Source organism: Calonectris borealis, chromosome 28, assembly GCF_964195595.1.
Source record: "Calonectris borealis chromosome 28, bCalBor7.hap1.2, whole genome shotgun sequence".
In the NCBI taxonomy this organism is placed as follows: Eukaryota; Metazoa; Chordata; class Aves; order Procellariiformes; family Procellariidae; genus Calonectris; species Calonectris borealis.
Window position 1 is genome coordinate 1,385,656 of NC_134339.1, and position 112,931 is coordinate 1,498,586.

A 112,931-nucleotide genomic window follows, 5' to 3' on the forward strand; every position below is an offset into this window, starting at 1 on the left:
GCACGTTTATAAGCATTTTCAGCCCTTGCAACGTTTCATCTTTAAGCTTTTTATCCGGCATCTGAAATCTTCCTGCAGTATTTGCTGGGGATTAAGGGTCCCTTTCTACCACGAGGATGGAGGCAAACATGGAAATGGGGCGCTTCTGCCAAGGGGAAGGGGCTGCATCGCCCAGACCCGCCGGCAAAAATTCGGCTAATGCCCAACTGGGTGTGGGGAGGGACAGGGAACCTCAGTTAACTCTGGGAGGGAACAAGCGGGGGTCCCCAGAGGGCAGCACGCAGGGGGTGGGTGTTGCTCAGGCTGTGGGGTGTCCGTGCGCGGTGAGGGCCTGCGCGCGCAGTGGGCAGCGTGGGTGCGAGCAGCGCGTCTGCGGGTATGGGGATGTGCGCAGCGTGCGTGCACTGGGTGCTGCGGGTGCAGGGCTGCGCGTGGCAGGGAGCGGGAGGGCGCACGTCCAGTGGACCGAGGGCGGGTGGAATGTGGTGAAGTGCGTGCGCAGTGTGCGGGCGCGCGTGCGGGGCTGGATGTGCGCGTGCAGGGCAGTTTGTGCCGCGCGCCCATCGCGTGCAGTGTGTGCGGTGCGAGCGCAGTGCGCAGTGCCCAGGGCGCAGTGACCGTGTGCCGTGCATGCAGCGTGCACAGCGCAATGTCTGCGCCTGCAGCATGCAGGGCACAGCGGATGTGTGCAGCGCGTGCAGTGTGTGTGCAGTGCGCACAGCTCAGTGAGTGTGCAAGGAGTGCAGTGCATGCAATGGATGCAGGGCGTGCCCAATGTGTAGGCACACCGTACCTGCGGGGACGCAGTGCGTGCAGGGTGTGTGCAGGGTCTGGACAGCGCGTACAGTGGAGGCGCCTGCAGAGCGTGCAGCACACGCCATGCAGTGCAGTGCGCACCGTGCGTGCAGGTGTGCTGCATGCGCAGCATCTATGTGTACACGTGTGCAACACATCCAACATGTGCCGCGTGTGCCCAGTGTCTGTCGGTGCTGTGCCCGGCGCCTCTGCGGCGTGCTCGGAGCACGCGCTCTGGGTGTGCGGCGTGCGCAGTGCGGTGGGCACAGCATTTGTAACGCATGCAGTGCATGCACAGGGGCCACGCGTGCAGTGCACAGTGTTTGCAGTGTGTGCAGGGCACGCACAGGGGCTGTGTGCACCACTTGCCATGCGTGTGCAGCGTGCGCGACTTTGGGAGCTTCCGGCCCCCCAAGACACCCCACAGCCCCTCGCGGGGTGTCCTGTAGCCCCTGGCCAGCTCTAGGTCCCGCCCTGCTGCCGCAGGGGGGGGCTGCAGTCTCGGGGTGCCCTGGGGGGAGCCGCGAGCTGGAGCAGGGGTGCTGGGTGCTGCACCCCAGGGTGCCCCAAGGCGGGGGTGAGTGGGTGCTGGGGGGAGCAGGGGCCCTGTTGTCACCGTGTGAGCATCACGGTGTGTCCGGGGGTGGGGGACACGGAGAGGGGATGGGGTCCCCGGCTGCCGTCCTGCTCTCGCTCACCTGCTTCTCATTTGCGCAGCTCCACACCTGCAAGGAGAGGGGAGAGGGGGTGAGCACCCAGAGCACCCAGAGCCCCCACCTGGGGCACGGACCCCCTGGGGGACCCAGCACCCCATCACGGCCCCCTGGCTGCCCTGCCCAGCCATGTCCCGTGGCCCCACAGGGCAACGGGGGAGAGCTGGGGCTCGGGGGTGAATTAAGGGGAGCTGGGGCAATGGGGACGGGTGAGACGGGCACTGGGCGGGGGCTGGGGACAAGATGGGGCAAGCAGGAGGAGAGAAGAGGTGGGGCAGTGGCAGGGGACAGGGACAAGGTGCGGTGATGGAGGTCAAGGCCAGGGCTGGGGGCAGCCCCCATCGTCCCCCGACCCTGACCCCATCTGAAAGCAACGGCAGCCAAAATCCCCTGGGAAGCTGCGTAAACCCTGGCGTGGGAGCAGGAATGAAGCGAAGAACAGCAAAATAACCAGGCAGGAGCGAGCCGGCAGCAGGGCGGCAGCACCGGACCCTGCGGGATGGGAGGTGCGAGGGCCGGCCCCCCACCCCCCCACCCCTCTCCACCTCGGCCATGGACGTCCCTGAGCGTGGAAGGGGGGACCGCGGCGGGGTTGAGCTGGGGGACGTCGGCACCGGCCACCCCGTGGTCCTCGTCCTCCAGGGACTGGCCCCAGGAGCCCCGAGCCTTTGCTGCCGGCATTTCAGGAATCCTGCCTAAAAACGGGCAGCGCTGAGCGGGTGCGGAGGGGCAGAGCCGCCGCCCAGCTCCCGTCAGACATTTTCCTGTGGCTGCCGTCATCCTGGCGGCAATTTTTGGGTTTAAGCCCTTAAGCTTTAAAACTGTGCTGGGAACGGCAAGAACCCGAAGCCTCGGGAGGGGTTTTTTCCCCCCGTCTACTCGACGCCCCGACCCGTGGTTTTCCTGCGGGGGCTGCCAGGCGGTGGGGAGGGGACGCCTGTTATTAAAGACACCCAAAAAGGCAACAGAAACGGCATCGAGCCCTGGTTGAAGTGGGTAAAAAAATCGCTTCCCTGGTGCCGGAAAGCAACAGAGCATCAGCGAGGACAAGTGGCCTCCCCCAGCAGCGGGGGACGCAGGGGCGACAGCCCGGGGACAGCCCCGGCTTTTGCTGGGTCCCATTTTTTTCCCTTCGAAAGCCCGTTTGGGTGCCATGATGCGGCCCCCCAGGCTTGGGCCGCCTGGCACGGGTTGTTTGCAGCGGCCGGCGCGGGCGGTGGGGAGCATGGGTGGCTCCTGCCCTCCAGCCCCGGGTGTAAATCGGTGCGAGTGATGCTGAGGGCACCCGGCACCGGCTCCCGACCCCCCACGGAAGGGTGCCCGCCCCAGCCCCGGCCCCAGGCGCACCCCGGGGACACCCGCTCCCTTTTTCAGCACCTTCCCCCGACGCTTCCTCCCGAATCGGAATAAAACGGCGTTACCTGCTGGGCCCAACTCGGCTTTTCCAGGAGTATTTAACTTTGCCGGTCCCTCCTGGGAACCAAACAAGCGGCTCAACCTCACCAATCTCGCAGCTTTGGCGGCCAAAGTTGCCTCTAGTCTTCTTATTTGTCACAGAACCGCCGCGCTAAGGCTCGGGAGAATCTTTATTTAGTGTTGCAGATGTCACCAAGGCCCCGCAGATTGGAAATGAGTCCAAAGGATTAAGACGAGGTTATTAATTGGAGGCCTTCCCCTTTAAGAATGATTGACAGTTACTTTCTGGACAAGTAATTGCTCTAAATGTCCCCCCAGCGCGGGACCGGGGGGGCGGCGGCAGACAAAGCCCCGAACTGCCTTCCCCACTCAGATTGTCTCCCCACAAAGGCGTCCTGCTGGAGTTTGCCTTGTAATCCCCTCATTACGGGCGAGGAAAAAGAATTAGAAACAGGGGGAGCGGAGAAGAAAGGCCGGGGCGATGGGGGGGAGGGGGGAGGATTTCCTTCGGCCGCGGAGGCTCTGCCCCAGGGATGGGGTCCGGGGCGGGCGCCCCAAGCCTCGGCGGGATGGGGATGCTGTGGTGGTGGATGTCGTCCCCCCCAGATGGGGATGGCGAGCCCTGGGGGTGGCCCCGGTGACGGCGCGTGTGGCCCCACAGGCTCCCGGTGGTGCTGCCTGCAGAGCCCTGGGCGTGGGGACCGGGTGTGGGGACAGGTGTGACAGGCAGCGATGGCACTGGGTGTGGGGACAGGGACAGGGAGCAGGCACGGGGTCCAGCTGGGAGGACTAAGTGTGGGGACCGGGTATGGGGTCTGGGGGACCTGCTACGGGGTCCGGGTGTGGGGACCAGGTGTGAGGATCGGGTGTAGGGACCAGCCATAACCAGGTGTAGGTACCCTGAACAGCCTTGGGGATCTGGTGTGGAGACCAGGCAGGGGCACCAGCCATGGGCACCAGCCATGGGGCCCAGCGGTAGGGACCAGCCATGGGCACCAGCCAGGGGGCACCAGCCATGGGGCCCAGCAGTAGGGACCAGCCATGGGCACCAGCCATGGGCACCAGCCATGGGGCCCAGCGGTAGGGACCAGCCATGGGCACCAGCCAGGGGGCACCAGCCATGGGGCCCAGCGGTAGGGACCAGCCATGGGGACCAGCCATGGGCACCAGCCATGGGGCCCAGCAGTAGGGACCAGCCATGGGGACCAGCCATGGGCACCAGCCATGGGCACCAGCCATGGGGCCCAGCGGTAGGGACCAGCCATGGGCACCAGCCATGGGCACCAGCCATGGGGCCCAGCGGTAGGGACCAGCCATGGGCACCAGCCATGGGCACCAGCCATGGGGCCCAGCAGTAGGGACCAGCCATGGGCACCAGCCATGGGCACCAGCCATGGGGCCCAGCGGTAGGGACCAGCCATGGGGACCAGCCATGGGCACCAGCCAGGGGGCCCAGCGGTAGGGACCAGCCATGGGGACCAGCCATGGGCACCAGCCAGGGGGCCCAGCGGTAGGGACCAGGCATGGGGACCAGCCAGGGGGCACCAGCCATGGGGCCCAGCGGTAGGGACCAGCCATGGGGACCAGCCATGGGGACCAGCCATGGGACCAGGTGTGCGTACAAGCCATGGACGTGGGACTGAGCATGGGGACCGGGCATGGGGACACCCTGTGGGGACCAGCTGCAGGGTCCAGCCGTGGGGACCATCCCTGGGGGCTGCCCATGGCCGTGGGGGTGTGGGGCAGAGGCTGGGGGGCAGAAACACCATCCCTCTCCTCCCCCCTCCTGCTGCTGCCCCGAGGACCCCGGCCCCGGGGGACAACGGGAACATCACAGTGGGGTCCTGGGGTGCTCTGGGTGGGGGTGCTCGGTGCTGCCTGGACCCCCCCGTCCCGCCGGGCGGGTTTTGCCCTTTTCTTTCTCTGCTCACTTTTACTTTCTCCCCAAAACCTCTTCCTGCCACCTGCAAACGCTGCTGCCCCGGCCGCCGTCTCGGCTTCCTCCCACTGCCTTCCTCTCCTCGGTTCCCCTTTCAGATGGCAAATGTCACCGCGGGGTTTTTGGACCCACCCCCCACCCCGTGCCAGGTGGCTGCTGTCCCCATGAAGGTCCCCATGAAGGCTGCTGTCCCCACCAGAGCTGCTGCTGGCAGGACCCTGCAGCCACGTCTGCGCCGCGGCTGGGGCCCCGAGGCTCTCGGCGTCCCTCCCGGCAGGGCCGTGCGGCTTCGTCTGCGCTGCCTGACACCGCTCTGGGGACAGCGTGATGCTCTCTTGGGGACAGCGTGCCACCGCTCTGGGGACAGCGTGCCACCACCCCGGGGACTGGCTGTCCCCACACCAGGGATGCGTGATGTGCCCCTGGGGGCCACACAGCCCCTGGGGACGGGGTGACACCCCGCGCCATACGTTGCTGCCAGGGCCCCACCTGCAGCAGGGGTCTGCAGGGGGGTGCCGCCTTTGGGGAGGTTTAGGGACATCCCTGGGCGCAGGGACGACGCGTGGGGCCGGGGATGCATCGGGCACCTGGACCTGCTGCTCCCACTCGCCTGGGGCCCGCGTTCGTGCCCATGCCGGCCACTGCGGCAGGCGCAGGAGCCGGGTCCCCTGCTCCGATGGCCCTTGGCGGCTTCCCCCAGGGTGCCCCCACAGTCCCGGCGGGCGCAGGGAGGTGCTGCCGTGCCGGGACCCACGGTCCCCGGGGTGCCAGGGCGGATTTTAGGAGCGGGGGGCTGTCCAGCTGCCCGGCTTTGGCGTTGCCCGCTGGGCGGTGTGCGTGGTGCTGGCCCCGCTGACCGTCTTAAGGTGTTGGCTCACACGGGGGGGGAGGCCAGCAGGCTTATTTGCCAAATGATTATAATTGCCTTTTAGGAGCAGATAGCAAATTGATTTGCTTCCTCGTCCAAGGCCCGTAATCGCTTCATCACTTTAAAATATTAATGCTATACTTCTTTGCTAGTTTCCCAATTACCCTAATTGAAGGCAAATTGGTTAAGAAGGTGCAATGCAGAGTATCAGGGGGTTTAGTTCACTCAAATGACAGTTTTAAACCTCCCTAATCCTATTAGCGGGCAAAGCTGCTAACGCTTAGAGACGCTGCGTCAGCTTACCGGGGCGGTGGGGCCGGAGGCGGGGGTCGGGGCGGGGGATGGCCAGGGGCCACCGGCCTCACGTGACCAGCTCGGCCGGGGATTTATCACTTTTTTAGTTCATTAAGAGGCCTTGGGCAGGCAGGGAGGCGGCAGGGGTGACCCAAAAGGGTGCTGAGTGGGAGGCAGGTGGCAGCGTGGGGAGGGCGGGGGGGCAGGACGATTAGCCAAGGAGACCTGGCGGAGGGTCCTGACCTGAATCCCAGCTGGCGCTGGGAGCCCCCGTGCAGCCCCACTGGGAGCACTGGGAGCTGGGCTGCCCGTCGGGGCGGGATGGGGCCCCGGTGAGGAGCGAGAGTGGAGGAGCCTGCCGCGACGGGGCATGTTGGGGACCTCAGTGGCACTGTCCCAGCGGCTAGCGCTCGGTGCCGAGCCCCAGCCCTGGGGAGAGCGGGGCCATGGGGTGGGAACAGGGCTGTGCCGGGTGCCACGGCTGCTGCTCCCCATCGGGGGCCTGGCCAGGGGACCAGTAGGGGCACAGACGGCCCTATCCCATGCAACGTTCGGGATTTTTGTGCCCGAATGGGAGATTTTGCAAGTTCTGAAGAAAGGCTGGAGCGTGGGGATGGTAGCGATGGCAGGGATGGCAGGGATGGTGGGGACAGTGGGGTTGGCAGGCACAGCAGGGCCACCAAACATGAGGAGGCTCCCAAGCGTCAAGCCCTGATGTGCCTGTCACACTCCCTGGGACGTTCCAGGAGTCACCAGCCCCTGGACGGGTACCTGGAGGGGTGGGTGCCTGGGGGGGAACCGAACACCTCATGCACCCAGGGACCTCCTTGCTGGAGCTCCTGCAGCTCCAGGTGCTCCAGCCAGGGTGGCTGAGACCTGTGGCTCTTGTGACAGCGATGAGCTCCACGGCACAACTCCCACCCCACCTGCGCTGGATTCGGCCGCCCCCTCCCAGCCCCGCCAGTGCAGCCGTGGGCAGCCCAGGGCAGGGCCGTCCCCACAGGCCTTTCCGGAGCAGATGGCCCTGGCGTGGGGAGGACAGAGGCGGCGCAGCGCGTCCTTTCTTTCATGCAAGCACAGCGTGACTCCCCCGGCGGCTCCTGCTCCGGCAGGGAGATGCCGTTGGGGCCAGCGCTGGTGGTACATTTTACAAGGGTTCAGCTAGCTTAGTCCTCGGGGACAGGCGACTCAGGCAGATTAGACCTCACTAAAATAGGCAGGTATTAGTGATCTCAGCAGCCCCCAGCCTTCCGGCGCGGCGGCGTTTAAGCCAGTGCCGCTGCTGAACGCCCAGGAGCAGGGAGCAAGTGTCCGGAGGGGCAAGAGGCAGCAAGGCACCCCGGCCCCGTCCAAAGGGACCCCCTCACTGCCTGCGCTGGCACGGGGATGTTCGAGGGGGGGTTAAATGCTGCCACAACCCCCGCCAGTGCTGCCCCCAGTGGATGCCCCGGGGGGGACACCGGGTCCCACTGGCTCCCGTGCACCGCTGGGCTGCGGCCGTGCCCGAGGGCTGCTGCAGAAGGCAGGGACAGATCCGGTGGCTGAGCGTAATGGGCTGGGTGCTGGCTCGGGGGCACGTGGAGCAGCCCTGCTGCAGCAGTGGCATCGTGTCCTCCCTCCCACCCAGGGCAGGGTTCGTGCAGACAAGGGGTACAGCAGGGAGACCAGACTGGTGCCAGCAAACGCCACGTTTATTGAGCCAAATGGTGTGCGAGGCCGTGGGGCTGGTTCCTGGGGGTGACGGTGCATCAGGGACCACCGCCCGCCCCATCCGGGGGCTCACACCAGCGGCACCGTGGGGAGGAGCTTGGCCTGCACGGCTGGAGGGGACCCAGGCATCCTGCATCCCAGCACCCACCCAGCTCACTCCAGAAAAGCAACAGGGAATGGTTTTGGGGAGGAAAACCCACCCCCAGCGCATGTATTGGGACCCCCACCCCCAGGTAATGGCACACATAACACCCGCACCCCATTGCTGCCAGGGGGACGGCAGGGCAGGCAGCGATGCTACATCAGGGCACACTTCTCCTTCACCTCGTCCACGCTGCCCAGCGCGCGGTCCCGCAGCGCCGGCAGGTCCACCTCCCGCAGCTTCGTCAGGAAGGCGAAGGCCCCGGTGCCGCCATCCTCCTCCTCCTCCTCCTCCTCCTCACTGTGCACCATGGCAGCCAGCTCCTCTGGCAGCTCCACCGTGCCGCCGGCCACATGCAGCTGAGCATCGTCCCGCTCGTCCTGCACATGGGTGTGGGTGGGAGACGGCGTCAGGGTTTTGGGCGGACCCGGGCACCCACCAGCCATGGGGTGGGGGACGGGGGAGAGCAAGTCCCTCGGGGCCAGCCAGGCAGCGTGGGGGCGTTGGGGATGCTGGGGGGATGCTGGGACTGTCCAGTTCCAGATTCGGATGGCTGGACGGACACGGGCGGAGGGTGCAGACAGAGACAGCAGCCGTTTGCTGCCCTCTTCAGGAATCATCTCCCATCCCGGGGGACGCCTGGCAGCCACCCGGCCGGGGGCTGTCCCAGAGGATGGAGGGGCCGGGGTAAGACCCCAGAGATCCCCCTGCGGGCGGGCTGGTCCTTACCTGGGCCAGGTGGTACTTGTCCCGCAGGTGCATCCGCACCGTGGCCCGTTCTGCCTTCTTCTGCGCAAAGGCCTTGTCCCGCTCGATCCTGCAGCAGCAGGCGCCACACGGTCACCCCCCGCCTCACCAAGCCCCCCGCCAGAACCTCCCCCCCCAGCATCACCCTGGTCCTCCGGCAGCAGTGGGGCTGTGCCAGCCCCGGGCCAGGGTCGGAGGAGAAGGGAATGCAAAGGTCCACAAGAGGGTTGCAATGGGGATCTGGCAGGGGCCACATCCTGACCCTCCAGCCCCAGCACCGCGCAGAGATGCTCAGTGAAGGTGCCTGTTGGTGGGACTTGCTCCTCCTGCGCCTCTCAGCTCCTGGATGCTGGACGCCCGGACCCAGGGAGGTGGGACCTTAATGCAATCCCATGCCAGCCTCTGTTGTCCCTCAGCTCCATGGGTGCTGGGCTGGCACCAGACACCCACGGCTCCAGGGCACTGACACCCCTTGTCACCTACGGTTCTACTGAGCCGCTGTCCCAGCCCTGTGCCAGCACCCACGGGGACCTCTTGTGGTGCCGAAGGGCACCCGCTCTGCCCCTACCCCCTGCCCTGGCTGCCTCCCTGTCCCTGTCCCACCCCAGGGACAGCCCACGGCAGGTGAGACCCCGGTCCTGGTGCCTGGGGGACCCCAATGACCCCCCAGCCCCAGCAAAGCCTTACTTCTCCTCCAGCAGCTGCCGCTGGTACTCCTCAAACTCCTCGCGGGCCATGCCATTGGGCAGCGTGGCCGCCTTCCCATCCTTGGGGGGCTCCTTGGGTGGCTCTTCCTCGCCCCGCTGAAAGCTCTTCAGGGCGGCCGTGAAGAAGGTGGCCATGGGTGGGCGGGTGAGGCAGCCCGTGCCCCACGGTGCCCGGCGCCACCGGGTCCCTGCCCGGGGCCAGCGCTTGCAAGGTCAGCGGGACCGGCTGCCCCAGGGGCGCCGCGGATCAGGGGCGGATTAAGGCATTAGGAGGGGAAGCCACAGCCACCAGGGTGGAAAGACCTTCCTGCGCCGCTCGCTGCACCCAAGGGTGCTTGGGGGAGACGGCGGTGCAGGGGGACAGCGGGGTACTGCCCCATCGGGGTGATGGGGAGGTGGAAAGGGCCACCGAGCCCCAGCGCAGCCCGGATCAGGCTGAGAGGACCCCTCATTGCACGGGCCCTGATGGAGGGCAGCACCCGATCCTGCTGGGAGGAGCCCTGCGCCGTGGGCACCCTGAGCCACCCGCACCTGCACAGGGGGGTTGGAGGTGCAAGAAGTCGGCGCAGAGGAGGCAGAAGAGGATTAGCCGAAAAAACCCAATCGAGGGTCAAAGGACTGGAAGGAAGATGAGGTGGCGGGCGGGCGCACACGCACAAACACACACGCGGGCGCGTGCAGCCCCGTGTCCCCGTTAATCCCTGCTCCACTGAGACGTCGAGATTGCTTGGGAGCCGGCGGGGTCGGGGGCTTCCCGCTGCCAGAGGACGTGCCTCGCTCCCATAATCTATATGCAAGCAATTCCCATACAGCCTCTGATTAAAAGAATAATCCCCGGCTGTGCGGAGCCCCAAGGGGAGAGGGGCCAGGCTGCGCGCGGGCGGCTCCGAGGGCCAGAGCTCCCGGCCCCCCCCGGCCTTTCCCTGTGATTTGCCAGGCCCCAAGTGAGGGATAGGCCTAATTTGAGCCCAGAGGTTTAAAGATGCTGTTGAACTAATTTCTTTGGTTTAATCAAAAAGCCCAAATCCGGGTGGTTTATCTGGCTGCACCCAGCGTCCCCGCATGGGGCCAGGTGGCTGGAGCGGGGCTGCGTCGCGGTTGGGGTTTCATCTTCCAGTGAGCGATGTCCTGTCCTGTTCTCCGACACCGGGAGGGGCAGCTCGAAGGGACCCCACGTGCGGCACCCACGTTCGAGGCCGAGTGTGGGGTGTGTGGGGCATGGCCCCCCTTGGGGGCTGCTCTCCCCACCCCAGCAGGTTGAGACAGATCGACCCCATGGGAACTTTTTCTGGGCTGTGTGGTGGGAAGAAGGACCCGTGCTGGGATGGAGGGAGGTTGTTGCCTCCTTTTCGGGCGCCCTGGGGGAGGAGAGACCCCCCCCCAAGCTGCTGCCCCATCTCCACCGGGAGAGAGCAGTGCCGCGGGCCACCCTGCTGCCTGGCCACCCCTTGCCACGCCACTCCCAACCCTGGCAGCTCCGGGGGACTTCTGGCCACGGGTCCTGGGAGCAGGACGGGGGTTAAATGTCCCTCAGGTGCTTCAGCTCCTTCTGCAGCTTCTCTGTGAGTTTCTTGAAGGACGGCCGCTTGCCTGGCTCCAGCTCCCAGCAGCTCTTCATCAGGGCATAGACAGCGGGCGGGCAGCCCTCGGGGGGCTCCATGCGGTACCCCTGTTCCAGCAGCTCCGTCACCTCCTTCAGGCTCTGGTAGGATGGAGAAGCCAGCTGGGACCCCCTTCCCCGCCCCGCCGGGGGCTCGCCCTGGCCAGGGGACAATGGGATGTCCCTGTCCCATCAGTGCCAGTGGGGTGTGACCTGTGGTGTCCCCCGGCACAGCACTCACCAGCTTGGGGTAGGGCGCTCGTCCAAAGGAGAAGGCTTCCCACAGGAGGATCCCGTAGCTCCACACGTCCGACTTGGAGGAGAATTTCTGCGGTGGCAGGAGGAGGGGAGGCTGAAGCTGGCCGGGGGCCGCGCTGGGCCCCCATCCCTCCCCGAGGGCAAGACAGGAAACAGCACCTGCCCCCCGCCACCCCCAGCTCCCCGGGGTGCGACCCCCCCTCCCTTCCCATCACCCGCACGGCCCTGGGTGCATCCTGCCAGAGCTGCCCCGATCCCCGCTACGCACCAGGGCGAGGGCTGGTCAGGACAGAGCCCGAATTTCGGGAGATGCAGGGCTGAATGTGCCAGAAGCCACCACAGGGACGGGTCGGCAGGAGGGGGGGACAAGCAGGGGGGACCCAAGGGGACGAGCTGCTTCAGGAGGACGCCCCGGCACCCCCTCCCTTCCCACCACCTCTCACGTTATGTTTCAGGGCCTCCGGGGCCGTCCACTTCACGGGCAGCAAAGTGGCATCTGCACCCTTGGGATTGACCCGGGCCAAGCCGAAATCGCTCACTTTGGCCACATTCTCCTCGGAGATGAGGATGTTGCGGGCAGCCAAGTCCCTGTGCACCAGCTTCTTGGACTCCAGGTAGTCCATGCCCTGGGCCACATCCCTGCCACGGCCGAGCGAGGCAGAGCGCAGTGTCACCGCGTGTTCCCCGGGGCTGCCCGGAGGAGCACCGGTCCCCAGCCCGGAGGGAGGGAGATGGACTTACAGAGCAAACAAGAGGAGCTGCTGGGTCGGGACAAGCGCCCGGCCCCGCGTGCGCAAGAAGTTCACCAGGTTGCCCTGATAGAGGAGAAACACGTAAGGATAAATGGGACGGGGCTGCTTGGAGACTTTGCCTCCCGCAGGGGCTGCAGCAACTGGCACCTGTCCAACTCAGCCCCCAGTCGGGGATTTTGTCCCCAAATCTGCGCGGCCGCGGGTCCCGCTGGCCAAGGACTGGCCAGGTGCTCTCACCTTACTCATGAACTCCATGACGATGTAGAGGCCGTTGTGCAGGATCACGCCGAGCAAACACACCAGGTTTTTGTGCCGGACCTTCCTGAAATGGAGGGGATCTGAGTCAAGGGGGTGCCTGCTCGTCCCTGGGTCACGGGGCAGGGTTGGGCCGTATGTCCCCATGGGGCACTCACGTCATGGCAGCCGTTTCGGCAAGGAAGGCCTGGGCGGTCACGTCGCACTTGATGTTCTTCACAGCCACTTTCTGCCCCATATACTCGCCCTGCAGGACGTCTGGGAGGGGACGCAGGGGGTCAGGCTCAGCCCCACACCTGACCCCCCGCGTCTCAGGCTGAGCCCCCATGCCATGGGATGGGGAGGGGATGTCAGGGGGTGCCATTTGGGGAAGCCCGTGACCAGGGAACCTCCAACCCCATCTTCTCACCTACCTCCAAACTCGCCTTGCCCGATGCGGTCTCCCAGCGTGAGGTGCTGCAGGTTCAGCAACCAGCCGGCTGGGCATGGGCACAAGGGCAGGTTAGCATGGTCCACCAGCGGGGCCATGCTGCCTTGTCCCCAAAACCCAGACCACGACCCTCTCCTGCCATCCCTACCTTTGGCCAACTCCTCCTCAGCCGACTTCATCCCAGTTTTCCGTTTGGGCTTCACTAGCTTGGTGCAGATGGCTCCCTGCTCCTTCATGTAATGCTGCCGAGGAACGGGCAGACGGAGGCGATGTGGCGATGACACCTCTTACCCCCAGGCTTGGGGCGTGGAGCCAGGAAACGGCCGCGGGATATTGCATGAGACCCCACCACCATCGCCACCCTCGAGGCGCCTGGAGCCCCTTCAGCTCGGGCAGCGCGAAACGCCGTGTTTCCCCCAGTGCCGCAATTTGCAGCCCCCATCTCAGCCCTGCTCCCCTTCGGGCACAGCCACGAAAGCACCATGACGGACCACGGGTGATACAGGATGCTACCAGTGAGCTGGACGGCAGCCGATGGGCTTAAAACCCCCGGCGGGCGCTGCAGCAGCCGAGGGCGGTTTGCAGAGGCGACGCGGAGCGGAAGCGGTGGGACGGCCATCGCGGATACAGAGCAGGGCCAGGGCAGCTGAAAGGGGAAAGGACCCACCCGAAAGCAGAAGTTGTGTCTAAATGAGGACAACATACGACAGCGCAACACCCCAGAGAGCAGACGGGCAAGCAGCCACGAGACAGGGTGAAGATGGACCTTGAGGAAGAGCTCGCTGGAAGGGCGAGAGATAACGCAGCAGCCCGGGAGCCCTGCAGGGTCAGCAGGCGAGGGGAGGGAGAGAAACGCGGCAAAATGCCTCAAAGCCTCGGCCGGGCTCAGACCTTGTTCAGGGTCCAGGGGTGGCAGAAGCATTCTTCCAAAATGCCCTAAGCCCCGCTGCTGCATGAAGCACTGAAAGAGCAGGATGGGGGGAAATGTGGCCCTGGGCAGGGGACCGGGGCTGCTGCCGGCACGGCTGGTTCGTGGCAGAGGACGCCTGCGGGGCATCCCAGATCTGTCCATTGCACCCCAAACTGAGTGGGAACCACAAGTCTTTGGCAGGGAATTACACCAGGTAACGAAACCCAATGAAAACCACAGGAGAAAGACAGGGATCTGCCACTGCTCTGTGTGATCCATGAGGTTCTTGCCCTCGGTCCGGTGCTGGCGGGGCTCAGTGTCCGGGGAGGGGGGGGTCTCACCTCGATCATGTCGATGAGGTTGGAGAAGTACTGCTGGCTGTCGATGCTGAGCGTGTTCTCCTCGTGCACCACGCGGTAGTGGATCACTTCCTTGCCGAAGCTCACGCAGAGCACGTAGTCGCCGGGGTGCCGGACGGACTCGCGTACCAGGAACAGCCCGTCCTCGGCAGGCTGCAGCTCCTGCACCGCCTCCACCCCTGAGATCTTCCCGTGGAACCAGCTGGGGAGAGGGGTATTGGGGAGAGGGGCCATGCCGGCGGGCTTCCCCCAGCGCCAGCAGTGAGACGGGGAGAGCGGAGCCCCCGCCAAAGCTACGTAGACCCCATTGCATAAACCCCCTCCCTGTGAGGTCCACCCAAGCTGGGTGGGACCAACTGGGAGTCTTTAAAGCCAGGCGCTGGCCCCAGCAAATCCCTCCATCGCCAGGGCACGGCTATGGGCTGCTCTGCCCCCAGCTGCCCACCCAAAACCTGGCTAGGGGAAACGGGCTGGGCTCATCTGCTGTCGCAGCTCCTGGGGGCTGAGCTGGGCCGCCGGCCCCTCCAGGTCCCCCCCGCCTGTACTCACGGCATGAGGCTGAGCTTGGGGTCGACGCGGATGGCGCCGCGCTCCCGCAGTGCGCTGGCTGCCAGCAGCCCCTCCTGCCCCGTCTCGTTGTGCCTGGCGCGGTACCAGCCTTTGCCCTGGGGGTGCGAGAGGGTCTCAGAGCAAGGGAATGAAGGGGGGATACCGCTGGGAAGGGGGAGGCTGGCTCCAGCAGCTCAGCTGATGGCACTAGGGTCCCATCCCCTCCACGCCCTCCCGCAGCAGCACGTCCCCCGAGCACCCATCGGGCTCACCTCCACAGCCTCAATGATGGTGACCACGTCGCCCTTGCGGAAGGCCAGCTCACGGGCCTTGGGCTTGGTGTGGTCGTGCTTGGTGACGCACTGCGTCCCGGGGGGCCAGTGTTTCTGCAAGGGAGAAGGCAGCGTCAGCAGGGACAGCAAGAGCTGGCCCCCCTTGGCCTCTCACAGCCATCAGGGCCAGCCCCAAGGACCACCTGAAGCCCTGGCTGGGGATAAGGGGCACTGCGCATGAGCCCCGCTCCACACCACTGCGGTCCTGGGGGGGACATGTCACCCCGATGTCGGCAGGGGAAGTGCTGGCAGCACCCGCTCACCGCGGACATGGTCGGCTGTCAGCGCATCAGGGACTCCCTGTCCTCTCCTGCTGCCACCTGCAGAGAAGAAACCAAAGGGGGCTGTGGAGGGATGGGGCTGAGCTGGCCCGTCCTAGGCCACCAATGCTGTCCCCACAGGCTCCTCTGGCCAACACAGCTCTTTGCAAGCCTGTCCCTCACCCGGGGCAGCCCCGCACCACAGGAGGGAGAAAAAGGCTTAGAGCAGGCTGCAAATCCTGCCTGCGCTGGCTGACCCCAGGGACACTCCTGTCCCAAACCCAGGTGGGAGGAGGACCCAGCTGTCCTGGCCCCTGCCCCTTCTCCCTGCCTTGGAGTCCAAAGATGCGCTCCACCGCCCACCGGCGCTGCCGGCACCACAGGAGCTCATCGCTGTGGCTGCAGGGAGGAATGCGGTTTTACCAGGAACTTGTTTTTTCACCTCCTGTTTTAGCAGCTCCAAGTCATCAGGGCCATGAGAGGCACCAGCTGCGGGGCCCCGCTGACGTGGGACGTGGCAGCGCTGACGCAGGGGCTGCCCACCGCACAGGGGAGGATGCTGACGGGCAAGGCTGGGCCGAGACGGGATTGTCACATCCGCTGGCTGTGGGATGATCGCACAAGGTCACTGTGCTGCCCCTGCCACCAACTTACGCTGGGATGCAGGTGACCACTTTCCAATTCAAAATTGCAGGTCTTCTCCTCCTGGAGCCCTTCATCCCCAGTGCCACCTCCATGGGAGGAGCATAGACTCATAGAATGGTTTGGGTTGGAAGGGACCTTTAAAGATCATCTAGTTCCAACCCCCTTGCCGTGGGCAGGGACATCTTTCACTAGATCACTTGCTCAGAGCCCTGACCTTAAGCATTTCTAGGGATGGGGCATACACAGAGAAGAGTATCTCACCACTCCTATCGTAAAACATTTCTTCCTTATGTCCAATGTAAATACACCCTCTTTCGGTTTAAAACCACTGCCCTTTGTCCTGTCACTATAAGCCTTGGTTAAAAGTCTTTCTCTGTCTTTCTTGTAAGCCCCCTTTATATATTGAAAGGCCGCAATAAGGTCTCCCCGGAGCCTTCTCTTCTCCAGGCTGAACAACCCCTACTCTCTCAGTCTTTCTCCATAGGAGAGGTGTTCCATCCCCCTGATCATTTTTGTGGCCCTCCTCTGGGCCCGCTCCAACAGGTCCATGGCTGTCTTGTGCTGAGGACCCCCGAGCTGGACGCAGCACTGCAGGGGGGGTCTCACCAGAGCAGAGTAGAGGGGCAGAATCCCCTCCACAACCTGCTGGTGATGCAGCCCAGGGTACGATTGGCCTTCTGGGCTGCAAGCGCACATTGCTGGCTCATGTCCAGTTTGTCAACGACCGGTACCCCCAAGTCCTTCTCGGCAGGGCTGCTCTCCATCCCTCCATCCCCCAATCTGTACTGATACTGGGGATTGCCCCGACCCAGGTGCAGGACCTTGCACTTGGCCTTGTTGAACTTCATGATGTTCACATGGGCCCACTCCTCTGGTCTGCTAAGGTCCCTCTGGATGGCTTCCCCTCCCCTAAGTGAATCAACTGCACCACTCAGCTTGGTCTCACCTGCAGACTTGCTGAGGGTCCAGTCAATCTTACTATACACGCCACTGATGAAGATATTAAATAGTATTGGTCCCAGTATGGACCCTTGAGGGATACCACTTGTTATTGTGGTTATTGTGGTTATACTTGGACATTGAGCCATTGACTATAACTCTTTGGATGTGGCCATTCAGCCAATTCTTTATCATCTAACATTCTATCCTTAAACCCATATCTCTCCAATTTAGAGGTAAGAATGTCGTGGGGGACCATATCAAAGACCTTACAGAAGTCCAGGTAGATGACATCCACAGCTCTCTCTTCACTGGTCCATTGATGCAGTCACTCCAACGTAGAAGGCTGCTAGATTAGTCAGGCACCAGGTTTGCCCTTGGCGAAGCCGTGTTGGCTGTCTCTAACCACCTCCCTGTCTTCCATGAATTTTGACATATCTTCCCGGAGGATCTGCTCCATGTTCTTATCAGGCAGTGAGGTGAGGCTGACTTGGTCGGTAGTTCCCAGGGTCCTCCTTTTTACCCTTTGTAAAAACGGGTGTGATATTTCCCTTTTTCCAGTCACTGGGAACTTTGCCTGACTGCCACAGCTTTTCAAATATGTTGGAGAGTGGCTTGGCAACGACATCAGCCAATTCCCTCAGGACTCTGGGATGCATCTCGTCAGGTCCCATAGACTTATTGTATGTTCAGGTTCCTCAGGTGGTCACGAACTTGATCTTCTACAATGGGAGGGACTTTGTTCCCCCAGTCCTTGCCTTGAGGTTCAGGGCTTGAGAGATGTGGGAAGTGAGATTGCCATTGAAAACTGAGGCAAAAAAAAAAAAATGGAGTACCTCAGCCTTCCCCATGTTGGTTGCCACCAGCTCTCCCGTCTTATTTAAGGCGGGGGACACATTTTCTTCAATATTCCTTTTCCGGCCTATGTACCTGTAGAGGCCTTTCTTACTATTCTTCGCATCCCTTGCCAAATTCCACACCAACCGTGCCCTAGCTTTCCTGACCCCATCCCTACACATCCAGGCAGCATCCCTATATTCCTCCGAGGATACAGTCTCTGATTCCACTGCCTGTGCATTTCCTTCTTACACTTTGGTTTGACCAGGAGGTCCTCACTGAGCCATGCTGGTTTCCTGCCTTCCTTGCCTGATTTTTTTAACATACAGGAATTGACAGCTCTTGCGCTCTAAGAAAAATGTCCTTAAAGAGCTGCCAGCTCTGTTCAGCTCCTTTATCTCTGAGGGCAGTTTCCCAAAGGGTTCCATCCACTAATTCCTTGAATAACTGAAATTGTGGATGGTGGGGCCAGTGGGCAAATCCTCTCCTGCTGCCTTAGCACCACAGGGGGCTGGAGGGGGGACAGCCCACCCACTGGGGTGTTGACACCAAGCCTGTGTCCTCGGTGGCACTGCCTGGGCTGCCGTGCATCCCCATATCATGGCATCATCCCCAAACCCACTACACTCTTAAAAGTCAGGTCATGGGTTCTGTAAGTTTTGTCCTGATTCCCTTCCTCGAGATCCATTTTGCAGTTGAAATTTCTCTCTGTCACTGCAGGGCAGACATTTTCTTTCCTTTTCTACAGGAAGGCGGGATTTCTCAGTGCTCGCAACTCACACTCTTCAGCTTTGCCAAAGATGCCATCTGATGAGACCCACGTTCCACGTAGGCGGATCTGCTTCGTGCCCACCTTGATCCTTCGTACCAGAGAACTAGATAGTGTGAAGCTATCCCAGTAGCTTGGTGCTCCTCTCTGTTTCCAAGACCTCAAAACATGGGAAGCATCGGCTTCCAGAGAAGAGAAACGTCTGAGGAGGGGGAGAGGTGACTTCATTCATGCACTGGTTTTCTTGGTGCTCAGTGAAGACGAGAGCCTGGGCAGGGCACTGCAGGGCTGGGACCCAGCGCTGACTGCACCGCTCTCGGGAAACCCCACTGTTGGCCTCTTGGAAACTTCTAGCCAGAGCAGGACGATGTCTCTCCAGTTCTGCTCGGCTGGGAGAGGCGCGGGAGCTCACTCGGCTCCTTGGAGCCGAGACGACAATCTTTGCTCTATTCCTCTTTTGGAGGGTGAGTCACAGTCACTCCTCTGCATCACCGGTGGTAAACCCAGCCTGTCTCCATGACGGCGAGGATCCAAGGACTTACCGTGCTAGTCCCTATCCAGAACAACAACAAAAAAGGGACAATTGCAGGGACTACTGCAAGGTTGGTACTAGCAGGCAGCAGTTTTATCTGTTCCAGAAGCCATCGTTACCTAGCACAGACATCCTCTCATCCTGCAGCACATCTGCACATACGTATTGTCTTGGTGGACTTAAAGATGCAAAGGCAGCTGCTCCGTGCCTGTTCCCCGGCAGGCACAGCCAAAGTCTGACGTGACTGGATGCAGCTCAGCTTACTTCCAGGATGGGTGAGGACCTCATGGGCACAGTGCTTAAGGACAGGGTCCGCTTCATACCCCTCGCCGTGGTACAGCCTGGTACGAGGAGGGACATGCTGGCTGAGCCAGGAAGGATGACAGTGGCTCTGACAGTTGGTCCTTCATTTTCTGGTGCTCCAGGACAGTAATTTCTTGTGAAAAGCAGCAACTCTTTGCTCAGTCCTGCCCCTGTGTGCAGACAGCGGGTGGTGCTTGGAAGGATCCTCCACTCTGAGAGCCCAAGGGCCCAGCTTCTCTTCTGCCCAGCTGGCACTAGGGCTCGGCGTGCCGGACATGCACCCCCACGTGGGTACCTGCCGCGGGCAGAGCCTGGAGACTGGCCAGCGCCTCCACCCAGCCACCAGCGGGCAATGGCAGTGAATCACCTTCCTCCTGGTGCCACTCACATGCCTTGTCCTAAAGCAACTATTTGTTCTTGGAGATGTTTGGCCCATGTGGTTCTCACCACTGGAATGAACGTTCCCACAAGCAGGATGCGTGGGCAGAAAGCCTGGGAGGAGATATTTGCCCCCCTCTTTGTTTTGGAGCTGTTCTACCCTTTTTTTTAATCGGTTAACCTGAGTATTTGCAATGAGGACGAGAGTACAGAAACATGGTGGGCTTTGGTGGAACCATCCCAACCCTGAACTGGAGAGTTCAGGCTTGTTTCCAGTGCACAGTTACCCCAGCTGAGGAGCTGCCAGGACCCAACGGCACAGCGGCAGAAGAGGGGACATACGCATGGGCAGATTGCACCCCTGCACTGAAATCGGAGCCGGATGCACTGTGCACACACCTTTGAAACGCAAGCTGGAGAACTTTACAAACACCCGGACACACTAAGGGTCACTTGGAGAAACAGCAAGTACAGCTCTTCTGCTGAAAAACAGGTGACACCTGGCCGTTTTCCCCACTGACCACAACACTCTTAACACTACACCACCACGTCCATCCCTCTCCACTGACAGAGCAGACATGACAACACGTCACCTGCTCTCAGCAACGCTAACAGACCCTCGCACTCACCTCCCAGCAGCGTCCGTGCAGGGCCTTGGGGGCAATGATGTCTCGGGGTAGCTCTCAGCTAAGCCTGGACTCAGATTCCTGAATTCCTGGAGAGTAAATTCTCTTTCATACGGAGCAGCAAAGCTTTATTTTCAAGGGCACGCTCCCAGAAAGAGCTACTGCGTTATTTCCTGATTTCTCTTCTGGTAAGGGCTGCAGATGCGGCGTCCCAGAGGTCCTAGTGCCTGCCGCCCGCAGAGTCAAACATTAATCAGAGATGACTCATTATTTGACAACACTTAAAACAACTTTTACCCTTTGAGGGCACAAGTACACACCCTCACTAGAAATGAACTAGAGATCAGATCCTATATCCTGCAGCACTGTATAGCACTCACAGAAGATTAATGATCCACTACATAAATAGGGAGATTTGCTGTTACCGCCTCGATGGCCATGATCAGAGCAGCTACCCGAGAAGTGGGTGCCCACGGTGGCAGCAGCTCTCCAGGGAGACTGAGGCTCGGGAGAGGATGTTGTGGGCCCAGGGATCCCGAAGTCTAATCCCGTCTCAGCACCAACTTCTGTGAGACTTAGGGGATCCAAGAGCACGGCCGCGCCTTTCATAGGGCATGAAAACACAGATGCATCACAGGCTGGAACGGGCAATTGCAGAGAGACCTTTAAATGAACACCACTGTCAAATGGCAGCGGCTTATCTATATCCTCCAGCATCTGCAACTCGTGGGGAGGGAATAATCGCCTCCACAGCTCATCATCCCAGCCAGAAAACTGGAGACCAGTTTTGCATTAACGTTCAACATTTCCAATATTCTGAGCAAAACGGTGAAAAAGAAGAAAATGCATTTTCAGGCAAACACCATACTTCATTCGAGGGTCTTGGGGTGTTTTTTTGTGCATAATTTTTTGTTTTGATTTTAATAAAATGGTGTTTAAGCATTCAAAAAATACTGGCAATTCAAGGGCAAAGGCAGCATAGAAGAAAACTATTCTAAACTAGCCAGTAATTTCAGCTCCTGGTTATATTTTTCCATCAACAAACAACTTCCCCAAGCCATTCGAGCCAGTCTGTTCGTAGGATTCATGGGACGTGTTTCCCCAGGAGCACTCCTTGCATTATCGTCTGGATTTGTAAGGATGGATCCTTGGATACCAGGTCTGTTCAAGGTTGAGAGTGAACACAAGAGTACATCCTTGCAGCCCCTGCGCCACACTCCTGGGGCTCAGCATCAGATCTCCTGGGGTCTGCGCAGTACTCTGCGACAAATGGAGATGTTTCGTACTTTTGGGTTTTGCCACATCCGGTCGTTGTTACAGACGTGACCACAGCCCAAAGAACTCAGAACCGCACACAGGGAACAACGTGCTCAGACTTAATAAATGGGCTTTCCCTCTCCTACTGTATGGCCAGCAAAAAGACTCCCACTTGCTTCTGCCGGAGCTGGTCTCCCCCTTTACATATCTGGGTATCTACCACCCAATCAGTGCCTCAATCTTAAATACACTGATCCCCAAAACTTCTCTGGTGCAGCAAAGTAGGTATCTGCACTGCACAGCCCCGTTCAGTGTTGTACAGCTGAATCACCAGCGTGCCCAGGTCCCTCCAAAGAGCATACAGTGAGCCAAAACATCAAGATTTTGTAGCACTTCCAAAGTTGCTGGGTTAATGTACAATAGTATGGGAAATGTTTTTCTCACATCTTAGGCTGAGGCTTTAACCACCTGTCAGTCTTCTCCTGGCATCTTTCCTTTGGGTCGGGGGAGTCAGGCTCACAGTCAAAAGCGCAATGTCCTACAGAACAAACATCTGAGCAGTGCCATTCCTGGTAAGATGAAAGATGAAAGTTACCCAAGGAAGCAGAGGTTGGAGCAGGAAGGAGGAAGGCATGGAACTTCCTAGGAAGTTCACTAGGAACAGCAGCATGCTTTGTACAGAAAACAGCTCCTGTCTTCTCAGCACAGATTCGGGCATTAGCAGTCCAGAGCCCATGGGCTCTCTTTTGCCGACTGAACTCCCTTCAGTCCATGCTGGCAATACAATTGGATTCACCAGAAATGTGCCTTCTCAGCTTGAGGAATCTGCCCTGCATTTCAAGCCTTTAAAAAGGGAATTAGAAAATGGCAGTATGTCACAAAAGCAGACAACTCTTCCCTACCTTCCCTGCAACAACTCGGGGGGGGATTCTTTTTACCTCTCCTTTTAGCATCTGAAGTCAAACATCCAGGTCCCTTCTGGCTCCCTCTACAGCCAAAGGAAAACTGGGCACCTCTGGAGTGCAGCTCAGCTGACCTGCTTTCAAACGCCGACCTTGAGTAAGCCAAGCTGTGCAGCGGGGCTGCTTGCTTCTGCTGCTCGTAAGGGCAGCATAGGATGTCTAACTTGGTCTTTGACATCCAATCTCCAGCATTTAAAGAGAACATCACTGAGTTTAAACACCCCTTTTCATAGCAAAGATTTATATTTCAACTCAACAACCCTGTTGGGTCATTTGGATAGAGGATCCTTTGAAAGGGTATTTCACCCTAGATAATGGCTGGAGCTTTAGATGCTGCCCTAACCTTACCCTGCTCCACGCAGCCGTACACAGCACCGGGTTCAGATGCTGTTATGCACCCATACACTATGCGCTGCATTACCAGAAGCCAGACTGACACTTCCAAGAGGGATTCCCCTCCGTCCCCAGCAGCCCCAAGGAGCAGCATGGACAGCAAAGAGCTTTTCACTAAACCCTTATAGAGCAAATAGCAATGCACAAATTTATGCCCCAGCAAGAAAGTAGATTGGGCATGCTCAAGGGACAAGTGGAAGATGCACTGCTACAGCTGACCACCTCAGCTCGTTACACCCAAACCCCGCTGTTGTGGCAGCTGTTTTATCTGGACAGATCAGGCCTTCGCTGCAGTGTCCATGCTTGTGTGTTGCGACTGTTTTGGGGGGTGACGTGCAGCACAGAGGCACGTTCCACATCTGGGTTCTTGGTCTTTACAGGCATCTATGTCACTTACCCTGAATGGGGACTGCTACATCAGTTAAACTCTTCAGTATTTGGTATCGTAACTTGGCTTTCATCTCTGGCAGCACTTGTGGCAGTGTCTAATGGTTTTACTTCCTAATTTCTAATGAGGGAAACTTTTTGGAGTGGATGCGCCATTTCACCCTCTTTTGATCTGACTAAGGTAAAAGTCTAGAAATGGCTCACAATATTGCAACACTTCCCAATCTTTCTGACTTACCAGAAACAGATGAGGATAACTGTATGGGAAAAGGAAGATCAGAGTCAAGGCTTCGGTATGAGGTTATGTACGGAAGGATGTACAGAAGGATGTACAGATCCAGCAGAGCCAGCTAGCTGTGAGCACCTCTTAGTTCAGAACACACTGCCCTGTACTAGTTAAATACAACAATGCATCTGTTTAAACATCTATGGAAGCGCTGAAATACATCCCTCTTCAAATATATATTTTTGTATGGCTTATAACTCCTAACCCAGAATATTTAAAGAGAACCTGCTTTACACCCCCCAAAAAAGTACTTAAAGAAGAAACAGCTTTATTTGACAATAAACAATGCAGAAATAATGTTTTTCAGCAAGTTCTAAAAAGCCGTTGTTCAAAATACTCTAGAAGGTGAGTGAGTGATTTGAAACTGAAGGTGAAGAGTGATTTGAAACTGAAGTTTAAATGAAGAACATATGCATGAAGCTGAAGCCTGTGGCCAGCTGGTAGCTAATTGGCAACATCACATAGAACAACAAAAGCATTCAACTCTGTTTTTCTCCATTGTACTCTTTTTCCAGGTACCATTATGACAATGCTAAAGCCATGTTACAGCCTGTCCTTCACACATTTGCTTGGTCAGCGTTGCCAAAACCACCAAAAAGGCTCTAAGCAAGCAGCTATGTATCTCTGTACAACTCTGCACATCACTGCTCCCCAACAGTAACCTCTGAAGTGCAAGACCCCTGCTCCAAAAGGGGTGGGGTAAAAAACCCCAAACCCGTATAACAAAACATGGCCGTTTCAGCCACTTCACGCCAGGCTAGAAAGTGCCTCCAGTTTGAGGATAGAAATCTAAAGTAATAAAGAAAATGTATAAAGAGTACACACAAGACCAAAGGGTGTGTGTGAGGGGTTGTTTATTTTTTTTCTTTAATAGTATCTGACTGTCTACCTGTTTTGCTGGGGGAAGAGTTTCTTCTAGAGCCAGGGAGTGGGAGGGGAAGGAGACATAACAGAAGGAAAGGAACTGTTGCTACAGGCAACTTCACTCTTACACAATGGTGCAATTTCTGTAATGATTATAGTACAATTTAAAACTACCTACAGTACACTATTTCAGGGAAAAGTTATTAAAAATGTAAGATATCAGACTAAACCAGGACCTCTTTATATATAAAAATTGGAACCATATGAACATTATTTTAAATACGCAGTACCATTATTAGGCAGCATCTTCTTTTTTGTAATTTTTTCCACCTCCTTCACTCTCTGCTCTTCTAGCTGTCTCTCTTCTTTTTTTTACTGCATGCATTAAATGTATTTTTGGAATGGGCCCCTTGCCATCTCCAAAGTCCCCTGTTTATTTTTTTTTCTGAAAGCCAGCATTTTAAAAACATGCTAGGAGAAGGAAGAGAGAAAATGGTAACAACCCCACCGAAATGAAGGCAGCTGTACGAAGGAAATATGTAGAAATCTGCAGTTCTTCCCACACACACTATGGAAGCTGGAATTTAAAGTTATTTAGAAGATCATCACCCTGACTACACCATACATAGCAATTAAGCTTATGCTGCAAACACTCACCTAAAGTTAAGGTAGCCAGCTACTTTGAAAATAAGAAATCAAGAATATGGTGTCCAAGCTGAAGCCTTCTTAATCAGATTTCTGCACTGAACCACAGAGGTTTCAGGCAAGACTGGCTACAGCAATTTTAATACTCGATTCTCTTTCATCATATTTAACACAAGTAACTGTAGGATTTTAATGTTTGCTTATTCGATACTGGTCAAGAAAGTCAATGCTTCCATTGCAAAGAAACAGCATGGTCTGGCAAATTTTAAGTGTCAATGAAAAATAAGTAATTATATGTAAATGACATTTCCTAATGCATACTAAACTAAGAATGACTAAGCAAACAGAATGGAAGAGGGCTTGAGTTATGCGCTGTACAATTTTATGTGCTACAATAAGTTCTATGGTTTTCCACACAGGCAATAAAAAATGTGACAGAGGGCTCAATGGCAGATAGAAACATTTAAAACAAGTAGCATTAGATTTAAAGACAACTGGACTCTCATTTGAAATATTCACTCATTTTGATGAATCCCGTTACTAAAAAGTGAGCAACATCAACACAATTTCTGGTGTTATTAATGATAGAAATATAATAACAATAAATAAAATGCAGACCACATCTCTCAGTAGTTTAAAAGTGTTAATTGCAGTGGGGATCTCCAGTATACCACTGCCAGGAACATTTACCAAAGTGTCCTCCTTAACTGTTGCTAACTGCTCTGCTTTTCTACCTGTGCATGGGCTGTGACATCATCTCACTCCTGACAGCTCCAAAGCATCCAACTTATCTTTCTAACAGGGATCTTGCAGCCCAGGTTCATCTGACAATGCAAGATATGAGAAAGAAAACATATCACAAAAATAAATATACTGCAGTCATGTTTTTAACAGCAAAACTCAGCAGGCAAAGGATTAAAAATAAAGTTTAAAAACTGTTTAAATAGTTCTGGAATTTTGCTTTACCTCAAGTAAGAAAATGTGACAAACTGATCAAGCTTTAGATTCCCTGGAATAAGCGCTCGGTTACAGCATTTGAGACTTCCCTTAAAAGCTCTTCTATAAATAACGACTGCAAGCGTTCAGAAAAGCAACGTGAGCTTCGTAACAGCCAAGTGTGAGTGCCTGGGGGCTTGAAGTACATCTCTGACAATTCAAGTATTAGTCTTTCCTTACGAATCAGAAGGTAGACAGGTCTCCTTCCTGGAGAGAGTGTTGCTATCAATATTATTTTAACAGAGCAACTCAGCAGTGCAGAGGAGTCAAAACATTGCACTCAACACACGTTCACAAGAAAACAAGCGAGAGGCGGCAGAACTGAGGAACAACATCCACAGCACGAGCTGCTGTGCCAGAGGTTCCAGTGAGGCTCCTGGATAATGCTGTGACACCCACCTGTCAACAGTATTCCTGACACGACACCTTCAAGAACATGCTGCCTGCCACTGCCAGGATTTAACAGGCTTGATGCCCTGCTTAAAGTCTTTTCTACAAAATGTCCCATTGCCTATGGTGCGGATAAAGTTAGAAGTAAAAAGCAAACAAACATGCCTTCCCTTTAACGAAATCTTGCTGCTTCTCTAGACATTTGCCCATCCTTGAGACTCTGCCTTGGTTTTTCTGGCACTTTGAAATTAGTTTCTAGATTGCATTGTCACAGGCCTGTAAAAGCAAGAGGAACGTATCAACTTCTGTGATAATTTTAATCATATAAATAGCCAAGTAAGAAATTATCTTTGCTACTTTACCTCCAAACAGACACACCCCGCCTCCCCAAACAACCACACACAAAACAACCCTTTGACCTGCACTTGATAATGAACAGTTTCCTAGGGATGAATGTCAAGTGAATGAAGAGCTCAGTTCAGAGCTTCTTTCTAAAAACGTTAAAGATCTGAGACAACTGAGTGCATGCAAGATTTTACATCTGCCTGGTAATCTTCTTAACTGCAGTAATCATACAAGAAGTTCTCCCTCAAAAGCACACAGAATAGCAGAGTATTTCACCTCTGTCATTTAGACTAAGTCTTTGGGGGTCTCCGTGGATATTTCTGTTACTTACTGGCGTTTTTCCGTCACTCACCTATTGTAGTTTTATGGGCGTATGCAAGAGTAGAAGTTTTTTCCCTACCTCCTATCACATTTTTTATTTTGGTGGTAGGATTCTAGCATTAGTCTCTGAATACTAAATACAAGCCTATTGAAACTGCACTCAGAGCTTACAATGAAGTCGGATATTTTTTCCTTCATCATTTCCAATCTGAGACATAAAACATATTGTTCAGTATAACTACCCATGACAGTAACAACTGTTTTGCATTTAGGAATTTCTCACCAGAACGTGCTTTCACAAGATGCACATACTTATTCCTTATTAAAATTTTGCAAACTCGTTGAGTAATATACAACAGCTATTTTAAAAGCTCACAGCAACATTACAATGCTATTTAAGACAGGAGGGAAATGCAACATCCATTTAAGCTGCAAAGGGCTCTAGAAAGACGCAACTGAACCCCCCCTCCCCCAAATTTAACTAGAACATGATTCATTCACACAGTGACAAGACAGTATTTGTCATCATAACGCATATGACTTAATTTTAAAGTTCATAAGAAATAGCAATCATCTTCTAGCATAGAATTTCTTGTAGCAGTTTTTTTGAGTCCATAGTGCACCCAAGTACGTTCCCTTGAAGATCATCACCACTTCCTGCAGCACCCGCCTACTCCCCGGTATTCAGTCAACCACTTGCCTTGTCATCATGGGCTTTTTCCAGGCATAAACAATTCTTACACTTCTTTTTTTTTTTTTTCTTTCTATCTGCTTTTGCTTATAGTGAGAATGGGAAGAACAAAAACTGATCTCACTGGAAATGCTATACCTGAAGACTTAATTTAGATTTCAAATCTTAATGTACAATTTCCTAACTAAAAGCAAAGTAACATTTTCAGGAATTCATGAAACAATAACATGGAAACAATCTAAATGTTTCATCACCTGGCACAGCATTGAAAACAGTATTTACTCACAGAAAAAAAGCCCGACTAATACAAAACCTTGCATGGAAGCCCATAAATGTGTATTTGAAAAATCAGAGTAAGGTAATCATGCACGAAATAAAACAGCATGGAGTAAGTTCAATAGCTAGATCAAGTATTGTTGAAAAAACAATGTTGCAAATACGTTGGCAACATTTATCTTGCAAGGAAAGATGTTAGCAATTTATCTTCGAAGAAAGATGTTAACCTCTTCTACATGGTCATGTAAAACAGGTCGTACATCCAGCAGCCCTCCAGGTGTATTTTCAGAGATAGTTGTAGCTCTGCTTCTGGTTTCATCACCTTCTCTTTCACAAGTCTGTTGCTTGTTCCCTCTATTTTTATTAGTCTGTGAATGAAGAAAACTGGATTAGTAGCCCAGTTCTTCACTATTTAGGAAGACATCCTTAATAGCATTTTAGTTAAAAATCCTTCATACTATTGTCAGTTTTTTGTCTCCATAAAATCTTCCCCGATTTGTTCTATTTCTTGTCATTATAGCAATTATTATAGCAGCTGACAGTAGTGAATTAAATTTATTACTGAGATTTGCACCTCTAATGCAATACAGAATCAATGCCTATGCTAAAAGTTTTGCTTTGTTAAGCAAAAGCTTCCGCTTGAGTATCTGTCTTGCATTCAGACTGCTGCAATGTCCAACAGGTAACTTTAAAAAGTTACTCTTGGCAAAGACAGGATATCTGCAAAGACAGGGAAGTTTTTCCAATGGTAAGAGGACTTTCAAAAGAAAAGGCAATTTGACTCTCTTAGAATCTTTGTGCTCTGCAAACACAAATTTAACTGTAATTATTTCTTTGATTATGGTTATTATATCAACCACAAAACTGTAGTTAGGCCCAAAAGATTTTAAGCTTTTTATCACAAGTGACTTGAACATCTATATGATGCTACACACCAGGCACTGGTGCCTGCAATGTTCTAGAACATTTCTGAACAGGTCATAGCTCACACCACCTCCTCCTCTTCATCCTCAGCATCCCTCCCCTGTGAGCAGTTCTCAGAAGTCAGCTGCTTCTAAGCTTCTATTCATACAACAGTTTCTAGGCTCAACAAACTACAAAGAACAGTGCAGACCAACTTCAGGTGCGTGGCTGATCTCACAGGCAAAACAGACTTGTCTCAGCTTCTTTAAGAGTGAGGAGTAAATACTGGCACCCTGCTGTAAATACTCTGGTATGAAAGTGGACATTAGAAAAGAACTCCAGTAAAGACAACTCTGAATGACAATAATCTCTTACAAGTATGCAATCTTCTTCCCAAGCCAAACAAAAAACTTGACAATTCTTGTGGTCAGATATTTTCAAAGCCGTAACTTAGACAAGACCAAAGATGACTGAACACTTGGGGCAAAAAGGTTTTAGAGACGTTGGCTTGAACAGTCAAAACCAAGTTCAATTGTGGAATAATTTTCAGGAATATTTCAAGAAATACACTTGAGATTTGATTCTGCTATTGATGCAGTAGGTACAGTCTCTACTATTCCATACTGCTTGCTTCTGTAATTCTAAACAATGAAGACCTGTTGCTTAGAAGTCCGGTAACTGGCAGGTGTTGTGTTTGCAGGTGTGTAGAATTGGAACTAGTAGAAATCGTGTCTCCTGGAAGCATTGTTAGGCTCTAGTGAAGAGTAACCTTGGAAACGAGACCCATAAACAAACGTGGTCCAGACGCAGCTCGGAGACAAACCACAACCTTGTAAGGAAAGAAAGGAACAGGTTCACGAAGAGTTCACTACCCTGCCGACCACCAGAGACCACCCGAGACCCCCAAGGAGACCCTGAAGGCTTTAGTGCGCATGTGCCTAGGATGATGTAATATTATAATTAGTTCCCGGAAATTTAAGGAATACGTAAAAGAGAAACTTAAAATATGTATGAGAAGCATGGATAGAAACAGAAAGGTGATTAGACCGGGGTGCTTGATTTGTGGCAAGTCCACCGAGCACCCAGGCCTGAAGAAAACAATATGTCTCCTGAGCGTGTGGAATTGGTTACTTGCACGCCGGGCACGAATCCGCTTTTCGGACAACAGTTTTTGGCGACCCAGATGGGACTGCTGTGAAGCCTTGCCCGCACCAACTTGCCGGCTCCCGGTGGGGAGACCCTGCTCTCTGGACTCCAGCGCGCACCGACCTTTTGATCGGGGACTCCGTGAGTATCCTCCCCGACCTGCGCAGGTGAGCGACTCAACGGTGCAACACTAAGGTAAACGAGATATTGTTCTGGGGTATAAAATTGTGCATGCATTTGGTAAGGAATTGTGGCCAAAGGTAAAAAGGTATATTCATATGCGTTTGATAGTGACGACTGGCGTATATGAAATCATGGTTAAGAACGTTCTTTTTGGGCAAAAATATGGGAACTCAATAGTCTAAAGTAACACCTTGCTCTCCCCTTGGATGCATCATAAAATATTGGGGAAAATTTGGGGGAGATCCTTTGAGAAAGGAGATATTAATTGAGTCTTGTACTAAATGGTGGCCAATGTATAAATTAGAAGATGAGGAAAAATGGCCAGAATTGGGAACTCTGCAATATAATACTGTCTTGCAACTGATGTTATTTTGTAGACAACAGGGCAAATGGGATGAGGTCCCTTATGTCGACTTGTTCTTTACCTTGAGAAATGATCATGAAATTCGGAAGAAACATAAACTTTTAGACTCAGATTCTAATGTGATGATGATGATGATGGAGGACAAGGAACCAAAACCGCATTGTTGTTCTGCTTGTAGTATAGGAAAATGGTGTTTAAAACTAGGAGAAGAGGAAGAAGATACACAGATGTCAGTGGCACCGAGTAAAAATGAAAGTTTTGAAACTGAAGCAAGGGCAAGTAATACATTTAGTCCAACAGCTGGCAAAACTAGGACCCAAGAGGGGTCTGTCTTATTACCACCCCTTCGTCAGGCTGTGGGCCTAAGGGGGGAACCAGTATTTGTGAAAATACCTTTTACTACTTCTGATTTGATGAATTGGAAAGAATTGGCAGGATCATATAGGGAAAATCCTGAAAAGGTATACAGATCTTTACAGACAATTATTAAAAATCATAATCCAGATTGGCACGATATTCAAATTTTTCAAATAATTTGTTAACTCCTGAAGAAAAGAGGGTCGTATTGGAAAAAAACTAATATGGAAAATGAAAGAAAAAAATAGCAAACAGAAAGCTGCTATTCTTGTGGCTGCTTTTGTGAATGCCCAAGGATCTGCTGGAGGTAGGGGCAGAGGATATTTGAGAGGTAAAAGCAAAGGGTACTTAAGGGGCAGAGGTAGAGGATGTGGAAATATATTTAAACAGTCTACTCCGTTAGGGATCAATCAATGTGCTGTATGTAAGAAGCAAGGACACTGGAAAAATGAGTGTCCAGAGAATAAGAAAGTTGCTGTGATTCGGCCACAGCAAATTCCACCTGAAGCTGATCTGCTTATGATGGGAGAGGATTCTGAATGATGGGGACTGAGGGCAGAAAATTATATTCTCCCAGCTGAGCCCCTGGTTCCAGTAAAGCTGGGAAATAAAGTAGTTGATTTTTTAGTGGACACTGGAGCAAAATATTCCATTATAAATACATGTAAAGGACCAATGAGTAAATTTAATGTATCTATTGTTGGGGTCATGGGGAAGAAAGAGGTAAGGCCTTTTTTGAAACCTTTAAAATGTAAAATTGGAGGAAAAACATTGATGCATGAATTTTTATATATACCGGAATGCACCATGCCTCTCTTAGGACGGGATTTATTGAATAAATTGGGAGCACAAATTAACTTTAAAAAAGGAAAAATCCAAGTTCATTTTCCTGAAGCTAATGCCTGGTGAGCCCAAGTTTATTTCTTACAGACAAACACAGAATAATCTGAAGAAATCAGTTTACCCTTTTGTTTGGGCGACAGACAAACCAGGAAGAGCAAAAAATGTGGAACCGGTAAAAGTTGAATTGAAAACAGGAGTTTGACCGCTCTGGAAGAAAACAGTCAAAAGATTTTTGCCTTTGAATGGGAAGATCTGTCGACTGGGAGGAGAACTCAGCTCTGCTGGACTGTGCTGCCACGAGGGTTTAAAAATAGCCCAACCATCTTTGGAGCAGCCTTGACCAAGGAACTGGAACACTGGTCCGGTAAGGAAGAACAAATCACCCTCCTTCAGTGTGTTGATGACATCCTATTGGGAGCAGATGCTATTGAGATCTGCAAAGAAAAGACTGTTAGCCTCCTAAACTTTTTGGGAATGGCTGGGTACAGGCTGTCAGAAAAGAAAGCACAAATTGCAAAATGAACTGTAATTTATTTGGGATTTGAGATTTCCCAAGGACAACGAAGATTGGGAAATGACAGAAAAAAAGGCATTTGCAAGATGGCACCCCCTCAATCTACAATATCAAGCTCTGTTAGTGGAACAAGATGACATCATTTTGAAGTAAGTGCAATTTTAAATCCTGATTCTTTAATGCCAAGTGAAAAAGAGAGTGATCCTAATCCTGATTGTTTACAAGTTATGAAACAGGCATATGCCAGCAGGCCAGACCTGAGAGATGTCCCTCTCCAGACTCCAGATGAAGAATTATTTACTGATGGAAGCAGCTTTGTTGTGAAAGGAGAAAGGAGGGCTGGCTATGCCGCGGTAACTTTAACCGAAGATCGAGAAGTAAAAGCATTGCCTCCAAATACATCCGCCCAGAAGGCAAAGATAATAGCTTTGACAAGAGTTTTAGATCTGGCTAAAGGTAAAAGAGTTAATATTTAGACAGACTCTAAATATGCTTTTGGAGTTGTTCATGCCCATGGAGCGATATGGAAAGAGTGAGAACTTTTGTCTGCCAGTGGCTCACCTATAAAGTATGGAACAGAGATTTTAAATTTAGTGGAAGCAGTACAAAGAAAACCCAAAAACAAAACCCAAAGAAGTTGCTGTGCATCAAAAGAAATTCAAATAGAATCCCCAAATTATAACGAAAAAGAAAATAAGTTGGCTAAGCTATTACAGTGCAAAAAGAATGATCAAGGATGATGGATTACTTCACATGGACAATGTATAGTAACTCCCGAAATCATGAAGAAATTGATGGTCACAACCCATGCTGAGACACATATGGGAGCAGAAGCAATGGTCGAGTCAGTAAAACGATATGCAATAGGGGCTAAAATGTTATTGATTGCTAAAAGTGTGAGTAATAAATGTGAGATTTGTCTTAGGAACAATCCGAAAATACAAATCTGACCCCCCTCCTTACCTGGAAAGGTAAGGAAAGGCGTAACTCCCGGTGAGTATTGGCAAATAGATTTTTCAGAGTTACCAAGGTGCAACCAATACCGATATTTATTGGTATTGTTAGATACATTCTCTGGATGGCCAAAAGCTTTCCCGTGTCAAACCAACAAGGCAAAAGAGGTAACAAAACACTTATGGAAAGAAATTATTTCAAGATTTGGAGTCCCTTTAGAGATGTTCTCTGATAGAGGCCCATACTTTGTAGCGGAGGTTATTAAGAATGTGAGTAAGACACTAAGATGACCACAATTTACTAGACAAGTAGAGAGAATGAACCAAATATTAAAGAGACAAATTTCTAAAATATGTCAGGAAGCTCAGTTGAAATGGATTGAAGCTTTACCACTTGCCTTGTTAAGAATTAGGGTAACCCCAATAAGCTAGAGAAAAAGTAAGTCCATTTGGAATTCTGTATGGTAAACCTTATAATGTCAATCTAACAGGAAGGTTTGAACAAATGCACATAATAGGAGAGAAAGTGTTAACTGAATCTCTCTTGTCTTTGAGTAAAATGGCGAGTTCTTTACACAAATATGTTCTTTTGAGGACACTTTTACCCCTGGAATTTCTGGTACATTCATTCAGTCCAGGAGACCAAGTCTACCTGCGAAGGTGGAAGGACGACCCCTTTGGAGAAAAGTGGGAAGGACCCTTCCAAGTGTTATTAACAACAAACACTGCTGTAAAATTAGAAGAAATAGACTCTTGGATTCATTACACCAGAATAAACAAAATACCTCCTAGACCGTGGACATATACACCTAAGGAACCATTGCAATTAATTTGAAGGCGTACTTGATGACTTACCAGAGATGTTGCTGAATTCTTTGTGATATTTAAAATATTTACTGTTAGAAAGGAAACCAAATTAATTAGGAAATTGTGGGTTTAGGAATAGAAAATGTGGAGCCTGTTGATATTAATTATGACGATCAGTAAAGCTGAATCCCAATTTCTATTGCCAAAATGGGATAGAAATCAAACTATCTGAGAACTTTTAGCCCGAGAAGTAACCAACATGTCTTCTTTTTGTATTGCAGAACCTAGGTGATAATTCACAGTTAATTGAGAAGAAAATTCAACAATTAAAGGACTTAGCATGTGGATTTAAGGAACGAGAAGGATAAGATCTTTCTTGGTTATTTTCGTGGCTTCCAAATTTAAATTGGCTCAGACAGTTGTTCTTATTTGGAATACTGATCGCCATCTTAGTTATAATTACTTGTTGTATGATTCAATGTATGTCTTTTTGTAGATCAAATGCTTATAAGTAAATGATGTGAGACTGATGATGCTCAACATCCTAAGTCTCAAAGGGGGGGACTGATGCAGTAGGTACAGTCTCTACTATTCCATACTGCTCGCTTCTGTAATTCTAAACAATGAAGACCTGTGGCTTAGAAGTCAGGTAACTGGCAGGTGTTGTGTTTGCAGGTGTGTAGAATTGGAACTAGTAGAAATCGTGTATCCTGGAATCATTTTAGGCTCTAGTGAAGAGTAACCTTGGAAACGAGACCCATAAACAAACGTGGTCCAGACGCGGCTCGGAGACAAACCTCGACCTTATAAGCAAAGAAAGGAACAGGTTCACAAAGAGTTCACTACCCTGCCGACCACCAGAGACCCCCAAGGAGACCCTAAAGGCTTTAGTGCGCATGTGCCTAGGGTGATGTAATATTATAATTAGTTCTCGGAAATCTAATGAATATGTAAAAGAGAAACTTAAAATATGTATGAGAAGCATGGATAGAAACAGAAAGGTGATTAGACCAGGGGTGCTTGACTTGTGGCAAGTCCACCGAGCACCCAGGCCTGAAGAAAACACTATCTCTCCCGAGTGTATGGAATTGGTTACTTGCACGCCGGGCACGAATCCGCTTTTCGGACAACACTATGCTTAGATTATCAGGTTTTTTTGAAGTAATAAAGTTATTTCCTTGTTAACTGTAACATCACTTCAGCATGAGTTTAGAGAAAAATGTTATAGAAAACATTTTTTAAATGGTTAGGTTTCTCAGCATAGATTACAATTTTAGGGGAGGGACATTTGGCAAAGCTGAGCAACACACTTAGGCTCAGATCACACCTGGTTATCCCAAGAGTTCGTTCACTGCAGTGAACTGACTTAAAGCATATATTTCTATCACAATTTTTCTTTCAGAAATGTTTCTGAAATATCTTTTACTTGCTGTACACACTTCCAGAACATAAGCGAGCTCTGTCATGTTCGTAAGTCTACAAACCTACCCCACCTTCTGATGGCTCCCCGGATATGTGCCGCGCACGCACCTGCTCCTGTGCGAAAGACATCACAGAGCTCAAATTGAAGCTGGTTTTGAATTCTGCGGGGCTCCTGTTTCCTTGGTTTCCTGTCTTCTGAACAACGTCTTTCTTTTTGTGCTTTTGTCATTCTAAGTGCTCCTGGTAAGTCTGCAATAAAACAGGGCAACATATTCATTTCCCTTTCAATGACGGTACTGTTTTTCTACTAAAACACTAAATGTCCTCTAAAATAAATGGAACACTTCCTGAAACACACTCAGATTAAAAACAAAAAAACCTCCCTTTGGAGTCACATTCAAATTTGGAATGTATAAAAAGCTCGCAAGCACTAACAGTTTGAGGAATTTCTCCTTTACTGCCTTGCACTACTGTAAGAACTCACACACAACCTATTCATTTTAGGCTTCTTATACAATCAGTCCAGTCTTGGCTGCAAGACTTACATATGGCCGAACAAATCTACATGATTAGCTTTTTGTTGACTGTGGAGCATACCTAATGTAGCTGGTTTAGATACAGGTAACAATATTGTAGGCATATGCACTTGGTTAGATGCATGTCACCTCACAAAATACGAAAAACTAAGGACCCGTTTTGCCCCAACCTGTTTGTCATTTAAGTTTTCAGCAAGGCACCGACTAAGAATCATAACGACAGAAGTTCAAAGAGGCCAGGCAGTTACAGGCATATCACATGCTTGCTTCTGAAAAAATCTGTAGGAGTTTTAGATGTGGTAACTTCTTGGTTGTTAAGTATACCCTCGTAAGACACAATAGCTCTCTGCAAACATCACTGTAAGTAACAATCTCTCTTTTCTTCCACCATAAAAAGCAAGCTGTCATTCAGGTAACAAACTGAGAAAGTAACACAGGTCAGGGGGAAAACCCCCTCTCAAGTTTTCTTTCTCACAGTGGAATTCACAGTTGGGTGGGTTCCACACACTCCTCCATGGGGGCAGCTGGCCCTGATTCCGGGCATTAATGGACGCACCAATAACCAGTTGCAGGAGAGAAGGCACCTCAGATTTATTCCCAAACTTTCATATAAAGTAAGTTAGGAAAGAGATGTTTACAACATCAATAAAAATTTCTTCTTAAAACAGAAGGAGGTTATCTAACAAAAATCATAAGAATTCAGGTGAAGAAATACAAAGCTATGTAAATGGAAAGTTTGAAACAGCACATATTCATTCCAGTAGGCAGAGAAAACTGCATTTATCATCAAAATATTTACATTTTATCTGGAGAAGAAAGCTTTTTTCATTACTAAAATAAATATCAGAAGAAAAAAATAAGGGTTAACAAAATGCGAGGCAATGTTTAGCACTTCTTGCTTCCTCAACAAGTCAAAGTTATCCAGCAATTTTAGTTACAAATATACTGCTCACTATCTTATGCTTTTTAATATACACACATGTCCAGGAGCTCGAGGAACATATTTTTAGAGTCTGTCAAACAGTGTACCTATTTAAACCCTCCCACCTGCTCTCAGACCCTACCCCCCCCAAAAAAAAAAAAAAAAAAAAAAGAAAAAAAAATCAATGATGGAGTAAGCTAATCTACATCACCCATTAAAAAGGTGAAATAGCAGTTTGTAACAGTTTCAGACTTCTCAAATTCAGTGCTACAGAAATATCACTTTTTGTAGCATAATTTCAAGAAATTAATGAAGAATATTTATAATCCACAGTTCACATCATCACAGTCTCTCAACAAATAGATATGGAAAAATATTCAAGTTACTTCAAATCCTGTTTGGAGACACAATTATGAAGTTTAGTGTTGTTTTCTAGCTACAAAGACACAAAAGAAGTGAAAATCATTTCGCCCATTTCTTATTTCCGCAGTTTCAGAATATGCATTAAATACAACCCATTTATGAGAACTGAATGCCTGATATGAAACAGATATTTGAGCAAGAAGGTACAATTCACAATAGTGTTTCGTACTGAAGAAACTATTCTCTTTTTCTTAGTAGAGAGAGGCTTCTCCAGAAAGAGATTCTGAGCAGGAAGCTCACCTCCTTCCGTGACTACAGGAAGTAGTGGCCTTAGTTTTTTTTAAGTGTCTTATTTGAGAACCAACTACCTATACTGCAAGAACTTTAAAATAAAACATATACATACACAAGACACGGATGCTGGATTCCAGCAGCGCTTGCTTGGTGGGCAGCACGAATCCCTGGCAGTATGCTGCAGCTGAGCAGGCAGGCGCTGGCTGGTGGTACTGCTTGCTCTCGTAGCTGCTTACAGATGTTTGTTGTTCATAACTGTAATTATCCTGCATACAGAATTCCAACAGAAAAACAAAAAGATTAATAGAACAGACTGTAGTAAAAAATAGTTGTTTTTAATTGACTGACATGGCAGACAGTAGAGAATTCACAGATTTAATTTCTTCATGTCTGCCTCAAATAGTGGATAATGAGATTGTTTATAGGAAAAAAAAAACTAATGACATTTTTGTGGTATGGGCAGGGAGTGACTCAGGAGCAGGAAGCAGGCTAATTGTGCTTACTCTAGGAGAGCTCAGCTGGAGGTGCAGGGGAAACAGCAGGAATCATTGACAATAACTCTGGACAAGAAGGCAGTTTTAATTCATTCCCATGAGAGGTCCATTCCAATTCCAAATGGTGCTCAGTTTGAGTCACCCCCAAATTAGGGTATGTTGCAAATTTCTAAAGCAAGATACAAGACCTCATGAAAACATATGAAATCCAATGTTCTTGCCAGTATGACAGATACCGATTCCAAATAGATATTCTTGCAATGGAGAAAAAAAAAGTAAGATTTGTTTATTTTGACTCTCTAGAAACACCTAGATCTGGAACATTGTTAAATAAAAACCACGTCTTACCATTCAAAGGAAGCAGATAACATGCTAAAGTCTAGAAGCATTTCTCTGAAATTCACTAGAAAGTCAAAGCTGATTCATTAACGGCAATACCCAGAGATATTTATTAAGGACTGAAACACATTGTGTCGGGGGAAAAAAAGTACATCCTCCAAGAAATGGGGGTCTTAGATCAGTACAACAGGCAACAACTTCTTTAGTCACTCAGTTATCCCGACAGCTGCCTAGGGTCTGCAGGCTTCGCACCAGTCGCAGATCAAACCAAATGCCCTGGCACCCTAAATGGCTGTTGGCCACCAGCCAGAGAACATACAAGTCATCAAGAAAATCTGTCTGTTCTCAGTGGTCTGAGAGCAATAGGCATCTCCAAAAGGTAACTCACTCCGGCTATTGCTTTCTGTTGCCTACAGAGGGAGTCTAGACCAGCTTACACAGAAGACAGAGACAACTTCAGCAAAATGAAGCCCGCACAGAGAAGAAAATCATGTAATAGCGATAAAGCAACTGTGTGAAGTCTATCAAAAAGGTACTATCTGGCAATAAGCACATTCAGGTCTATCCAGCGCAGTATCCTGTCTCCAGCCTATAAGCAAACGCTGAGGGAAGAGGCAGTACAGAATACTCCCTTGTAAGTCCTTCTGCTTCAATTGTCAGCCCCAAGAATATCCCAAGCCTGCCATAATTTGTCCTTTGGTAACTCTCAGAACATCTCTCAAATACTTGCTCAGCCTCCTGTTTTTTCCCCTTTAGCTTTCTGCAGCCACAGCATCCTTGAGCAAGGCTCCCTCAGATCTACTGCCTATTGCAAGAATCATCACCTCCTTTGGTTTGCTTTGAAGCTAGCTCCTCGCAGCTTCACTTGCAAACCTGAGCTCGTGTAGTACTGGAAGAGACAGTGAACAGTCAGTTCCTATCCAGCTGCTTCATGCCACTTCAGATTCTGTAAACATCTAGTATCTGCTTTAAATCATCTCTCCCAGGCTGAAGAGTCCCAGCCCACTCAGTCATTCTTGCTATGGAAGCTATGCTCTGCTTTTGATCATCTCTGTCACCAGCCTCAGGCCCTTCCCAAGTCCTACCGTATCCTCTCCAAGACAAGAGGAACAGGGAACTGCATGCCGTCAGTAACCCAAGCACAGGCAAACCACTGTCATTACACAAAATAGCAGCATAATGTTTTCTGTCCTCTATTTTTGTTTTTAATGTCTAAGATTTGATAAGCTACTGCTCAGCACTATCATAAACTCCAAAATTTTGCTCGAGTAGTGCAGCACAGCTCCTTATATTGTGGAAAAAGCTAGGATAGTTTTCCCCCAAGTTTTACTTTTGTGCATTAACTATTCAGTCATGCATAAAGTCTTCCTATAATTCCACATCTTCTGCCCTACATAACATTAGATTATACCGCCTCACTGCTCATCTTTTTTTTCAGACAATGAATATCCTGACCCACACTTCACTCTGCAAAGTTTAAAAACACACTGTGTGACTCCTGCCACACTATATTGCCCGTGTAATCTGGCAGAAAACATCTCCTCACACAAGAGAGGAATTTCAACATACAACCAACCAGAAAAAAACCCAAGTCTTTTCGTCTCCAACTGATGCATTCCAAATTTCACTGCAGTTCTAACTGACATAAATGCATAGAGCCAATTGTGCACTGGATCCCAGCACCTCCTACAGCCAGGAAATTAAGATCCAATTATTACACTTATTAGAGAACTGTAAGTGATACAGGTATTCTGAGAAAAAAAACCATACTATTCTGTTTTCCTAACAGAAAAACGGTCCATGAAAACTATGGGAGTTGCACAGTCTTCAGCATCAGAAGGGATTTCTCTCCATATGAACCATGCAGTTTATTCTAAAAGCTAATCTGGTGGTCCCCATAATTCTCACCCTCATCTATATTACAGCAGGTATATCCAGCGTTTCAAACAACTAAAAGCCATAACATTTCTAGCTTAAAAAGCCTACTGACAATCTTGGTTTTGAGTAAGAATAAAAAAAGGCAGTTATGTTTAGGTCATCAGGTCTACAGACTTGCTATCACTGCTATTAAACATGGTCCAGCAAAAGAGTCGCCACTGTGGGCAAGGAGGGCTTATAATTGAGAAACTTGTTTATTATGGGAGGTGGATAATAGTCCTATTCTCCCTCCGTCCTCTGCAGAATGGCTCGTCACTTCTGTTACCATGAAGCGTAGCAAGGATTATCAGTATTTTTTTGTTCAAGCATGAGCGTGTCTACATTTAACACGAGCTCCTTGGCAAATCACAGGACTCCTCCTTCCTTCAAACATCCTACCCTGCACTTGGCAGTAATTTGATACTCGCCCCTACAAATACATCCTCTGGATTACAACAAATGCCTACACTGTATTTTCCTTTTACTTTACTTCTTGTTATAACTCCACCTTGTCATCTTCATGACAAAAGATGAACTAGGACATAAATGTCAAATGCTAATGGGTTGGAGATGTAACTGCACAGTTTGTAATGATGGTCAGTCTAGGAAGTTTTCTACACTCCCAAAGCTTCACAAGTTGACATTTTTTCTTCAAGATATCAAATCTGCTCCTTTATCAGAGCTACCAATCTGCACCCAGTGCAGATAAGCCTCACTTTTTCAGTAGGAGAATAAAACATTGACGTATCCATATACACTAAAAGGTGCTGATTCATCCTTGATGCTAAAGCAGAAGTATACCTATAAAAATAAATAATCAAAAAGCTCCCATGAGCTCCATTGTCTGCTGAAGTGTTCTCAGTACATAGATTAAAAAAATAAATCAAAACAACTCCCTAGTTAAGCAAACTCCCAATCAGCCTACTAGTTCAAAGCCACAAGTCTGAACAAAAGATCTGTTTTTTTTCCCCCTTCGGAAAGCATTAGCGATGTATGTCTATAATAAATCACATGAGATGTAAAGACAATGACTCACTTCATTATCTATAAAGCATGAGAACAGAACACTCTACTGAGACAAAAGTCCCTAGGAAATGCTGATATCAGCTGCACTTTGCTCTCTGGTAGCAGTCTCAGCAAGGAATAACAAAACGATTCTGATAAACTACTGCAGAAACAGTACTGCTGAGATTATATGATTTTAGTCTAAATTTCTATGTTATACACACTCCTTTTACAGTTACAAAAAAGCTCCCTTTAAGGACCAGGCCTGCAAATTCAACCTAAAGTCTCAAAATTAAATAAGGCGCAGAGTCAAGAAACAAACATGCCAGCCAAACAAGTTCTGACGCCAGAGAAAAGTAACCTCTTGGGATGTAGTAATCGTTTCTGTTGATAAATCACAGTGGTTAGTTCAATACATTCCAAAACTGACACTTCTACTATGAGTAATAAAAACCTGAAAAATCTTCATAAGTTGAAACTGTGCCAAAACAGGAAATTCCTAATTTAATTCACCCGAGCCCTCACTGCCTACAAGCCCCATCTCTTTTTTCTGATGCAGCCTGAGTCCTTATGGCAGACAGGTCTGTTTTATCTGCTCTATATAGCCACAGGTGACTGGAACCAATTTCTCCTAAAATGGTGAAAAATCCTGACGCTAATCCAGGAAATAAACATAGCTGATGAAAGCTCAGAAATATAACCATAATTCTATATGCACACATGCCACGTAGCCACTGCCTGAGATGCAGTGCTGCTGGCGAGGCATTCTCTGTCAGGAGTCCCGGGAGAACTACTTGCCATAGTCTAGAACAAAAGCTCAGATTTATTAGTCCTGATGCACTGCCTATTACTTCCAGAGTTACCTCGGGAGGAATATTCAGCAGCAAAATTTAAGGTCCGTTAAACTGTTGTGTGGCAGAGGAAGCTCCAGAATTGGGTTTTCTTTTCATTATCCTATCACCTGAAATCCACACTTGAATGCCTAAATGAACGGTGTAGGCATGAAGAAAACTGAAGGTAGCGACGACTGAGTCTTTTCCATTAAAGATTAGACACAGAGATAATGAAGAATCTTAATCATTACTGTCTTGACTGTGCAATTAGCATAAGCAAATACCATCAATACAGGTTGCCAACTAAAACCTCCCATGGTATTAATCCATGTCCGCTTCCTGAAAGTTTGGTGTTAGGACAGGCTGGGGAATAAGTTCCCACTGCTGACGGGCACAACCGCAGCCCTGCCCCGACCGCGTCTGACACAGTCCAGAGGCGACAGTCAGTCCAACTGGCTGACAGCCCGCGCCGCAGGAGGTGCCCAGGTGGGAGTTCGCCCTGCGGTGCAGCTTACTCCACTGTGGCTGACTGCTTTCCAAACAAGGAACAAGTAAGAGACAGACCCAACTTCCATGCATAGAATTTACTGAATCCACATTTTAATATCACCCTGCAGGCCAGTCAGCTTACGAAGACTGACTAATGCAGTTCAAGTCCATGACATAAAATTAAGGCCACGACTGATTAGACAGTCAAACTAAGATAAAGTCACACAAACAAGCCAGAAAATGCCAATCAATAAACAAATAGCTGTTGATTTCCTAGTAATTAAGGATTAGTGTTACTTAAAATTGCTAAAGGGCTTCTGCCCAGTGTGACAAGCCCAACACTGTTCTCTTACTTAGTATGCTGTAAGTTAACTATTGAACGCTGAATTTTGTAGGTATTATTTCAATCACAAAAAAAGCTGCTCTTTTGCCTATGTGGACAAAACAGCAGTAGCTCAGGCCCCATGAGTTACCATAGCCAATGCTGATCTCTCCTGAAAGAAAATGTAACCCTTCAATATGTATCTTGCAAGTTTTATTGCAGACCTGATTTAGAAAGCAAATAAATTATCTCTTCATATGTCCTTAAGCCATTAGCTTACAACCCTATTTCTGTATTCAGAAGTTTTAGTTTGCTGCTAGATTTAAATTAAAGCATGAGCCACAAAATGCAGATAAGCTAGTTCATTGCAGTGGGGAAGCTTATGCCACAGAGATCCAAAACTGAAGGGAGAAAAAATGTTAAGGTTCATTCATAGTTGTAACAGCTAACAGAACAAGTTCCCTAAAATGACATTGTTCAATTGCATGAGGAAAACTGACTTCTCTAAAAGCCTTTATCAGATCATACACTTTCTCTCCTTACCAAGGAAGGTAGAAAACTATCAGAGCATTCCTCCTCTTGCTATACCTCCATTGCTTGTGCATATATTATTCTGAAGCCACAGTCCACCTCAACATCCAAATAATAGAGCTTTTATTTTTAAAAAGTCAACATTTGCAAAGATTTTTTTTAAAGTTTATAATGCCACTTGTTTCCATGCTTAGTTATTTACTGCATAGGTGAAGTTACGGTAACAAAGTAACTTTTTCCAACTTCAGAAACTCTAAAAATAGGAAGTCACTGGCAATAGCTTACATTTAAATGAAAACATTTTAAAATTCAATACTACTATTACTTGAATAATTACAAGCATTAGTTTCCATTCAGTGAGAAGAGCCTTGAAGACAGAAACAAGAATCATCATGCCTTGTAAAGAGACTTCAAAAGATACTAAGAATTCGTACACTCAAAAATTCATAAGCTCAAAAGCATCATGTCGTAAGTCTTAAAAACCTAACACTAACAGTTTCCCATCCTCACCAGAAGCAGAATTTTGTCATTCAAAAAGAAAGCTGAATCCATGTCATGGCCTTGACTTAAGTTTATTATCAGATTTAGCTCTTCAAATAAACCAAAACTTTGAAGTGTAAGCATCTTCTAGAGAGCAGGTGAACACTTGAAAAAAATAAAGTAATGTGTATGTGAACATCTTGTAACTTTTATCAAAGACAAATTATTTCGTCACATTGGCTTTTTTTTTTTAACACGGTACTGTTCTTAAAAGATGTTTTAGAGTATTATCTTAGAGGTAGTTAACTAGCAAACATAGAAAGCACTGAGTGAACAAGCTTAACCCATAAAGTAGGGAAAAAATATTCTTTATTGCTATCAGGTAGATCTTAAAGCCTGAAGCATCATGATTTCACAGGAGAGAGACTTACTTTCTTCAGAAGCTTACTGCTCACTTACTGCTCAACTATATTGACTCTTTTCCCACACCATATCATACAGGCAGTAGAAGTAACACTTACGTTTACTGCTGAACTTTGACTAAAACATGAGAGGTCACGTTAGAATGCAGCAGACCATAGTTACAGGACAACTAATTACCAAGTCATGTAAGACAGCTTAAATATACACATGCTACAGCAAACTCAGCAGGGTTGGGGGAGGGAGGATAGGAAGAGACCTTCCAATGTCGGTACGGGGATGTAAGGATATCGTCTGAAGGCCATGCCTGGGGCCATTCTGAATCGGTTTCGGTCATACCTGACTGACTCACACATGACCATGATGGCTGATATGCCTGAACTTAGACTGGGTATGAATTTTCCCCAGGCCAGTTTTGACTCCAGTGCTTTTCGGCATCTCTAAGTTGTTCTCGGGAGGGATTTTTGAAAGACAGGGTTTGGGTTGTTGTTACTATGCTGATGATGCGTATCTGCTGACAGTTGTAGCACCCAAGATACCTGGGACTAGATGACTAGAATTTCTGAAGTTAAACCCTTTAAAAGGCACAAATAATGTGGATTTGTGTGAGTAGACATGCTTAGACATCCCACCTATTCAGAAAAGTGTTCAGCATGTAAACATATACAAAATGTAATGTTGGAAACAGGAAAAAAAAACCCAACTGTCAGACATAGCCACACATCAGCCGGCACTTTGATCAGTCGACTGACAGACAATCTCTGAAGACAGATTTTGCACTTCATTGTGTAATGTATTAAACTAAAGGATTATCTAAAGCACTTACCTTGAAAATACAAAACTCTACACGTTTGGGGATAAAAACAGATCAAGACTACATGTTGCTTCACTATTTGCTGCAAACTGGTATGCTTAGCACAACAATTACATTATCCTTTTCAGCTAGGATTCTGATTTGATTTGATGCCCAAGCTTTCTCCAAACTTTGATGCCCTGTACAGACTCGTGTTACTGCAACACAAGACTCAACAGGGCTTTGATGTTTCAAACATTTTTAGGTATAGTCATGCCTTCCTCCATAAAGCCCTGGTGTGGTGTATGCTTTTTGTTGATGTAAGTGAAGTTTGTGAAGATAGTGCGATGAATGCATATTTTAATGATAACGAGACTTTACAAAGTCTCTCTTAGAATTCGGAAATACATCCTTGAAGTATGAAGACACTCGAAGTCTGATAACACAGTAATTCCATAGTGCTTTATGGCTTCCATGGTGGTGATAAGAGACACTTAAGGCTTGTGCAAGTGCCATAAATGTTCAAGCCAACTGATTATTTCATAAAACCCGGGAGGTTCCTTACGCATTATGGTGTTCATATCGCCACATTTCCTGTATTTAAGACCATCAAGAATACATGCTCTGGAACCACAAACCTCTGGCAGTGAAAGCAAACCATTCACGTCAAATATATTAAAATGTACTAAAACCACAGAGCACTATGAAATTGCTGTTGTTCCAAGCAATCTTAGTGTCAAGTTTGGCAGCAGTATCAATGGACTTACCATTGCTAATGCACGCAAACTAAATTTGTGGCTTTAATAAGGCAGTCACATCACTGTAGACATTGTAAAACTATTTCCATGTATTTGTTTTTGTGGCAATAAATCCTTGATCTCGAGACTAACAAGTCGCTCTCGAACAACCATTCTTAAAGCACACATCAGATTCTTCATAACTCCCTACTATTAGTTCATACGTGGACAGCAGAGTGGTAGGTTTTGCCAGAAAAAATACAGAAAAACCAGGCGCTTTCCTCAAGTCTTTGGGGAAACAAAAAAAGTAATTCAAACAGTGTGCTTACTATGCATTTTACTGTTGCTTAACATCATCCTGAAATTTCAAGGACTGGAAGATGATGAGAAATGTAATTAATATTTTCTTACTGACAGTTGGATAAAGTGCTTTTCACACCAAGCTGAGACTACAAAATGTGGTCAATCAGTAAGCTTATCATCTTTCTAGGCTAAACAAGGTTACAGCATGCAATGACGTCTCATGTCCAGGCCAGAACTAGTAAGGAATACACAGAAGTAGTCATTCACACTACTACCAAAAAATACGTATTACTTTGCTCCTATACACCAGAGAGATGAAGATATGAAAGCATGCTACCAGCAGTCACTGCAAGTTATTATGATTTAAGAAGGGATCTGAAGTGCCAAAACTTAAATGCATAATGAGATTTGCCGCAAAATATCCCAAGCACTTCCCAGCCATTTGCTTCTCTGTTTAGTCTGAGATATGTAGCAAGATTGAAGATTATAAAAATGGTTATCAAAACTTCTAGATTTTGATCGCAATAGAAAATTAACAGCTCACTGGACAAACAGAACTATGCTACAAATAACCACATCAAGTTAAACAATTTACATAGACACCATTCACAACTGGTATAAAACCACACACGACCACAAGCTTCATAAATGATGAGCTTGGAATAAAGATGACTACTAGCAACCAGAAAAGCTTCCATGTTGCTTCCTTCCATTTTGTTGTTTGACTGTGGAGGTCTTTTACCCACTACTAGATTTTAAAGGAGATAGATAATTTCAGAAGCTAGGCTAATAGATAGTGTGACTGCTGCACAACAAATATGGGGGGGAACACTTACAGAGGCTATTAATACATAGGGGAAAAGGGAAATCAAAAGAAAGGGTAAGAGAAAAATCAGCTTCAATAACGGCTTATAATAACTGCAGATTTAAATTGAATTAAAGCTTAGCCACATCTGTCCACAAATGATTAAGTGGGCTGGTTTAATTAGAGAAGCTTGGTGCAGAGAAACCTGAACCAACATGTTCACCAGCCAACATGCCCACTATTGACTGAAGAGGCTCACTCCGCTTCAGAGCTGAACACAGCAATTTCCACCATTTTCTGCATTGACTGAGAAAGGCCGGAGAAGTTCTCCTACAATTCACTGCAAATTTAAATGGGGGTGATCTTACTGCAGCACAAGGAAGGGACAAGCGTGCCCCAGGTGACATAATTCACCTCACAAGTGAAATGACAGCACGGGCAGAACGAAAAAGAGCAGTTACAACTATCCACAAGGAAGGTAATTCCCATGGGAGCAAAATACCAAGTACGACTCCATCCTTCTGCAAATGACCAGGAGAAGGCGCTTCCGATGAGGACAAACCACTCCAAACAACTAGATATTATCAGACCAGATCTCTGGGGAGGAAATTACCCTCAAATACAAAGACAAAAGCACCAAGGACTGAATACCAGAAAGAGTAAGGAGAACAAAAGGAAATGCCAAGAAAAGGAAAACCAGAAAGTGTTATTCAGAAGGATGCTGACAGTGGAGCAACACAGGAGCCCTCAAGTCTGGCTAATAAGATTAGGTATGGAGCCACAAAGCAAAAGATGAGCAAATGGGTGCATTAGGTAAGCAAAGTCTTGGAGCAATGCCAGGGCATTTGTTGAAAGAGACGGGGGAGGAACCGGAAGATAATGGAAGCCCAGGGGCTGAGACCCTGAGGAGAGAAAGCCACAGGAGAAGGTGAAGAAGGTTGCCTGTTAATGGCAAGGAGAAACCAGAGAGCATCGTGAGGCCCTACAGGACGGAAAGAAATAAAGACACTGAGGAGGCCAGGGAGGGAAGGCTGTACGGGAGCCAGGAGACCTTTCAGGAGGAAAACACTTAACAAGGGCAGAGTATCAGGGAAGCGGGAGCTCCCCAGGACACTCCAACACCTGCAGTACGGCCTCCCACCAAGGAAAAGAGGCCCTGTGCAGGACAGCAAGGCAGACCCCCAGGGACAGGGCAGCCACACCAAATCCCAAGGGGGGTGGGGTGTGTGGGTGGTGCGCCCCAGAGGCAGGACAGCAAGACCAAGTCGCCTGTGGCCACCTCCTCAGGACACCCACGGCCGCCATTTTGTCCACCCTGAGGGCCTGGAAGGAGCGAGGCGGCCCGGGCATCGCCCGGGGGGCGGGGCGGGGACCGCCCAGGGGCGGGGCGGGGACCAGCCCCGCCCCGCCCCCGGGCCGGCCCCGCCCCGCCGTTACCTGCCTCGCGGCTCTTGCCGCTCCTGGCCGCCATTTTACGTCAGCCACAGGGAGGACGGGGCGTTGTTGTCCAAGAGGCTGCTCCTGCAGCTCCGGGAAAGATAAGCCGGTTTTAGGAAAGCAGTGGGTTTTGATAACAACGGAAACAACATAAAAATAGGGAAATTAATTAATAGAGCTGCTGTCCGGAGGCTCATAGAAGAGCCTGTCAGAGCTTGGCGCTACCTGGCAGCTGAGGAAGCCTGGCATTGCCGGGGTGCGAGTGTGCCCGGGGGCGGCTGCTGCTGCTCGGACGCCTCCTTCCCGCAGCTGCTGCTCCCTGCTTTGAAACCAGGAGAGCGCACCCGAGTTCAGACGGGCTCCTAACGTCTTCCTAGCGTCTGTGCTGCATTTGCGCTGTTAGAAAGCTCTGCAGCAGTCTCCCCCCTCTTGTAACCTGAAGTTTTCTAGCTGATGTTTATTCAGGGCTGGTTATAACCATTTGTCCCTGTGGCAACCACTTCAGTAATTCACTTGGCGCTGTTCATTTTCCTGCCCTGTAAGAACCATGTTGACAAATAGCTTCCAGTATTACCCTGTTTGTAGTAAGCTTTTTTCGTGTTTCAACATACCTCAAAGAAAAAGCATGACTCAACATACCTGTGAAGAGCCCGATGTCATTTATGTTGCACCACTGTAAGATTATTTCACTGGGAGACCTAGCTTCGCGTTTCTAAAATTCCACATTATCATGAAACCGAACTTCAGACTGATGTTTTCATATTGAACTGAAACACTGCAACAGACAACAAATATATTTCAGCAAAATGAGATTGTGCCTTTGAAAACTGACTTACAGTTTAATAGGATAATACCTTCTAATTGCCATCACAGTTTTAAATAACATAGTGTTTATGGTGATAAATGAAATGATGAGATTGCAAATGTGCTGTTACAAGATAAAGGCATCAAAGCTCTGTGCTGCGTTGTCTTGTGCCCATGGCCTCAATTTTTGGAGATCTGAGACCCATCTTAGGCCCAAGAATGGAATTACTTAATTAAAACCTGAATGATACAAGGAAAATACAAAATTCACAGTAACAGAAAGCTGCCATTGATGTGAATGACAAACTTGTGATATTGTGGCTGGCATACATAGCAGCATGAGCAAATAACAGATGCACAAACATCTTCAATGTTTTATGAGGCCTTGAAGGCTATTTCCAGACCTGTCAGGCTGGGAGTTTACATGTGAGGATTCCCCATCTGGCACTGAAAGCTATGTGATAAAGAAAAAAAAGAAAATGGCAACATTTTTAACATCTCTCTTAATCATTAACCTCCTCGATGGACTCTTCATTTAATGATGCTGACCATTACCTTTTCTTTGATACTGTGCCCTTCGGACTATGGCAGAGGCTGGGCTGTTCCTGGTCATAACGTATACAAGATTAGGAGCCCGTACAAAATGGCCCAGTATAACAGGACCACTTGAAGGGGTTTATGAAATGGGTTTCTGGGCAGATAAACCGGATACCATCAGTGCAACAATGTCGGGCATTTACTGTACAAGACCTTGCCAGAGGCCGCGTCAAGATAGCTAGAGGAAAGACATTTGCATTTTCATTGCGTGATTTTCCATGTGTAATTATTACTAGGTACAGAGTATTTCCACACACATGCGTGCAAGGAAATGGCAAAGAATGCATACTCCTATATATGGTTTTGCTGCTATATTGCAAGTTCCTATCCTTCAGGTGAGATCTCACTGTTCTTCAAGTCTAGAGAAAGGTGCATTACTTTGATTTTCAGTAATGTTACTCAACTAAGTAAAACTCAAATTATGAGTTGTCTGTGAATGAAAAATAACATCACACATTTTAATGCAGCAATATTCTGATTTTTTTGGCCAAAGTGGAGTACCTTGGCAGGTATACAGGATTTACAGACTTGCAAGCTTACAAGTATGTCACACACACTAAATGTACTCCTTTGTACCACGGATATTATTGCAGAGTACTGTGTTAATGACAAAAAGACCTTTGTTTCCTGCAGAGTAGTGGAATTTTACAGTCACAGAAACTCCTCCTGTGCAGTGGAAATAGGTTCAGATATAAAGGGATGCCCTTGGTTACCAAAACATGCTGGCAGTGGACAGAGGGAAAACTCTTGACCAGCAGGTCCCTTGAGGTCATTGCAGAAGGACTTCTTAGAACATAGAAAAGTGCTGACCACCATAGCTTCTCCTGCAGATCATCACTTGCATCTCATTTACACAGGAACAATTTAATCTCTTAACCAGTCACAAGCATTCCTTTGTATTATTGCTCAGGGAGGCTCCCCTACCTGCCTGAGCTACAGCTGGCATTCGACACCCACGGAAGACGACTTTGGCTAACGGGGAGGTGCTGACCACAAACACCCCAGAGCCTGGGGCTGTCCTGCTACATCTTCTACTCAAGTTTAACTTTTGCTACAGGGAAAAACTAGCATTTCTCTTTCTACAAGAGCGGTATGGAAGGACTCGCGCACAGGGAGCAATGGAGACAAGACCCACGTTCTCCTCCTAGCTCCTCCCTTCGACTTCAGCAGGCCCCAGCGGAGCAGGCCGAGGCTGGGAGAGCACCAGCTCTGCTCCTGGCCGCTTCTGAAGCCCTGAGCCATCCCGGTGGGGATCGCTCCGGTCACGCTGCCTGCCACCTTCCTGCGCCTTCCACCCTGCCCCTCCGGGAGCTCCTCTCAGGCCCGCTGACGAAGCGGGCCGGTGCAGGCCCCCTGCTCACCCGCAGAGGCTGCCTGGAGACCCCCGGCCTCGCTGCCCGGAGAGGGGGCGAAGGCGATGCCCTGGCCACCGCGCCTGCCCCGCGGCCGGGCGGGCTCGGGCGGAGGCCGCCGGGGCGGCACGCAGGGCCCGGCTCCCCGCGCCAGGCCGCCGGCGCCGCACGCGCAGCGCCCCTCCCGCCGGCGCGCCGCGAGAGGCCGCCCCGGGCCGGCGCTTGACGGACGGGCCGCCGGGCCAACGGGACGCGGGACACGTGCGCGCGGCAGCCAACGGGGCTCGGCGGGCGGGGCGGGGGCGTGGCCGGCGGCGCTGCGAGCGGCTTGTTGTGCGCGCTGCGGAGCCGTTAGCCTCCCGCTGCCCAGGCCCTGCCGAGCCGGCGACAGGTGAGGCCGGGCCGCCGCGGGCCGCGGGGCGGCGGCTGCGGAGCCCCCGGTGGCTCCCGCGAGGCCGGCGCGGGCAGGAGCGGGCGGCGAGGGCCGCGCCAGCGAGGCCGAGGCCTGGGCCTGCAGGGGGAGAGCTGGGGCCTGCGGGGGGAGGGGCCAGCCGGAGGGGGAGCGCGGGCCCGGGGCGGCCGGGCGGCGAGCCGGGGCTGCGGCCTGCGGGCCGGAGGTGACCCTGCGGCGTGCGGGGCTGCGAGGGCCCGGGCGAGGTGGATGGGGCACGGGCGGTGGAGGAGGGGCCCGAGGCCTCCGCGGTCGTGGGCGAGAAGGCCGTGGGTCTCGCTGCCTGGGGCTGCCGCGGCCCTGGGTGGCAGATGCGCTGCCTGGGTCCGTGCCTTATCTCGGAGCCTTTCTTATTCTGGTTAATGTCGTTGTCTTTCATATTTATTTTGCCTGTGTCTGCACGGACGCAGCTTTTAAATCTCCCACCTTCGTTAAGACTGGCGCATCTTTATTGACTGGCAGTGTCTGAGGGTGGGCTTCCTCGTGTGGACAATACGTGTTAATATTAATGCTAATTTGGGCCGGCCAGGAACAGGGTTAAGTAATGCTGTGCTAAGTGCTTTTGGCCGTAAGAAATCATGACTAAAGTAGCAGTCCACTATTGTCAGTACTCGTGGGAGCTTTTCAAAGTAGAGCGCCTACCCTTTTTTAGTGCTTGGAAGAGGCAAGAATGTATGAGGGGGCCATTCAGCGGGAGGATGTGGGTGAAAGGGGTGTGTGTGGAGGTAGCCCGGAGAACGGGCCACTGAGCTCCACTGGAATAGTTGTGTGGAAGTGTGTGCTGGCTACCATATTCTGTAATGCTGGGTAATGGAGTAGCATTATCTCTTGGGCAGAGGTTTACATCTGAGACTTGCTGAGAAGGGAAGCATGTTTTGTTGCATGAAGGACTTGCACTGGGATCCTGTGAACCACTTAATGAGGCATCTGTGGAAAATAAAGGAGGAAAGAAATGGGAAGGGTAGAGATTCATTCCCTTCATTAATGCTTGTTGTTCTTGACATTTGATGACTTTGTGTGGTCTCTGTATTTCTGTTCCTTTTTTTTTTTTCCTTTTATGCCCTGAATGTGGATTTTGACTGCTCGTATTGCTCAGCTCTTACCTCTTTACCAGCCTGTTGTTCCCCAGTACTCATGTTTTAACCACTTTTTTTTCTAGGTCTGTGTGAACAGAGTTCTCTGACTTCTGTATCTCTCTTTAAAACTGGGGTGTTGCATATGTTCCATAGGCTTTATCAAGCCCGTATGGTTGATATGATTTCTTAGAGTCCTGTTCACTCTTGGATTATGTCTGTGTTGTATGATAGATAATAAAGTCTAGATTCCTGAGCTTGTAAGTCTATGCAGCATGATAGTCACTCTGTGACTGTCCTCGTTTTTGTTCCGAAGCCGTGTAACTGTATTTGTATAATGATGCAAATGGGTCTGTGGTTTCATGATTCAAAGTGTTCAGCAGTCCTGAGTTACAGAACTACGACCTGCGCTTGCAGTAGGCTCTCCCCTTGGCTTGTATGGAATATGAACAGGAACATCTTAAGCTGGTATGGTTGTTATATTATATAGTGAGTTTATAGCCTTAGTTATTTAGCCCTGATGTGGATGGTTCTGCAGCACCAGATAAATGTGGCTATACTGCTTTCCTGTGTGAGTTATCTTATGCAGTGCCACATTTGTGGGAACAACAGTAGTAGTAAGCACAGTCTAAATGGAAATGTGAATATTGTGTATAGCATCTTTCTTAACTTAATTGGCCAGTGTCTAGTGCTGACATTAACTTAACATGAAATGTGCTCTATGCTCTTAATTAAAGCACTCTATTTTCTGTTTGCTGGTTCTTGCGTGTTCTGTCACTTTTTTATTCCTGGAAAAAACCCTCCCTGTCTTGACCTGTCAGAGACATGTCATTTTGCTTTCGGAATCTATTTCTTTAAGCTGTTGTGCCAGCCTGCTTTCTGTCCTGAAGCTTTGGCCTCTGTCTTGTTTCTTGCTTATTTGTTACGAGCCCTCTGTGAATTGATTACAGTGAAATGTTATTAGATGTGCACTAACCTACCTTGAAGGTGTTAGACTTTTAGTTACAGAAAACTCAAGCTTGCTGTATTTGCAGACTTCAAAAAGATGTTTAGAGAAGCTGTTCTTTTTGCACTTCCAAGTACTTTAGAAAAAACAGGAAGGCAGCTGCAGGAGATTCCCGCCAATTTAAGCATTTAGGGAGAGTGACATAGTTCAGCAAATAAGAGGTGTAAAACCTCTAATTTTGCCTTCCATTGGAAATTGATCGGGGCACTTCTTTTTGATGTGCAGTTCTGTCATCTAGGCCCCTGCAAGCTTCAAACTGCTGGCTTAAATGATACATTTGATTATACAACCTTGTTATGGGTAGGTGATGTATGCAAAAATAGATTTTAAGCTTCTTTTGTTTTGGGGGGGTAGGGTGGAAATAAGCTATGCTGAGAAAGCAGAGACATTCTTCATGTGCGTGGTTTTGCTGCCTTTTTTTTTTTTTTAATTATTAGTAGCAATGGCATAGTAAGTATAAAGTATAATTTTCCTCTCGCCCACTGCTTCCATGGCCTCCTTGTAGGAGTGCAGTAGCAAGTTGTGGTGTCGCATCAAGCCTTCAGAGCTGGATTTCCAGCTTCTTGTTTCGTGCTGGTGAACGAGTTGGATGCTGTCTCCTCCTCCTGTTACTTCACTTGCTTTCCTGTCCCATCAAAGTGAAAGTACCAGCTGCTAATCCAAGGATGGATCGATGTGTGGGGCAGCTGTTGTCAGAATCTGTCTGGAATCCGTAGTTCTTTTGTCCACTTCTTCTCACCTACTGCGAGTGTCCTGTGCATCGGAAAGGAGTTGTTCCCTCACAGCACAGTTCTTCGTCTCCAGATGTTTTTTTGTAGGTGAAAAAATTGCCAGAGGCAATTGCTGGACAGTCTGACACTGTCTAGAACAAGAAAGATAATAACAACTTTCTTTTTTTTTTTAATATCTGTTTGTCGTAAACCTGTCCTCTTTAAAATACCAGTGCAGAAGGTGAGATAATCCCAGATGTAAACAGTTGTCCAGCTGTCTCTTCTCTGCTTAAGAACTCTGTTATGTTAACTGTCAGCATCTTTGATCCAGGGACAAAACCACTGTGGAAGGTGTTGTCATGAAGCTTTGAGCAAAGCTCTGTAGCCTACTCTCTCTGTCAAGGCTAACTATTAACCTTGAAAGATGGGGAAATCTCAGATCTAGCTGCAGATGTTTAGTATCTTAGCTGCATAGTTTCCAGGCGGCCCTTGCTCATACATTCGAAGCAGAGATGATGTCGGGAGGCCCTGATCCTCCCCTTTGTATTAAAGCAGCAGTGGATGGTAATTAGGGCCAGTCTGTATCTGATTTCTGATGGCATCCTAACTATGATTAATTTTGTTCTTGAGAATTGAGTATAGTTCATCAGGCTGATGGTAAAATGAGGTCGTTCCTCTGAAGAATGCAGCTTATTTTTTGGCCTCAAATACTTCTGTCTCTGAATGGCAATACAAGCATTGACAAAAACACTTACCTTGATGATATCATTATATGGACATGAATAAAAAGAACTAAGAGAAGCATTTAAAAGCTTTTTACAAAAATCTGATTGTTAAAGAATATGTAAAACTACTTTGTTAAAATATTAAAATTATGACAGTTGAGATTTGTTAGACTAGTAATACGCTTGAAACTAAGTTTATGCCCAATGTTATAAAACAAAAAAAAGAGCTTAAAATACGTTGTACTAGAAATCATTGATTTAGCGTATGGAAATAAAGTTTGATATGCAGTAGTAGATTTTAGTAATAACCAGTTCTGGTGCAGAGATATTTTTATTGTCAGAACTGACAAAAATGTTGGAATCTTAAGTTTAGTCAAGCTAAGGAGGAAGAGGGCAGTGTCTTCATTCCAGATTCGCAAAGGGGGAGAGGAATCAATAAAAAGATTACATCTATTAACTCTGAAAAGTCTGAAGGACTAGCAAGCAGAAAGGATCTGTTTGGTCATGAGATTTACAAATGGAACTTACACATTAGTGTGGAAGGAACATACATGTAAAAGTTAAGCAACTTATGTGGCTTAACACGTAGAGTGTAAAAGAATCTTCCTGTCTAAAGACAAATTTTTTTTTTAAGTGACCTTCATTAGCATGTTTCAGTAGACTGAATTGGTTTCATTCTTGGGGAGAGGGGGGAGAGTACAAATGCCAAATGAATCAAATTGAATATTGAATTTAAATTTCTCCTGTTTGCTGATTTAAAATATTGTGGCTGTGGGGGAGAGGAATTCAGATGAGAGCTACGCAGGAGAGAACACTGACCTTAGTGATTGCTGTAGGACGATAAAAAGGAGAAATAGGGTAACAGTATAGTTTGGGGGAAGGAATCTGTGACGCCTTATTTTCTGCCCTTAAGTTTTCATATGTATCCAAACATCATGCTTCAAAGTTCAGGAAGATGGCTATTCCAACGAAACATAAGATTCGTCTCATGTAATACAGTAGCTGCCAATCACTCTAAGCAAGCATAACAAGCAAGAAGAGGTGAGATCAAGATTCTTCCTTTGTGGTCATGGACTTGCTTTTTGGAAACAGCATCAGGCATCTCTCAAACATATGCACACTACTTCGTATCTAAATTATTTTTATTCATAAGGAAAACTTAAGCATTATCACCTGCCTTTGCAAATATACATTGAAATAATCTGTTGAAAGACGTAAACATGTAGCTCAGATCTGAGTTGAGGTTTTGAAGTGTGACCTACACTGTGCATGTACATGCTAGGATCACCTTTCACGTTAAACTTAATGTTTTTTCCCCTCCTATGCTCTATAAATGCTATTCTTGAATTGAAGAGAGAATCTGTGGATTTTATGATTTCCCCTTCCCCTCCTCCCCCCAATTGGCTTTTGGTGTTTGGTCAAGATTAAAATCCTCTGCTATTTGAAGTAATATTTTACTTCAAATTGAATGCAATGTGAGTCAAATAGCAATGGGTCTTGCACTGTATTGTCATTGACCTGTAGTCTGTATGGAGAGGTCTGTGCTTGTGGGGTGCAACGTGGAGAGCTGTTGGGGACGTGCAAGGAGTTTGTGTAAAGAATAAAAGGGATTTTCTTGGAGATTCTGGGGAAAGAATCTGTGGCATATGTAAAGCAGAGGGGTCTGGATTAAGAAAGAGATATATTGTGGCTGTGTAGCATTGGGAAACTTTTCTTTTTTCTGGGAGGCATGTAGGTTTTTCTGCTGGCATGGCTGCTAAGGTGAAACGTATTCCATTCCTTACAGTGATTTTTGAGAAGAAAACATGGGGTGTTTTTTCCCCAGTCTCTATCCCTTCTATGTCTTGATTAAACTCTTGCTCCTCAATCCCGTCTTGACTGCAAAGCAAGTTTTTGCATGGCAATACTGTGTTGGATCATTCTTGAAAACTCTTTTCCTGAAACAATTAAAACTAGTGGAGGCTCTCTGCAGGCCCTTCAGGCCCTTTTGTGTGTGTGGCATTGCTTTTGGCACGTGTTCAAACCTAGACATCTCAGCACCTCTGCATCTGCCTCTTGCAGCTGTGTGGATTGGTTTGGCGCTTCCCTTGATGTAGTAGTGTCCTTTTTGTTCTATTTCAGGTGTAATCTCCAAGGAAGACTGCTCAGCAGCTTCTCTTGAGTTGTAGAGCAGTGTACAAGACAGATAGCCAAGTTTGTTGTTTGCCTCTGAGTCAACCATGATTTGTGTGTGGGGGGGGGCATGTCAACAAGTACCATTCATGTGCTGAAGAAACAAGAGGAGGTCTCTTCTTTGTATAGCCCTGAAGTTCTACTTGAAGCACCCTGTCAAGATTCTTGAGGTCAGCCAGCGTATTAAGAATAAACCCTTGAGCCTGAAGTCCGAGTTGATCAAGACAGCTCACCAGCAGAACTCTGCCAACGTCACTTGTTTCAGAGCAGGATCCTTGTTCATTCACCAGTATTAACCCCAACAAGGAGACTTCATCAGTTTAGGGACTCTGTGAGACACTGTCTCCTGAAGCACTTCCGGCATAGCGTGTCCTAGGTGATGCTACCTTGCACTTCATTGCAAAGAAAGACTGAGGTGTTGGGTCAATAACCTCAGTTCTGCTGTGGTTTGAGAACCATGCTGTGCTCAGTATGGCCCATTCCCAGTGAAGGTGCCTCAAACTCTGTGCCGCAATAATGCATTCATCTGGCTCTCTTTGGCCAAGTGTCAGATATTGGTGTAACCTGTGTGCTTCTGATATTGAAGACAAGAAATATGTTTGAGGTAGCTCTGGCCTTCTTGTGTTCAGCACAGCTAGTGTTAGTGCTCACCTGTGCATCTGCAGTGCTACATGGCTTTCACTGCCCAGAGAACTATATTGCATGAATGAGAGTAGGTCAGTTGCTGGAGTGGTAAGACCTGCTGCCTGGATTTTAATGAAGGTGCTAATTGCTGGCATGAAGGAGCACAGAGCTCATTGCTTCTGGAAGAGTTTCCCTACTTAAGTTCTGCAGTATCTAAAATGCTCACATTATCATCTATCATCTGTTTAGGTGTCTACATTCAAGTTTGTGATCTAGTGACCACTTTGCAGACCTGTGAACAAGGTGAGGGTATACTAAGCCTCTTGCCTGATCTTGAAAACAGATGGTTATCTTTCTTGCCCATGTTCCTGTTTCAGATTATCTCCTCAGATTCATACAGGTCTTCCTTCTTAGCAAACATCTCGCAGTGAAAGACTTAATAGCACTGCATCCTAGAATTCTGGATGGAGATACTGAGTTTCACTCGAAAAAGCTTTTATTGGTCTGTTGCCAGAACCATTTGTGTCATTTTCTTTTAAACCTTCTGGGGTCTTGCACACCTTTGTGAGAAGGTGATTGTCATGGTCAGTGCAACGCTTCTGAAAAAAATACCTTGGAGAGCTTTCTCAGTCCAGACCTGAGAATGCAGACCTTGCTGTTGGTAAATGAGCAATCTTTGAAGCAGGTAGTAAAGTGTTGGGCTGTGTGAATTTGAGTACCTCTAGAATTAATGGAAGATTTGGGCACAGTATATACGGTTCACGCTGGTTGCTCTATGCATCCTCAGCATCATAAGTTTGAGGGCATCTTACACAAGGAAGAAAAAGAAGGCTGCCTTTTAAAACAAGCTGTTGCAGGGTTTGGTTATTTAAAAAAATTCTCATTTTAGGAACTGCAGTGCAATGGAACTTAGTCTTAAAATCTCTTTTTATTGGGGCATAGGCCTTTTTTTGAAAGGCTGCAAAATACCAGTCTCATTACAGGTAGCCTTCCCAAATGGAGCTCTTAGGCCTTTTTTCCATCCTTGACCTATCTGCTGAGAATATAAGTGCGTTCAGACTTCTGATTTATGTTAATGTGGAATGACAAACGTCAGTTAATGAAGTTACAGAACCAAGTTAGTTTCTGCGCCTGGCTCTCAGGTCTGGAATATTTACTGATACAATTTGATTGTTCCCTCTTTGGTAAAGAAAGATCAGGAGATTCCCTCAACATATTTCAGTGAGAGCAGAGTAAGAAAAATCGTTTTTTTTATGTAGCATTTCATCCATACTGACTATTTTATACTGCCTTTTCTTTTCGGAATTCTTTTCAGTAGGCAAAGGTTAACAAGTCTTCAGGGGCTGTTTTTATTCTCACTGGCATGAGACCCGTTCACCACCAGTGGAGGAAGTGGTTTCCCACTAACTTCCAGGATGGCCAGAAAGTGTTGGTCTTGCAGTAGATTGTGTAAGTGCTTGGTGAAAGATTAGGAAGAAAGGAGTATCTTCTTTATCAGCACTCTGCTCCTTTTCCTCTTCTCTACTATGCCATTATTGCTTCTGCATGCTTTGTTCCTGGTATCCCATGAAAATGTTTGCCAGGCCTTTATGCGAGGGCTTCCTATAATTTTTTTCTAATGTCTGAAGAAAAGCAGATGGAAGGCTTCCTTCACAGATCTGATTGCTTCTGAATCAACAATGCCCTAGGCACTCCTCGTTTATCACGGGGAGATATAGATGGTAAGTATTGCAGACAGTGAGATTAGAGGCTGTGGTAAAATGATTTAAAGTTGATAGCCACTTGCCAAACTCCTGTCAATTTTGCTTAATGCCAGCTATAAGTCTGGTAACTTGCTATCATGGTGTGCTGGGGAGTTTTCTGTGCTTGGTGTCTAGCTGTGGTGCGTCCTTTTTAGGCAGCAGATACACCTTGGAGGATAAGGAAAATAGATTTTTTTTTTTTTTTAAAGTTTTTGGTTTTGGAAAGTGTTAAAATACATAGCAACTTCTTAAACTTGGCAGGAGGCGAATCTTGGCAGCGGGAAGGATTTGTATCATATCTTGGGCAAATTTGATTAAAATGAAGGAAATTTGAACTTTTGTCTTGTAAAGTTGGAAAAATCTCAACGTTTCTTCCTTTGCTTTACTAATTGTACTGTACAACTTCCATACTCATCAACATATTGGTGTGTTGTGCTTGTAGGGCTTGAATTTTATACAGGACAAAGGCCAGCAAAGTTGCCTTCCTTTCAAAATTTAATTTGAATTTTGAAAATGTAAGTAATCTGGTTTTATAGCTCAGATATGTTGAACAAAAAAGGTTCAGCTGTTTGAGTGTCATTTAGCAGAACAGGAAACTTTTCTGAGGTTGTGCTCAGACAGTTCTGACAGAGTTGGAAGGGAACATGTATTTAATGGCATAATTTCACAGTACAACTGAGACAACCTGGCAGCTTAAAATCATCTGATGGGGGGAGAGTCTCTTGCCCTGCTTCTAGCTTTGCGGTTTCTCCTCTTGCTCTCCTATCCTCTGGCATTAGCTCTGGTGCTTATCTTGCTGCAAGGAAAGCAGATTAAAACTGCTGACACAACAAAAAGTGTTTCCCTCCACCTGTGGTTTTCCATTGCTTTCGTGGTACAAATTGGTTATCCTGTGGGCAGAAGGGTGCTGGGGCTTATTCCTGTTGACACTTGAAACACAGAATGGGGGGTAGAAGGCTAATCAGTGAGTGAGGGGGAGCAAGACCTCTCCTTCTATAAGCTACCAATTGCTAATGCTTCAACACATTAAAAAAAAAAAAAAGATTCAGTTTAAATCTATGCTATGCTAAATCTCAAATTTACATAAGTCTAGTCATGGTTTATTCTAAAATGGGGTAGTGTGTTATTGCCATTTAAAAAAACCCTGACCTTCACAAGAAGAAAGTATGAAATAAATGCCCAACATGCCTTAACAATAGCTTCTGGTGAAGGGACTGAAGTCCCTTCCTGTGGGCAGCGTTCTCTTTCTAGACTTAGGATTTCGAGCTGCTGTTCCTGACTTTTTCCATTATTCAACTTCTAGTTGTCAGTGGCGGTGCAGTCCCTGGAAAGGCTCATCCTTTAGTAGATCCTGATCTGTAAAATAAAGCCGCGTACCATTGCTGCTCAGGCCCTTAGCATAGTGGGCAGCGATGTCTGTAGTTTCACAAAAATCTGTAAGCTGACGCTACATAGTTGTCTTGTGATGTTAATGGTTGTAACTCAAAATCGCCTTACTTGAGAATTGTATGTGGTCACATGAATGCTTCTGACCCGACTTAATGCAAAAATAAATAGGCAAACCTAGCCAGTATTAACTACATGGTATTGTAAAGCTTGCTGGCTCACTCTGTGTTGAGATGATCGAGAAGTTTTGCATCCTCTGAACACCTGACCTGATGTTTTACTGGTGGCTGAGAAGCAATAATATCTTAAACTGTTCCAATTCAGCTCAGATTGATTGTCTCTTCAGGCAAGATTAGCACTGTGCTAGTGGTACCTGCTTCAGATAATATGCTCAGTTCTCAAGCAAACTGCAACTAGAGGAATTTTAGTAGTAGTTGCTTATGCATAAATAGTGATGACTTAAGAGGAGGAGTGCTGAACTGAGCATCAGGAGGCCATGAGTTAACTTCAGGGTTTTAGCAGTTTTCTGTTAATTCTGTGTGCTTCACAGCTGTTTTTAAGAGCTGTTAAACAAAACTATGTTGTTTTGGAGGTAGAGATATTTAGTGCTCTTGGCCTGAGAGGATGAACAAATCTGCAGCAGCAAACTTGAGAACCAGAGTCTGGAACCATACAAGAAATTAGCTTCTTGGTGGTGGTGTTTTCCAGAAAGAATATGCCAGTCTAGGCTTCCTGAATCTGCTAGATCTCATTTTTCTCCTGCTGCAGAAAAAGGGTTTAGGTATCCTGGTTTTGACAAGTAGTTGTAAAAGCGCTTTAAAATCTACTATTCTGGCAGGCCATGAAGGAAGAGCAGCTGGAGTCTGTTGTGAGTTTGAGTTGTAGATGTCCTCTGCATCTGAAACGTCAGGATTCAGTCCCTGCTGATGGCTGACTAGGGCAGAGAGTATCTTCATGTGATGGAATTTCTGGATGTTTTCTCAAGGCTTTCTTTAAAAAGGTGCAAAAATAAAAACTCTATCAAATACTCAATATACACCAAAGTTAGTGTACAAGTACAGATTCATCTGTTTCATATACGCAATTAAGCAGTCACCCCAAGGCAACCATTTAACAATAACAGGGCCTTAAGATTCAGGATAAGCAATGTGTAAAGGAGAAAATAAATTTAGAAAATAAATAGTCCCCAGTTGAAATACTGAACTGGGTCTAGTAGGTCTGACTGCTGCTCCTCTTTCTGTCTCTTAAGAGTTCTGGGCATAAAGTTGGAATTAAGGTTGAGGTGGCGGTTTTGATTCTGGCTAGTCAAGTGCTTGGACATGGGGAACCTGATTTTTAACTCAGCTGTTGTGAATACTTTGCAGTTTACAGGAATGTGTACAAAATCTGTCTTGATGCTTTTTATTAACGTTTTAAAAAAAAAAAACCTTACGAGCTCTTTAATGGTACATAGTTTTGTAAAATGCCATGCTTGTTAGTTTGAAAGAATTAATTGTTCTGGAATTTTCAACAAACGTTTTGTTTTGTGAGTGGAAAAAAATGTGTAGTTGAAACAGTTGCTTGTTCTCAGTTTTTTAAAATAAACATTCAAACTTATTTTAGGTGGAGAAAGTTTGGCTTATTGAAATGCAAAGATCTAGAACTTACTTGGGATTTTTCTCTTTGCAGATATATTATAAAATGTCTAATGGTTATGAAGATCACATGGCTGAAGATTGCAGGGATGATATTGGTAGAACAAATTTAATTGTGAACTACCTCCCTCAGAACATGACGCAAGATGAGTTACGGAGTCTATTTAGCAGTATTGGCGAAGTTGAATCTGCAAAACTTATTCGGGACAAAGTTGCAGGTACGATGTAGTATATAAGAAATTTTTACTTTGTGGTAGACTGCTCAAGCACATACTTAATTGAATGCAATCTAATGTAGAAATATTAAATATTTGTGTGTGTGTAATCAAACTATTGAAAAGTATGCATATAATTAGAGTAATGCTAAGACTAGGTATTGAGTATTAGGAAGATAGAATATTTAAGGCTAAATTAATAACTCTTTTGTATATGGTTAAGAATTCCAAGAAGTACAGTTCCTAAATCTGAACATCAACAGGCATGTCTAAAACTAATTTGAATTTGGTCCCCAGCTTATTTATTCTTCCTATAGTCTGAGCACTTTTGACTCTACCAGAGTTCTGAATATGCAAACAAACCTTTTGATCTGATTTTGATCAGTAAAACAAAGGTGTGGCATGTGTCTGAAACGGTTCTATCACTTACTACTCTTCAGAATGTAACTTGTGAGTTCCTTGAATAGGATTGTAAGTAGTAGCTTTAAAAAATAAGAGGAATGAATTGTTCAGATTTGTGAAACTTAACGTTTCCTTGAAAACAAACAAGTGCTGGTAGAGCAATTGGTTCCATAAGCCATATCTATTTAGTTGCAGGAGCTCTTTATCTGCTCTGTGAAGATGTTTTAAACCTTGCACAGTTAAAAATCTTCATTTAAAAACTCTGGTTATTCTTGTTCAGAATTCATGGAATCTTGGATTTAGTGGGAGAGCATGGTTGTTTCTGTAAATAAAAGTAATTGTGCTGTTAACTAGCTATGCATGCTTGTTTGTTCTCAGCCTGCAGATGATTGCCTTGTGGAATTTTCTGCTGCACATGCTCAAACTTGTATTTCAGAATCTAGCAATACTGACTTAGATCATGATCTAATCCATAACGAAACACGTCTGAAACCACTGTCTGTAAAAACTGCATGAAAACTGCTGATGAAACACATGAGGATCCTTTGTGTGTTATCTTAACTGATTTTAGTACTTTATTTTATATGCTTGAGAATAGGCATGAGAACTGAATAATTAAAACCTTCAGAATTTGCTTTCAGAATGGCCTCTTTGATTTCCATGTCTTTAGTTTTCCTAATTTCTTTCAGATGAAGTTTCATGTGATAGCCATCTATCTAAATCTGTATTTGTGGAATGTATTTGTAAAATCATCATGAAATAGTTACATAAAATACTGATTTCTTTGAATATTGAGATAGCCTAGATGTTGTCATGCAGTTTGAGATGCTTAGAAGTAGAGGCTTGCTCTGCAGGTTACTCTTGCAAGCAAATAAGATCACCTGTTTAACAGTAGCAAGCCATTCATCAAATATCACGGCTGGTCCACACCTTAGACTTTCAAATAAGCACAAAATTGTCTGCGTTGGGAGGTAAGGATATCTTAAATGGGAAGCAAGACACGTCATTACCTGAAGTTTGCGGGTCTACTTCACACTGTTCCCTGTAGCATCGAATACTCTGGTAAAGTCTGGTTAACTTTAACTTGGAACTTGACAGTGCTGGGTGGTTTAAAGTCCAAAATATACGCTTGTGTGCTTCAGGTTTTTCTTAAAAACCCTCTGAAGAATCAAAAGTAAAATTCCTGTTAGTGTCACCTAGTCCTTGAGTGCCTGTGGACAAAATGCTCGCTTTTCTTTAAAGTGATTGCAAGTGTTTAATTCTGCAGGGCTGTGTTGGTCAGACCACTTAATTTTGTTGCTTAATTTTTCGTTCACTTGCAACACTGTTAGGAGCAATTCCTAGCCTTCTCCATGCTCACTGATAGTTTTGGAATATCAGTAACTAAGAATTGGCTTCTTCACGAACCTTCTAAAAGTGCCACTTTTTTCTTCCTTTTGCTTTTCTTTCCGCCCCTTCATGTTTGCATTACGATTTCTATGTTGTAAAACTCCACTGTAACCCAAACATCTGATGTTTGGCTGCCCCCAGCCTGAAAAGAGCAGTTTTGTGGCAGAGTTTGACTTTCCTTGTGCCACCACTTGCATTTTTCTGACCCCATGGCAGACTAGCAGGGAACTAGAGCTGCAGAAAAACCCGTTCAGCTCCCTGACCTTGGTTTCTGTGAGGTCAGATAACTCATAATATTGGCATGTAAGATGTAGCGGGGTTGAGTGGCCTGGGCAGGGGGGAGGCAACCTCTCCTTTTGTTGGAATTAGACTTTTTAGATCAGTTTAGTTCTTTTCAATGAAATCGCAGCCTTGGTGCCCCCTTGACATTCTATTAAATCAAAGCATTTTGTCTTTGGAGTTGCCTTTATTGACTGTATTTGCAGAGTTAAAATCAATGTTTGTTTAATAATGCTTATTTTTCATAAAACAATGACTGATATGTATATTTTTTCTCCATTAATTCCCTATTAATGAAACATGTAGGGCAGAAAATGTCTTCTGCCTGGAATGCAGTTTTTAATGACTTATTGAACTAGCCTTAGCTTTCTGGAGACTGATTACTTTGATTTAAGAATCAATTTGAAAGCCAAAGTTTTGTTTTGTTTGAGCAAAGTATTTCATTATGATCAAAGTATATGTGTTGTTGGGTTTTGTTTCAAATACAGCATGGTACTGAACAATCTTATGTTCCATGTATTAGATTGTGTTTATAAAATTTAGAGAAACTCTTTGAAACCACTAGACTACTTATCCTTCATTTTGTTATTGATGAATGCTATGGGAAGTTGAAAGTAACAGCAAACCATAGTGTCAGTTTACATTCCTTACTATGAATTTTCTGTTTTGTGTACACATGGATTATAGCAGTTGGTAAAAGTATGACTATGCATTTGTTTTGTTGTTTGAGACGTGATAACTTCTTTTTCTGTTTTTTTTTGCAGTAACTGTAAAAAGAAGCTTGTGCACAGTAGATGAACATTAGACAGGGTGCAGTGCTCCTTCAGCTCTTCTGGTCATACGGGAAAGATAGGGTGCTGGCCTCTTCATTCTCCAATTTGTGTATTACATTCCTAAGCACTTCCAGACATGGGTTTGCTTAACTTATGATGTATGAATCGGTACTCGGGGTCAGTGGGCAAATACTGGATTGTTGCTTTGTTGCTCACTGTACTTGTGTTTATGGTGAGTATGTCTTGGACATCCAGGATTTTCATGAGAGAACTATAGAATTCATATTGGATATTGTTCTTTCTGTCAGATTTTAAGACTAGTACTAGCTATACCTCGGGGCTTTGAGCCCTGGGGAAATGTTAGGAGGTCGCTTCCCAATATATTATGGCACAGTGGCAATTCTGAGGTGTAACTTTTCACTGTTGTCTCCTGGCCTTTTGTGGTAATTGCTGAGGTTTGTGAGTGGCCATTGACCCAATTCAGTTGATCATAGAATCATAGAATAGTTTGGGTTGGAAGGGACCTTTAAAGGTCATCTAGTCCAACCCCCCTGCCGTGGGCAGGGACATCTTTAACTAGATCAGGTTGCTCGGAGCCCCGTCCATCCTCTACTTTGATGAAATCCTCTCTTCCTGTGGCTCTGGCTCATGAGGCTGAGAGCGAGGAAAAGTACTGGGGTTTGTCCGATCAGTCTGCAGGGATTAGACTGTAGCCCTCTAGCAATCACTTCAGACACAATGGTGCCAAACTTGTGCTCTGTACTGATTTCCTACCCAGCGCTGTGTATAGTGTTAAATGTCCTCTTTCTTGGAGCCACTGCCTCCTACCGTAGATGATTCAACAGAAGAAATATGTCCTGTACCATATTTTGCATTGGAGGTGCTTGACTTTGCTGGGACATCCAGATTCTGGGGTCTGGGTTTCCAGCCAATCTGCTGTGCTGGACTCCTCTTACAGGTGAACATTTTTAAAGCATTTCTCTTCCTTCAGTATCTGTTAATGCAGAAATCCAGGTCTCTGTGCCACTCTAGTCTTGCTGAATGTCTTGCAGCACAGATGCAGATGACTTGTTGTGTCAGGGTGTCTGATTGTGCACAGTGTGGATGCTTCTAATCAATAGCTGTAAATTTTCTGAGAACCTGGTTGTCTTTAGTCTGCTGTTCGTGCAGGTGTACGCAGACTTTTAGTCCTTTTGGACCAAATGCTGAAGCTGAAAGTTAGTCTGCCATGAGCGTAAGTTGTATTTACATTGTATTTTTGTTCTGTGTCTTCCCCTTACCCTGGTGAAGTGTTGGTACTTTCAAACCTGAGTGTCATAAAGCTCTGAAAAGGTTGGGTTAAACTTTTCCCATGTGTTTAGGGTCTCCAGCCGCTGTGGGATCTATTTATTGCTCATGACGCCCATAGCCTTGCTCTGAGTACCTGATGACAAGTGTGCTGTGTGCACCTCTCTGTAAAAGTGTTCTGTCTGATGGTAGTTGATTTTGTTAGGGAGGCATCCAACTTCTTGAGGGTTCTTGTTCCCTCCCTCACACCTTCTGTGCTGCTTGAGCAGGAAATAAGGTATTCCCTGTGATATTCATGACTTTCTACTCTAGGAAATCTAGGACATGATCCTTCGGACTGTGCCAAAGGCTCTGTCTGTACCTGTCAGCTACCAAAATACGGCCACCTCTATGCAGATGCTGAAAGCAGTGGGCTTCCTCTCCGCTGTCTGCATTTGCTTATGTAAGTTTGAGCTCTTGATGGAGCTTGAACTCCTTGATCAGCAGCTGTCAGGGACAAAGGTATCGCTCCACTGTTGCTGAAAAATGTGGAGCAGAGTGGACGTTTTGGGGTGACTGGTTAAGGTTTTGTGCAGAAATCTGGGGTCCATTCAAAAAATCCTGTTGTTATGGCCCACTTGCACTGCAAGTGTGCGTGTGGCATGTTGCTTACAGGACCAAAAAGAAATCACTTCTAGGTAGTTGGAATTCCTCAGGAATCAGTATGCATCTTCACCTTTTCCCTGTCTTTTCCTTTTCACAATGTCTTCTCTGGAAGACTCTTCCACAGAAATTATGCAGCTGAAAAAGAAATGAATGGCTGTGTCCTTGTAAGCTTTTAAAGCTAAAAGGGAAGGAAGATTTTATTGCACTGCTTTCAGATGCTGAAGGGCGGTAAGTAGCTCACTAGCTCACATGACAGAGTAACTCTCTATTCTAGTGCAGTGGACTCCAGTCTAGAAACAGAATTCTTAATTGTTCTTGTTTTGTGGAAAGTATTTAAGTATTCTTTTTGGCTGAAACTGTTTCCTTTTGCATGGAAAACAACCATGAAATTGCTTATGCAGTTTTGCTGTTAACTGAGTAATTGGAATGCATTACCCCAGGATTTTTTTTCTAGCTTTTTAATCACATTTGGTGGTATGCAATTTCTTTAGATGTGCATTCAAGAATGCCTAGCAACAATGGTTAACTTAATGAAAAGTGCAAATGGTTTGCAGACAAATTGGCCAAATACTGAAAATGTTAACACCCTTCTAGCTTTGCCAGCTTCACTTAATTTCCTTTATCATAAGGTTGGCCATATAAACTACCTCAGAGGTAATAACTGAGTTCTAGCAAGGGTATGGGAATACACTTAATATAAAGGTTGCTTGGGTTCTTTAAATGGGTTCAGAGCACAGGTAGCAGAAGCAGCAGCTGGCGCAGCAGTTCCTGGGCTCTGTTTCTAAATGTTCTGAGAAATTCTGGGATTGTCAACAGACTCCTGGGAACCCTTTGAGGAACTGGAGTGCTTGCTGCTGACAAGAAAGGATAGCTGTAGGAGACCTTCACTTCCTGCAAGGAGCTCTGAGCTCTGTCAGGTGTATTTGATCAAAGGGGGGTTGGAGCTTTTGTTCCGGCTGACCCCTGGTTAGGGAGGGTCAAGCACCTTTTTAGCTGTTGCTTAGGGCAGGCCTATATACAGTCTAGCCTAGAGCATAGCTCCCAGAGCGCTGTGAACAGGCATAGCAGTGCAGATGGGGACCATGGACTGTGTTGCGATCAGCCTATATGCACTCAGGAATGGTGGTGACATCCTGCACGGTCTCCAGCCGTCATTGTAGCAGCTATCCCTGTAACATCAGAGGCCTTGACCAAAAAAGAGCTGCCTTGACCAAAAAAGAGGGTGCATCTCTGCAGGTCTTGGGCCTCTCACTTAGGCTGGGTAGAGAGACATGTCCTTATCACTGCAGGAGGTGTGCACTGCTGGAGGACCTGTGTCACCAAGTGAAGGACTTGTGGTTGGATTGAAAACCAATGTCTGAGGTTAGTGATCAGCAGGCCAGTCACTAGTGAAGTACCCAAAGGTTTGATATCAGGGCCAATTCTGTTTAAAATTTTTGTTAATGGCCTGGATGACGGGACAGATTGCACCCTCAGCATGTTTGCAGCTGATACCGAACTGGGAGGAGTGGCTGGGACACCAGGTGGTTGTGCTGCCATTCAGAGGGACCTCGGCAGCGTTCTCCGAAAGCTTTAAGGCAGGGCTGGCATAATGGAGGATGACTTCCTGCTGGTTTAGGTTTGTGGGTATCCTTTTACTCTATCTGGAGACATTGAGAGCGTTAAATATATTCATGCTTAGTATCCCTCCTTAAGATACATAGGTACATAAAGTCAAAAAGGCCAACACAGTTGTACTAGCCATTGCATGACGTACTCTGCTTTGCAAAAGCTGACATCTTCGCTTGATTTGCCTTTCTTTTCCCTCATCAAGCCATAAAAATGAGCCATATAGCAAAATCTTCAGTTACACTCTAATATTTCTCAACATGTTTTTAGTGGGAGTTATTGTTCCACATCTTCTTAGAATACTTCATTCTCTTCCAACGGAGGAGCAGTATGTTTCTGCAGAACAACAATTTAGTTCAGCTTAATCTATGATCGTGTTGACTCTGAACACTTGCTGAGGTTTTGCATTGTAATGTTTGCAGCTAAAAAAGTGTCATTATTTGAAAGCTGAAGTGGCTTCCTAAGGATATGGGGGGAGTGGATTTTTCAGCCCTCAGCGTTTCTGTTCCAACCACAGATTAACAAAATCTATCCTAAAGTTTAAAGAAATGAGGTCTTACAGTAAGTGGACAAGACATTTTTCTCCCAAAGACTTCCTCAAGAATCAGCTTGTGGTATTCATACACAATTTTGGGCCTGGTATTTTCTGTGTTCACTTTATAAATCCTTTTCACTTCACAGCATCTAGGATGCTGGCAATTCGTCTGGAAAAAGAACCCTGGAACAACTTAAATTAAATCTCAATAGAAAAATGTTCTGGAAATGAGAGAAAGGGAAAAAATATAAAGAGAACATATAGAAATAAGTATGTGGAAGGACTTCATTAAATGAAATTAATTACTAAAAATAGTAAACCTTTTGTTTTCAGGATTTAAAGCTGTCACTCTTACTGCATATGGTTGAATTTTTAAAATATTGTGGAGATAGTGAGATCCCTGGAAGCTGTCTCTTTGAGCCGGGGTAAAGAACAGTCTTTTGTCAAGTTAGCTTTGTAGCTTTTGACTTTTTGCTGAAGAAGAGTCTGTTTGAATTGCTTGTAGTCATCTTTGTTTCAAGGCAAACGGCATTTATTTTGCAAATGGAGGAGAGGCTGCTTTATTTGTAATTCGGGTTTTTGAAGGTCAGGCTTTCCAAACCTGTTAAATGTGATTTTGCCCTTAAACTTCCATAAATGAGACTATTCATCATTTGGCCACAGAACAGAAAGTGGCTTGTGTCCTGGTTTATAAAGCCAAATAAAGCAGTGGGGACATATTCTGTATTTAAAAATCATTATCAGTAAAACTAGATATGTTTTTCTTTGTTTCTTTTCTAGTTACTTTCTGTTGCAATCAAGTCTTTTCAGTAAGACGTGCTGGTTTTAAGTCATAAGCCGAAGCAGGAATTGGCTTAGATAGCAATGTCTAGTCTATGACTAGACAATAGTCTCAGTCGTAGAAACTGTAATAAAGCTGAATTCAGTTACTGTGGAAGAAAGGTACTGAGCTGTTGCATTGACACTGACCATAGAGGTGTTTAAAGGACAAATATAATGGAAATGCTTAAATATAAACCTAAGCTTTTGGTTTTGTACTCTAAAGGGGATGCTTAAAGTGTAAGTGGAGCATGGTGCAGTGATTCCTGGTGTAGTGTTGATCCGACTAATCCAGCCTTACAACAGCGCAGTGCTTCCCAGGTGCCTTACTAGGTTAGGCACAAGACCAGACTGTCCAGCTAGGCTGAGCTTTGCCCCCAGCCGGACACAAACATGATTATGTGGGATTTCTGCAGTGCTCGCGTAGTGTTTGCATGACTAACGATAGTTTTGGACAGCATTTATGACTAATGAAGTAAAACTGTAAAAAGTAATTCAGAATGATTAATTGTAGCTTCAAGCAGTTATTCAGGCAAAAAAAAAGAATACTTGCTTCCGTTTTCTAAAATCTATATAAAAGCCTGTAAAATATTTTTTTGGGCAAAGTGAAAGTGATTTTTAAGATTAACATGCTACTTCAGTACCTGTACTAAAACTACTGAACTTAGTTCTATCTCAAGCAGTGTGTTTTCTAGTTTTCTGGGACTTACTGTGGCCCCCATGTTGTAAGTGGGAAAGAATGGGTGTGTTTCAGAGAAGCAAAGCAACTTCCCAGTATCACTGATGAAGCCAAGTGTAAGGACATTGCGGAAGAATGGAGGACTGGCTACTTGGGGCCTGGATCAGGAGAAAAGTTTTGCTTCAGGCTGTGGGTTTTAGCTTCAGATTAATGTGTTTGCAGAGTAGCTGAGATCCATCATCTGTGTCTTTAGTGAAGGACTGAGTGTAGCGTGTTCCTTGTATTTTCAAAAATATACTGTGAGCTATGTGATAGAGTAGTAATAAAGAGAATCACTTCTATGTTGCGTTGACAGGGTTTGATCAGCATAGACTTGTAATGGAAAATCATGCCCTTCTACTGTTAGTTTTGAAGATCGGTGATTAAATACTTGAGATGTTTGTTCACATCCAAAAATATGTTTTGACAAAAATCCTTCAAGAAACTGCTTTCTTTTCTTTTTTTTTTTTTTTTTGTAAGGATACCTTGTAGTATCAAAACAAAAACTGCCAAGGGGATAACAAATACCAACTGCTTGTCTCCAAAGTTGAGCCAAGCAGCGCATGTAGAACATGTTAGGTTCTAAAGTTGTCATTTAGAATATTGAAGTGAAAAAGTGGTCAACAGTTATGATGTGGAGCAGTTTTAATATTGGGCTGAAGGACACAAGGAGGAGCTACAAACCAGCATCATCTCCTGTGACCAGTGGACAAAAAAATGACAGAAGAAAACTAGTGGAAACCTACAGAAACGAGTTTTCACTCAATTAAAAATAGACTGTGAGAGTGGGTGCTTCAAAAATGTGTGACAGAATAACTAGTCCACTGAAAATTGGCAGAGTCTGTGTTGCTAGCCATGTGGCAGTTTTGGTAATTCCAGGCTTTGATTTAAGGACTACACTAGAAATAAACTCAAAATTTAGACGTAGTTCATGAATGGGAGAAAATACTGTGAGGGAGAAAAGTGTGATTCTTTACCTTCTCTAAACCTTTCATTAATATTTAGTTCTGTTACATCCCTACTTAAATGAAGTATGCATATAGGCTCTCTTAATACAAAAAGACCTTGTTCTGTGGAACTGGAAGAACCTCAGGTTGACGTAGTGTTGGATTCCTCCTTCTGTCATTTGAGATCATAGGATAGTGCAGTTTCAAGGGACACTAGTCCAGCCTCCTGCTCAGAGCAGAGTCAGCTGTGAGGTCAGACAGGTTACTCAGGACTTTATCCCGTTTGGTCTTGTAAACCTCCACATGCTCCAGTCCCCTGAGCATCTTGGTGGCCCTTCGCTGAGCTCACTCCAATTTATCAATGTCTTTCCTGTTTTGGGGGACATTAAAAATTGGATGCAGTATTCTAGGTGTGGTCTAGTGAGTGTTGAGTAAAGGGGCATGATCTCTTCCCTCTGTCTTCTGGCTGTACTTCTGTTAGTACAGTGCAGGATGCTGTTAACCTTCTCTGTCATAGTGCACTGCTGGCTCGTGCTCGCCTTGCTCTGTACTGTGATTCCCAGGTCCTCTTCCACAGAGCTGCTCTCCAGCCAGTAAGTGCCCAGTCTGTGTTGTTGCCAGAGTTTCTTCCTTCCCATGATCAGGACTTTGCATTTGTCCTTGTGGCATTTCATAAGGTGCCTGTTGGCCCATTCCTCCAGCATGTTTAGGTCCTTCTGGGTGGCAGCCCTGCCCTCCAGTGTATTGACAGGTTCCTCCCAACCTGGTGTCATCTCCAATCTCGGTGAGAGCGCACTCCCATCACCTCCTCCAGGTCGTGGATAAGAAGTTAAACAGCAGGTCCCAGGATAGATCCCTGCAAAACTCTACGTGTTGCAGGCATACATGTAGAGTGTGGTGGTTTTTTGGGGAGTTTTTTTGGTCTCTTTTTGAAGATAGATGCAGATGCAGCATTTGCCTTCCTGCAGTTGTTGGGGACCTCTTGCAATTTCCATAGCCATTCAAAGATGATAGAAAGCAGTTTTGGCCAGGACATGAGCCCAGTGTCTCAGCACTCTTAGAAAGAGCCCATCTCGTCCCATGGACTCGTATGGGTCAAGTTCTCTCAACCAATCACTCCCTGACTTGATCTTCATCCACTGGTCCTTCTCCTTGAACTCTTTCGCTAAGTGCAGAGGTCTGTTAGACTTCGGTGAAGAGGGAGGCAAAGAAGGCATCATGTACCACTCCCACCAAGTCACACACCCTATTCAGCAGCTGTCCCACGTTTTCCTTTTTCAGCCTTGTACTGCTGAGACAGCAGTAGAAGCTTTTCTTGTTACCCTTGGTATTATTTTTTTGTTTGTTTGTATTCCTTCCAAGTCTCAGCTACAGTTGAGCTCTGGCTTTCCTGAGACTGAGTGGACAGTGTTTCTAAATTCCTCCTTTTGCAGGCTGTCGCTTCTTCCATCTCCTGTATGCTGCCTGTTTGCGTTGGAGCTCTGCCATGAGTTCCCTGCTTAGCCAGGCTGCTCTGCTGACACATCTGCTTGTTTTCCTGGGAGTTAGGATGTTAGGAAACAAAAGATGCTGTATGTATGATGTTGACTCGTCTCAGGGGGTTAGAATATAGCCTCTTGATCACTTGCTCTGCCAATCCTACCTTGCTGCACTTCTGCATTGGCATAACCCTTTTTTTGGAAGTTTGATGCAAGGGTGCTTGCATTTTTCTCAGGGTTGATGTGATTATTTATCCCCAGCTATACCATAGTGTAACTGTACTAAAGGAAGCCTACACAAGGCACATCTGAGTACTTTTAATCTGTTTGCATCCTCTGAAACTACAGAGTCACCGCTTTGAATTCTGCTTTTTCAGCACATTGATGTCTGGTATTTGGACGTGGTATTTCTTGATGCTTTCATACATATTTAAGCTATCTGGTTATCACTCACAGCACATTTTGTAAAGCCAAACAAACAAAAAAAGCAAACCTAACTCTCTTTCCAAGATGCCACATCCTCCCGAGTGACGTTTGGGGAGACCTGTTCCATCCTTCTGTGTTATTTACTTGGGCTTTTTTAATTTAATCTCAAAACACTGTTTCCCAGTTCAAAAAAACAAATTCTAAACTGAAATGCCTTCATACTGAGGTGCTCTGACATAACAGGAGCGGGGTTTGAATTTAGATTTTCTTGAGAAGGATAGGATGGGGAGAATCTGTGTTAGCTGCTTTCGGGGTGGCAACTAGTCTGTAGTGAAGTGGAAAGTAAGCTCTGGTCTTACTAGACTCCCCGGTGAAACTAGAGTCGTCAGTCAGTAGTGGGAGGGGAATAAGAAGCGAGCTAGTAACTGAAGCAGTGCATCTCAGGGAGCTGGGAAAAGAAGCAAGGACATGGACAGAAAACCAAGTAATGCACAGAAAGAAAATGAGTGCCCTCTTTCATGAAAGGGCTTTTTATCATGGAAACAAAACTAGATTCTTTCTGCTGAAGGAGTATAGTAGTTTGCTTAAAACTAGGTTTTATGGTCACTTTGTTAATTATTCATACAGATAAGGACCTACTTGTTTCTTTTTTTATCTTTGTCTCTTGAGCAGATTTGCATTTATGTATATGCAAATTTTTTTTTTTAAGGTTTTTTAATTACTATCTGCTAAAGTAGTTTGAAAACTGTTACGGTACTGCCTTCTTTTGCATGATAGGTTTCTGGCAGGCTCTTAACATCATCATAAAGCAAATTACTTGTCTCCTTGCCTGGGATAAACACTTGACATAAATCATAATGCTGTGTAAATGCTGATTCCTTATGTATTTTCTGGTATGCCCTAAAAGGAAGGTAGTTTGTACTGTTTAGGAGGAGGGAATACAGAGTAAAATTGTGAAGCAGAGAGCATTCCTGAAGAGTGATCTGTCAGGGGATTGGTGGAACATGCCCCTCTCAGTGACGGGACTGTCGTGTGTTAGGTATCCTAGCCTGTGTAGAGATGAAAAGTAGTAACTGAATGGCAGGAGATGGCTGAGACTGATGGTATTAAGTATTTAGAGCAAGAGAAGTTAATATATGTTGTCAATTTTGCGTGGGTTAGCTTTTTTAAGCACTTAAGGACTGTAAAGTCATGTTAACGCTGATGTGATAAGTGGTGATCAGTATAGTCTAAGAGGGAAGGTCTATATTCTAGCTATTTGTGGAGAAAGATAGGTAATTGATATTTTCTTATCTAGTGGCAGGTAAAAGTTAACAGGTCCATAATTTCTGGGTTTTAATACAAACTTACTATCAAATGCCTACAGCGAATATGAGAAAATCTGGTAACTGTTGTAATCTTGCCACTTTTCAGACCCTTCTTTTCTTGATCTCTGTTTCTGTCAACCCCACTACGTCCCTGCTCTCTTTTCCCAGGGCTTTCAAACTCTTTGAAAAGGAATAGTCATTGAGCAACCTCTATAAAATTAGAAGTCGAGAAGGTGCAGAATTTTGCTCAGATGAAAACAGTAAAGAAGGCCAAGGGGATATGGTCACACTTGTGTGTACTTTGGGGAACAGACACTTGAAAGGATAAGCGTGTGTAAGCTCAAGGACGGTATTTGCACAAGAACAAGTGGATACGAAGTATGAAGGTCTGCATTTAGAAAAGGAGAGCATTGGAGGGGGTTTGTAGAACGTGCTTTTAATCAGAGTGCCTGGGACAAAAATCTAACTGCTTTTAATGTGAAGCTTGCTTACATTTTAGGGAAAGGGAATATGTACAGTTTGTGATTACAGGGACTGGACCCAGATCATGTGGTCCCTTTTGGTCCTGTGTGTCCATGAGTGCTGTTACTTACACACAGGATAAAACCAAAACTAAGTAGCCTAATCTTCCTTGTCACTGATCTTGAACAGTGCATAAACATCCAACCTGTCCGATGCTTTGCAAGAAAGCTGCTAGTAAGTAACGGTTGCCTGCCTACTGTGTTCTCGGGGAACTTGTTGCAAGAAAATACGGAAGGATACTCGCTCGCACTGGTCATAGGCTGAGCCCCTGTTCTCCATGACTCAGAGTACTAAAGATAGCTTAATAAATTTATACGGTGTGGAATCCTGCTGCTCTTCCCCTGCCAGGAGAATACAGTCACCCCCTCCCCAGTGCAGCGTCCACCTGGGAGCGACAGCCCTGATTGCCAGGCTCAGTGGTTCAGACTCGGAGGGATCAGTCTTGTTGCGGTCTGTTTCCTTGGTCTTCGAGGGGCTATTTCCATGAACGTTGTTAGGACCTGGTTCTATTCAGTAGTTTGCTGGAATATTCATGTTTATGTGGTTTTGGGGACAGATGGAAAATGTTAAAAAGCAGCTGGTACTCTGAGCCTTCGGAGCAGGTGCTGGCATGCTGTACCTGTGAGGGTGTCAGACTCTTCCCACCCTCTTAGGAGGGAAAAAGTAATTGCCTACTGTCTGCGTGATATTTGTTCCCTCTTAAACTTACCTTTGTTTTCTTTGTCAGATTCTGGAGAAATAAGCCAGGGTCCAGATGCTAAACATTTTTCTAATCGTTAAATTATTTGTTTTCTTAATCAGGGGAAAAGAATCTCAGGAGGTAAGTGGTTGTGGACTAACCAGATTTGATCGAAATGAGTGACCATCTCTGACTAATAAAACAGAAAATGAATGTTACAAAGAAATCAACAAAAAACGCTGTAGGTACATGTAAGATATGTCTGCAAAATCCTGATCAATGTGATCTGTAGATCTTTAAAGGATAAGGGTACAGAAGCTGGTGTCTAAGATCTTGCTTTTATTGCATTGAATTTCTTTCCTATGCAGAGTTAAATCCCACTTGGCTATCAAAGAGTGATTTGCCATTACAGTTGTGCAGAAGCGTCTGCTGTCATGAGAGTTTGATCTGTGCTAGTGGAGATGTTTTAACACTGGGTCTGTAAGAGAGCAGCGTATTGTTCCTGTACGAGGGTTGAACACAAAGGGGATCTGGCTTCTTTAAGAGCTTTAGCAGACAGTAAAAATTAACTGGGAGTGTTTATACAAGGAGTGTATTAGGAAACAGGCAATGACATTATTTGGGTTTAGATGAGTTACTGGTCTATTACAATTCACAACAAAGCAGACAAATGCAGAGGACGTGCCAGGGAGTTGTGCTGTTGCAGTTGTTCTGTAGTCAATCTGTCATGTATACTGTTAGTAATAACACTGTGAGGGTTATCTGGAGCTTCCTTCCATCCCTTGTGGCTTTTAAATTCATAGGTCTTAATTCCTTCAGTAGACTGGTGATGCTTTTTTCAGTAAAGGAGTTAATCTGCAGTATCTGTTACAGCCCTTTTCTTCTATTTCTCTGACACTTTGTGCTAGGATAATCACCATTTGACTCTTTGGGGGGAGTATATTTGGTGTTCTGAAATGTCTGGAAAGTGTAAGAAAACTTCCTTGCCAGCTAAGACTATTGCGGAGCCACGGTGTGCGATTAGAAAAGGGTTATATTTCAGAAGAGAATCATCTACTATAATGATTAGCTGTGTCTTCCAGTGTTCTCAAACCTAACAATGGAGCTTAATAATAACTTAAAAATAGTATATTGTTAAAGTAAAATAGCACATTTTCCTATGCATGCTTACAATTTTCTTTAGAAAATCCCACAGATCTGGCTGAAACAAGAAGTTGTCTGAAAAGGTGTATCTTTTATTGAATGGGAGTTGCTTTATTGCACTGAGACAATCTTGAAAGTATTTTAGTTATTTTTAGGTCTACAGTGATAAGAGCCTCTAATTGTTGGGAAAGTGTAACCCAAAATGATCAGTATGTAGTGTTATAATTGATAGTAGCATTTGTGGAGGTTGGAGATAGAAGCAGAACAAATAAATACCCAAATAAGTATCCTTTGCCTTAAATGTTTTAAAGATTTGTATTGTTACTCTAAAATTCTTCTTGTAAGAGTTAAAAGTAAACTTACATAAAGTAACAGTACATGAATTGACTGCATTAAAGAGAATTTTTCACTCTTCAGTTTCATCCTGTGTTTGGGAGACTTACTGCTCCTTAGCTGTATGAATGTATGAAGGATTGAAAACTTTTTTCCCCCTCTTGTCTCCAGCAGTGAAGGTTGGAATAGCTACACAGAAATGAGTAGCCTGATGATTTCTTGCCCAGCAGTCATCTGTTGACACTTTCTCACTTTCTGCTCTTTATCTACAAGAGTTTGTACTTATGAACTTTGTTACAAATTCTTGCCTTTGTTCCGCACCTGTTAAGTTTACTTCAGAGTCGGTATTTTAGTCCTGAATTTCTTACTGTTGATGGATCATCTGATACACACTGTCCTTGAAGACGGAGGGATGTCCAAAGTGGCAAATGAAAGAGCTTTGAATTATTTCATACGATATATGCCAGTCTTGAGAAACTTCTTCGGCTTATTTAAATATTTGCTGTATGGATTATGTTTATGTTGAGTTCATTTTTTCTCGTTTGCATTTCCTTTAATTTTCATGGTGATAACTTTCTTTTTGTTAGAATTAATTTTAAAAATGTTCTTCCATGTAGGACACAGCTTAGGCTACGGCTTTGTGAACTACGTTACTGCAAAAGATGCTGAAAGAGCAATAAACACACTGAATGGCCTCAGACTTCAGTCAAAAACTATCAAGGTAGGATGTCTAGATTTTTTCCATCTTTTATGAAAATGGCATTCTAATAAACTTCATTCTGGTGGTAAAGGCTTGTGTGCTTTCCAACTGTAAAAAAGGTAGAATCTGGGAGAAAAGTAGTAAAGTGAGCTGTTAAGCCTCTCTAGTTTTGTAATAGCTTTGTATTCAAAGATTCCCTTTTTTCATTCCCACCATTTTTACAGCAGTAGGTGGGATCATTCCAAATTGTTGCCAGGCTTCTGAACTCACGTATATCTCAGATACTTGATGATCTCTATTTTAAATCTTCTTAATACACATGCACTCCTTTTCCAAAAAAATGGCTAGTACTGTATGTGTAGGAAATCACACCTGCGTAGGTGATATTTGTAATTTTCTGTAGTAGCAGAAATTTAAGATAGAAAACTGCCCTCCAGCTGATAATATCTTTTTATGAGGCTTTAAAAAAATACACTGACAGCACAAGTTCTTGGTGATCTGTGGTTCTTGACAGGTCCGGTATCCGAGTCAGAACTTCAGACAGGGATTCTTCAATGTAGCAAATACATTTGTTGGAAGCATTGGTAGTAGTCTACTGCTGTCTCTTTATAGCAATGCCCCTATATTCTTTATCTGTTGGATAAGCCCAAAATGAAGTTATATAGGGACATGACTTGACTTTTTTCGTTCTGGCAATTTCCCCTACCTTCTTGTTCTGCTTTTTTGAACTCCAATAAAAAATGCCTGCATTGTTTAGTGGGAAATAAATTAAAGTGATAAAAGAAATTACTCTTTCCTATTTACACCCTGAACATACTTTTTTTTTTTAAAGGTTTCCTATGCTCGTCCAAGTTCTGAAGTTATCAAGGATGCTAATTTATATATTAGTGGACTACCAAGGTCGATGACACAAAAAGATGTAGAAGATATGTTTTCACGTTTTGGGCGCATCATCAACTCACGTGTGCTTGTGGATCAAACTACAGGTGTGTTCTGTTGCATGAGTTTCATAAAACTGTAGCGTATAGCATGTTTTATGTTTTTCTCAGAGACTGGTACTTCCTAAACTAACCATGACATTTGGTGTCAACCACTGAAATAATTTTAATGGGATATCCTTTTCCAATGATTTTTTTTTTTTAAACACAGAATGACTTACGCTGCCTCCTTTGCTAGCTTACAGTCTGAACCTTCTAAACCTCATATTGTATTTTATGCTCTTATTGTCAGTTTTACCAGGCTGCTGATTTGCCAAATCTACTCTTGCTATGACACTTGATATTACTGTAGTGCAGTGTGCTTCTGGGCAATGTTTGTAATGTGGAGTGCTAACGTTACCTTTACTTTACGCAAATGCAACTATTATCCACAGGTAAATTCCAGGCCTTAATTATATGTTAAAAAGCAGAACAATAATGTGTTTTGTCTTTTATACTTACTTGGAACTCACGCACAATTTCCTCATATTTTAAAACATTTGAGGTGTCTTACAGTCCTCTGGGGTTACTGCTAACCAAATAATGAACTTAATACACTTAATACTACCCTCTTGAATTTTCTGAATGTATTTTGTTTATTTAAAAACAGACAAATAAAAGGGAGAAGTTGCTTAGTTAAGCACTCAGCTCAGGAGAGACCAAAGTTAAGGATTTCCTTTATAGTGTTAATTCTGACTCAGTGTTACAATGTGTCTTCAGAGTTTTAATTTCTTACCTAATTATTTCAGACTGTATAACTGAAGAGTATGGCTTATCCTGTAACCTTAGGTGTTCTGTGTTTTTTCCAGTAGCCCATACTCATGTATGAATTTGGAGAGAACTTCTACAAATACACTTTTTCATTGATTATGCATGTGCTATATTAGAATAGAAGATAATCTAATTCTAGCAATTCCACATTTAACATTTGTATACAGTAGTATGTACATTTATACACAGTAGTTAAGCAGCAACTTTCATGCTCTGTGAGGAATCTGCTGTAATTTAGAGTAGGCCATCAGCAGCTTTTGGTGGGATTAACCTGACTAAATGCTGAAGTCTACAATGTTAAGTATCTCCATCAGAGCTAGCTCCTTGTGCAGGCATCTACTTTTAAGTGTTCCGATTTGGGCAGACCGCACTGTAAATGCGATTGTGCCTAAAAGAAATCTGAGGTGACTAGATGGGATCTGGATACTGACACTGTAGACACTCCAATGTCGAGCAAGGAAAATCCTATCCTTCCTTTCCTAGGGAGAAGGATTAATTTTGTCCAACTTTGATATCTGTACGGTTCTGTCTCTAGAGCTAGTTATCTAGGTGACAACTATAGGTAGAAGCAAGAAAAAGATTCCTAGAGCACAGAAAACTTGTATTAATACAAGTGTCCAAAATAGTCATCCTTCCCTGCCTGCCAGTGGAATCTAGATAGCTAGCATCCGTCTTTGACAGAGCTATAAAATGAGATGATGGAAGTCATACAAGTAAAATCTCTCCAGGAATAATATAGTTTTCATTGAGTGTGCTGAGGCGTGATGCTGTCTAATTCAGTGTCAGCTCAGAATATACTTCTTTCAAATAACCTTAATAATGTATTGTTTGAAGAATATATTCTGTTTACATTATAAAGTTTAATGCATGCATAGCCTAGGTTTCTTTTCACTTCACTTCAAGAACGTAGCTATGTCTTGGCTTTAAAACCCGCGTTTCTGTCGTGGTTTAACCCCAGCCAGCAACTCAGCCCCACCCAGCCGCTCGCTTACTCCCCCCGGGTGGGATGGGGGAGAGAATTGGAAGAGTAAAAGTGAGAGAACTCGTGGGTTGAGATGAAGACAGTTTAATAGGCAAAGCAAAAGCTGCGCGTGCAAGCAAAGCAAAACAAGGAATCCATTCACTCCTTCCCATCGGCAGGCAGGCGTTCAGCCATCTCCAGGAACGCAGGGCTCCATCACGTGTAACGGTGACTTGGGAGGACAAACGCCATAACTTCGAATGTCCCCCCTTCCTCCTTCTTCCTCCAGCCTTACATGCTGAGCATGATGTCATATGGTGTGGAATATCCCTTTGGTCAGTTGGGGTCAGCTGTCCCAGCTGTGTCCCCTCCCAACTCCTTGTGCACCCCCAGCCTACTTGCTGGTGGGGTGGGCTGAGAAGCAGAAAAGGCCTTGACGCTGTGTAAGCCCTGCTCAGCAGTAACTAAAACATCCCTGAATTATCACCACTGTTTCCTCACAAATCCAAAACATAGCCCCATACTAGCTACTGTGAAGAAAACTAACTCTATCCCAGCCAAAACCAGCACAGTTTCATATCTTGATCTAGTCCCAGTCAGGACAAATTTTAATTTGTGCTTTTAGATGTACCTTCTCAGCAGAGGTTGTTCTCTAGCTTTTGAGACTTAATCTGTTTAAAAATATGCTTTCTACAAGATTTTTAAATGAACACTATGATCGATCAAGTGAGAAGAGCTAAGATGAACAGCATGGAAGTGGAGAAGAAGTAACAGTATGTTGGGCTCTGGGATAGTCCTTGCTGACTTCTGGGCGATGCTGCCGTTCTGTGCCTTCCTCCCGGCACAGAAAGACTAATGTCAGTGGTATTGGAGCATACAGTGCCGTCAGCTCTAATTTGATGAGCCGATCTGGTCCAGCCTCCTGTTTTGGAAGTAACCAGCAAGAAAAAAAAATGGAATAACTTCTTCACAGATTGACTCCTTTCCAGCTAGCTCTAGAAACACCACCTGTACAGTTGGTGCTGGCCATCTCCCGCCGTGGTTCTGCCGTTCTTCTCTTCAAAAAATGCAGCGACGTAGGAAATAGGCTGTCTCTGTGTGACTTTGCATACTTAACAACATGCAATAAACAAGATGAGTTGTTATTTATGGAAGTTCTCCCAGTGCCCCAAATGAAAATACGCCTTTCCTAGAGACCATTTTATGGGTAGTTATAGGGGTTGGAGTCCCTTTTGCTTGCTTGCTGCATGCCTAGGGTTTTGTCATGCTGCATTTCCTTCTGTGAAATATAGGAAATAATGTTCAATCGTTATAAACGACTTTGTGATGTATGATAAGCTTAAACAACTTCTGAAACTGTCTTTGAAGATTGCCCTACGTGGGTGTAGAGCAGAGACAACATGAAAGTATTTGATATGGCCCTTTCTGAAACGGAGTTGGTCAAGTCCTAGAATTAATCTAGCCATAATATCTGCTTTGGAATGAAATTTAAACAGAATGTACCCTTTTGGCTTCACTGTGATAAACAATATTTCCAGACTATGGTCAAGTCACAGATGGGGGGTGTGGGGAAGAGGTCTTATGAGGCATAACTTTTACCTAAGTCAAGAAGGGTAACAGCATCCAGTGGCTGGGGTCTGGAACTAGGAAAAAAGATGCGAATGTTTAACAACAGTGTAATTGTTTCAGTACAGTTACCAAGAGGTAATTCTTAATCAGTTCTTAATGAATTAAAAATAGGGTATGTGACAGCTAGAAATAATGGCAGCGGTATAGATGAAATTATGATCTCTTCATTACAGAAGGCTAAATTACCTTATTAGAGTTAGACCTTCATGCCCTCATCTACGAACCAGAGTGTGTTTTCAGCATGGAAAACTAAAAACGTTTGGAAAAATCAGTGTCAATTTTGTGTTTGCAGATGCTTTTTAGTGATAAAATAATCAAAGCTAAGGGGTTTTGTTTTGTTTTTAACAGACTAGAATTATTTTTTGCTTTTTTGTGGAATTAATTTAAAATGTTGGGAGGTTTTTTTGTTAATGGAAATGTCAGTTGGTGATGGATTTCATGGAATTCTACCATGTTGGATTTTTTTTCATTAAGTGTTTTAGTGCTGTTTATAGCTGAAATGAATGTGTTAATTTGTCTTTTGTTTCTTAATTTTCTACTTTATCCTCTAGCTGCTGAAGAAACATTAGTAAATGTAGAGAACTTGAAAGCTGTGACCACAGAAATATTTAACTTTTTCGTTTTTTGCTTTCAAAGTTATTTTGAGTTTATCCTGAACTTCAATTTTTTTTATTTTTTTTTTTTTTATTGGTTTGGTTAAAAGGTTTGTCCAGAGGGGTCGCATTTATCCGGTTTGACAAAAGGTCAGAAGCAGAAGAGGCAATTACAAATTTCAATGGTCACAAACCCCCAGGTTCCTCCGAACCCATTACAGTGAAGTTTGCAGCCAATCCTAACCAGAACAAAAATGTGGCACTGTTATCGCAGCTGTGTCATTCACCAGCTAGACGGTTTGGAGGGCCAGTGCATCACCAGGCGCAAAGATTCAGGTAGGTTAGGAAGAATAATGCATTTAAGGCTGTACTACTATTCCCGTGTCCGTCTGGGAAACTGTACTCTTGCAGCTGTGCAGTAATATCTTCATTGCAGCATGTGTGAATGAATACATAGTGCGCTATATGTCCTGCAGTGTTATGTAAATAAATTGTGGAATTAAAATATGATTAAAGTAAAATATTACTTGTAAAATTTATATTGAAGTTAATTATGTAAAGGTTCATACACTATGGTGTCTATTTCTACAATTGAGTGTGTAGCGAGATGATAGAAAGTAGCAGATTCCAGATGGGTATTTGTAGATGCCGGTCTCAACAGATCCCCATTCTGTAGTCCATATATCTGCATGCAGATATGATTTGGCAACTTAATTAAAGCTCTGAACCATTGGTTCCAGCAGAGAGGTGTCATAGTAAAATAGGAAAACCTTATTTCTGATTAAGAGATTCTGTGGGATTTCTTCGTACATCTTGAGCTGTGCAGCATTCTGTCTTTCCTTGAGTGGTCCTAATTTCAGGAAGATTATTGAGTAATTGCAACGTACTGTCTGCTTCCAGAGCTGTGGAAGGTATTATGTATTTTGCCTGCGAATTGCCTTAGTTGCTTTGAATACGAATTGCTTGAATTTGAATTGCCTTAGTTGCTTAAAGGAGGGTGTTGATAGTTGGACTGTGCTCTGGAAAATGCATTATATTTACTGTCTTGCAGATAAGTAATTGGCTTTGTTAAGAGATGTGTTCATGAGAGTTGCAGAGAGTAGTGTTTCCCTGCTGAGAATTTACTTTTTTTTTCTTTTTCTCCTCTGAGGTATCCAATTAGCTCGGCAAAATTGGACTAAAAACTCAAATAGCTTTTTGCAGTGCTGCTGTTCCAGTATTGCTGTGACCTTTCCGTGGTGCTTTGGTTTAGCATTCTAAGAACAGCTAGGTGTAATGTGTCTCCAATGAGAATTAGTACCTTGTCGTCATTTGTTGTTTCACACTAAGGGTGATTGAACAGGTTGCCCAAAAATTCTGTGGAGTGTTCATCCTTCCCTAGTCCTGCTGGCCACACTATTTCAGATACAGGCCAGGATGCTGTTGGGCTTATTGGCCACCTGGGCACACTGCTGGCTCATATTCAGTCAGCTGTTGACCAGCACCCCCAGGTCCTCTTCTGCTAGGCAGCTTTCCAACCCTCTTCTCCAAGCCTATAGCGTTGCATGGGGTTGTTGTGACCCAAGTGCAGGACCTGGTACTGAGCCTTGTTGAATCTCATACGAAGATGCCCATCAACGAAGCCTGTCCAGATCCCTCTGTAGAGCCTTCCTACCCTCAAGCAGATCAACGCTCCTGCCCAACTTGGTGTCATCTGCAGACTTACTGAGGGTGCACTCAATCCCCTTCTCCAGATCATTGATACAGATATTAAACAGAACTGGCCCCAGTACTGAGTCCGGGGGAACACCACTTGTGACCGGCCACCAACTGGATTTAACTCCATTCACCACAACTCTTTGGGCCCAGCCATCCAGCCAGTTTTTTACCCAGTGAAGAGTATGCCTGTCCAAGCCATGAGCTGCCAGCTTCTCCAGGAGAATGCTGTGGGAGACAGTGTCAAAGGCTTTACTGAAGCCTAGGTAGACAACATCCACAGCCTCTCCCTCATCCACTAAGTGGGTCACCTTGTCATAGAAGGAGATCAGGTTAGTCAAGCAGGACCTGCCTTTCATAAACCCATGGTGATTGGGCCTGATTGCCTGGTTGTCCTATACGTGCCATGTGGTAGCACTCAAGATGATCTGCTCCATAACCTTCCCTGGCACAGGCTGACAGGCCTGTAGTTCCCCGGATCCTCCTTCCGGCCCTTCTTGTAGATGGGCGTCACATTTGCTAACCTCCGGTCAACTGGGACCTCCCCGGTTAGCCAGGACTGCTGATAAATGATTGAAAGTGGCTTGGTGAGCATGTCCACCAGCAACCTCAGTACCCTTGGGTGGATCCCATCTGGCCCCATAGACTTGTGTGTGTCTAAGTGGTGTAGCAGGTTGCTAACCATTTCACCTTGGATTATGGTGGCTTTATTCTGTTCCCTGTCTTCCAGCTCAGGGGGCTGGGTACCCCAAGAACAACTGTTCTTACTATTAAAGACTGAGGCAAAGAAGGCATTATGTACCTCAGCCTTTTCCTCATCCTTTGTCATTATGTTACCCCCCACATCCAATAAAGGATGGAGATTCTCCTTAGTCCTCCTTTTGTTGCTAATGTATTTATAGCAAGACTTTTTATTGTCTTTTACGGCAGTAGCCAGATTACGTTCTAGCTGGGCTTTGGCCCTTCTAATTTTCACCCTGCATAACCTCATGACATCCTTGTAGTCCTCCTGAGTTGCCTGCCCCTTCTTCCAAATGTTATAAACTCTATTTTTTTTTCCTGAGTTCCAGCCAAAGCTCTCTGTTCAGCCAGGGCAGTCGTCTTCCCCGCTGGCTCATCTTTTGGCACATGGGGACGGCCTGCTCCTGCATCTTTAAGATTTCCTTCTGGAAGAATATCCAGCCTTCCTGGACTCCTCTGCCCTTCAGGACTGCCTCCAAGGGACTCTGTCAACCAGTCTCCTAAACAGGCCAAAGTCTGCCCTCTGGAAGTCCAAGGTGGCAGTTCTGCTGACTTCCCCTCTTTACTTCTCTGAGAATTGAAAACTCTGTCATTTCATGATTGCTATGCCCAAGACAGCCTCCAACCATCACGTCACCCACAAGTCCGTCTCTGTTCGCAAACAACAGGTCCAGCGGGGTGCCTTCCCTAGTGGGCTCCCTCACCAACTGTGTCAGGAAATCATCTTCCACACACTTCAGGAACCTCCTAGGCTGTTTCCTCTTCACTGTATTGTATTTCCAGCAGACATCTGGCAAGTTGAAGTCCCCCATGAGAACAAGGGCTAGCAATTGTGAGACTTCTCCCAGCTGCTTATAGAATATTTGATCTGTCTCTTCATCCTGGCTGAGTGGTCTATGACAGACTCCCACCATGATATCTGCGTCGTTGGCCTTCCCCCTCATTCTTACCCATAAACACTCAACCTTATCGTCACCATCATCAAGCTCTAGACAGTCAAACCACTCCCTAACATACAGGGCTACCCCACCGCCTCTCCTTGCCTATCCCTTCTGAAGAGTTTGTAGCCATCCATTGCAGCGCTCCAGTTGTATGAGTCATCCCACCATGTTTCCGTGATTGCAACTAAATCATAGTTTTCCCACTGCACAATGGCTTCCAGCTGCTCCAGTTTGCTGCCCATGCTGCGTGCATTGGTGTAGACGCAATTCAGTTGGGCTATTGATCCCGCCACCTTTTTGGGAGGAGAAGCCCTAATTCCTACGTGACCGTTCTCAGGTGCTTCAGTGTTTTCTAACACATCAATAACCCTTACGTCTTTGCTGCCGCATGGATCTCCATCCCCTGCCTCCACTGAGGCGGCAGACTGAAGGACCTCGCTAGCACACCGTCCCTCAAACATTGGTGTGCTGCCCCCAGGCTTATCTCTAGGGAGCCTGGTTTTATCCCTTTCCCCCTTCTAATCTAGTTTAAAGCTCTTTCAATGAGCCCTGCTAACTCCTGTGCAAAGATCCTTTTTCCCCTTTGAGACAGGTGTACCCCATCTGTTGCCAGCAGGCCTGGTGTTGTGTGGACTGACCCATGATCAAAAAACCCAAAATTCTGCCAGTGACACCGGCTCAGAGCCAGGTATGGATCTGCTGGCTCTTCCTGTTTTTTCCCTCATCATTCCCTGCAACTGGAAGGATAGAGGAGAACGCTACTTGTGCTCCTGATCCCTTAACCAGTCGTCCAAGGCCCTGAAGTCTCTTTTGATTGCCCTCGGACTTCTTGTAGCAACTTCATCGCTGCCTACCTGAAAAATCAATAATGGGTAGTAATCCAAGGGCCATACAGGTAGGAAGCTTTCTCTTCACGTCTTTACCCAGGCCCCAAGGAGGCAGCAGGCTTCCCTAAGAAGTGGGTCTGGTCTGCATATTGGGCCTTCTGTTCCCTTCAGGAGAGAGTCTCCTATGACAATGACCCATCTTTTTTTCTTTATGGAAGCAGTTTTGACGCAGGGCATAAGCCGACTTAACCTCAGCGACACCTCCAAGCTAGGTGAACCATTGTCGTCGTTGTTCGGTTCCACTTTGGTTCGTTCATTGCTCTTTTATTGTACCATTAAGAGCAGCATTAATGTTATTATTGTTAAACTCATTAATGAGTTTTCACAAGTGGGGATAAGATAAAAGAAAATGTTCTGTCTTTCTGTTCTGTTCCTGCTTCTGGGGTAACTATGTCCACTCAAGTTGCCTGTGCCCAGTGCTCATTTTTCAACACATTTTGGCCAACCTCTGCTCCTAGTTACAGCCTTGCTGATGGAGAAAGAGCTGAAGACTTTTAGGTACTACAGATTGGCAGAGGTAGTAATAGAGCAGTTCTGGGTTAAGCCACGCTGTTTTGACTGCACTGTGGAGACAAGATTCACCAGTTGACTTGAAGACAAGAACTGGCCATCTCTCTTCATGTCTTGTCACAGACTTGCAAGAACTTTAACACTTACTATAAAACTTCCTTCCCTCAATCACACATGCATGCATGCACATATGTACACATATGCACCACCCATGCACCATCCCACAGCCCTTCTTATTTTTCTTCCAACGTTTTGGTGTTAACTACAAGTTTTTCTAGTGAGTCTTCCTTAAAGGATGCTGAGCTTAATGAGTTGTTATTATTCATACTGTGGTAAAGCTTAGGAACTTTAGCTGGGACTGAGTCTTGTTGTTTTGTGTAGTGAACAAAACATGATGAACGGATAAGCTGCTTCCAAAGAGCTCACAGTCAGTATAAATTACAGTTGTGGTCTCTGCTACATAGAGGTTGAATACTTAAACTGACATTTTGATTATACTTCATCTCATTCCATCATATCCCTGTAAATCCAGGATTAAGCCTTCAGTATCTCTAATTTGTAATTATTAATTTCCTACAGATACCGCTCAGACTTTTGTGTAATGTTCTGTTAATCCTTTGTAGTTCCTGTGGTATTTGTAGCTCACATCAGGAACTGGTCTTAATGTCTTGTCCCACTGGAGTGCTGGGTTGGCCTGCTAATGCTGAGACATCGTCCAAGGCGCTCTCTGTTTCCATCCAGAAGGAATGACCCTGCATCATGGTGTTTGGAGGATAGATAAAACATGGGGAGCAAGGGTTTCTTTCGAGTATATGATTTGTTTACTTAAACAGAGCAGCAGATCTTTAGGTGTTGAACTCTGATGAAATTAAGGAGTTTAGCTCCTAAAGCTTGAGAAGGCTGGCCAAAGGCCCTACAAGTCCTGTGCTTTTACAGTTCACCAGTGCTTTATGCTAGAAGAATGTTTTTCCAAATCTCGAAAATATTCCCAGTTCAGCTGGTTTTGCTTTCAGACTTGTTCAGGGTTGGAGCCAGTTCCCACTTATTTTAATGGGCATACTTCTATTGATGTCAAAGTCCATGAGTTAGGTCCAAAATGCCTGAAGGGGAGTTGTTATTTCTTGATAATTCTTTGATCAAGGGGAAATGCGAGAAGGCTGTAGTTTGACCCTATCGTTGACTTATTGCTCGGACAGCTCCCACACATCTGTTTTGTTTCACTCCAGTGAAATTCTTTAAATTTTCAAATTTTAAGCCAACTTTTAAGCAAGTTGTCTGTGTTGAGAATGCCACATTTCATCCAGAGTAGTATTTCTTTGGGTCCCTCATGACAAGAAGGACATTGAGATGCTGGAGCGTGTCCAGAAAAGGGCAGTGAAGCTGGTGAAGGGCCTGGAGCACAAGTCTGATGAGGAGCGGCTGAGGGAACTGGGGGTGTTTAGTCTGGAGAAGAGGAGGCTGAGGGGAGACCTCATCGTGCTCTACAACTACCTGAAAGGAGGTTGTAGCGAGGTGGGGGTTGGTCTCTTCTGCTAAGTAACAGCGATAGGACGAGAGGAAATGGCCTCAAGTTGCGCCAAGGGAGGTTTAGACTGGACATTAGGAGAAATTTCTAGTGGTATTTCTAGGAAAGAGTGGTCAGGCCTTGGAACAGGCTGCCCAGGGAAGTGGTGGAGTCACCATCCCTGGAAGTATTTAAAAGACGTGTAGATGAGGTGCTTAGGGACCTGGTGTAGTGGGCATGGTGGTGTTGGGTTGATGGTTGGACTCGATGATCTTAGAGGTCTTTTCCAACCTTAATGATTCTATGATTCTATGGTTCTTCAAAGTTCTGGAATAATGTGGTACTGAAACTCCTTATTTCGATTGCTGCTGCTCTCTAATATGTGGCTGTTTGATTTAATACCTTGTTATTTCAGGGTTAAAGCTTGTATCACTGAATACTCGACTTGTTTTGTACACAGTAGATCGTTGCTATCTGTATCGGGGTATAGGAGAAAAAGTTGCTTGTGGGGGAAAGAGTGGACTTGCCCAGTATTAGCATAGTTGAACTCCTGCTCTTTGTGGAACTATTAAAAAAATAAAAAGATGCCAAGCTCATGTGCAAAGGCAACATAGGCTAATATTAAAAATAATATTACTCCTTATTAGTAAGCTGTGGGATTGCTCCCACCTGTGATACTGTACATAGCCGTTCTCAGATTGCAGTGAAAAGAATTCAGCAAAAAGAATTTATAGGACTTTCATAGAACTAAAAATAAATTGTTTTCATTTAGGAGTGTCACTTCTGACTTTATGTCCTCTAGTGTGTTAAAATAATCCCAGAATCTATTAAATGAAGCAGTCTGTCTCACAACAGTAGAGCAAAAGGTCATTCATATAAATGAGACGCTTATAAAGAGAAAAAGATTACAATTAAAAGAATACTTATACTGTGTTGATACTTGATGTCACAAGATATTGGAGTTTTGAGGTTAGCATGACTTAAAAGAACCATCCATGGATAACATCATCTACAGATGCCTAGGAAGGATTGAAAAAGCAATGTGGAAGAGACAGTATAAAAATAAATGCAACAAAAATGAGGACACCAGCAGTAAGTATGATAAGACTGAGATTGTTCAAATTACAGTATTAATGGAACTTTAAAAAAAATTTTCTCTGAAACATCTTGGATCTCTGGGGGCTTTAGTGTTGCTTGCCCAAATCAGACAGTCTTTTAAACATCCTTAATAAGATGACTCTTAGGAAGTTATGTTTAAATCTGTGTGGTCAAAAAAATCTTTTCCTGTAGGACAAAGAGGTGTTATGTGTCAGCTGCTCTGTGCCTGGCTGGGTACAGGCTGTTATCCCAAGCTAACCAAGAGATCTTGTGTCCCTCTTGTGCAGGCCTTCAGTCCAGGCTAAGCTTAGAGATTTATCAGGTCCTGTGTGATGCTTCCAGGTGGATGCAAGTCTAAACATAAATTTAGCCTTCCACATAGGTCTAATCCTATACCATGTTACTGTCACTTTTGCAAATTTCTTTTTTGGTGGTTGCTTTTTAACCAGCCAGAAACTTTTGTGAAAGGTTTCTTTTTCATGTGAACTTGTAAAGTACAGATTCACTTTAGAATCATGTTAGATCTGGGTAAGAGGGATATGTGTGAGGTGATATTTCCGATGGTGGTTTTTTTGAAATTACTTTTCAAGTCTTCTAGGGTGTTTTTACCCTATTGTTTGTTTGGTTTTTTTGATAAACCTGTAACATTTTTGTGAGTCAAAGCAGGAAGAGAGGAGAATCTGTTTGAAAATTAGTGTATCCAAAGAACAGAGGTACTTGCTATTTTAAATTATTTTGCTTCTAATATGCTGTTGCCTTCCTGCGTTCAACCCCTAGCTGCTCTTCTACAAGTGTTTCCAGTCCTTGACGTACTGTTGACCTGGGCTTGTGGGCAGAGCCTGAAGCTTTATAGCAAGGAGGTTCAGAGCTACACTGACTGCTGGAACCAACATCATGCAATTCTGAGCTTAGTGATTTTCTGCTCCCCATACATGTGAGCAGGAACCCAAGACTGGTGATCTGTTGAGATGAAAACTTTCCAGATATTAAGATAAATACGTTCTAGCAGATCATTACTCAAATGGAAAGAAGCTACAGAGCTGAAGGTGTCTGTCAGAAAAAGTAAGCGTATAAAGCATGCAAACACAGGAACATTTTTATATAAAGCAAAATAAATAGTAGATATGTCACACAATCATCAGATCACATGGATTAGTGCGTCTCATTCACATTCTGATACTTCTAACTGCTTTTTCAGTTTTACTATAGTACAAGGATTCCCAAACTTGGATTTGCTTGGGGCTGGCCAAGAGAGGCAGCAGCAGTGAGTATGTGCAGCGTGAGCTCAGGTGTGTCCGCACTGTGCTCCAGAAACACCAGCATCAGGGAGCCAGCTGGGCTGAGCCTGGCTGGGCCAGCTCTGCTCTGGACGACTCCAGGCAGTCAGCAGCAGCTAGGATGTGATGGAGAGGAAGGGGTCTGTACCACAAGACTCTCCTTGCTCTGGGTACATAGCTCAGGTGTCCAAGGAAATGAGCTCTGAGCACCGGAGAGCCTGGGGTGGGGGAGATGGTGACGGAGTGGTTCTCTTGTGTGAGTGCATCAACCCAAGTGCCACACTGAACACGAGCCGACTTCCCTGCGTGTGTGCGTGTGCTGCTGCAGCGCTGCCCCTTTTCCTTCTGATACACGTTGCCTTGAGCCCTCACTTCTATATAAAGACAGCAGCAGCTCCTATCTTTATGCAGGGCAAGAAAAAGTCAGTGGGGAAGTGTTTGGCACTTAATGTAGCGTTCACTGCCCAGACATACATTCCCTGTTTTCTCCAGGTCAGCAGAGAATCAGGAACTGCCACCGCCATGTTCTTGGCAGAGAGCAGCACGTATACCGCTTTTAAGTGGTTTGCATATCACCAGTGGTACACCACAGTTTGGGAACCCCTGGTATAGTATAATTATATTTCTACAATCACGTGACCTCACATTTTTAAATAATACATAAGCATAAGGGATCAAATGGAGTTTTGTACCTTAACTTTCACATTTCCTGACCTTTGAGTGCTTATCTGTGCAACCGTAATATTGCATTAAAATATTCTGAAGCTTTAAATTTCTAGGATGGAGACTAGAAATAGAATAAAGGGGAATTAGAGATGTGGGTTATAGGAGAAAAGAAAATAATACAAAGTAAGACATAAAAGGAGAGGTTTTTTGCTTTTTGTTATGCATAAATACTGTTGGGGTACTATGCAGAAGGCAGGGTTTAGGAAGAGTGGGTAGGTGATTTAAAAAGTCCAGTTCAGTAAAGTCAGATAAGTTTTCCTAGTATGAAGTTGGTGTAAAATTAATAAGAAGAAAACAGTACATGCATACTGAAATTGTAAAACTGTGTACTTAAATGTGGTTTGCTATTTTGATGTTTGAAAGCTACTGCAGTTAGAATATCTGCATAACCGGTATTAAGGAATAAAAACCTCCCTGCATGATTTAAATTCTGTAGCTAGAAATGTGGGGCATTCCAGCTACTGAGAATTGACTGAGGAAGTGCTAATATTTCCTTAGCTGCCTAATAGCTGTGGGTATGCATGACTGGCTTGTTTAGTAGCCTGCTGGTATTGGGAGCGTTTGCCTGCACCTGCTGCCTTATGGTGGAAAAGGGAGTAGGTTTTGTTCTGTTCCACAAAAAAAGAAATTTAAATTAATTCACACAATCTCCACTCCTAAAGCAAAACATCCTCTCCCTGCCCCCCCAGCAAACCCTTTGACTTAAGAGTTCCCAAGGTGCTATTTTAGAGGCAAGAAAAGGAGGATATGGCATGCAAACTCCTTGAGCGAATTAAGTGGGAGATGCCTGAGGGGGACATGAAGCAAGCTGGGCCCTCTGGGGAGGTGTTGCCTGTTATCCGCACCGGAGCAATTCTGCAATGATGCCACGGAGCACTCGTAACAGCCTAGCTGTGTTTCAAAGATCGATCCAGGTCCCCTGCGAAGGTGATCACGTAATCTTGCCTTGCAACTGTTCTGTTGCCCTGCCTATTTCTAAGGATAGTTCCTTATTGATAAAGTAGTTAACTTTATCAATATTTATTTAAAAAAGTTAACTTAACTTTTTTTTTTCCTGGCAGCTGTCAATTTGATTGTCAATTTGAATGGGGAAACATTTCTTTCTGGCGGTTTTGATGTCCATGTAGAAAATACTCATTCTCAGTTGCTTCCCATTCAATTTAATTTGCTTAATTGAATTGAACTTTTACATGAAATATTGTGCTTTTTATTTGCTAGGTTCTCTCCTATGGGTGTAGATCACATGAGTGGGCTTTCTGGTGTAAATGTTCCAGGAAACGCATCTTCTGGCTGGTGTATCTTCATCTACAACCTTGGTCAAGATGCTGATGAGGGAATCCTCTGGCAGATGTTTGGCCCCTTTGGTGCGGTTACCAATGTGAAAGTTATTCGAGATTTCAACACCAACAAGTGCAAAGGTTTTGGTTTTGTGACCATGACAAACTATGAAGAAGCTGCAATGGCCATAGCAAGTCTTAATGGCTACCGCCTGGGGGACAAAATCTTACAGGTTTCCTTCAAAACCAACAAGTCCCACAAATAACTTGCTCGTGCTTTTTGTATGGAGTAGATAATTGAGTGACAGAAGTTGAAACATTTTTGTTAGTGTAAAACTCATTTTGCGCCAATTTTCACAAGTGTTTGTCTTAGTCTAAATGAGAAGTGAAAAAGGTTTTATATTCTGGGATGCAACTGACATGTTCAAATGTTTGAAATCCCACAATGTTAGACCAATTTTAAGTTCCTTTAAGTTATTTCATTTAAAACATGTTAAAAATCCCCTGAAATCTTAAGTAGATTGCATTAACTAGACCCTCTGGATGGTGGTAAAATTGAAGCATGCTTTCACTTATGAGACTAACATTTGTTCCATTGAATGTTGTCTGCAAAAACTGGAATTTTCTGAAAAATATCAGGCTGAATTAATTAATTTTCTTGTTTTTTATGTTGCTGTTTTTCCTACCCATTCCCCTGATCTTCTCTACCCCAGACTCGGTAGTATGGAAGAAAAGTTGAGAAATACTAATGTTTTAGTTGACAGTAAATTGTTTGATCAATTAATATTCATTACTACATATATAGTTGAGGATTAGGCTTTTTAAAGTCAAGGTCTTGTAAGTAGTAGCATGCCAGCATAACTTTTAACACCATTGATGAGGTAAGTTGCACACTGAGCAGTGGCCAAGCTGTCAAATTCAAAGGTTTTAGAAACATTACTTTTAAAGCCCACTTTCTAATAGGAATGGACCAAAGAGTTTCAAAGAAACTCCGGGAAGATTTCAGAGTCAAAATGAAACTCCAGAAAGAGAGTGTGAATATATGTTGCTACTTTATCAAACTGAATCTCTTCTGTCCAAATATTTAATGCATGGTGCACTACTTACTGGTACATTATAATGCAGCAAGATACTTACTCATTTTCAAAGATCATTATAGTTTGAATTCCTTTGGTAGTTCTATTTTGTAAAGAAAAAACAGTTATAAACATTTGAGCATTGTATTTCTCGCATCCCTTCTAATGAGTGCTAGATTTTTCTATTTTAATAGGATTTTGTTTTGACAACTAGCTTTACTTATTGAACACTCAGCAGAAAAGTACTTACTACTTGCAAGTTAGATATTAACAAAAAACCCTTTGATTTGTAGATTTAAAGATTAATCCCCCAAGTTTTCTGCAGACTGCCTTGAAACTTTGAGTTGTTCTGTTTCTGTTAATTTTCTTTTGCTTTTTTGTGTTTTTTGTTTGTTTTTACTTTTGCATTTAAGAACATTAAATTTGATTTTGTTTTGCTCAAATTTTGTTTTGTTTTTTATTTTCTGTTATTTTTTTGCTAAGTATTGCACAAAGTGTCCAGCTTTCAAAGAGTGTTGTTTTAAAGAACTGTAGTTCCTCTTTAAGAGTTTTAAGTTACTCCTTTGACAGATGAGCAGAAGAAAAAGGGTTGTGAAACGAGAGCACTACAATAAATCTGTCGCATAGAAACTACGTGCCACAGACTGATGTAACCCTGCAGGTGTTCTTTGGTAGGAAACCTGAAGAGGATTGCTCTATCAGGTAAAGGCTGTCTAAAGATACTGTGCACGACTAGAGACTTGGCCTGGGCAGCTTCCCGGTCCAGGGTTTATGTTCAGCTGCCAGAAGGGAGAGCAAACGCAAAAATGGGGAAAGTGGCAGTTTTATTGCAGTGTCTCCTTTTGTTGCGTGAACCTCTACCAGTCCCAAAGTTTATTTTCAAATTCCAGAGGCCGTTCCATGCCGCCTGCTCGTATCACTTATCCCTAGCTGACCTTGCCTTGCGTTCGCCATTGTTTCTGTCCTTCCTGCAGTAGGATTGCAGTCTTGCACAGCCCAAAGAAGTCAGCATCAGCATCTCTGCACGCTGCCACTGAAGAGCGGCTGAACTAGCTGCCCATCTCCGTTAATTACCTTCAGCACTGTCTAGGAAATGCTGTTGCTGATATTTCAGGAACTGCCTATGGCATACTTAAGGCTGTATAGATAGGCCTTGGCAGAGTGAGCAGCCTCCCACTGTTTTTGAGCTTGTCTGTGGTGAATGTAAGTGGGATTTTTGCTATTAATACGTTCAGCCTTGCCTTTCCTGCCAGTCCTGTTCGCTCTACCATCTTTTGAGAAGCATGATGGTCTGTAAAACGGTGGCTGTGACAAAGCAACCAACCGACTCCAACCCCCCAAAGTGTGCTTTCCATCTCTTTATTCCAGTGTCTGTTCCAGATGTTTCCACCACTTTATTGTAATTCATTTATCACTTTAATGAATACTTCTTTTCTGTGTACAGGGAGAGAGATTCAGAAGCATTCGGGGGATTTCTCCCAAGTTAAAACTGCATAGTATGGAGAAGTCCTCTTTCTGTGTCCCATCACCTCCTATCCTCACACTGTCCTGTTCCACAGGAGTGGGTCTGCAGTCGTTTCCAATTTCCTATCGTTCTCTCTTGCCTTATTTCATGTAAGGTTAACTTTCAAACTAAATGGGAGTTGCTGTTTTATCACAGCATTTAGGTGGGGTTTCAGACTTCCAACAAATGACACCCTAAATATGACTTTGCATCGGTCATCATTACGAGCAGGCTGGCCATTGCAGCCATATCAGCAGCACACTGCTGTGAGTTCACTAGCTGTCACTTTTTAAAAAAACTTCTTGGAGGCTTTTTGGCATCACTGTCATCTGACTGCTTCCCTATTTTTCCATCTCTTGTTCTTTGCTAAAGACGAAGGAAATGCAGGATATTGTTTCAGTAGTGGTATGAAAACATCTCTTTTAGGAAACATCTGATCCCAGCTTCCTTTGATGGTTGCTCTGCAAATAGTTACCAGGCAATTTACATGAGCAAAGCACTGCTGCTTGAGTCAGGAAAAGAGGGGAAAAAAAAAAAAATCCTTTACAATAGGTTATAAGCCTCGCAGGACACCACCAGGTACTTGCTTCTGAAGGATCAGGTGTAATTCCTGATGAAAAGACAGAGCCATGCTGCTATTGCAGGGTCTTGTGTGTAGATGTCGAAGAGAATTACAATGTCTCGGGACGGGGCATGGTTTTTGGAAGGCATTTCTGAAGGGATCAGTCTGGCTTTCATGAATCTGCAATTTGGGCGACAACATTTCCTTTTTAAACTTACTTGATCAGACAGACAAATACGGTGACAGAATGAGAAGTTTATCTGCCTGTGTTAAAAAAGGAAAAGGGAGAGAGGGCTTTTTCATCGATCTCCTTACAGTCAGGGTAGCTCGCCTCAGAGCTGAAGATCTGCCAGTTGGGAATACAAACGGGAAGACCGTGATACTGTTGTCAGGCTTCAGCTGGGCTGTATTTTCAAACGGACGTGTTTGCTTTGTGTCCAAAACTCACTCGCTTTCAGAAAGAGAGAACTTGTTTGCATGTGAATGCTTCATACTTCAGCAGAAACCGGCCTTGGCTTCTGTAGCTTTTCCCAGCGGCGAGTCACCCTGGGTTTTCACTTCGCTGGCTGTGAGCCATCTGGTTTGGAAGGCAGCCTGCAAATCGGTCACCTTTGAGCCTTGGCTTCTGTGGCAGTAAAAAGGCTTACTATGCGAGGGCAGGATCATACGTTGGGACTTCAGCAGCCTTCAGGACTCTGAATGTTAAGCCAGTTATATTTTTCAGGAAATTCTAACAGCTGTTGAATGTCTGGTGGTGTTTTAATTATTGCTTTGTCACCTTTAGTTTTAGAATCACTTTGGTTTATCTTGGTATTTCTTTTGGAAGGGGGGCTCTGCTGCCCTTACTTGGTACCTATCCTTTTCTCGACTTTTTTCCAATACTTCTTGTACCTGGCACTCCAAGGCGGCTCTTACCAGGCCAAGGCATGGCTGCTAAACATGCTTGTTATGGGGCTGCTTCCAAAATTGCACGAGCGGTCTTCATTCTTTGCAAGACTGTGGAGTTTCACTCTGAAATGAGACAATGCCTAGTTAAGAGCAAAACTGTCCTGATTGTGGTTGAAGACCACCTCCAAACTTCTCAGAAGATGTTCTGGGCTTTAGTTGTGTGGTATAGAATAAAAAAAAAAAAAAAAAAAAAAAATTTAAAAAAATGAATTGGGTTTTCTTAGTATGTTAAAAAAAAAAAAAATTAAGTTTTGTCAAAATTAAAATTCCTTGAAGGCTTTATTCAGATTTGGTCTTTTCCAGTCTGTTGATTTATTAGTAAGTTTTTATTCCTGCTCAGTAACTTACATTTGCTTCCCAGATTTCTACTATGACTGGATTTCACCCCTGTGCAGAAAGCTAGCCACAAGCCTAATCACAGTTTAAACCTTCTGTTAACCATTTGCAGATAGGGAAATTTCACAGTAAATACAGAAGAGGAAATGTTGCTGTGTACTTTGTTTAAGCTGGCAGAGGCGAGAACAGTTCCTTCAGATGAGGAGATGGCAACATCAGAAAAGCTATAAACATGAGCAAATCAACGCAGCTTAGTGTGTTTAGTTCTCTTGTGATTCCATTTTAGACGGTGTCTGTATACTAAATGTTGAATTTATTTTGTTCTTCAAGCTACGTCATCATAAAGTTTGGTTTACTTGAGATGCTGTGCTCTACTCTTCTGTGTAGAGGGAGGGGCACCGAGCCAATGCAGTTAACGTTGCCTCCTGTGCCGAGCTTTGCCAATCCCTTCGCTTCTGCTCTAGATCTGGGACTGAGAAGGACTTGAGGATCCGTCTTTTAGGGTGGAAGGAGAAGTCAGGAAACACCACTGTCGAGAACAGCGTCCCCATAGTGATGTGTGTCCACACGTCTTTTTCCTTCCCTCTGGTTGGTTATGTTTTTTTCAGTACATCTGTATCATGATAGCATGAAAACCACTGAAAATTCAGATACACAAGTCACTAAAGTAGGATAAATTTCTCACTGCAGTGAGTACTAGTTGGTCAGTTTATGGTCACGTACATTTGTCCAGATGTCCAAAGGGTGTCAGTGTGGAGAGGGCACCTATTTTTGTAGGGGCATTGAACATTGTAGTAATGTTGTTTATACAAAACAATTAAAAATCTTTTAAAAAAAAAAAAAAATTGGCAAAGCTACATTTATAGAAAGAATGTTCAGCAGTTAAAACCAAAATGATGAAATAACTGTAAAGGTGATCCATTATTTTGAATGTTAAGTTTTGGAAATGAATAGTCCCTAAGGTCCTTGAACATTTATTATAATTTTATGTTGCTTTAATGTTCTGGGTAAGGTCAATAAAGTAGAGATTCTTCAAATATTTCAGGAGAGATTTTTTTCAGTGTATTCTAAACTGTAATAACTGAAGTTACTTTTTGGATAGTCTATAGTTACATATGTGCTTTTAAAAAAAAGACTTGGAGAATGTCCCTACGTTTACTTTTTTAACAAAATAAACAGGTCTTATAATAAAATAAACTTTATTGAAAGTAGGTCCTCTGATATATCTACCTGCAAAATGTTAGGGTTTGTGGGAGGTTTTTTAACGTACGGCTTTTTGTGAACTACTGACGGTGATCTCATGGTTCAATCACAGAAGTCAAATACAGAGCAATTTGTCCTAATGCTACCTCTGTCATAAGGTTACCATATTTTTGACTTCCATAATGAGGAAATTTGTCCTTTGTAACACTGTCAGTGAAGCACCTTATTGTAACATTTCTACTTTTAGGCTCCTAAGAATAGCTTTAGAGTGAAGGGACCAAATTCACATTTAGCAAGCTCCCTTTGAGCTCCCTTAGTGGGGCTGCACTTGTTTGTTGTTTTTTTTTTTTTTTTTTAAGAACTGAATTTGTCACCCTAGGTACTTTAATCTCTATATTTAGAAGCAGAAGAGTCTTTATGTGCTGTAGGCAAGTTCCTCTAACGTAGCTCTGTACTTCTCAATGTTGAATACTCAGCACAATAGAATTGATAAATCTCAAGATCAAAAGGCTAGCATTTGTTTTCTATGTTTATTATACCTTATTGCTTTTCTACTTATTAATTTTAAAAAACGTGGATTTCGTAAAAAGGGTCGCAGTTACCTCCCTCTTGCTTGTAAGAGGTGGTACCTGCGTATTGCGCGACTTCTCCATGACACAGCCGGCAGAATTTAAAATTGCAGTTAATTTCTAAAAGTGTCTACTCTTAGATTAATCAGGTACAGCATCGTTTTTGTGATTGCTTTTTTGTAGTAGTCTTATGTAGTAAAATTGAACGAAACTTGAAGTGTTGCTTTCTCCTTCTGCATGATTTAAAAACCAGTTGAAGCCTTTATGATCTCTAAAGCAAAAAACAACGCCCAGTGAGTGGATTTGACTTTAAATCCTGTTATTGTTTTCTTCAGTCTTGCTGCGGTTATTTGTTATATATCACACTTGGTAAAACATATACAAAGGTTGAACTAGAAATATTTTTCTGTTGAGTGGAATTTTCAGCACTTAAATTCTTTTTGTTGGTAACAATGGAAAATCAGTAATAGTAGAACTGCCACCTGAAACATTGAAAAATTGCTACTGTGTTCACGTTTTAGAAACTTCTCATACTATTGTTCCTTATTTTTGAACATTTTTGAGCAACTTTTCAGTGGTACAGCTGAACTTTTTCACTTGGTCATTGAGAAGAAAATGACTTGAGACATTTGAAACATAAGTTGGGATAAACCTTTATTTGACCAGTAATTTTGAATAATACTGTACTTCTAATCTTTTTATTGATTTAGTTTCCCTTAACTTATGTAACCTTTTGTTTATAAATTAATCTGTTTGTGGGGCAGAAGGTTTTATCAATTGTTTTCCATACTGTACAGTATATGGTTAAACATTTTGTATATTTAGTGTGTTTTTAAGTTATTGATTTGTTTTATATCAAATAATTTATTTTTCAGGTACCATTTTCATTTAAACTTTGTTTTTACATGGGTTTATTTTAAATAAAGTATGACACTGCTTTCCAAATGTCTAAAATGAAGTTGAATCCCATTGTGTTATTTTGAGATTACTTATGTAAATTAATTTATTTTAGAAATAACTGCAAAAATGTACCAAATTCATACTTTGGTTGTGCTTCAGTTCAAGTGCTTGGAAATTTTCTGCAATGATTTTTGAGCAATTTGAAAAATTGGAATTTTCATATTGAAACAGTTCAAAGATTTGTTGAATGAAGCAGCAGCTTTGTAGAATCCTGTGGATGGAATTATGAGCATTGTTTTCTACATGGTATTTTCAAAATTAAATGAAACAACGCCTAGATATTTTACACTAGTGTTAATACTTAGATGAAATTATCTGTCAATAGTGCAAGGGAGTTTTGTACTTTCGCCACATGTTCATTGCTGTTTTTGTTGAGTACTTGTTTGGAACATTCTCATGATGTTTTTAAATGATCCATGATGAAAGGTGATGTACTTCAAAATAGAATTAGGCTTTTACTTAATTGTTTATATTTTGTCTTTTTTTTCCTTTTTTTTTTTTCCTGCAGGAATTGTGCTATTATTGTGCAATTTGGAATGTGACATTTTTTCAGAAGAATCTGAACTGTGTTCATGAATAGGCTAATCAAGCTTACTCCACTAAAGATTTTGTTACTTGTAGCCTTATTAGAAAGATGGAATTAAAAGGCGGCACATGATTTCCTTTTTATTTTTCAGTGAAAAAAGTTGTTCTCTCCATCTTTTGGTGTTCATCCTGATTGAACCAAAACCAAAGCCCAGCTACACTATTACTCAGAAATGCGTACTGAAACTTTTGAAGAGAGCCCTTGAGAACAAGAAATCCGTCAGTCTTCAGGTCAGGCAGGGCACTCTGGGTCCTCTTAGCCAGTGGCAGCTCTGAGGCAGGATAGGCACCCTGATGTAACGGCCCCGGGGAAGGCTGTGTAAGCGACCTTTTTGAGAAACGCTCATGAAACCATGGCCTTTCAGTCGGACAACATACTGCTGTTGGCTCTGAACAGACTGTATTCAAGTGTTACTCCCTTTTTCACCAACACAAATTTTTAAGTTTTGATAAATTGAAGTCGGCTCCTGCTGAGTTTCAACTGCATTCTTTAGTTGCAGAAATTATCCATCTCTTTCAGAGCTGGGCTAATTATACCTTTGAGGCATTGGCTCTGATTTTTCTCTTATCTTAATGAATTACCTGTGAAAAGGGATGTAAAATAAGGAAAAAACCAGTGTCTCATGTATGATAACGTGGAATGGATGGCGATGCCGTGTCAGCTCAGGCGTCTCGATGCAGTGGAAAGCTAGATTTCCAGTTATTTTTTCTTGTTATGGGAATTGCTCAGTCCAGCACTGTTCACCAAGTTGGAATTATTCTTTGTGCTAAATTGGTAAAGAGTAGAAATGAGCATTTTCTGTTACTACCAGTATAACAACGGATTATTGAATGCGTAGCATCTGTTGTAATCAGGAATGCTTAATCGCCAGTGCAGAATTTTAGACCTTTCCTGGGTTTTACTTTGGATGGAGCTGGGGCAACTTCTGTGTTCTTACTCCCACCAGATGTTAGTCCCGTGTGATTCACTTTGCGCAGGTTCATTCTGACCACCATTGTATTTTCCAGTTTTTCTTCTATGAAAAATCATGAGGGAGAATGTGTATTAACCACCAAAAAGCTTAATAACAAAATATGGCCATGTGAAGAATGGACCCCTCTCAGAAATGGCTATTTTCTCAAAAGAAAAAAATAAGCGTAGACCCATTTCTGCTTTTGCAGAATTCCCGATAGACTCCCTGGCTTTAGACTCTTCCCCCACTTGCTCTGCCGTGGGGACTGTTGGGGTATCCTACTGTTAAATTTCACCCCCTTCGTTTCCAGAATACTAGGGGGAAAAAAAAAAGAAGAAAGAAGGCGGCGGCGGGGGGGGGAGGAAGGGTGTTAAACTGCACTGATTTCCATTTTGCTGGTATGTCAGGAAACAAGGTGGAAAAAATTTCATCCTGTCTTTATATTTTTCTCTGTATCTCCTATCTTTAAAAAAAAAAAAACATGGAAAAATATTAGTATAAGGAATGTCTTCCTGGGTCCTCTTAGTGGTGCATCTAGCTCAGGATTTTGTCTACAGCAGCGGCAGTAAGAGAAGCTATTTAAGGAAAGCATATTAAGCCTGGCACCATCCCGCCATCCCTTCTTCATTCCCCTCGCGCTTCCCCAGCACGCACAGTAGTTGGATGTCAGAGGGGCCCTGCCTACTCCTGTAATACCTCCTCTCCTTTTGCTTCTTGATTTTTGAAGCTACCTTTCTCTTCCTTAAACCATCTTCTGCTTTCATCACTTGCTGACAGCAGGAGACTGGAAGGAAAAGTGGAACGTCTGGGGTAACTTTTTTACGTGTGTGTGTGTGTTACCAGTGCAGTTGAATGAAGATGAATAAATAGCGATGTTTCACTCTTTGCACTGTGACATAATTTCTTTTTTCTTTTTTTAAAGTATTTATGTATAGAAGCAGTGAATTTAGCAAAATGGGAATCTGAATCTAGTTTGTCACAACATAACTTCTACTAACATTTCATTGGCAAGTACTTCTTTGCAACAAAATTAATTTAAACAAAATTTGTCACAGTTAAACCCGGGTTTTATTTGTTTGAATTTTAAGTATAGTATATAATGCTTTAAATGTTGAACTTTTCAAAATGGATTGACTTCTCTGCAGAGCTGTAGCTGGAGTGCTTATTAAAGAGAATGTTCTCAACTTAAACTAGATCTTACAAGGAACTTCACTGAGTTTAATAAAAATGAGTTTGGGGCTTCCTGTATTCTTTGAGTAGATATCAGTGGACCTCTTAAACTCACTTTAACTGAAATTCTGTTTGAATGTGTTGGAACAGATTCTGCCCCCAAGTCCAGCCCGTGCATGCTACAAAGAAAGATCATAAAGGAGAGCAAAGCAGAAATTGTTTGGCTTAGGAGCAGTGTTGAGTCAGTATAAACAGTGCTGAGCTGCTTCCTTCTCATAGACTTCAGTAGGCTCCAGCTCAGGTATCATGGAAGGAACATGCGCTTGCACTTTTGGGATTTCAAGGCTGTATTGCAGCCTAAGGACGGCTATGGTAAGTAAGCTTGTGTGCTTCTCTAGAGTCGTGGCACAAATAGCTTTGGTCTCAGTCAAACCAGGCTTGCAAAATTCGGGATGAAACTTTTTTGTGACCATATATCCTACTTCACCTTTCTGTTCCAGATTGTTCCTTCTGCTTTGCATCTTTCAAGAGACACAGTATACGTATACATTTATATGTGCGTATACACAAACATAGAATATCTGTGTGTGTATGTGTGTATTAAAATGTATGTAGACTGTATTTATAGATAGTTTGTTCAGAATACATATATGTATCTGTTAATTGTTCACATTAGCATTATCTATCTGCTGTATAATGCACATATGCTATTCCACATGTATAGAAGTAATTCATACAAAGATGTATATCCTTAAAAATCCAAGTTTATATAAAGCTTTATAGTTATAAGGTATTGTTAACAATAGTACAGTAATGTGATGAGCAAGCTATGGAAGTTTAAGAAAATTTTAGTCTCCAGCTGGGTAAAAATTTAACATCCAAATTTTTCTAAAGTTTCTCTTGAAATAAGTCTAGAAAAATGGTCACATCTATATGTTTTATCTTAATATTTCTCAACAATGGTCCTGTAATGCACAGTATCACTGCTTTTCAGGGAGCACCTCCCATTCACTTCTCCATGTGAGACAAAATGCTGTCACTTTTTTGCGAGTCAGTGACTTCTGAAATTATTTTCATTTTATTTTAAGCCACCTTTACGACGTTTTTTTCCCCCCTCTTTCTGTTTTTACCATATTTCATGGGCCTTAATGTTTTAATCCTTTCTTACTGCAGGAATGGAGGAAGGAAGACAATTCGGCTTCAAGAAGGACTGTGATTCTAGTGAAATGGCAGTGACTGACCGCGTATGCCATGGCACACAGCACGATTGCCTGGGGTGCGCTGCCGGGCCCTACTCCCCCCACCCCTCTCGCTGGATTCCAGGATAGACATCCTGGCTGCTTGTGCTAGCTTAGATAAAACATGTTGAAGCCTTGCCCGAGTGTCTTAAGTGCTTCTTTTCTGAACAAGGCAAAGATTTGAGGTACGACACACTTTGATGTCTTTGCCTTGTTCAGTCACTCAGCTGGCTTATAAGGACTTGCATCAGTTGTTTCGTTCCGGGGCAGCGGTGTCTGCAGCGCTGTGATAGTTCCTAGGGAGCGTTCTGGCTGTCCTGATTTGCATCTTACGTTACTTAAACGCAGTAATTCTCAAAGGCAGCGCAAGAGATGGAGCGGAAGATGAAGTCTTGCTTTGAAGCTTTAAGCTTTCCTCCCAGTCTCAGCGTTACAGCACGCTCAGCTGGGCAGGTTTGAGCCTCACGTGCTGTCGGACTGCTGGTGGCCTTGATGAAGGAATGTTTGCCCTGAATTTGGCCTCTTCATGTTCATATCACAAATAACTGACCTTACAGAAGAACGGCTCTAATATCCACTGCATGGAATCCGATTTCCCAGCTCCTTTGTAGGTATTCATTCTGGGTTTGGGTGAGGGAATAATGCAAGCTGGTCATACCCGAGGAAGAGTAAAAAGGGAGCAGACTTTTTCTTTAATTGGCGAGATTAAGGCAGCCTGACATAATTTGTGAAACACTCCTTCTGCAAAGAATAACCAGTGACAGTCTCGTAGCTGCTGGGTGTTAAACACAGTGAAAGGAAGGTGTCTGCGTAGGAGCGTTAGCAGTGCTCTGTGTCGGTGGGGTGGGGAGCCCTTTGAATGGGAGAGCTGAGCCATTTCACCCCTTTGCTCGGTGAAGAAGGTGAGCATCATCTAATCCTAAGCAAACTTTTTGTTGTACAAACCAAAGGAGGAAGAGGTGTGACGCCCTAATATGAACAAGGATGAAATGCTTTTGCTCAGAAATGTTTTAGTTTTTTGTAGTATACGTGCTAGAGTGGCATCGTCTCACCTGCTGGCCAGTGCTGCTGGAGCTGTGCCGTCGGCTGAGGCCTGCTCCTTACTGGAGCTAGCTGAACAAGAAATTCCTTACAACGGCTGCACTTTCGTGCTGTTGGCACTCCTGTCCACGTGAAAGCTTAATAGGTTATTAAAATGACATGATGTGATACAGCTTCAAAAAAGTTTTTGTGTTATGAGAGGATTTTAGATATTCAGGTCCTAAAAAAAAAAAAAAAATCAAACGTCGTTGTAGACATGAATAAGACTCCAAAGCTGAGTTCTGGATATGGTTTTAGGTGGTGGTGTCGCTATAAATGCTCCAGTCTCCAGCATCTTACAAGATGATGGTGGAGGGTTGATATTGTGCTGATAAAACTGTTGGTAGGACTTACTTAAATGAAAGATAAGCCTCACCAGTGGTTACTTTAAACCTGGATCAGTTCTTGGATCTGTTTTCCCTGTAATCCCACAGGGATATACATACCAGCACTGCTGAAGGGGCGGTTAAAGGGTGGGATCAAACAGCTGAGCTTGAGGTTGCTTAAAGTGGCACTGCCATCAAAAGATGCACTTGAACATGCTTTGAGTGCTTGGTGTCAGCTGGGTGGCTTGGTGAAACTGGAGGAACTATTCCGGGAAACCAGCTAGGCTAGAAGGTGGACTGTGCGGATGTGAAGGACAGTTGGGGTTCCTTCTTAGTCTGAATTGCTGGTATGATCATCAGCCTACGTTCCTGGCAAAAGAAAAAAAAACTGCACTGGAAAAAATCCAACCCAAAATATTAAAGGAATATAAGAGTAAATGGAGGTGGGGGAGGACTGGTTAGCAACAAAAGATAGATGTAAAAGATGAGGAAGTGAAGAAGTTGTTCACGATGCTGTGAGGTGGGATAGAGAGAGACTTATTTTCAGCTAAAGTGAGAATACGGTGTATTTGCCAAGGGAGGATGGGTGATTAAGTATACCTACAAGGAAATGCCTGTGCTAGTGGATGCAAACCGGAAGAGACTAATGTGTTCTTAAGTGTAAGTGCATCATAAACACTGGAGTTCTGGTGGTAAATATATTAACTTGCCAGTCCTGGTGGTATCTTAGGAGTGGAAAACGGCAAATAACAGGCAAATGTGTATTAGGGGAATGTGGCATGGGCAGGTACCACCCCATTAATCTGATCTCTGTACTAAGCGATATGTTTCAGTAGACAGGACACTTATCCCTGCAAAGTGCTAAACTTAGGAAACGAAGGCTGCGCCAGGTTCTTCCAAAGGGCTGTGACTGAGGCTTGATCCCACCAAGGCGTAGCCTAAAAAATTATTCTAAAGCTCTATACTTCAAATGTTGAATAGCAGATTTAAAGATACGGAGGTAAATGAAATGGTTCAAATACATTTTGTCACAGATTTTATCACAGAATCATTAATTTGGTGGGTTTCTTTGAGAAGTTCTTTATAAATAAATAAATGTTATAACTATATAAAATGTAGTAACTCCCATTTACCTGGACTTTTGTAAAGCATTTGATATGGTATTGCATAACACTAAATAAACTTGGGTAATTACAAATACAGGAAATTTAAGGTGGGAATTGTTCTAAAGAAAGACAGCGGCAGGGAAAGTTAAGCAGGAGATTTTCAGCTAGGGGGACACTGAATTTCTCAGGGTTTTGGCATGCACTTTTAGCATTTACTTACATTGAAATATCACTTACATGCTATGAAATCCTCAGTTGGAAATTGCTGAGAGACGCTGTAGCTCTTCCCTAACCTCCCCCTCCCTAACCCTTTTCCCAATTTTTTGTGAGTATGAGGAGAGGTTTTGGAGAGGCATGAGAAATCTAAACGTTCTTGCACAGGGTGTGAGTCTGACATGATGAAGAGGAGTGTACGGACACGCACGTTCAGGAACCAGGTGCGCAGACCTACGACCAGTGATAACATGGATGTGGAACACTTCTGTGAAGAGAAGGCTTTGGGTATAATTGTTCAGGGACCTGTAGGGGCAGGGGAGTCCATGTGATGAGTCAAATGGTCTCAGTCACGTGCTTCATGGCATCTTGTGACGCAGGACTGAAGCTCTCAAGAAGATGGTAACGAGGGGGTCCATTCACACCTGCTACATCTGCTGTTGGTCTGTATGCTTTGGCTAGGAAATGCAGGAGGCTGGGAATGAGGACATCATTCTAGGACAGGATTTGGCAATCTACGGTCTACCTTGTCATATGTTCTTCTATGAAAATGCGGTGGAAGGCTGTTGATGAGCACTTGGAAATGTCGCTGCATCTGGTTGTGCAGGGGTTTGTCGCATGGGCAGCGTGGAAGGGCGGAGGCGCAGGATGGCCGGTTAGTGATTTCCCTCTTCCGAACAGGCTGGAGCGAGCACTTGTAGAGAAGCTTTTTGGATGTCCTGTTCCCAGATGCCGTGCATGACAGCGCTGTTGAGTTCTTCTCGCTTACGAGGGAAGAGATAGAAAGGCCCAAGGCTTTTGACACGCTGTTAGTTTTGAACTCGGCTGTCCTGCTTTTCTTATTCTGGCAGTGAACCAGTTGATCAATTTGGTGGTTTTCTAGCTGGGGACGGGACACGAGCGGAAGTGAGGGTATGGTGTAGGTTGAGGATGCAGTGAAAGGAATGAGTCGTGCACGCACAGAAACCTTCTCTTGAACTGCCAAAATTTTCAACTTCAAGCAGCTTAACACCTCCCTTAAGTAAAGTTAGTGACGGCATTGCAGTGATAACGGACACGGTTCTTTGCAGTCCAGAGCCAGCCAAGGAGTTGTGGTGCTTGTCATTGAATTAATGTCCTTCTCAGAATTATCCTTGTAATACTGGGTTCAAGCAGTGTGTCCCTAATTGAGTTGCAGATTAAACCCAGCTGGAGGCTGTATTTGGTGAGGAAGGCAGAGGCTTGCTTAGTTAAACAGCACCTTGCTGTGTGCGGCTGCCAGAGCTCATACAGCCCCTTCGGCCTGAGACCTGCTTACCCGAGATGGTTTTTCTCTGCCCGTGACTCGTTGCCGTAGCTGTGTCAGTAAAGGCACCTAAGCCTGGGTTTTCGTTACGAAACAGGGTGGTGTTATGAGACCATTTTCTTTGTTTGGGCACCAGCACGCTGGTGTTTCTTGTCCCTGACCCCAGCCCGGTTCAGAGTAGCTGGAATTGTGTGGCTGTTCGCACAGGCAGCGGCGTACGTTCTTGATGGGTTTGAAGGCAGCTGCAGTCCTCTTAAGACTTCACGATTTGTTGCTGGTAGTGTTTTTCCCCCTCCTCTTACTTTGATCCTGGCTAAAGCACGTTATTGCTATTTGATTATTTTAAGTCTGATGACCATCACAGTTAATCTCTTTGTATAATGATGGTGAGTGGTAGTTGTAAATCCAGCTGTCAGGGCATTCCAGATGCCTTTGTATCTGTGCTCTTTTTCAAATAAAAATGTTTTCTGCAGAAGTGTAAATGCTATGCCATTCAAATTCCTCATTGAGCTGCACCTCATTACACTAGCAAGAGCGTACAGAAACTCTCAGAACATTCAGAACTTTAAATAGCCAAGGTTTGTTCTTTCGATTGCGCTGTTTTTTAGAGAGATTGTCAAACTTTTACATGTTTTTGTAAAATAAGGCTGCCTCTATGTACTTTGCTGCCATTTTCATGAGGCCCCGTGCTCAGCTTCCAGAAGTTGATGCTGTAGTTTTGAAAGCCAGGACTGTCGAGCATAAGGTTTAAGGGGTGGGGTGGGTGCCTAACATTTTTATTAAAACAAGAACCCATGCAAATGAAGAAATAATCTTAAGTTAGGAAGGTATCACTTGTAAATTAAGAAATGCAAACTTATCAGCTTGCATGACTGAAATGCTGAGCACTTGCGTTGTGCGTTTTGAGTAATTCTGCATGTTCATAGACTAGTTTTGGTGGTGGTTTGTGTTTTGGTTTTTTCTTTTTTACTTTGCATCATTTTAATTCCATTCTCAAGAACTTTTGTTCAATAAGGAGGTTATATGGTTAAGTCAGTGACATCTAAGAGCTGTAAGCAAGGGATTAACTGACACATTAGTACTTCAGAGTACAGGAGAGTAGTGTTCTTTTTACACCAGTGAGTTTGAATAGTAAGGTAATGACACTAGACTCCTAGCATCTTAATTTTACTTTTTCCATCAGGGTCGCCTTATGTAGTATAGGACAAGCTACTTGATTCTTCTGATTTTCTCCTCTTATGTGACCCATTAGGTATTATCATCTGACTTTTTCCTATCTTCCAGAGTTGGTGTGGGGGTTAATTGTTACAGTCTCGTTACTGCTTTGAACTTAATCTTTTAGTTCACGGAATGGTTGGTAATTAGAGTAACAAACAGTGGAAGAGGGGAAGCTTGTTCCAGGTTATCCCAGACTGCTAAGCCAGTGTATACAACACTGGGACCTAACCTGTCTAACTGTGCATCCAGTTCCCAGCCTGGGTCTTCTGTAGGCAGGGGGGGCAAATGCATCTTCGGTTTCTCCAATAACATATTGTTTTTACTAGCTGTCTCCTGAGACGGAGAGCAGTGCACTGCAGCTCAGTCGTGTTGATCTCACTAGTGCACTTGATATTCCGTGTGGGGATGTGCTAAAGAGAAATAGCAGCCCAGAGCTGCTTATGTGTGAGGAGGTGAGAAAAGAGAAGGTCTTGGGAGAGCACCTCTTCTGCTGGGACTTTTGTGAAGAGCTGTGTGTTCGGATGCTTTGAGGAAGGGATGGGGAAAGGAGGAGGGGACCTGGTTGTTTTGTATCTGCCTATTTACAGGGTTCTTGCGTCTTTCTCTGGTTGTTTTGTATCTGCCTGTATTTACAGGGGGTTTGCACCTTTCTCTGTACCTCTGGTCTGGCACTGTTGAGGCGAGAACTGGCAGACTGAAAATGCTGCAGTACAGCTGCTTGAGGAGCTCGTGGTGTTCAACCCTGAACAGCGTGACTCAGCCGGTTATTTCTGTTATCTGATGCCCAGCCACGTCACAACCATGAGCCTTAACTTGGCTCCTGCTCACTGAGCTGCTGCTTTTGCTAGATCATGGGGTGAAAGGGGAAAGGGAGGTTTTACGACTGCAGATTCAGAAGGTGAAATTATTCATGTCCACAGGTGGACAAATATTCTTACCAGTTCCTTGTATGTATTTTTTGTACCTGGTTAAAAAAGCGAGGGTGTGAATGGGTACAAAGAGAGATTTCTGCTTTTGTAACTAGTTATGAGCAAGTGAGTAATTGTTACTTGCAAAGGTTATGTATGAATGTTTTATTTCCTACTTACGACTTCATGTATAGGAAATGCAAATTCGTGCTCAGGTTGAAGAAAGCATGATCTTGAAGAGCAGCTGATAACTCTGAATAATAGATGACTGGATGCAGGTATTCTCTCAGGAAGAATCGCCAACATACGAGCAGCAGAAACTTAACAACCAAAGGTCAGGATTGGTGTTTTGTTGGCATTAGGAAGAGAATCGTGAGGAATTTAGCCTGGCTAGAGCTGTGAAATCAGCAGCAGATGTCTGCCAGGCTGTAAGTGCAAGGAGCATTCATTCTGTCTGTCTCCAATGATTGCAGCCTGTCAAAGCAAATAACTACTTGGGATTTGGTATTTGGAGGGCAGACGAAAAGACAGCAAAATGGAGTTAAGATTTCTAAAGACAAGACAGTATTCTGAAGGTGGGGGTCATGATGCTGCTCTTATTAATCCTTTAGCACCAGAATGTGGTTTAAGGTAATGCTTTGCAGATGGTTGAAGACTTCAGGAATATTGAAAGGGAAACGAGGAGGAGGATGGCCAAATACCCATTTTGTTGTGGTTCTGCTCAAGGAAGGACAGTGAGTAGAAGATCTCTGAGGTGAGATGGCCAGGTAAGTGAAGCAGCAAGTTTTGGGTTGGATGTATTGTTTCAACCCTATCGTTCTTTCCTGTCTGTGTTGAGCTGTGGTTTGGCTAGTCAGTGTCTCAAAATCAAAGCCAAAATACGGTCTTGGGGAGTTTGAAGGCTCAGCATTCTAAAAATAAATATCTTTGCTCAGACGTGTAATTTGGAGTGCGATTCATCCTACTGACTCAAGCAATTAAAAATCTTTGCACCCAGTCCAAGCCCATCAGTAAGAGACTTCAGAAGGCGATTCACCTGCTCCTAAAATACGAGATTTACTGCTCATAAAGGTGCCTGTCTCTCACTGTTGACTACAGGGGACTTCATTTGAGTAGTTTAAATGAGGCGCGTAACTTCTAGAAAGCAAAGGTAAGCGTACGTTGCACACCTAGGCGCCAGGACGCCTGCGCTTGCACGAGATCGGCTGACTCCTGACATGGATTTTGGAGCAT

The 112,931-nt window shown here is 45.2% G+C and overlaps 3 protein-coding genes and 1 long non-coding RNA gene across 7 annotated transcripts; 1 reads left to right on the forward strand and 3 right to left on the reverse strand.

Annotated features, from left to right (window-relative positions):
- Positions 1 to 7,815: 7,815 nt before the first annotated feature.
- On the reverse strand, positions 7,816 to 9,481 carry LOC142093796 (complexin-3-like). The gene is made up of 3 exons (XM_075175299.1): positions 9,312 to 9,481; positions 8,607 to 8,694; positions 7,816 to 8,257 (listed from the first exon to the last, which is right to left on the reverse strand). Exons 1-3 carry the CDS (start codon positions 9,464 to 9,466, stop codon positions 8,033 to 8,035), a joined length of 468 nt encoding a protein of 155 aa, XP_075031400.1. The 5' UTR covers positions 9,467 to 9,481; the 3' UTR covers positions 7,816 to 8,032.
- An 844-nt stretch (positions 9,482 to 10,325) lies between these two features.
- On the reverse strand, positions 10,326 to 20,285 carry MATK (megakaryocyte-associated tyrosine kinase). The gene is made up of 13 exons (XM_075175118.1): positions 20,069 to 20,285; positions 15,040 to 15,096; positions 14,717 to 14,830; positions 14,445 to 14,560; positions 13,878 to 14,097; positions 12,775 to 12,868; positions 12,610 to 12,675; positions 12,355 to 12,454; positions 12,179 to 12,263; positions 11,931 to 12,004; positions 11,633 to 11,828; positions 11,173 to 11,259; positions 10,326 to 11,033 (listed from the first exon to the last, which is right to left on the reverse strand). The coding sequence occupies exons 2-13, from the start codon at positions 15,046 to 15,048 to the stop codon at positions 10,851 to 10,853; spliced, it is 1,344 nt and encodes a 447-aa protein (XP_075031219.1). The 5' UTR covers positions 15,049 to 15,096; positions 20,069 to 20,285; the 3' UTR covers positions 10,326 to 10,850.
- A 3,324-nt stretch (positions 20,286 to 23,609) lies between these two features.
- Positions 23,610 to 49,165, reverse strand: LOC142093669 (uncharacterized). Its single transcript, XR_012677490.1, has 4 exons — positions 49,030 to 49,165; positions 37,598 to 37,751; positions 35,479 to 35,619; positions 23,610 to 28,246 (listed from the first exon to the last, which is right to left on the reverse strand). It is a non-coding gene; the product is annotated as an uncharacterized LOC142093669 (long non-coding RNA).
- A 2,260-nt stretch (positions 49,166 to 51,425) lies between these two features.
- ELAVL1 (ELAV like RNA binding protein 1) lies at positions 51,426 to 95,977 on the forward strand. Of its 4 annotated transcripts, none has more exons than XM_075175761.1 (7): positions 51,426 to 51,534; positions 62,701 to 62,884; positions 78,789 to 78,892; positions 79,704 to 79,857; positions 83,913 to 84,138; positions 92,948 to 93,061; positions 94,400 to 95,977. In XM_075175761.1, the coding sequence occupies exons 2-7, from the start codon at positions 62,713 to 62,715 to the stop codon at positions 94,722 to 94,724; spliced, it is 1,095 nt and encodes a 364-aa protein (XP_075031862.1). In that variant the 5' UTR covers positions 51,426 to 51,534; positions 62,701 to 62,712; the 3' UTR covers positions 94,725 to 95,977. The 4 variants fall into 4 exon arrangements, with proteins under 4 accessions (XP_075031862.1, XP_075031865.1, XP_075031861.1 ...); XM_075175760.1 differs by lacking the exon at positions 51,426 to 51,534 and adding an exon at positions 59,521 to 59,625; XM_075175764.1 differs by lacking the exon at positions 92,948 to 93,061 and having other exon boundaries at positions 51,442 to 51,534.
- Positions 95,978 to 112,931: the final 16,954 nt, after the last annotated feature.

Coding starts and splice junctions, on each gene's coding strand:
- LOC142093796 (XM_075175299.1), bottom strand. CDS start 9,466: ATGGCCACCTTCTTCACGGCCGCCCTGAAGAGCTTTCAGCGGGGCGAG. Junction 8,695..9,311: donor CGGCAGCTGCTGGAGGAGAA/GTAAGGCTTTGC, acceptor CTGCTGCTGCAG/GATCGAGCGGGACAAGGCCT. Junction 8,258..8,606: donor ACAAGTACCACCTGGCCCAG/GTAAGGACCAGC, acceptor ACCCATGTGCAG/GACGAGCGGGACGATGCTCA.
- MATK (XM_075175118.1), bottom strand. Junction 11,829..11,930: donor CAGCTCCTCTTGTTTGCTCT/GTAAGTCCATCT, acceptor CGGCCGTGGCAG/GGATGTGGCCCAGGGCATGG. Junction 11,260..11,632: donor CGGAGGCCCTGAAACATAAC/GTGAGAGGTGGT, acceptor CTGCCACCGCAG/AAATTCTCCTCCAAGTCGGA.
- ELAVL1 (XM_075175760.1), top strand. Junction 62,885..78,788: donor TATTCGGGACAAAGTTGCAG/GTACGATGTAGT, acceptor TCTTCCATGTAG/GACACAGCTTAGGCTACGGC. Junction 84,139..92,947: donor CACCAGGCGCAAAGATTCAG/GTAGGTTAGGAA, acceptor TGTTTTCTCCAG/GTCAGCAGAGAATCAGGAAC.